Source organism: Macrobrachium nipponense, chromosome 45 (assembly GCF_015104395.2).
Source record: "Macrobrachium nipponense isolate FS-2020 chromosome 45, ASM1510439v2, whole genome shotgun sequence".
Taxonomy (NCBI): Eukaryota; Metazoa; Arthropoda; class Malacostraca; order Decapoda; family Palaemonidae; genus Macrobrachium; species Macrobrachium nipponense.
The window spans coordinates 50744332-50858526 of NC_061105.1; the positions used below are offsets into that span (position 1 = coordinate 50744332).

Consider the following 114195-nt stretch of genomic DNA (forward strand, 5'->3'; position numbering starts at 1 on the left):
TGCAGCGCGGCAACCACGAGCGGCGGCGGCACGCCCCCCTCTCGGTACGGCGAACGGCACTTCACAGCGCTGTAGGCACGACTGTTACCACGTGAGGCGAGTACACCAGGTGAGGAGGGACGTCGTCACCTGGTTGCGTGGTCACCACTCCATGGGTGACCGCAGTAGGCCCAGACATAGAACCGCAGCCCCTGGACACCAGCACGCTCTGCAATTGGAAGGACGCCCATACCTCACCAAGGTCCACGCTCGTGGCAGTAGCACCTGCGGAATAATAGTAGTAGCGATTAATGGTGGGGAAATCCCCTCGTGGTTGGGTTTGATCCCTCCCGAACGAGTGGAAGACCCCTAATACAATTGTACATCGGGCACCGAGCGCCCTCCCCGCGCTCGACGGATCGGGTGAGGAGAAGAACGCCGATAACCTCCCCCCCCCCCAAGGGGAAGAGCCTCTGTGTGGGGAACTGAGCGGGGGGGGGTCTCGTTCCCCACCCCCGCACAGCACCCATGTACCAACAACAAAATAAGAGCCCTAGAGCAAATCGTGCCATCGGCACGAATACAGGCATAAGGATCAATTCCCTGACTGAGCGGAACTTGAACCAAATAATATTGATGCAATCAATAATAAGGAACAAAATGAAAATGCATCTTGCAAAACGATTCACTTCACAATGAATAAGGGCTCGGATCGAGCGCATTTGCGCCCTCGGTACCGAGCGCAAGGGTGAAAGGTTTCATTCCTTACCTTTATGGATCAAGGTTTCTGGAAACCTTGATCCATAATGAATTGATGCAATCAACAAATATATGAAAACAATGAAAAGACTACTGCGCTTGCGATTTCACTTCATACAAATAAAAAAGGGGAAGGATCAATTCCCGTGAATAGCGGAACATTGATCCCAGTCAACAATGCAATCTCAATAAAAAAATGAAAATGAAAAAGAACTGCACTTGCGATTTCACTTCATTCAAAATAAAAAGGGGGAAGGAGGTCAATCTCCGGGTAAGCTCGGAAACTGATCCAAAATGAGTATTGCTACAATAAAAATAATATATGAAAATGAAAAAGAATACTGTACTTGCGATTCCACTTTCATACTGAATAAGTTTCCGTGCCGAGCGCATTCGTTTCGGCAACGGGCATACAGGTCAAAAAAATATAAATGAAAAGAGCACTTACTTACGATTTTCATCTACACATTTCCAACCCAATATACGCTCGGAGCGAGCGCTCCCGCCCTCGGCACCGAGCATACACAATACGAGGATCATTCTGGGAAAATGAATTCCCGCAATTACGCCCTTCAGTCCCGGCACTCGGGTAATCGGAGGGCGTTGTGAAGCCAAGATCCTTTAATTCACAATTGAATTCAATGAAATGATTGTACTTACAATTCAGTTTCACTAGATACATAGAAAAAGAAAAACACAATCATGCGAAAGCAAACGACGATGAAGCGGGCAGAGAGCGATGATACACGTCCCACACGCCAGCAGGCCGAAAGCAAAAGTGATTTTGTTTACCTCCCTAGTCGCGCTGCGCGCGCCTGTCGGACAAGCAGTTAACTACCGAACCCCTTGTTCGAAAGCTTACGACCTATTCCGCTGCCGCTAGTACCTTCCTATTGTAAAAGGACCGAAGGGTTTGTATGCCGTGTCGGAACAAAGATCAATTCCCCCGGGTAAGAACGGAAAACTTGATCCAATAATAGATGCTCTAACTAAAATATATGAAAATGAAACAGAATACTGCACTTGCGATTCATTTCACATAAAAAATCGTAAGGATCAATTCCCGGGTAGAACGAAAATTGATCCAAATTAAATTTCATGCAAATAACAAATGAAAATGAAAAGAATATTGCAATTGCGAATCCACTTTCATTGCATTCTATTATACAAAATTAAAAAAAAAGGCTCGTGCCGAGCGCAAACACACTCTCGGTAACGAACGCACAGGCAAACTATAATGAAAAGAGTACTTACATTTTCAATTACACACTTTCGCCCAAAATACATGACTCGGCGCGAGCGCGCCCGCCCGCCCTCGGCACCGAGGCATAATTCAAGGGTTCAATTCATGAAAAGAGAGGAAATCGCCGCATCTACGGCGATAACTCCATGTTGGTTCATAATTAAGTAATGAAAATGAAAACAGTGTACTTACAGTTTCATTTTCAAGTCAAACAAACCATTAGTAGAAAACACAATATAAACAAAGCATACGACGATGAAGCGGGCAGAGAGCGATGACGAACACGTCCTTCACACCCGCGGCCGAAAGCAAAAGTGATTTGTTTACCTCCCAGTCGCGCGGCGCGCGACTGTCGGACAAGCAGTTAACTACCGTTCTCCCCTTGTTCGAAGCTTACGACCGTTCCAGCTGCCGCTAGCTACTTCCTATTGTTAAAGGACCGATGGTTTGTATTACGTATCGGAAACAAGAATATTTTCAAATTAATCATCATAAATATGTAAAATATTGATGTTTTACTACTTATTTAAAAATTAGCCAAGAGCACGCTTCTCGTCATCTTCTACCCCAACAGCTGTTTACGCCTGGCTTGTTGTTGATGAGAAAATCGTGTTTCGATTGTTGTGATAAAAGTGGCTCCACGTCTGTGGGTACAAGTGGTGTGCGGATTTATCACAGGAAATGGTTAGGTTGTTTATTGACACAAGCGACTCCGTAAACATCGAGATGGCGTCAATCTTCTAAATACCTCGAGTTGTAAGTAAAAATGTTGAACGCGTTTTGGTGAGATTTGCACTACGTTTGAGACCGTTTTCAGTACCCTCTGTTTAAATCTGTTTAAATCTTAAAATTTGGCCTTAATTTCTACTTTGGGGAAAATACTTACTTCGAAAGGAGTTAGATGGTCTTTAGCTCCGTTTCTCACCAACAACAAGTCGCGACTGATGACCCATCTCGGTGGGTTCAGGGACGCGTTATAATGTAACTTTTTCGGAGGGTGGCTTGCATTGATGGTAGGTGGCCTGCGTGGCCTGCTGTGATGATCTACCCTACCTACTACTAGGTACTAAATCAACCAACCCCAAAGGAAATTAAACCGCGAGGCAGCATCTTAAAAGTCAAAACACAATCTAAATAACGTAAACAACAGTGTTATTCAAATACGAGTTAAATAACGGGAATGACGGTTTAAATCGTTTACTACTAGGTAGGTACTACATGACGCTTCTCAATTAGACTGACAATCGTGACCTCTGCCTCCAAGAGACGGAAAATGCCTCGGTTAGTAATTCAACCATAATTGAACTCAGAACTCAAATTCAACACAATTTTTGGCTCAAGAATCGACATCAATCATTGATTTACCTCGGTTGACTTTCACTTCGTTTATTTAGTCAGTATCTACGGCCGAAATTCATTGATATCTGCGACTCCTAATGATAAATTCTCTGACGACAAACTCAAGTGACAGATCGGTTCGGTATTTGTTTACAAGTCATTCGGCCACTTTCCACCCTAGGTGATTAGGTCCTTTATTTGAGTTTTGTTTATCATATTTAAGCTTTTTAATATTTCAAAGTTATATTATTGTGAGAAATATATTCATATTATAACAGTTCAATTTTAAATTCAGTTGTTTTATAAATGAAGTATTTTTGACGAATTAACTATTTTCTACCGTACGTGTAAGGTTAAATTAGTATTATTAAGTGAGGCTTGTCTCTGAAACGGCTCTCTTGCTCTTGCTCGTTCTCTCCCACCTTGTGTGTGCAAGCTATCAGTTCCTCTTTAGTTTCCTTGATATAGCTACTGCACAAGTCTAGGTCTATTTTGAATATCACTTTGTATATGCTGGGCAGCAGAGTAAGAAATGCTCTACATTTTATTTTATTTTTTTCCACAAAGCACAAACATTTTTTTATCTTTCCTTTTTAGCCTATTTCTATTACTTTATCTAGTGTGCCTAGTCTAGCCCCACTGGTCAGCTTTGTTTTTTCAGTGATATCAAACCAAATTATTCTCTTATTTTTTTTTATATATTTCTGTAGATTCTTAAGGTTGTCTTCTCATTCAATTATTTCCGTCACGTTTTTTTTTTTTTTTTTTTTTTTTTTTTGTCCCAGTTATTTATCACTTCTTTTAACAACTTATTTACCTTAAAGCAATTCAATTTTACTTACGTTTAATTCTTTCAGACACTCCTTTATTTGCAGAACCCAGGGGGTTTTATTATTTTATTATTTGTGGTTATTTCCCATAGGAGCCTATTTCTACCACTCTCAAGCGTTTGTTTCAGATAGAATGGTTTATTCGTCTTCACATCCCTTGAGCGTCAAGAGGGAAGAGGCCCCTATTTCGAATCTTAGAGCTAACTTGCTGAGTACCTCAGTGCTTTCAGAATTATTCTGTGGACTTGGTTGTCTATGCTTTGTAGTTTAGCTATGTCTTTCTTGTCTTAGCGCTTTCATGACTTCCATGGCATACATGAAGGACGGCATCACTAATCCTTTCCAATACAGATTTCCTCTTTTCACGCTGCTATAGCTGTAAGGGTTACATTTAAAAGGATATATATTCCATATGTAAATGAGCTAATGACCTAAGGGGTCACTGTTGAGATAGCAAGGAGTGTGATAAAGGTTGATAAACAGGATGCAAGCTAGGCTTTGGCGTATTGAATCAGCGACGTCCTGGTTTGCATTTGCCTGTGATAATCAAATCCATTGTTGTGTCAAACAGGTCACAGTGCTTTTGCCTGAGAACCTATTGATCTATAACCCACAGACGTCTACGTGACTTCCTCTCACATGTTCGTCTGTCTGTATGTTATGTATGCTGAGCTAAGCTTTGCTCTCCTATAATTTGTAAATGCATTGTAACTCAGAACTCTACTTCCCCTCCTAAAATCAGGTTCTCTTAACCACCTTCTTGTTTCTTACTCAAGAGATGTAGTTTCGCAAATATACTGTTACTGTTGTCATCATGAGTTTGAAACATCTCCACCTTCATACCCAAAGAAGATACTGACTTAGAAATTATCGTCGCAATCTCAGACGAGGATGGGAAGTATACAACACGATACTTGCGTATAACATCGCAGGTCTAAATAACCTCACAGTGCGCCTCGTTATACAAGGCCTAGCACAACATAGCTACAGCTTTCACTGATGTCTGCAGTAGCCATATTTGTCTTTTTCTGCTTTGCTTTAATTTGGGCCATTTTTTGCATCATCTGAAGCTCTTGTTTTTCATGTTGTTGATCGTTACACCCAGATATTTAATCTACTTTACTATTCTTATTCCTTCTAATGTGCTGCATATTGTCTACGTCGTCATTACTATGCCAATCGCTGAATAATAATATATTGTTTTTGTCTTTGTTTATATTCAGGACATATTCACTTGCTATTTCCATTAGAGTTTGTATTGCTTTTGTTATTTCTTCAAGGGCGGGTCATAGGATTAATCCATCGTCTGCATATAATGTGGTGCCACTATCCTTATAGCTTCATTTCTCAAAACTTCTGTTGTACTTTCGAATTTTTCTATTATCATGTACTAAGTCATTAGCAGAAAGAATATGGTTGAGTCATTTCACCCCTGCCTTATTACATTTGTTATATTTAGCTCTTTTTGTTCTTCATAGTTGAGGCATATAGACTTGTTATGTGATTTGTAAATATCTTTGCTACTGCACTTACCACCTCTGCATGCAGCCTATATTTCATCACGACCTCTATGAGCTCTTTTCTATTAGGGCTAACGGAGTCAAACGCATTTGGGAAGTCGATTGATAATAACGGGCCTTTTCTTCTGTACATTTCTTTTATGCAATATTCTAAGATATATAAATTGTCAATTCCTCTTCCTGTGTAGTAAAGCCTGAGTGCGTTCATTTGTTTTCCCTATATTTCTAATATGCTTTTCTATTTTGGTTTTCAGGATCCCCATGAAAATTTAACAAGAAACATTATTTAAACATTCTACCACTTCTCTTTTAAGTTTGGTGCTTTGTAACATTGTAAGAACACTTTGAACAGAAACGGTTTCATTCCATCTGGCCCTGGTGCTTTATTTGATTTCATTTCCTTAAGTTGCTTTTTCGCATCTTGTGCTTTCCTTTTTAACTTGTTAAATACAGTGGCGGCTCGTGGCTATCATTCATATATATTTATTTATTTATTTATTTTTTTATTCCTTGATATTAACTGCACATACACACATACTCTCTCTCTCTGCCCTCTGTCTCTCCTCTCTCTCTCTTTCCCGTTGAGGAAGGCCAAATGCCCATATTCTGATATATATATATATATATATATATATATATATATATATATATATATATATATATATATAGTATATATATGTATGTATGTATGTGTGTGTGTATTGCTATTTTTTTTTTTTTTTTTGGCTACTGCTCCAGTCAAGAAATTAACTCAGTTTCCTTCACTTGTAATAAAAGTGATTAGCAACGCAGGAACAAGAGAAGAGTTGGGCCGGGTATTACTGGTAAGCTTTCCTTTGGGCTATGAATAATCCCGGGTAGGGAGAGCTCTTTAATTATGGCCCCATGCAGCACGTACCATTCGTGTGGGACTGTAAGGACAACGCTTTTTTCTATATTCTTATTGCATTTCATTATCAAGCCGCGTTGTTCCTTTAACCATTCTATAGAGCGTTCTGCGGCCTTTCCACCGATGTATAACATATGTATATAAATGTCTCCGAGAAGACACAAATCCTTCCGGCCAAGCCCCAGTTTCTCTACGTTCAGGTAGGATACTACATATCCGTCCGCAGCCTCCTTTATAGCCTGTTTTTACCTGTAATCAATTAGTTTGTGTAACTAATACCTACAATTAGCAATTAACTGCTTTTTTTACTACTGAGGCCGCATCACGTCTAACGGCCGAATTCTTCAACTGTCACTCAAACTGCCGCTTAAGCTATTGCTAACTTTTGTTTTGCTATTTCTAAAGCTGATAATATTTCGTTTTTCTTTGATCGATGTCGACCACTAAAGATCGGTGCTTCATTTCCTATCCTCGAATAATGAAATCTGATAATTGAACCCCATAGAATTGTGCGTTTTTTTTTTTTTTTTTTTTTTTTTTTTTTTTACAACGATAACTTTTTCGATTTCCTTACTGGCTATCTCTGACTAGCTACTATCGATCTTTTTCTTCTACAGATGGGTACCTTAGGGTTTAAAGGGGTCCTTTCACCTTTGAAAACCACATCATTTCACTTCCATATCCCATTTGAGATCATAAATAAAGGCTCACTTCATATCCTTAAACTCACATTTCCACCTGCAAAATATTCATATGACCTACGGGTTGCTAGAGCCCGTGCTGGCATAAAGAGATTAGATTAGATTATAAAATTTTTGGCACATAGCCAAGCGCCGGTGCTGGCATAAAGCCAGCTTAGTCTTCAACAACAACAGTAAAAAGTTATCAGTACCCAGGTACCTGTCTTACTCTCTGGTCCCCTCAGGACCAGGACTACGCTTCATAGGCCAGGGGTTGTTTCTCTTCGCCTCATGTGGCTGATCACCATTCGGAATATGGAGAAGAGGTTTGAATAAAAGGTGAGTAGGAAATAGATAAAGAATATAAAAATACTGGGGAAATTTCTGACAACAGACAATTGTTAGGATGTCTATACTCTGTTTTTTTTCCATCTGCCTGTGGTGTTTGCGTATGGTAACACTGCGTCCCGGGCTTTAAATAGTTGCGCTATGTGTAAGTTTTAGGTAAATAAAAGGATATCTGGGTGTACATTTGCAACTGAAAAGTGTTTTAATAATTTACTGTATGCAAATTACACCGTTAATATTCGAAATAGGATATTATCTAAAGCCCGGGACGCAGTGCTACCATGCGCAAACACCACAAGCAGATGGACAGATGGAAAAAACAGAGTATAGTACTAGTCCTTTTTGCAATAACCTTTACTGCTAAGGCCAAAAATAGCAAAAGAATTCACCACTTGTAGACAACAAACGTACAATAATCTGCTAGAATAATTTTCACAGGTGAAGGAGAGGCTCTGGGGGAACAACTGTCTCCTCTCATTCATTTAGCCTGGATCCATATAAATTACTTACCCTATTATATGGCTCAAAAAGATAGTCTAATTTTTCTTAGTGCTGATTTATAATTTGGTAGCAGCAGCTGCACTAATCAAGAAAAATAGATACCTGCCATTCTTACCGCTTTTACACTCTTCTCTCTCTCTCTCATAAACATTTTCCAGTAAGTAACACGGCATTCTCAATTTTATGGAAGTGTCAAAGATATTTATTTCTTCGGAACAGCAGTCTCAATATAATGGTGTAACAAATAATGTAAATAATATCTGAGAGGAATTCCTATATACATCTAATAATATAATCTTGAATAGGTAAAAGTCCCTCTATATCGCTTAAATATAAAGCATGATTGACATAAAGTACTAGATATATACGTAAATCACCCATAGTCAATAGTTTTACAGGTCTAAGAGTGTCTGAATCGTAAAATCGAGGCAAGAGAAATTCTAATGCTAGTCTTATATAAGAGCTCCCGAAGCGCTCATAAATCATAATTTCTAAAACTATGTATGGTATTCCTTGTCGACTTGTTGTTTGGTTATTGCTATAAATTGTTCTAAGGGGTCCACAATAATAAAAAAAATGTTGGAAGTCCGTGTATAATTTTAAAACTTTACAAAAAGCTTTCGAATCCTTCCCTGGGTTCATCTTCAGTCCAAAATTCTGGACTGAAGATGAACCCAGGGAAGGGTTCGAAAGCTTTTTTAAGGTTTTAACAATTATACATGGACTCGCAACATTTTTTTGTTATTGTGGACCCCTTAGAACATTATTAAATACTCTCGCAATATAGAGTTTTTCCCAACTAATTGCTATATCATTCAGAAATGGGGTTAATATATATTCAGGAAAGTGCTCATTAGAACCATTATTGTAATTGTGTCTACTGAAATGTTATTGTTGTACAATTAGAGGGAATATATCTTGGTAAAAATCTCTCTCTCTCTTTCAATATTAATAAATCTCAACTTTTTCTGTGTATAACTAGTGAAATAGTAAGAGGAAACATAAAAATGATCGACATTTTCATGATCAGTTTACTGACGGACATACAAATAATTTTTAACAGTAATATTCAAATGTGATGTAGCTCTCTTTTGCGGATTCAGATGTAGCTCTCTTTTGCGGATTCAGACAGAAAAAAGGAAGAAGAAGAAGAAGAGGACAGTGTCATCTGCAATCAGTGAAGTGCTCATACCTCTGGCAACAGTAAACCCCGATATATAGTACTTATCCTATGATTATTTATTTATAATGTTACATTAATTACATATTAATATATATTAAACCTGGCTACTATCAAAATGTTACCATAACACTAAAACAGGTTAATTTGTAAGAAAACAGTGAAGAAACGAGCTGTTATAATGATTGTTTACTCTTTCGTGCGTCTGGTAGCATACTACAGATGACTCCCGTCTGAAAACCCACCCGGATTCTGGGACGTGGGAGACCTCATCTCGGCCGTAATCAAAGGGTTAAAACAGAATACAATTATATTGTACTTTAGTCATTTACAAAGCAAGCCCCGTCTCAACACTTTTGACTGGTTAGCCATGGTGAAGACTGGGTCAGACAAGGAGAGAGAGCTCTTACTAACTTTATTCCATGTTGTTTGAAATTAAGCTGGCCTTGTGCCAGCACGGGCTCTTGCTCCTAGAGCAGCCCGTAGGGATAAATTCCACAGAGATGGCTGTACATAAGGCAGCGTGCGAACGGGAATGTAGTGTCCGTCACGCATGCACAAACAAACATAAACAAAAAAGGACAGAGCCCCCACTGTGATTGTCTTTCTTCACAGCCGAAAATACACATATTTTGGTGTAGAGGAAACGTATTCACATGATGTGTACATTGGCGGAGAGGCCGTGAATCGCTCTACATTTTAGCATATAATAAGAAAAGGACATACAGAGATAAAAAGGTATTTATGAGGAAGGGCGGACATTCAGTATGAAAATACACATATTTTGGTGTAGAGGAAACGTATTCACATGATGTGTACATTGGCGGAGAGGCCGTGAATCGCTCTACATTTTAGCATATAATAAGAAAAGGACATACAGAGATAAAAAGGTATTTATGAGGAAGGGTGGACATTCAGTATGAATGTCGTCCTTACAAATACTCCCCCCCAAGACAATGATTGAGTGGTAATTGTTGGCGGATGGTCAGCAGAATCTTGCAGGGGGCTGGAGGATTCCACGGGTCTGTGATGACATTTGTCGGGGAAAGTCTTCCGGGTCCTTGTTGTCTGGTGAGTCGGGAAGCAGGATGCCGCCCCTGGTGGTGGACCTGGGGGTTCGACTGCTTTCCTTGGGTGGCCCTGGAGACATCTAGGGGGACTGGAGGGTTCTGGCGGCGCTGCGTTCTGAGGTGGAGTTCTGCGAGGGCCTTCTGCGGGGTCGTCTTCCTCGGGATTAAGACCCAGTACTCCCAGCTGCCGATAGAAACGAGGAACACCTTCTCCTCCCGGCGGACGACTTGATGTGGTCCCTAGTAGGGCCTTGTCAAGGGCGGGCGAGTGGCGTCGTTTCTAATGAAGACAAATTTGCAGAAGTCCAAGGCACTCGGGCGGAACTTCTTTCTCCTGTCAGTATAGTCTCCCAGCAGGGGATGAACTTCTGGGTGGCTGCCCGGAGTCTTAACAGGGGAATGTTGGGGTCGTCGCTGACAGCGGGGAAGAATTTGCCTGGCACTGTCAGGGCCTCACCGTACTCTTTCTCTGCCGGAGACAGGTCGCGGTTGGGGTGGTGCGAAGGCCGAGGAGGACCCAAGGTAGTTGTGCCTTCCAGTCATGGCCTACGCAGCATGCCATCAGGGAGGCCTTGAGGGAGTAGTGGATTCTCTCCACCCTGCCATTGGCTGTGGGTTGTAAGACGTGGTGGTGTGGTGCTAAGTCCCCATCAGGCATGCCAGGGTGGTCCAGAGTTCTGAAGTGAAGGCGGATCCCCAGACTGTCGTGATGTTTCTGGCACTCCAAAGCGGCTGATCCAGCTGGACAGGAGGGCTTTGACAGTTGTCAGTGTCAGGAACTTCTCCACTGCAGCCACCTTTGATGCAATGGGACGAACTCCTGCTGGGGTGATCTTGTGGCCAAGAAAATCCACCTTCTCCGCACTGTAGGTACACTTATCAAAATGGACGACAAGTTCGTTCTCCTGCAGGTGCTTGAGGATGGGCCCCAATGTGGTTCAGGTGCTCCTCTGGCAATCTGGAAAATAAAATATAAGATATCATCCACATAGCAGACGCAGAAAGGTAAGTCACCGAGAATGCTGTCTACGAGGCATTGGAAGGTGGCTCCGGCATTCTGCAGGCCGAAGGCGGAGAAGGTGAACACGAAGGACCTGAAGAGCGTGATGATCGCCGCCTCCGAGATGTCATCGGGATGGATAGGAACCTGAAAGTATGATTTTAAGAGATCAATTTTGGAGAAGATCTTGGCTCCGTGGAGGTCCTGCATGTTCGGCAGGGGGACTACTATCAGACGTGGTGACGAGGTTCAGGCAACAGTAGTCACCGCAGGACCTCCACATACCATCTGCCTTCTTCACCATGTGAAGGGGGGATGCCCATGGGCTCGCGGCTTTTCTGCAGATACCCATCTTCTCCATCTCCGTGAACACAGCCTTGGCTTCCTGCTGGAGCTTTGGCAGGAGGTGGCGGAGCCTGGGGTGCGTCAGGGGCCCTGGTGTCAATGTAGTGATATACACCATGCTTGGGCGTGGCCCCAGCCACCTAGCGAAGCTCAGGGTGGAAGACGTCCAGGAGCTCTTGTAGGAGGGAGGCGTATCTGTGGGAGAAAATGGAGCAGATGGTGGGCGCCATGGGTCCTGTGGCCAGTGGGCGGGAGAGGCAGGTCTCGGTGATGAGGAGGCATTGGCGGGCCACATCTACTAAGAGCCCGTGGTGGGCTAGGAAGTCTGCCCCCAGGAGAGGAATCTGTATGTCGGCGATGAAAAAGGGCCAGGTGTAGGTCTGGCCCAGGAACGCGATGGTCTTGGTCCTGTTGCCGAAGGAGCAGATGGGGTTTCCGTTGGCAGTTACGACAGCGGTCGGGGCATCTGGGGCGCGGCTGCGATCCTCTGCTGACGGAGGGAACACCGACTGTATGGCACCAGTGTCAAAAATATCCTGTGGCCTCACTCTCGAACTTACGGTGGAAGTGGCACCAGCTGGTGTCCTGGCGGGGCTGAGGGGTTCTCCTCCTCAGGAGAGCTGGTTGATCCCGGCCTCCTCGGACTTCTTCTGCTGCAGGCTGTTGGCTGACAGTAGGAAGGAGAGTCTCGTGGCCCAGGTGGTGGTGTACAATCTGTGGGCCCGCTCCACCAGGCTCTCCATCTCCCGGTTGTCCGTAATGGGGATCTGGCTACTTAACTATGGCGAGAGCTGGCAGAGGAAGAGCTGCTTCAGGAGGTTTACCTCCTTCCTGGGGCCTTGGGGGTCTCCACCTCCGGCAGCAATACCAGGTCCTGGAGCTTATGCCATTGGGTGGTCATTGGGCTGGCCTCCAGGTCGAAGATGCGGGGGGCCTCTCGGGGACCGGGAGGGAGAAGGCCTGGACGAGCTTGGTCTTCAGGCCTTCGTAGGGCAGCTCACTAGGTTGGTTGACCATCCATGGGGCGAGGCGCTTAAATACGTCTTCCGGGAAGGCTGCGGCGATGAAGTCCGCCTTGGCTCCCTCCCTGGTGATTCCGTGGATACAGAACTGGATCTCTGCGCGGTGTAGCCAGGCTGCGACATTCTGTCTGAAGAAGGGCAACAGCTGGATGGAGTGGGGCTCTGACAGCGCGGCGGTGGCAAGCAAGGAACCACTTGAGGAAGGCATGGATTGAGAGGCAGGTCAGGGCGTCAAGGAACCTGAGGGGAGGGCGACATGCAGCTCCTAATTTTGAGGAGAGTTCTCCGAGTCCGACATTTTACGCTTACAGTCGACAGATGTCGTAAATGGCAAGCCAAACCGTGAAGACGAATGACAAAACACTCCTGTAGGGGACGTGCCGTTTTGATTCCGCTAATGGCGTTGTGGTTGACTGCGTATAGGAACTCCAGAAAACCTAAACTAAACACTGTAATGGGTCCGCTGAAGGTTTTCTGGGGTAGGGCCGAGGTCGCTCCCGTCCTAAATCCGGGAAGTCACCAGTTGTGAGGACTAAGTCAGACAAGGAGAGAGCTCTAACTAACTTTATTCCACAGAGATGGCTGTACAGAAGGCGGCGTGCCGACGGGAACGTAGTGTCAGTCACACATGCACATACAAACATAAGCAATAAGGGATGGAGCCTCTGCTGTGATTGTCTTTCTTCACAGCCGAAAATACACATATTTTGGTGTAGAGGAAACGTATTCACATGATGTGTACATCGGCGGAAAGGCCGTGAATCGCTCTACATTTTAGCATATAATAAGAAAAGGACATACTATACGGAGATAAAAAGGTATTTACGAGGAAGGGTGGATATTCGGTACGAATGTCATCCTTACACCATAAACAGAATGCAGTACTCAAGTCATTTACAAAGCAAGCCCTGTCTCAACACTTCTGACTGGTTAGCTTAAATCAGAATACAATTATATAGTACTTTAGTCATTTACAAAGTAAGTCCTGTCTCAACACTTCTGACTGGTTAACTTAAATAAGAATAAAATTATATTGTACTTAGTCATTTACAAAGCAAGCTTAAGACAGAATACAATTATATCATACTTTACTCATTTACAAAGTAAGTCCTGTCTCAATACTTCTGACTGGTTAATTTAAATAAGAATACAATTATAAAGTACTTTAGTCATTTACAAATCAAGTCCCGGCTCAACACTTCTGGTGGGTTAGCTCCAAACAAAATACAGTGATACAGTCAGTCCACTGTGTCCAGTGGGCTATTACAAAGCGTGAGGATGTACTCAGAGGTGGGCAAACTTCTCAGTGCAAGGGTTACATTAAAAAAATTCAAAATTTTATAGAACTGCATAGTATATTAAGCAAAATAAATATTTAATATAGATAAAATATCTTTTAAAGAAAAAATGCAATAAATTTCCATTAATATTATAAAGTATTGTAACAGATTCATATGAAATACATTTATTTTAAATACAAAGTAGCTCAGTTGGAAAGGATAGGATAAGACATTAGTTTAACCCGACCTCGGAGCCTAAAAAAGGCTCTTCTCAGGCTGGTTCCCAGGAATTAACCTGAGAGAAAAAACTAGACTTTATTAAAAAAAAAATCATTTTGTTAAGTGAGAAATCCCTGCTCTCACCGAGAATTCCTAACATTGTCGGATCTAAAAGAAAAAAAAAATTAGTCTCTGCCACATCAAACTTGGCATCCATTACATTTCATTGGGTCAGAATGTGGGTTTGTCATTAGATGATCATGAGAAAATCTAGTACGTCCTATGCGGAGTCTTGCTAATATTACTTCTTTAGATCTTGCTTTTTGTGATGATGAAACCCATGGGTATAGAACCTCAGATTTTATAGTTTTCAGCTTGTTTGATACTCGTACCGAAGACCAATCCGTCTGCCAATCTTGATATATTAGAGATTTGACAGATGCTATCCAGTCTGATACAGGGCCATATGAAATTGTTGGTGTAATAGTGCATGCTAGTTTAGCTGCTAAATCTGCATTTTCATTCCCTTCAATTCCTACATGTGCCGGAATCCAACAGATTTTTATTGACAATCCAAATGGTCGAATTAGATGGATTTTTATTTGGATTTCTTTGACAAGTTGATTTGAAGATTTGTCCCTGTTTATAGCATCAATAGCACTATGCGAGTCACTGAAAATTATTGAAGAAATTGCTCACCTTTCAGATATTATGTCAAGTGCTGCTCGTATGGCCGAGAGTTCTGCATTAAACACAGATGATATTAAAGGAGGGTCTAGGCAAATTTACCGACAGCAATTCACTGACAATTGACCAACAACAGTTCATAGACATGCTCAGTTTATCAAGTGCACAATTCACCGACAACAATTGATAGAATTGTTGGGACGCCATGGTACTTTTTTGCGTCAATCGATAGAAAATAAAAAAAAAAAGGTCTTAAACAAAATTCAATCGGCCAAGTGGAAAATAAAATATTTTCATTGACTTATAATTGGTGACAAATTCAGATTGCAGCCTTAGTTACTGTTTCCTTAATTATTGGTTGTTTTGGCTTTTAACCTTTTATCTTTGATGTATGAAATAATTACTTACTAGTCTTTATTTAGGATATTAGAAAAGGATGTAGATTTTTTTTTTTAATTTAATAAACATGTTTAAAATATACAGTAAATAAAGCAACTGTACAGTCATGGGTAAAATATTTGAGAAATAAATAGATGTATAAAAAACCACAAATTGTTTTATTTAAAATCAGAAAGCAAAATTATGGGCAATTGCCCGCAGATAATCAATGACATCGCTATATGAAGAGTATTTTTCAACAATCCGTTTTATTCGTTCAGAAGAATCACGGTATTTCTTTCTAGATGGTTGAGATGAAGTACCAGCTAAGAATTGGTCAACTTTTACATCATTATAATTTTGTTCCTTCTTGGGACGTCTACGACGGTTTCTTTTGTCAGGAGGCCTATCCACGTATCTTCAAAATAGTCCACTACGGCTTCTGCTTCACTCGGGAGGATATCAGCATCACATAGCAATTCAAATGCACTGACTACCGAATCAACAGGCACATATGGCAGGCAAATAACGGAGATTTAGAGCAAATTCTGCAGCCTCTTCATATCTTCTTTTCAGTCCATTAGCCTGGATGGCACGAAAGATACACTGAGAAAAATGGAAGAAACATCCTTTTAATACCATGCTTGGGAATTCTTTTTTGCATGCCTTTATCATTGCGTGTTCAAAATCAATAGTTATCGAGGAAGGAGACGATAAATGTGTATTGATCTTAATCTTCTCTGTATTAGTCATACTTCGTTGAAGATGACCAGACAAAGTGGTGCATAGTTTTATTCATTTCAGAGTCCAAGGTGTTAGGTCTTCTATTGTTGGAGGGAAAATTGGTGTTATATTATATGAGTTCATCAAGTATATTTTGCTCTTTTTGGGAAGGAGCTAGTACCATGATGTTCAATGCCAGGATTACAATTCAGGTAGTTGCAGATGATGATCCTGCTTGTAGGGAAAGGCCTCTATGTAATGTTATTAAGTTGCAGTGATGTCTCACAGGAAGTAAGCCTGCCTCTGCCAAAAGGGAATTTGTTGGGGATGATCTAAATGCACCAGTAGATAAGCGTATTCCTTTGTGATGCAATGTATCAAGTTTTTAATGTTGCTTCAGATGCTGAAGAATATATAGGACCCATGTAGTGAGATAGTTTCTTTAATAGGGTAAGGGCTTTTATGCCACTGACTTGATGTGTGCTTTCCAGTTTAAATGTTGATCAAACATTATACCTAAGTACTTAACATTTGCACAGAACTCAATTTCAGTGTTATAGAGATCAGTTTGATTTCTGGGTCTTTTGGCCACCTTCAGTCTTTATAGAAAACAATGGCTTTTGTTTTATTGGTTTAAAAACGAAATCCAACTGAATTTGCCCATTTACATACTTATATTTGTGATGTTTGTTTGTTTGTATGGTGTTTTTACGTTACATGGAACCAGTGGTTATTCAGCAACAGGACCAACGGCTTTACATGATTTCTGAACCACGTCGAGAGTGAACTTCTATCACCAGAAACACACATCTCTCACTCCTCAATGGAATGGCTGGGAGTCAAACCCGCGACCACCGAGGTGAGAAGCAAACACCAAACCAACCACGCCACTGAGGCACTATTATATATATATATATCTCTTTGGGGATGTCTCAGGGAGCTACTCGTGCAGTATATGGCAAAGTCATCAACGTATAAACTATTTTTTAACTCCATTTGGTAATTGTGCGGTGATGTCATCAATTGCCAAGGCAAACAAAGTATAACTCAGGACACTGCCCTGAGGAATTCTTTCTTCTGAATTAAAGTACCCTTCTGAGTGAAATTTTTGCATGATCTTAAATATCCACGTTGTGTCTTATGCTTTCTCTATATCGAAAAAGACAGCTATTGTCAATTTTTTCTGATATGGTCCTCTAGATATGGGATCTAGAGTTGACCAACCAGGTATTGAACCTGATTGTGTTGGAGTTAGTATGGATTCCTTGATGATTACAAATGTTAGTCGTGCATTGACCATTTTTACTAAAATTTTACATAAAACAGCTTGTAAGAGATATTGGTCTGTAATTAGATGGGTTACTTGCATCTTTCCTTGGTTTACTTATCATGTTTCCACTTGTCAGGGAAAACACACTTCAGCCAAATGCTGTTATAAAACTTCAGTAAATATGATTTGGCTACAGGGGCCAGTTTTTGTATCATCTCAAATGAAATCCTGTCATGAACTGGGGCCGAAGGATGAAACGAGTCGAGAGTATTGTTTAGTTTAGTACATCAATATTAAAGGTATGATTGTACTCCAAGTCTTGAACATTCTCTTTGTTTTCTTATGGCTTGAAAATGTGTGTCCAGACTAGAGTAAGCACTTATGTTCTCAAGATGTTTTCCTATTATGCATATCTGATATTTCATATGGGTCATGATATGTTTTCCCATCTTGGTATATTGCACTTCTAGGGGGTCTTACATATTTACCATTAATTTTCTTTATCTTTTGCCAAATATCCTTCCCAGATGTATTCAAAGATAAGCTTGACAGGTTTCCTTATGATAAAATTTTTCCAGCTATAACAGCTTTGCAAAATTTGGCAGTGTATTTATTATACGATGGTTTGATGTAACTGATTGTTATATCTATTGTCACCATCTTGTTTAGAATATTTACACTGTAAGGGATCTTGCTCAGGGATTTCAAGCGGATTTTAAGTCTGCTAAGTTTATGACTTAATATGATGCATCTTTATTAAGGTCAAGTATAGAGACCACCATGGAACAGAGGCTTTCTTGGGGTGTGGCTTAGTTTTAGGAATGCTTTTGTCAGCAGGATTTATCATAAAGTCTGAAAAATTCACACATGATATTGTCACCTTGAGTGTGTGGAAATGGTGGTATATTACAGGCGTATAGATTATAATGATCCCAATCAGCATTTTGAATATTGAATCTTACGGTGGTGATATTGTGGCATTATTCAAATAATTTATGACAATGGGGAAATGGTCAATGGTGTACGAGTCATCCAGAACATTCCACTCGAATCTCTTGGCTATAACAACTGAACATAATGAGATGTCAACTGAGGAAAAAGTTGAGTGCGTATTAGAGAAGTATGTTGGAACGTCACTTTCATTTAGACAGCAAAAGTCATGCTCTACAACAAACCTCTCTCTGTTGGCCCCTGATATGTCAGTAGAGTGGCTGGTATCCCAAAAGGGATTATGAGCATTAAAATCTCCTACTATATAAGTTGGGGGTCTGATAAAGTTAATTAATTCAGATAGCTCACTGAAGTTTGAATGGAAATTTGGTTGATTGTACAAATTACATACAGTGATCATACTTTAATCGGGCATATAGAGTTTGATGGCTGTATTCTAATAGAACGGAGCTGGTATATTTAAAGGTTCATATGCTACACTGTCGCGAACATGGCAGCACCAAGTTTTCCACCATCTGTTAGCAAATAACAAGCAAGCTTGTAGTGCCGGATATGTGCTGGGTTGGACCCTACATGTTGCTGGCAGATGTACATGGGGTTGTTTGTTTGTTTGTATGGTGCTTTTACGTTGCATGGAACCAGAGGTTATTCAGCAATGGGACCAACGGCTTTATGTGGCTTCCAAACCACGTCAAGAGTGTACTACTATCACCAGAAATACACATCTCTCACTCCTCAATGGAATGGCCGAGAATCAAACCCGCAACCACCGAGGCGAGACGCAAACACCATACTAACCACGTCACTGAGGCGCTGTACATGGGGTTGTAGTCCCATAGGACTCTGTGTGGTTCACCCAATCGCAAACGTGTCAAGACCGTTTACGTTCCATTGGATGATTTTATGATCCATTATTGGGTGGCACAGGTTTTAAATTCTGTAAGTTAACTGCAGATCCTATGTTGTCTCTTGGCTTATACATATTTGAGGTGCTTTGAGGTTTCTTAATTGTAGTATTTATTTGTTGAGAATCAAACTCAACAGTTGAATGTTTTTCATAACTGATCATTCATGTCTATTTTTTATTCAATTATTTCCTTCTTGTATTGCAAAGATTCAGAACATAGCCCATCCCCGTGATGGTGAGCTAAAGGACATTTTCACAATTCTGGACAAAATTATCTATGCAATTCCGGATTGAGTCTTCTGTTTTGGTTGGCAATTGGTTGCAAGCACTTATAAAGTACTCATTACGACCACAAGACTAATCATTCTTGTTGTTTGTAATTGTTGATTCAGTCTTTCTGACTGGAATGTTGCCCCCTTTATTAAAGACTGATTTTCCTGCATTAGAAAATGATATTGTTATGATACAATAAAGTTTGTTCATACTTACCTGGCAGATATATATATAGCTGTATTTTCTGAAGTCCGACAGAATTTTAAAAACTTCCGACACACGCAGTGGTCGGCCAGGTGGTTAGTACCCATTCCCGCCGCTGGGAGGCGGGTATCAGGAACCATTCCCATTTTCTATTCATAATTTTTATTTCCACTGTCCCCTGAGGGGAGGTGGGTGGGTACTTGATTATATATATCTGCCAGGTAAGTATGAACAAACTTTATTGTATCATAACAATATCATTTTGTTCATGAAACTTACCTGTCAGATATATATATAGCTGAATCCCACCTTTGGAGGTGGGAAGGGACAGAATAGAAGGATTTTGGGAAACAAATGCATGCAGATGATTTACATCTTGGTTCCACCTGTTAGCATAGCTGACTTCGTGATTACTGTCACCCAAGTCTGCTTCTGCTTTACTAGAGTTGCCAGCGAGGTAGAGACCTATAAAGCTGGTGCACTCCAGATGATCTGTCAACGGGGGCGTGACCACAATGTGACTAGACCATATTGACCATACCATGAGGGCTAAGAAGTAAAATAAATATATATATATACAGGCGGCCCGCGGTTAACGGCGCAATCACTCAACGGCGAATCGGTTTTACGGCGGTCGTCAAAAATATTCATTAAAAAAATAAGGCATTTTAAAGGTATCTTTACGGCACAAATTTCAGTTAACAGCGCCGCTAGCGCCGTTGTCTAACGAGTCCATACATTTGTAGAAATGCCGTTCAGACCATTAAGGTTATGCAAATTATATTAACAAATTTTATGGAGAGTTATTACGTAGGTATTAGGGTAAAATATATGCCTCTGACGCTGTTCTATGCCGAAAATATCGAGTTACATAAGTGCAAATTTAGCTATGGATGTGTCGATTCATAAATGTTCATGCTTTTGTTTAAAATGTGTATGAAAATGTATTACGAATAAGGTATTTTTATTTCTGTGCAGAAATATGATAAACAGGCAGCTTTTGAAACTCCCCTTCAAGTTATCAACTACGTTGTTTTTTTTCAAGTTCGTTCTTGTATGCCGCCGACTGCCGCTCTTCCCGAAAATATCGAGTTACATAAGTGCAAATTTAGCTATGGATGTGTCGATTCATAAATGTTCATGCTTTTGTTTAAAATGTGTATGAAAATGTATTACGTGAAAGGCATTTTTATTTCTGTACAGAAATATGATTCAAAGGCAGCTTTTGAAACTGCCCTTCACGTTATCAAATACGATATTTTTTCATGTTCTTTCTTGTAAGCCGCCGCCTGCCGCTCTTCCGAGAATATCGATTTAAAAAAAGTGCAAATTAGCGATCGATGTCGATTTTATAAATGTTTATGCTTTTATGTTTAAAATGTGTATGAAAATGTATTACGAATAGGGTATTTTTATTTCTGTGCAGAACTATGATAAAAAGGCAGCTTTTGAAACTCCCCTTCAAGTTATCAACTACGTTGTTTTTTTTCAAGTTCGTTCTTGTATGCCGCCGACTGCTGCTCTTCCGAAAATATCGAGATAAAAAGAGTGCAAATTTAGCGATCGATGTGTCCATTTTTCAAATGTTTATGCTTTTATGTTTAAAATGTGTATGAAAATATATTACGTAAAGGTATTTTCATTTTTGTACAGAAATAAGATACAAATTAAGGCGGGCTTTTGTAACTACGCTCCACGTTGTCAGGGGATGTTTTTTTCATGTTCGTTCTTGTCCGCCAGTTCCGAAAAATGCATTGTGTTATTTTATTAATTATGCATCTTTTCCATAAATCCTTTAAAAAGTTATACATTATTTCACTGTATCCAAGAATATTGTATGTATTCTCATATTATTGTATTTTAAAATACTACGGCAAACTTAAGCCCGTATTCCGCGGAGCGGCCAATGTTGTGGTTTGAAATCAGCTGATGAATACGAGTTTGTTTCACCATAACGCAATTCTGAGCGAATGCTCTTGCTTCTAGTTAGCATAAACGAATATCTATATACTTGACTTATATGAGACAAAGTTATTTTTCCTTATACAGCGTGTTTTTAGGTGGAAATATTTATTGAATATGTCTCGTTGTGAATGTGAACTACTATTTTTTTCGTTAACAGATTACGTTGGCGGCATAATTATTGCGTAAAAAATTACGTGATTCCGTTCGCAATACGTAATCCTTTATATCATCGTAATACGAACTTTACGTCATTTATCTTATATCGGCGTGAAACCAACAGTAAAATGTGTTCTTTCAAGCACAGTAGTTTTGATTAAAATGATTTTATCCCAATTTTATCTACAGTTGTGTGTGATGGCAGACGTTGACTGCAGTTTAACCTTGTTGCCGATGTACGATAATAGTCATTAGCAGCTTGAACAGTTTTCTCAGCTTCAGTTATAACTAGGTTTAAATTTAACGGTATATTTCCCGGTTGATCTTTAATCTATATTGATCTCTGATCTATAGCTAATAAAGTTATTACATTAAGATATCTCAGTTCTATTCTATACATAACGCCATTTATAACAAATACGGCAATATTGCACTGTAGTACGATGATCGAAATACAAGCCAAACAGATGTTATCCAGTTCGGTTGTACTTAGGAAAAAAAAAAAAAAAAAAGTTTCTCGTTCGGTTGTTCATGGCTGTACACGTTCACGCAACGAGTATAACGTTAAAATCACACTTTCATCATTCTCTTTTGCTGTTATTGAACTTATGTAACTAGAAGATGGATAAAGTTAGGCCATTGTAATTTGATCTCTCATAAAATCAGACTATCGTAAGACTAATGATCATAACCTGAACACTACACCTACCTGAAGACTGTATAAACTTTATTATATCTTTACAAACTCTAGACACCCACATGTACTGTACAGTAAATTCTATAGTACTATACTGCATAAATATAATTTTACTTATTGCGCCGTTGTGGGATTACGCGCCTTTGACTGGTCTAGAGTTTCGAAAGAAGGTGTGCGGCGGCCGTAGGCTTTAAAATCGCTCAACGTCGAAAATCGCTTGGCGTCGGTGGCCAGGAACAGAACCCCTGCCGCTAACCGAGGGCTGCCTGTATATATATATATATCACCACCTGACCAACCAAGCCAAAGTTAAGGTGTGTTAACTAAGGCTTAAGAGTTAAGAAGTCGCCGTTGTCGGCGACTCAACAACTAAATTAAGAGCTCTTCCTAACCATTTTCTACAGGATAGGATGAGTGGTACTTCTTGCCCCCAAGATTGTGTCTGCAGACACGTATGGCCCTAGCGAGCAGCAGATCTCATATGCCATCTTCACATCTCGCAGGGAGTGTGAAGTGAACACAAAGTTGCTTCGCTAAAACATGGTACTCAGGATGTTGCTGAGTGCCATGCTCTGTTGAAATGCTTCCGAGGCCGCGCCCTCACCTCGTGAGCATTCAGATAAAAAGATTTCAAATCTTTGTGCAAACACAATGAAGGAGCATTTTTGAAAGAACTCCTTAACACTAAAGCCAGGGTGTTCTTCGATATGGGCAAGTCTGGTCTTTTTCGGAACACTGCAGATTGCCCGAATGACTTAGACTTTCTTGAGTTTTATGTAGATAAAACTTGAGAGACCCGACAGGGCACAGGACTCTCTCTGGCTCCTGCCCACTAACTTGTGCCATCCTTGCTTCCAAGCTCCTGGCCCAAGGACAAAACGGGTTTCCATTCTTAGGCCACAACGGAAGGCTTAGAGAGCACACCGCCTTGTGTTCTCTAAAGCCAAAACTTGTGACGATGGCTTAAAATCTCACTAACCCTCTTTGTCGTATCTAGGGTGGTTAGAAGAAGGCCTTCCTGATCACATGCAAGAAGTTAACAGGTAGGAGAGGTTCGAATGCTTTGACATCAAGAACTTCAGACTACGTCTAAGTTCCATATTGAAAGCTTCGATCTGGACATGCACAGTCAGTCCGTCTGTACTAAAGTCAGGTGACCGACCAGTTGACCAGTTGACCAGTCAGACGAATCAAGGACAGCAAGGCTGTACCCTGAAGACCATAAGGCACTATTCTTCGCTGAAGGATGAGTGTCTGGACTGCCTGGGCGATTCAATCTAAGCAAACCTTGGGGGTGTATCAACGCAACCCAACGTCGTCAGCGAATCTACTCCTGACTCGAGCTTCTGGTGCCAGGAGAAAGGAGCGAGGAGCAAAAAGGCGATTCAGTCCCGAAGGAAGAATGCCTGACAGTCCAACCTGGTCTCATGTTACACGCTCATCGGGGGTGTATAAACGCAACCGACTTCGTCAACAAGAAACTCAGGGCTACTATATGTCGCCTGATCTCGCAAGAGTGTCTGACTCCGAGAAAACAGGTGAGACAAAAAGTAGATGGTGAGCGAGTTTCGAGATTCCACAGAACTCAAAGATCGTGAAGGGCTTTGTTGTTTGACAGACGCAAATCTCTGAGCCCAAAGGCCGTCAACAACATATTTGCGTATTCTTTAATAGTTGTGACTGCCAGCTTATCCCATTCTTCAGACGGAAATGGAAGACGGTAATCTTATTCCTGTCAACATCTCGATAGTCTGAACGTAGTCAGACTTAGAGCGGAGAGGTTATATGTACATTCCTTTCGGAGTTAGAGCAGACCGACTCTCTCGGAAAAGGTCCTTGGAAAGTGAACTAGGAAGTATGTGACCTCTGTGAATCCAGGATCCTGAAGGCCAACATGGGGCGATCAGCGTCATTGTCGCTCCCTGTGACGTCATAAATCCTCTTATTACATTTCCTAAGCGAATGAAAAAGGGGAAAAGAGACTAAAACATCCATCCCCGTTCAATATCATAGGATGGCGTTTAATGGTACCGATCCCGGATCGAGAATAAGGGAGCAGAGAAGAAGAAGCCTCTTCGTCCTCAACATATCGAAGAGAAGAATGAAAGGGCGTCCCTAAAGTCTCCACAACTCTCAACTTACTTCTAAAGAAAGATTCCACTCGGAAGTCAAAAGTTGCTGCCGTCGATCGAGACGATTCGTACGGACTTTTGCAATCCTGTAACGAACCTCTAGAGGATCGTTACATTCTACGCCTGTTGTTATAATAGGATCTTTCTCATAAACTCGAACAGGGACCGAGAGAAGATACTTCTTAAGATATGAGAGAGCTGTGGAATATCAGAGTTGATCTGGACCACTGGTTCCCAAAAACTCGTTTCGAGGACTGGAGGGACTACCGAATCGCTTTTACTTCTTTCAGATTAAGATCCAGGACATCTGAAACCCTATCCAGATGTCCGGCACCTTCTTTCTATCACCTCAGGTGATAGACGCACTGAGAGATGTTCAGAATCAATCCTAGATCTTGAATAATATTTCAGTTTCCCGGTAGGAAAAAACTGTGGTCTGAATTGCAGTCTATTCGGGGAAACAAACTTCTTCAGGAAGGAAATGGTCCCCAGCAAGCTCATCCATTCCCTCCCCGAGTATGCTTACTTCCCTAATAAGGCTGCGCTTTGCCTAAGCAGGAGAGCATATAAAAGTGCAATGTTGCGGTAGACTCGTAGTTCTATACCGTGCGGTAACGAGCACCGAAAGGATTAAGAGATAACTCTGTTGAACATAGTAAGGCAAAACGAATTCAACGTTTATTCATTCACATAAGAAATCCCCTCAATCTTAGGCTAAAGTCCGTGATTGTAGGACAGAGATACAGTTAGTCAGTCAATCTCACAGGAGAGACGTAACCGCCAGCACAGAGATACGGTTAGTCAGTCAATCCCGCAGGAGAGAGACGTAACCTACCAGCCACGACAGCGCACGATCTGTAACTGGCTCGGTTGGACTGGAGGACAGACACAGTGTGACAGCAGCAGCCAGCAGCTTACGAACGTCGTCTCTTAACTTTATGTCTGGGTTGCCAGCTACCCTATTCTACGAAGAAATAGGTCCGTTATTTTTTGAGCAGAAAGACTCTCAAGCTGGTATATTTAAGCGAAACAGAAAACGCTAAATATATAGATGCGTTTGTGTCGTCAGAACACTACCATACAACGGTAAAAGATAAATCGGAAACTCCTGGAAGGCTGCAGGGAGTAACGATTAAATGTCCTTAAAATAGACAATAGACCTCTCGGTTGCCATCCGAAGAGGTAACTACAGCAAGCGTATATGACTTGAACCAACCAGAAGTAAAATAACGCAAGGCAAAATATGAAATTATATCACAATAAAGTTTGTTCATACTTACCTGGCAGACATATATATAGCTGAATTCGGAAATACAGCTACATACATATCTGACAGGCAAGTTTCATGAACAAAACTTAAGAGAATCGAAGCAGTCAGCTCAAGCTTCTTATGTTATTGGACATAAGCGTTCATTGACGTAGTCTACAAGTCTATTTCTTGTACGAGTCTGCGAATGACGAATGAGAGCTCTTCCGAATCTTGTCAATAAGAGCTTATTCGCTTACGCAATATCAAGTTAATGAGATGTTTGTCAATGAGAACTAACCCATTTACGGGACAAAGAGATATTTTGTCAATGAGGGTATACCCACTTACTTGACAAAACGATAGTATATTGTCAATGGGGGAAAGTCACTGAATTGACAAAACGTAAACCAGGAAGTCGAGCATTTTATTTTTCCGATTCCCGTCTCAAACGAGGAAGGGGCAAGAATCCTGTTAAGAGACTGGGCTTACGGCAGGTAGAACGACGATGTTCAATTCGGCAGCGTAGTCCCGACTAGAAACTAACAACTAGGATACTTAGCGGCAATGAAGTTTCCAAAATCTAAGACGGAGGTACTGGAAACAGGTGTTTCCAGCACCGGCGACAGAAAAATTATGAATAGAAAATGGGAATGGTTCCTGATACCCGCCTCCCAGCGGCGGGAATGGGTACTAACCACCTGGCCGACCACTGCGTGTGTCGGAAGTTTTTAAAATTCTGTCGGACTTCAGAAAATACAGCTATATATATATCTGACAGGTAAGTTTCATGAACAAACTTCCGATTTTGTGTTTCGACCGTTTTTTGTCCTCTGCGGTAAGGTATGCTGGTTTAAGGAGCTACTTGATTTGCAGCTAAAAGACTTCAGTTTAGTCAAAAAATGGTGTGCATTAGACACTTTTTGATTCACATAAATACTAGTCCGATTTTCATTAGTACCACACAAGGAAGTACTGTCATCAGGGTCACAGGTTGGGATTGTTAGAGAGTAGTTAACTGGTCCATTACAAGTCTCTTGTTGCTTCTCACCTTGTTGTATACGTGATAGGGATGGAGGGCAGTTGTGAACCTCCACTGGTGATGAAGTCAGTACAATTTCTTTTTTGAACTCCTCACTTGTTGCAGGTAGGGTTTTTTTTTTTCTTTTAATTGACTGCACTTCTCAACATTTGATTTTTCCCCTTTAGGCAGAGTCCTTTCCAGGATTCTTTTCTTTTTGTCATTTTGGGAGTTGAAGTTATTTGATTCTTCTTCTATTGGAATTCTCATAGCAAAGCTATCAGAATCTTCAATATTAATAGCAGCAGCAGTGGATAGAATGCCATATTTATTTTGGATGTTAGTACTATTAGCATGTCATATACGTTGCATATCTTTATCATTCTGTTGCTTGATATTATGTTGGTTAAGTTTTAGGTTTTTAACTGCAGTTGTGAATGAGAGATTTTTGGATGGTTCAAGGATCCCCCTTACTTTTAACTCCAGTCTAGCTTCTTCAGCTGTCATTCTTGCTCTAGTCATTAACAGTTTAAGCTCCGTATTGTACTGGTAAAAATTCACTCTTTAGATCTGGCATGAGCTAAACCACAACTGGCACATTTTGGAAGACTATAATCCCAACTTGTAGCTTGCTCCTCAGATGAGCAGACTGAACATATTGTCTTATTATGACATTTTTTGTATGTTTAGCCAAGTTTTGAGCATGTGTGCACTGAAGTGGTTTTGCTATAAGAATTTTAATTTTAAGTGGAAGACTTTGGCCAGTAAATTTTACTTTTGTAATTTTAATTTGTTTATTCTTATTCCTTCTTCTTGGAATTGAACAAACTTCTAGGTCATGGATATTATTATCCCTTACTTTAGGAGAGTCAAGTAGCACGTGTTTTGGAGGCAGATCTTCACCCTCAATGTTAGGTAAGATGACTGTAACTTGTACATAATTTAACATTTCATGGCTTGTCATTGTTACTTTTATGCATTGTATTAATTATGCATTGCATTAATTTCTCTCATGTTCAAAAAGGCAGTGGACTGTTTTTTAGTGGTTACTTCTAGTAACCACTCATTAGTTTTGGTATATCTGCAGTTTATTTCTTGGGATGGACACAGGTTCAGTACATAATTTGTTTTCAACTATAGTAGTTGGAATTTTATGCTCTACTTTCAGGATCAGAAATGTTGACAAGTTCTCTGATAAAAAAGGTGGTCAAAATGCTCCAGTGTAGGGACTAGTCGGAAGGTTCTTTTACTTTTTGGTGCCTGCTTTGTACATGATGCCAATGTTGGGAGTTTGGGAGGGTTATTTGCCTCCAATTCAGTTATCTTTTTCTACGTATGGTTCAAATGTTACACCACTGGAATCTAACAAAAGGTTTTTACCTTTATAATTTTAATGCTAATGCACCCTGAGGGGTGATCTGATACTTCACTTGAAGCAGGATGGTGGTCTTTGACGCGCTAGTGCCATCTACAACTACGAAAGGGCGGTTAGAGGAGAGGGATCCATTAGTCGTCAATTGTGCTGCGACTGAACCATCAGACGGCCCAGGAGTACTCAAATCTTTATTTATATCTTCCATAAAGATTAGAGAGAGGAGGAAAAACATCACCTGAAAACCTTAAAAAAGTATCATCAGCCTTTCATGGAGTTTATTCCTTCACCAATGGCACAAGTGAGAACTGACTCCCAAATGTCTGCGTCTCTACCCTACCCCACAGGGGATGGCACAACACGATTATTGTGGCCCAAGTGTAAGCAAAACCCGCTTGGTGGGACTGAGAGTATTACAAGAATACAATCATCCCCACCCTAATCATGTTATGGACAAACCAGAAAGAATGCAGAGTGCCCTATCCCAGAACCAGAGCCCCCTGGAATCCATGGTCCAGCCCTGAGATATTAAATTGTTATCCCTTAGGTCCGAACATTATCAGTAGGTGATGGTCCTACCACAGTTTATACTATTTAGCTTCGGATATAAATCCAGTCCCAGCTATGATATCTTTCCTTGTTTATCAGGTCCAATAAATGTTTTGCAAAAGTGGAAAATTCCACAAACATTAATCCAAAGAAATATTATTAAGATATATGGGACCCTTGGACTCGAACCCAGGAACCAATTTCTGGGGTTCAAGAGCCCCCTCATCACATCAAGGTGGTCCCAGGTTGAGGGGGAGCTTAGTTGGAAAACAAACTGTATTAATTGTGCGGTATTTTAAAGTAGGAACTCCACATGAAACGCATTTGAAAGACAAAATAACCTTTCAAATTTACTAACATTTGGCAGGCTGCATGAACTCCCTATGCGGCCCGTGGGCCTCAGTTTGCCCACACCCACTTTATTTCACTGTGTAGGATATTAAAACCAAGAACATATAAAAAATAATCAAATAAAACTGTACCTAATTTTCACTGATGAACAATGAAAAAATGATTCTTTTCACATCCACTAAGTCAGTTTTACGTGTATGACTTCATTCTAGTATGAGTTTCCACATACCTTTTGAGACACCTTGATTCAAAATATCTCCTTTGCCATGCATGAGACATGAATGGCTTCTCTCCAATATGGGTTCTCATAGTGTTCTTGAGAGCATTATGAGTTTCATGATTCACCTCAAAGTATTTGAAATTGTAAAACATTTTTTACATTACGACTGGAGAATATCCTCTTTCTACAATGATTTCGAATGTGTACTTTGAGAATTTCAGAATTAGAAAAACTACTTGGAAAAGATCAAGTATACAGTTTCTGTCTAGTAGGAATTCTTGTGTATTTTGAGATGACTTGAACCATAAAAACTTTTGACATACAGAGAAAGTGAATGTTTCTATCCTGTATGAGTTCTCATGTGTCTTTTGAGATTACTTTGACAAGAAAAACTTCTTTGGCATATACAGCAACTATAAGGTTTCTCTCCTGTATGACTTGTCATGTGTGTTTTGAGATGACTTAAACGACTAAAACTTCTTTGACATGTATCGCAAGTATATGGTTTCTCTCCTGTATGAATTTTCATGTGATTTTTGAACTGACTTGATTGAGAAAAACTTTTCTGACATATAGAGCAAGTATATGGTTTCTCTCCTGTATGAATTCTCAAGTGATTTTTGAAAACATTTGATTGAGAAAAACTTTTCTGACATATAGAGCAACTATAAGGTTTCTCTCCTGTATGTGTTCTCTTGTGTGTTTTGAGATGACTGTGACGAGTAAAACTTCTCTGACATGTGGAGCAAGTATATGGTTTCTCTCCTGTATGAGTTCTCATGTGATTTTTTAACTGGCTTGATTGAGAAAAACTTTTCTGACATACAGAGCAAGTATATGGTTTCTCTCCTGTATGAGTTTTCATATGTTTTGTGAGAACACCTGATCGAGCAAAACTACTTGGACATATTGAGCAAGCATATGGTTTCTCTCCTGTATGAGTTTTCATGTGTTTTGTGAGAACACTTGATCGAGCAAAACTACTTGGACATATAGAACAAGTATATGGTTTCTCTCCTGTATGAGTTCTCATGTGGGATTTCAGGTTAAACATGTTTGAAAATGTCCTTTGGCATTCAGCACAAGTTATTCGCTTCCCTTCTGTGTTACTTCTTTCCAAATTTCTATTTTCTTCTGCAATACAAATCTTCTTTCTGCTTTCATCATCACAGCTCAAAGAGTTGTCCTCCTCATGCTTAATAGATTTGGATGAACAGTTCAAATCAAATTCACCATAGTCAAAAAATTCTGGTTCTGCCTTGACTTCTAAGAAGGGGTCCGCAAATGAAGAGCCTTCACCTGCGTTTTCAGTAAGACCCTCCTCTGAACTCTTCTTCTCTTCTTTGATTAATAGCAATGATGATGATTTTTCAGCTTCCATCATTGTAGGATGTTGTAGGTACAGTACTCAGTCCTAGCTAGGATCTGAAGAAAGTTTCCTCCATTTGGAATACTCTGAAATAAAATAAACAATCTGAGAAAAACATGTTCTGAATAGCACCGTTCATAACAATTCTAAAATAAGCATTCTCTGAGAAAACAAACAATATCACAATGCAATGATAATTTGGACACAATTTGTCTCCAAAGAAATAAAAGCCTTGGATACAGTTCGGAATCAACAAATTTATTCAAACCAAAGTTGGTTAACAATTCAACCAGCTTCTGCCTTTACCACAAATTCACGACTTACTCTAATTTTGACAATCAAATGAATAGCATCTTTCCTTCATGAGTTGGGAATATTATAAACCTATTTACAGAAGTATGGTTTTTTTCCTTATATGAACTGCATGTGCATTTTGAAGTAGAAAAGGCTACCTCTCCTTAGAAAAGTAGCATTATCTAGTGAAAAGGCTGCATGGACACAGTGCATATAAATGACTTCTATCTAATATGAGTTTCCATGTAACTTTTGAGGACATGGGATAGGGAACTCCTTTGGCTATGCGAATGGCTACTTCTCTCTGGAATGGGTTCTCATAAGTATTTTGAGAGGAGACGAATGATAAAAGGGATTTTGACGGAGGAAAAATCTATTTCTGGGGAGAGACCTGTGTCGCCCAGTGAAAAGGTCCTTCTTACTACTTTTCTGATATAAATAGTTTCCAAATATACCAGAGAAAGTTTAACCATTGGTATGCAGAGGTTACTACCTTCGCGCGAGCACCCTAAGGCCGTCGTGTATAAAGAGAGGGCGTGTGAAAGCCACTAATCACAGGTCGTCTTCCAATTAGATTATTCCTTCGTCAATACACGTAAATGGGGTGTGCCGTTACAGCGGTCTCAACCGCACCGTTCTGACTCCCCAAGCCCCCGCCCGATGCTAGCGCCATCTTACATCCTTCTGTATTGGATTTCAGTAATGGCTTGGAAAGGAATGGGATGGGAAACAGGGTAGGGTTTCACCAGGCGACACAGGTCTCTCCCCAGAAATAGATTTTTCCTCCGTCAAAATCCCTTTTCTGGGTCGACCTGTGTTCGCCGGTGAAAAAATACAAGAGAATGCCTTCCAAGCTCATGAATTCAACTCTAATACAAGGGATAACAAAAACGTCGTTAATAGATAAATCTTCATTAACTGATTAGTACTAGTATACAAACTTAACATCTAAACTTAAGGCTAGAACTTATACTATGACTTAATCATTAAATATGCATAATTAATCCAAAATGTAAAGTTTCATATACACTTCTTAATACAATATGTACAAGTAGGATTGAGCACATTCCAAGATTGATCCATATTCTGAAGAGGAAAGCATGATACTTGGATGGCTGAATCTGATCCACCGAGGTGAGAGGCATTGTGGCGAGAGTGGCAGGTAGAAAGGCGAAAGTATAAGGAATGGAACGAAAATGAAATAAAGGAAAACTAGTCCGGAGAGATTAAACTCCCCGCCGCTATGGTGGAAAATTTTAAGGCTTGAATATTCCTTAGGTAGTGGCGCTTTAAGACCCGAGGAGATTTCCAACCCGTATACTTCTTAAGGTCATCAAAATTCATGTTTTGAAAATAATTAATTGAAGTGGCTATAGCTCGAATATCATGAGCATGTGGGAAAGATTCCGGGTTAGCCGGTTTTATGAAGTAGAGTATTTGCTGTCTAATACCTTGAATGGAGATAGTACCTCCTTGCTCTCTGGAAAATAAAGGACCGGAGGATCGTGAGGAGGACCTAGCTAAAAAGGCCTTAAGAGTTACCACCGGACACAGAGATGTATCCTGAGGTAAAGGTATAATTTTCCAAGGAGACCATCTATTTTGAGGGTCTTCATTTTTAGCTAGGAAACTCCTATCTGGAGAGAGCAGTACTTCTCCTGACGGGAGGAAATCTAAGTTCTCAGGGTTACGTGAGAGAGCTGCTAATTCTGATATTCTGGCGCCTGAGGCCATGGCTGTAAGAAACAAGGTTTTTCTCAGTAGAGAAATGTAAGAGCAAGATTCATTGTTGGTGTCCGAGGCTAGTTTCAAAACATCGTTTAAAAACCAAGTGACTTTTTGTGGAGGGATTGTAGGTCTCAGTCATGCACAAGCTTTGGGAATGGACGAAAAATAAGAATCTGCTAAATTAATATTAAATCCGACCTGAAAAATCTTTTTCAGGGCCGACTTAATTGTAGTAATAGTACTAGCGGCTAGGCCTTTTTCAAACAAGGTTTTAAAGAATGAAATGGACAAATTTGGGGTCATTTGAAGAATATCTAAATTCTTTATAAATTCTGCTAATTTCTTAACAGCCGAATCATATTGCTTAAGCGTTGAATCCCTTTTGTCAAATTCTATGAATAAGACGTTCTCCGGATCAATATTTGCATCTTTATGGGCTGCAAATTTCATGAAGTCCACAAAGTTAGGGTTTGAACTATTCTTGAGGAAGCTGACACAATCTGAGTTTGGACTACATGTGTCAACTTTGGGTGTGGGATCCGTCTGGGATGGAGTTTCAGCTCTACTAGGAGCGGAAACCAATTGCTCTTGGGCCAGTTGGGTGTTACTAAGGCTACTGTTCCTTTGAAGGAACGTAGTTTGTGTAATACCTTCATCAGAAGATTCACTGGAGGGAACAGATAAATCTTCTGCCAGTAGTTCCAGTCTATTGTTAATGCGTCCATGGCAAAGGCCTGAGGGTCCAGGTTGGGAGCTATGTAGCAGGGTAGTTTGTGATTGGTGCTTGTCGCAAACAGGTCTACCTGGAGGTCTGGAACTATTCTGGATATCCACCGAAACGAATTCATGTCTAGGGACCATTCCGATTCTACTGGTTTGGTCCTGGATAAAGCGCCTGCTATCACATTTCTTACTCCTGCCAGATGTGTTGCTGACAGGAACCAGTTTCTTTTTGCTGCCAAGGTAAAAATTGCTACCAGGACATGATTCAGTTTGGGTGATTTGGAACCTCCTCTGTTTATGCAGTGGACTACCACTGAATTGTCTGAGACTATCCTCACATGACTTGTCTTGTGATGATACAATTGTTTCAAGGTTAGAAACACTGCCATTGCCTCCAACACGTTTATGTGAAATTGTTTCATACTGAGTGACCAGGTCCCCTGAAACATTTGGTGTTGGGAGTAACCCCCCCAACCACTGAGTGACGCGTCTGTATGAATCGTCACTTGAGGAAGGGGATATTGCATAGGAACTGATTTGGTCAGTTTCTTGGACTCTGTCCATGGAAGTAGTCTCTTTATTAATACGGAGGGTATTATTGATACTTTGTCTCTTAAATGTATCTTTGCTCTCTTCCTCCAAACTCGATTGATGTCTTTGAGTTAGGCTTTCAGTATGACGTCTGTTACTGAGGCAAATTGGAGTAAGCCGAGGATTCTTTCTAAAGCTCGTCTTGTTATCCTTTTGTTCCTGATGAACTGTTTTGTTACTAATGCTATCTCTTTGACCTTCTTGGGTGGAAGGGATAGCTTGTGATCCTCTAAGTCCCAATGAATACCCAGCCAATCGAACTGACTTGCTGGTTGAAGTCGGGATTTCTCGATATTCAACCGAAATCCTAGACTTTGCAAAAACTGAATTACTTTGGTTGTTGCTTTGTGGCATTCCTCCACTGTATTCGCCTAAATGAGCCAATCGTCTAGGTAGGCTACTAGCATTATTCCTTGGTTCCTGAGTTGTTGCAATACTGTCTCTCCTAGTTTCGTAAATATCCTGGGTGCAATGTTGAGGCCGAAAGGCATCACCTTGAATGCGTAGGATTTTCTGCCTAGACGGAAGCCTAGGTAGGGAGAGAAATTTCTTACTATCGGAACATGATAATAAGCGTCTGTTAGATCTATAGAGGTGGTGACGGCCCCACGGGGAAGTAAGGTCCGTACCTGAGAGACAGTCAGCATACGGAACTTGTCGCAAAGAATGTAAGAATTCAGTTTGGACAAGTCCAGAATCACTCTCATTTTGGAAGAATTCTTCTTTGGAACAGTAAACAAACGTCCCTGGAATTTTAGGCTTTTTACTTTCTTTATAGCCTTTTTCTGTAGGAGATCTTTGGTGTATTCTTTCAGATCTGGTGTGGGTGTCTGAAAGAAATTCACCGGCGGAGGTGGAGACCCCTTTATCCACCTCCAACCCAGACCCTTGGAAACAATACTGTGTGCCCAAGGGCTGAAGGTCCATTGATCTCTGAACCGGTACAGTCTCCCTCCTACCCGGTCCTTCTCATTAATTATGAGTCGGCTTATATCCTCTACCACTCCTTGCGCCTCTGGTTCTAGGTCCGCCACACTGGCGGAACTGTCCCCTAGCTCTGTTACCACCGGGTTGCCTAGCGTATCCTCGAAAGGCTCCGGTGGCTTCGTAAGCCGGGTTAAATACCGGAGAGGACATCCATGCTGCTGTGGCTGATGATTGTCCGCTCTGTGGTGCGGGTACAATCATGAATTGTTGTGTTGGAGGTGTTTTTGATGTCGATGGTTTCGACGCCTGGGCTGGAGGATTAGATTGTTGCCGTTGCTGACCACAGGATCCCTTGTAAGAAGCATAGTATTTTTGCTTCTTTTTTGGGTTCTGGTGCTTCGTTGTAGGGTCAAACTTCCGTTTGGAAGAGAGTCCCCAATGAAAACTCGAAGGTTCTGGTTTTGGTTTCTGCTTGCCTCCTGTAGCACCTTGTCTACTTCCTCTTGAGGAAAGAGATTCTTTCCCCAGAAAGAAGCTTTAATCAGTCTGTTAGGCTCATGCCTAATAGACGCCTCTGCCAATACATGTTTCCTGCAGCTCTTCCTGGCTGCAATGAACTCATGGAGGTCCAGCTGGTAAGTCTGTAACAGACTCTTCGCTAAGACCTTGAAGAGTTGCTCTTCTTTATAAATAGAAGCCACCAACTCCAGTGATGTCACTGTGTTAATGGATCTAGCCAACCTCGATCTTGCTTCAAATTCTGATTTGAGCAAGTTTTCCGCCAGTTTCGGAAGTTTTTCCGAAAACAGGGAAGACGCACAGTCTGAGTCTAGTTTCCCAACTGTGAAGGTTGACGGAGCGTCATGCCAGAAATCCCTAGTGGCTGGCATGAGGAGGGAGGTAGCATCCGTCTCATTGAGAGTTGGCACTGGCAGGTCGTCATTTTCTGCCTGGAGTGTTAGCTCCGTAATCTTGTCAGTAAACGGAGAGGGGATGTCTTGGGGAGTCGTAAAAATAGTATACGACCCCTTGTGCGGTGTTAACTTGGTATTCACACAACCCCAGTCAGTCAGTGTGCAAGCCCAGACAGCTTGGGCTTGTTCCTTCGGGAAAATAACCGTTTCCTTAGGAACTTTATCCATCCTGACCAAGGCGTTCTCCGTTAGTCGAACAAACCCGTTGAAAGGGAACTGGAGCCCTTCTGGGTAAAACTCGAAGTCCGATAACGGTCGAGTACCCAGTCCTTCAAGGGTTAAAGTGACGTCCAAGTATGGAGCGTGGAGGGCAAACCGCCAAGGGTTGTTCTTATCGAACGGCGGAAGTTTCGAGGCATCCAGAACTGCCGACGGAGCGGCTTGAGTTCCGGAGTGGAGCAGTCCTGCGATCATATCTTTGATCGGCTTTAGCTGCTCCGCCACTATATCAGTCACTGACTGTGTGGCTGTAGTGGAGGCCGGAGTAGGAGAGTGCATTCTCTCATCTAGCCTTTCATCCACTACCTCTCTGAATCTGGACAAAAGTTTGTCCACCAGAAGGTCAGATTGTTTGTCAAGCTCCGTCGTCTTAGACTTAGCGGACTTACCCCTCTGTCCTTTAGAAGGAGGAGGGACCTTGGCAGCTGGCGACGAATCATACGAAGTCGATGGCCTAGGGGCCGGAGACGACGCTGATGTCGCCGACGGAGTTGACTTCGAAGCCTTAGATGAAGGCTTTGATGCTTTTAAGGGCTTAACCTTGGGTCGGACTGACCTAGAACCTTCCCAAGGTGAAGGAACGGATTTATCAAATCCCAAGAAAGATGAAGAAGAAGAAGAGGGGGTAGGTGAGATGAAAGATCCTGCCGGAACCTCTACACCACTTACCTGCTCATCCATCGGTTCCAGATGAATGTCTAGGGCAGCTACTTCTCCCGTCAGTTGCTGGTCCTCTGGGTTTGGAGCCATTGCAGCTCGAATGGCTTCCATAATAGGGGCAGCTACTTCCTTGTTGACAGCTGCCGACGGAGAACCGGGTAACAAACGAGTTGCCAAGCTACCATCTAGAACATAGGGACAGCCGTGCGGAGCATTGCGGCCGAAACCAGAAACCCACTGCCGAAGACTTGCCTTGGCCGTCTTCAAGCTCTCCTCGTCCGCCTGTAAGAGGGGATAGAATTAAAAAGGTCCTATTGACTAGAACTTAAACTAGGTCTATGTCCATATTAACATAACCAGAAACCGTGTACACCTTTGTTTCTTGATCTTACCTCATCGTTCAACACAATCGAGGTCAGCTCGAAACACAACGAGCAAGACTCCGGGAACCAGACCATGTACGGGGTCTGGCCTTCTTCCACGATGAAGGAGATCGCACAATGAGCATGAGACCGGCAGACGTCATGGCCCACCGGATCACTGAAGTTTCCTGGACAGCCTTGGAAGGTGCAACGGACTTTCTGTAATATAATATTTTAAATAAGTACACAATCTCCTTATTTGAAATACTAAACTAAACTTAGTTAATAGAGCATGCAAGTATTCTTAACCCGACATGCATGTGGAGGGCTTGCCGGAGCTAGACCCCACCAAAAGGAGAGAGTGTAACGTATGTCATATATGTACTTGCAAGAATAAAAAATTTTTGTGGATTCACAATTTTACTCCGTTATATCCCGGAGGTCCGGTGAGCTCCGGAGTAATTGAAAACCCAGTATCAACAAGGTAGTTCAATATTTGTTCCAAAGAGTTCATTCTCAGTATTGCTAATCTCCGGTGAAATACACCACCGGAGTAAGTAATACCGGAGCCGAGGACGGGTACCATATCAAGAAACTGGAAAGCCTATCGAGGGGAGGTGTCTCCCAATCATCATGGGCAATACCGGAGATGATGAACAGAACATCTCATAAAATATGATTAGAAATAAAAACGTTTCTAACCCAAACCTCCTAAAGTGACGGAGTTTTCCATCGGCGGAGCTCCGGCGAAGGGAGTTCCGTAAGGTAATTCTTATTGAATTACTCACCACTCCGCCCTGTCCCTATCCTCCCCAAACCATAGCGGGGGAACCACGATGTTAAATGGCCCATTCGTGATAACGTATCGTGGACCACAGGAGACAGTAATACCAATTAATATTAAAATTTTTGGTAAAAAGTCGGGGAAATCGATGGAAAGCGGTTTCCCTGGACAACCTGGTTATAACTAGTAGTAAATACCTCGTGGTTCACTAAGATACTTTGTTATCGGTCTGGGCCAAGAACAGAGGGGCCTAGGCTAACTTATGTTCAAGAATGGTACCACGGACTGGCTCTAGTACGAAAGAAAAAACGAAATTACCTTGAATGAATACATTAAATATGAGAGCATATCTAGCGTGAAAATAATGCATAACCTTAAAACGTAGTCAAGCTTATAAAGTACTAGATAAGGCAACGAAAAGAGGGGGAGTATTCCAGCCTCTCTTCGAACTCGGGAGGGGGAATTCTTCCCAAATCCCGTGTAGCCTACGTACTTAGACATGTTAAGACAGTACTTAACTGTGTCTAACAATAGGAGGAAATTATTCCAACCTTTACTGGAATTAGAGATTATTTCAACTCCAAGAAGGCTACCATAAGGCATCTGAAAAGAGGGGGAGGGATCCAGCCTCTTTTCAGCACTAGAAAACAGGGATTACGATTCGTATATGAACGAACATGCTCTCATAAAACGTCAAACTAGAAATAGACATACAATAAAAAGGATAGTCATAAATTCGAAATAAGCGAGGAAGGGAGAACTATAGGCTAGACCGGCAAGGAATATTCTTTCTCAACACCGCAATGTGCTAATTTACATGGACATGCTAAGGCTAATATTCACTGAACTCTCCGTACTGTCCAAAGGAGCTCTCTTCCTCGCTTAACCAAGACTATCTAAATACAATACGGGACTCGTGACGTCCTAGACATTGAATAAATCGCTAAATACAAACAGTATCGTGTAAACTAAACTGAATTATAACAGGTTCAGTATTAAAAAACTGTGAAACATACAATTCGAATCTAGCAATAAAAAGGGATGCAAAGAGCAACCTTAAAACACACGTAAGGGCAGACCGAAACAAACATGCTTTGTTTACGATCGAGCTGACTGCACATGGCCGATACCATGCTCTCACAAAAAACCCGTTAATACGTGGATTTATACCAATTCATTAACTGTTTTTATTGAAAACAGAAATTGGGGTACTTAACATTGGTCCAGGTGAAGGTAGAGCTTCAGCCATCTCGAAATAGATCCAAAAACAGCGAAAATACACCAACACAAATTCAAAGTGTACGACGCTCACGAGTCCAACAAGAAGGATGCAAGATGGCGCTAGCATCGGGCGGGGGCTGGGGGAGTCAGAACGGTGTGGTTGAGACCGCTGTAACAGCACACCCCATATACGTGTATTGACGAAGGAATAATCTAATTGGAAGACGACCTGTGATTAGTGGCTTTCACACGCCCTCTCTTTATACACGACGCCCTTAGGGTGCTCGCGCGAGGATAGTAACCTCTGCATACCAATGGTTAAACTTTCTCTGGTATATTTGGAAACTATTTATATCAGAAAAGTAGTAAGAAGGACCTTTTCACCGGCGAACACAGGTCGACCCAGAAAAACCTTTTTGCATTCAGTGCAAGAGAAAGGCATCTCTCCAGTATGAATTTCCATGTGTAATTTCACGATATTCAAAACTGAATAATTTTTTAGACATTCAGAGCAAGTGAATGGTTTCACTCCAGTGTGATTTTTGTGTGTATTTTGAGACTTTCAGAATGAGATGAACTACTACGACATAAAGAGCAAGTGAATGGTTACTCTCTTGTATGAGTTCTCATGTGAATTCGGAGGTGTCTTGAAAGGGTAAAGTCTCTTTGACACATGAGGCAAGTCAATGGTTTCTCTCCTGTAAGAGCTCTTAAGTGCATTTTTAGGTTATTGGAGGAAGAAAAACTTCTTTGACATTCAGAGCAAGTAAATGGTCTCTCTCCAGTAGGAATTCTCATGCCATTGTTGAGGTGATTCAAGTGAGTATTAGTACTCTGGTATTCAGTACATGGGTATGGGGATGACGACTCAAGTGAGAAAAAGTAATTTGACATTCTGCCAAAGTTATTGGTTTCTCCCACCATGTTCAGTTAAAAAAAAAACACACATACACACATTTTTGTCAGTACTTTCATTAATATTACGAGATGATTTCTCACGAAATACTTTTCTGAAAGATGTAAGTAATATGTGAGAATCATCAGCTATTACAGTAGCCAGTGGTATATATTTTTCTCTAATACTCTTCTTTCCACATTCCACATCAAAACTTAGAAGGTTGGTCTTCTTCACTCCCTGATCTGAATTGAATATAGAATTTAGGCCAAAGGTCAAGCACTGGCACCATGTGAGGTATTCAGCGCTGAAATGGAAACTGACAGCAAAAGGTTTGAAAGGTGTAACAGGAGGGAAACCTCAAAGCAGTTGCACATTGAATCAAGTGTTAGGAGAGGGTGGAATGTAAGATGAAGAAAGAGACTATGAAAGGAGGTACAGTAAAACGGGTTGGAACTAGGGGCTGAAGGCATTCTGCAAAGAACCTCAAGTAATGCCTATAGTGCACTGCATGAGGTGCACTGACAGCACTACCACCCCATGGGGTTTTTCAATCTTTATAGGCTGGCATGTACATTCTATATTCAATATATTCTGGCTCCCCCTTCACTTCTATGGAAGAGTCTACAACTAAAGATCAATCAACTATGATTTTGGTTTGTTTATCCCCAAATTGTCATTCTGTTGTTTGATCAAAGGCAAAACTGACTTTTTAGCTTACAAAGGTTGTTGAATACTATACAGTTGACCTTCAGAATTCGTGGGGATAGGTACCACAACCCCCCAGAATTGCTAAAGTCCGCAAATTCTTTATAACCCTCTAATAAAACTTATAACTGTCAATTTTAATAGTTCAAACACCAAAGAACACACCCCCTTCCAAAATAGGCTAAAAAATTATTATCAGTTTTATCACAAAAATGCATTTATTTACAAAAATTATATGACAATACAGTAATTAGTGTATATTTCTCAATAAAAAATACTGTGAATGGGCGATTGTTCCTACATGATATACAAACCTTCAGTCCTACACAATAGGAATTACTTAAGGCGAAGCCTTGAAATGGTCGCTGAAATTCAAAACAAGATGGTAAGGCAGCTAATTACTGGTCCGTTACTCAGAGACCTGCCCTACCTGAAATAAGTATTCCAATTTGCTTTCGTCTAGAGAAGACGTATGCACTGCACTCTCTGCCCGACTGTCGTTGTGCTTTCTTATGGTGGGATCTTTCCTTATTACTGTTTGTGAGATATATGATTGTGATTGTGTATGTAGCATATTTGAATTAGAAAAATGCAGACCCACACATCACAGAAGCCCCGAAAAGCAGCCTTCTTCCAGCGTGTGTGCCCGGGAGTTAGCGCGAAGAAGTGTGGCAACTTTAGGTCTCTTGTTGATGTTGACCCTCACGCCCTTTACTCTCATTGTCGATGGCGTGACTGTTCGAGGGATAGTGTGTGTCCTGAGTGTTGTTCCTGGCTCTCCCGAGAAGTGGGTGAAGTTTGACCGGAGGAGATGCTATCAGAGGAAGGCTTTCAAGGCTTTGTCTGCGGGTATATGACCCCGGAAACACTATTGGTTGCCAACCCTTCATCGTCGTTTCTCTCTCCCGGCAAGCTTCCCTTTTTTGCTGTCTCTCCTTTGGAAGAAAACTCACCTTCGTCTTCTGATTCTTCGGAGGAAGAAGAAAGGGGGGTGGATAGACAGGACAACATCTCTCAGAGGGCCTTATCTCGCTCTGAAGGAGAAGTATCTCCTTCGGAGAGAAGGGGGACTCCTCCCCGAAGAAGAAGTATTTCCTTCGGAGAGAAAGGGGACTCCTCCCCCTTAACACAACCCCTGCTTCCTCAGGTGTGGCGTTGGATTTGCAGCCGGCTTGGCCTTCACTGGACTAACCAGGGCCCCATCAGTGCAAAGTTTAATGACGCACTTCACGAGCCCTCCAGTGGTTACAACACCACCACATCAGTTAACATCCACAGATTTGCAACAGTGCCTACAATGGTGCTTGCCCATCACCCGACCAATGTGACTGCTTTGGTGGCAATGGGAACTCACTCCCATCTTCTGGCACCCCATATGTCAGTGCCTCTCACTCCTGGCTTTGAGGAGGTATCCCCTCCTCCTGCCTGCCTCTACGCCCAAACTTTTAAAGCTCAAATGGCTACGTCTAGGGTCATGGTAGCCCCCGAGGTTACTCCACCTGTTGTAAGGGCTCAAGATTCCCTGCTGACGACCTCTGCTCCTGGCCCCCACATCCGCCCCCTCCCATCAGTTCCTATTGCTCTTCAGTTGTCTACTGCCCCTTGGATGGGGGATCTTACTGCCATCCTGAAGAAGCTGATGAAGAAAAAGTCAGAGAAGAAGAGGTCTAGAAAGGTGTCGCCACCTTCCTCATCATCATCATCATCTTCTGCTGACTCCTCCCCTCCTTCTTCTAGGACTTCAAGGTCTAAGAAGCCCCGTAATGGGACTTCAAAGGGTCTGCCTCCTTCCTGTCACTAGTTCTAGGAGTTCGGCCTCTAAAACAAGTGCTGTGTCGGGTGCTCGTTTGCAAGACACTCTGAGTATATGAACTTCTAAGGAGGCTTATAAATCCAAAATAGGTGCTGGAAAGACATCTCACTGTCCTGATTTAGGTACAGGGCAAGAGAAAGGTTCAAGTCATGCAGGTGGCTTGCCCCTTCCTGTTGACACTGGCTCTAGCGCTCGCACAGGTCCCAAGATGGATATTTCTGTCTCACGAAACCGAACATCAGGAGAGGCTAAGAGGAGGTCCCTTATCCAGTCTTCTTCAAAGAAGACTTAAGTACATCGAGAGGATGGTCCAAGTTCTTGTCAACTGGTGGCTTACTCAACTCCATCCAGGCCCCTGTCATGTTCACACGACCAGACCACTTCAGTGGTAGCGAGCACTCCATCTGGCAAGCGAGAACCTCTGCTCTCTCCTCAGGACAGCAGGAGGGGCGAGCAAGATAAGAGGAACTCTGTAGGTTCCCCCCCCACAGGATCAGCTGCCAGGGCCCAGATTCCTGGTTTGGTCTTAATTAAGATCACAGAGAACTTACACCCAAGCAGTTCAGGATGGATCTAGGGAATCTAGTGAGGTTCTCCCACCTATGAGGAGAGTAGATCTGGAAGACCATACCCTGGAAGGACTTGAGGGTCCTTTGCCTCGAGAACAGGAAACCCCCAGGATAAAGAAGACTTTTGCTGAGATCGTTGCTCTGATTCATCAGCACAACAATCTCGGGGGAGAATCCATGACCTATGGTCTGTGGATCGTCCTTTGTGCCTCAAATCCTTTTGGGGTTCCAAGAAGGAACCCAAGGTTTTGACAGGGCTGCTGTGGTCCACTCTTGCTAAAGGCATCCTTGATCAAGTGAATAATATTGTCTGAGGGCAAGATAACTCACTTCGATCAAACTGTTCGGCCAAGATCCTTCCCCCTCCTCTGCCTCGCCAAACCTAGTTTGGCTAGGCACAGGTCTTTTGCTGCAGCATCTTACAGCAGAGAGTATCTCTCTTTTACAGGAAGACGAAGCAAACTTGGAGGCTATCACCTGGTTGGATCTGTGGTCACACACAGTATACCAGGTTGCTGCCTCCTCAGGTGCCATCATTCCTGGGGAGGAATCAGCCTTTGGGAGACTATGCCAGGCTGAAGGTAGGGCCATTTCCTACCTTGCCCGTCAGATGGCAAAACTGTGGGTGAACCTGGTATTGAAGAGGAGTGATGCCATCTTTACCCAAATTGCCAGGTCTGTAGGTCCTGAGTTGGTCTTGACCCTGAGGAATGGACCGTTGCTGGGTTCTGCTTCTCTCTTCTCTAGAGAGCAGGCAGATGCTGCAGTGGAGAACCGCTGGGCGGAAGATTGACTGCCCTGTCCACCAGGCAGTAACAAAGACCTCTGGGTCTTTGCACTCCACAGTGGCTCGACCTTCAGGTCAAGCTAGCTCTTCCTCGGCCCCTAAGAAGTCCCAGACTTCGAAGGGCACTCGTGGAAGTACCCAGCCTTCTTCCCTCTCCAGAAAAGGTTCGCAATCATGTCCCTTCCAGCCCATCTTCCCAGGTGGAAAGGGAGGCAAGGGAAAGAAGAGGAGGAAACACCACTGGGCAAAATGGCAGCGATATAGAGCCGAGACCTGGGTAGTAGATGTCCTTTAGGAATGATATCTATTTCCCTTAAATTCTCAGCCACCCCTCACCAACACTCGGGTCCATCTCCCAACATACCATTCGCGCAGGATACGTCTGTTGAGGTATCTCAACAATTGTCTCATCCTGGCGAGCTCAGACTCACAGTTCCTACAGGACAAGGATTGCCTTATCAACTTAAGTAACAATCTGGGGATTGTGATAAATCTCAGGAAGTCCGATCTCGTACCCAAGCAGAGGATAAAGTACCTGGGCATGATGATAGATACAGTAGCAGCAAGAGTCTACCCCTCACACTCTTCTATCAAGCAGGTTCAGGAAGGCAGCACAGCTGTTCCTGTCCTGACAGGAGCAGTCAGCTTGTCACTGGCATGTAGTGATCGGTCACCTGTCATCTCTGGAGAAGCTGGTCTCTCATGGGCGGTTTCACCTTCAGTCTCTCCATTGGAAGCTGAGGGAGTTTTGGTCATGCTCTCGTGACCCTCAATCCTTTCTTGTCCCCCTCTCACGGGAGGTGAGAGAGGATTTGGACTGGTGGCAGGGTGACAGGAACCTCTTAATAGGAATAGATCTTCATACTCCCCTTCCGAACATGCTTATGTTTTCAGATGCATTGACTGAGGGAAGGGGCACACACCTGGAGGGGTTGCTGACTTTAGGGGTGTGGAACTGTCATAACAGCCACCTTCCCAGCAATATACTGAAACTCAAGGTGGCCTTCTTAGCCCTCCAAGAGTTTCAGGATTGAGTGATGGAACACTCCGTGGTGTTGATGAGTGGCAATACTATGGTAGTGGTATATGTTCATGATGCAGGTGCACGAGTGAGCCACTCCTCGGTCAGGTACATTCCAGGCAAGAGGAATAGTATCCGACAAGCTCAGTTGCCAGAAGTAGTTGATAGGGACATAGTCCTTGCACTCAGACTTAACAGAAAGGCTGTTCAACCTGTTGGGGTGACCAGTCATAGATCTGTTCGCCACCTGGTACAACAGGAAGCTACAGCAGATCTTCAGTTCCATTGTATTAGAATCATGGGACACTGCAGAGGACACATTCCAACACCCATGGAACAACCTCGAGGTGTATGCCTTTCACCTGTTTTGTTTGATTCGCAAGGTGATTAGCCAAGCATTGTCACCTCAAATCTCAGGATGATTCTGGTGGCTCCAACCTTCTGGTTCTGTTCTCTGAGACACCAAGAGAGGTTCCTCCCTGGCACAACCTTTGTGGCAACAGCACGTAGAATGGTACCATCAGAAAGATGGCTGGATACCTCAGACAGTCCTCTACAGTGGTGTTGCAGACAAGATCTCTCTCCAGTCAAAGCCACTCTTCAGCAAGTCACGGACTTCCTTCTGTTTGTTTCAGCTGTGAAGGGCTATAGGGCCGTGTTAAGCCTAGTCTTAAAGCTAATGGGAGTAGATATCTCTTCAGCCAATAAAATATAGCATAGGTCCCCTAAGAGGCAATTGAGGAAATCTAGTGAACTCAGACTTGGACTCAGATGAAAGAAATGCAGAGGGTGAGAGAATTGTTGATTTTGCTGTGTTCAAGAATATGGTACTGGTGAACACTTTTTTTTCACCAAGCAACAAGGACATCTAGTTACGTACAAAAGCAGCAGGAGATCCAGCCAGATAGATTACTTGATGTATAAGAGGAAAGATTTATGTGAGGTAAAAGACTGTAAGGTCATACCAGGAGACCATGTGAGTGTGCAACATTGTTTGGTAGTGATGGACTTGGTTATAGAAATTGAACAAATAAGGAAGAAAAAAATGCAGGGGCCATAAAGGATTAAATGGCTTAAGCTGAAAGAGAATGAACTTTGTAGGCAGTTTAAAGAAAAAGTTTTAGAGGAACTAAAACATGAAATTAAACATATTGATGAATGGTGGAACAGAACGATGGAAATAATACTGAGAGTTGCTAGAGAAATATTGGGGGAGAGTAGTGGCAAGATGTTCGAAAATTAGGAAACGTGGTGGTTCAATGTAGAAGTGAAGGATGCAACAAAGCAAAAGAAAGAAGCAAAGAAAAGGTGGGAGGGGACCCAAATGGAAGAAGACTGAATGGCCTATAAGGAAGCAAATAAATTAGAAAAGAAAACTGTAGCAATTGCTAAGGACAGAGCATATGATCAGCTTTACAAAGAGCTAGATACGAAGGAAGGGCAAGGAAAGATCTTTAAACTAGCACAAATGAGAAATAAAGAGTACCAAGGATATAACGCATAAGACAGATTAAGGATAAGGATGGAAATGTACTGAGAAATGAGAGAAACATAATAAGGAGATGGGAAGAATATTTTGAGACCTTATTGAATGAAAAAAATGAAAGATTTCTAAGAGGAGATGGACACAAATTGTGGACCAGTCACAGAAATAACAAAAGCTGAGGTTAGAGTGGCACTGGGAAAGATGAAAAATAGTAAAGCAGTGGGACCAGCTGGCATACCTGTAGAAGCCTGGAAGGCTCTTGATGAGGAAGGAACTGACATATTGTGGCAGTTAATGATAAAGATTATAGAATGTGAGACGATACCCGAAAAATGGAGAGAAAGTATATTAATCCCAATATTCAAAGAGAAAGGGGACATTCAGTGTTGTGAAAATCACCGAGGAACAAAGCTCATGTCACATACACTGAAGGTATTTGAAAGAATTATTGTGGTGAAATTATATCCTCCGATTGCTCAAAATGGTCCACAGCACATAATTTTCTTTAAGAAGGCAACAACAGTATGAATTTTAGGAACTGGAATTTTATTACAAACCAGAAATCAACTTGTATTTACCTTAAATCTTGTTGGTAGTCGCCAAACACAGACACGAGAACTAACCTAGCATTCTTATATAACTCCTGTACACATTTGGCCAAACATGCAAATTAACTTATACTATAAGATACTTAGCTGGTTCGTCGTCTTCAGGAAGATAAGTACGCTTAATTACATAGTATAACCAATACAGAATAGCAGCGCTCGCCACTATTGGGATCCAAGAATGTCCCCTTAAATTGCCATGTGTGCACAGTAACCCGGACAGCCGCACATTACCCCAACATTAAGGAGGGAAGACAAGGGGCGAGGGGACGCCTTCTTCCTTCTCACAGTAACAATGTTAGAGCGATCTGGGCGCTCAAAAGCGTCCTCTCCGATGACGTCCTATTTCTCTTCTGCGGTGGAAAGTTGTCAAAATGTTAAGGCAACGATTGCAATCGCATGACGAGAGAGAGAGGACGTGAAGTGTCCTCTTCTATAAGCTTCTGTTTAGAGGGCGCGAGTCCTTCCGAGAGCTCCAACCCCTGCACGGGGAGGACGCCTCGGACGAGAAGCAATTCTTCAAGATTCGTGGACTTGCACGATTTTTGGCAGCCTGGGAAGTGTCTTCAGGTCCTGCCGAAGGGACACCAGATTGGTGGGGAGTCCCCGTAACCCTCCTTCGGTTTTCAACTTGCCCACTCCCTGAGTCCTGGGAGTCCGACAGAGGTCTAGACCTAGAGGCGTTATGGGACCGATCTGATGCCCCCTCCACAACACTAGGGGCACTAACAACATCACTACACTTACAACACTGATTGGAGAGCAAGCACTTTAGATTCCAAGATTACGGATGGAATCCACAATAACAGAAAGGGCATTACCTCTCGCAGACACGTCCTCAAGGCCTGTAGGCCATACCACAGGGTTAGGCAAAATAAAGTCTACAGGAGGTTAGTAGGTTCATTACCCTGACTTTTGTTTACTGACGCAGTTTTGGAGGAAGACCTCCTGATTCTATCACGCTCTAATTTGCGTACATACGAATCATACGTCTTCCCTTCGGAATCAGTCAAACATCACACTAATTACATTGATCTTTCAACAAAGAAACATGTCTCGTACACCTCGTGCATACCAAGTGAGGATCTACCGAAGGTTTCGGTAGCCTCACCTTACCCCTTGTAGACAACAAACTCTGAAACTAGCCGAACTAGATTCAGACATCTTATGCAAAAACCAATCAAATTCAAATCAATCTATGATAGCGTATGCCTAGCCACAAATCCAAGTCAATAAACCAAAAGACAATTAGGAGACTTAAGCGGCAATGAAGTTTCAAAATCCAAAGACGGAGGTACTGAAAACAGGTGTTTACAGTACCGGCGACAGAGAAAATCTGAATAGAAAATGGGAATGGTTCCTGATACCCGCCTCCCAGCGGCGGGAATGGGTACTAACCACCTGGCCGACCACTGCGTGTGCCGGGAGTTTTGAAATTCTGTCGGACTTCAGAGAATACAGCTATATATATCTGACAGGTAAGTTTCATGAACAAAATAAAATTTCATAAAAATAATTGAGTATAATTATGATAACCAGTTATTATCTGCTCATCAGAGCATGAAAATTGGTCCTTATAGCATGATTCTACCAAGGGTTACCTTTTAAAATGAGTTTAGCCAGAATATTGTCAATGAAACAAAAATGACAAAATATGGCGGCCATATTGGCGGCCATCCTGAATGTCTCAAAACCCTCAAGGATGCCAGAATGGAATCATTCATATTTGAATTCAGCAACATTAAAATAGGGGAAATCAGTCAAAAAACATTAGGCAGACCACAAAACAAGGTCTGCAAAATATCTTACTTTGGCACCTGGACTATGATTCATTATTTCAAAAAGGGCTAGGATGAGCCCTAAGTTTTGGAGACAATAAAAGGCTAAAACAACCTCCAACTGTTTAATTGTCAATAATCCACTCTAGATTATAGAATGGAAAAGTGATTCAAGGGGCCAGTACTAGTGCCACGGGGGTCTGTATAACCCAAGCAATGATAAAAGAGACTGGTAACAGTGTCATGGAGTCTGTGGAACGCTGAGCAACAGTAGAAGACCTTTACCAGCCCAGGAAGGTGACTTTCCAGGAACAGTACAAACTATGGAGGAGTGATAATGGTAGTTATATCAGTGATAGTAGTACGTTACGAGAGTCGTAAGAAGTGAGGAAGTCTGTGAAGTCATCGAGTTGGTACTATACAGTTGGTTTGGCAGTGGTCTTATCCATTGATGGTCAGTTGAGAGAATGTGTAATTTGATTGGTTTTGATATTGTAAAGTTGTTGTGCATGTGTCTGTCTGGTTGTGAAGTTGAAGAGGTTGGTTGTGCATTTTGATGTCTGTGAGTTGGCAGTTGGGGACAGTTGGTGTTGGGTTGTCGTTGTTTCGAGTTGTTAGTGTTCGTCTGTGCAGTGATTTGTCATGTTGTTAAGTTGTATGGTTGTACAGTGGTACCTCAGAATACGAAATTAATCCGTTCCGAGCCGGCCTTCGTAACCTGAGCTTTTTGTATCTTGACGTTTTGATTACAAGTGAGACTGTTGAGGAGAATGTGGAACTGCTTGAGAAGGTGAACGGTTGGAAGAGGTTGGAGTGAAAGTGAAGCTGGAGAAGTGTACGTGGTTGGCTGGGGAAGTGGAATTTCTGGGTCATAAGGTGAGTGCGAGTGGCGTAAGGAAGAGTGAAAAGTTTGTGGAAAAAGTAAAGGAGTTTCCACGTCCCCGGACTGTGCGGGAGTTAAAGGGTTTTTTGGGTTTGATTGAGTTCGGGAGGAAGTTTGTTAGGGATTGTTCGGGTATAGGGAAGCCGTTGACTGAATGGACCGGGAAGAAAAATTGTACTAAGCTGAGGTGGGATGAGCGAATGGTGGGAGCATTTGAGAGATTGAAAGAGGAGGCTGCTAGAGACGTCACCTTGGCTTTTCCAGACTGTAGTGAGGATGCCAGTAAGCTTGAGTTGTATGCTGATGCGAGTAAGCTTAGTATGGGAGGATGCTTGGTGCAGATGGAAGAGGTGAATGGGGAGGGACAATTGAGAGTGATTGCGTATGTGAGTAAAGCTTTTAATAAAGCAGAGCTTAAGTATTCGGTGGTTGAGAAGGAGCTTGCGACAATAAGGTTTTGTGTGAAAGCGTTGAAAGTGTTTTTGTAAGGGGTAAAATTTGTCATAAAGACAGACCATCAGCCGTTAGTGTATATGATCAAGAAGGAAAGTGTGAATGCTAGGATCGCAAGGACGATTGAGGATTTGAGTGAGTTTAATTTTAGCTTAGAATATGTGCCGGGGAGTAAAAATGTGATTGCTGATACGATGTCTAGGATGCATGGTAAGGACAGTGGTGTTGTGAAAAGTGACTGGGATCTGAATATGGTACCTGAGGGGTTGGTTATAAAAGAGAGGTTTGAGGGGAATGACAGAGTGTGTGAATCTTTGTTTTCAGCATTGAAAAACTTGGAAGGTAAGGGTCTATTTGAAGAAGTACCTGGTAGCGCGAATGAGTTGCGAGTGAAATTGATGAGTGATGTGCAGAAGGAAGTGGCATATGTGGAGGAACAAGGTGAAGAAGGAGAAATGTTGAATGAATTGTTGTCAGCAGTAGTTGAGTTGTTTGGAATCAAAGTGTTTTTGTATTTTGGATGGGACAGACCGGTTGAGTATCGAGGAAGGGTGAGTACAAGTAATGAACGTGGGGTTTTGATGATTCAGTGCGGGGAACATGGTTGTAATTGGTTGGTTACAAAAAGGGACTGTGGAGGGGATCTGAGTCAGAATTGTGGAAATGGGGAGTTAGCTGAGGATGAATGTGATGAGGAGGATTGTGATGTGGATAACCAGGTGGACGTGGTAGTAAATGTGTGTATGCATGGGACTCGAGGGAAAATAGTGATGTTTGTCAGAATAAATGATAGTGAGTACTGTAGTTTGGTTGACACAGGGGCACAAGTTTCCTTGGTGAGTGGGTCAGTGGTGAGTGAACTTGAGAGATGCGATTGGGAAGTGAAGAGGCAGTGTAAAGTGTAAGGTTAGGACAAGGAAGTGTTTTGGTATGGGTAGAGGTACGGTTAAAGGTTATGTTAGGAGATTTTGAAGTAATACATAATTTTAAGTTATAGGAGAAAATGATATGCCATCTTGCTTTTTGATAGGGATAGATTTTTTGAGGATCCATGATATAGACGTAGATATAGGAAATGGAATTCTTAGAAAGGGGGGCAGACAAGTAGCTAGGATTCAAGATAATAATGTATTTGTAGTGAACTTTGTGGGTATGAATGATATTGCTAGGAGTGAGAATGATCTGTTGAGTGGAGAAGAGATTGAGGAAAAGCAAGATAAGTCCCTAGAGATAAGTACGTATGTTGCGACAATGTGTTTTGGGAGGAGTGCGTGCAGAAGATTGGCCGTGTGAGTTGGATGTATATAAGAGGGTTGCTAAACGGTTTGTGGTATGTAAAAACATAGTGTACTTTTTGCATCAGGAAGGGGTGTATGACAGGGAAGTGTATGTGCTGGTGTTTTCTGTTGAGTCAGCTGTGAGTATGTGTTTGTTGGTGCATGATTGGTTTGGGCATATGGGGAAAAATAAGTTATGGGAATGCATGAGAGAGAGATTGTATGCGCCTGGGTTGAATAAGATTTGTGTGGATGTGGCTGTCACGTGTGAAGACTGTCAGAGGGGAAAGTATCAGTGTGTGCATGCAAGTCCACCTGTGTTGTGATTGCAGATGAAAGAGCCGTTTGAAATGCTTGTGATTGATTGTGTTTCTTTGCCTAGGACTGCCAGAGGACACGTGAGGATGATTGTGATGGTAGATCACATGAGTAAATTTACCTATGTGGTTCCCATCAAAGATAAGAGGAGTGAAACTGTTGCACGAATGGTGGGTCAAGTGATGTTGCCCATGTGTGTGTGTAAGCCAGCAAAAATGTTGAGTGATAATGGACCTGAGTTTGTGAGATGGGAATTTGAAGAAATGTTGAAGGAATGGGGTATTGTGCATGGGTATTCTACTCTGTATATGCCCAGTGCGAATGGTTTGGGTGAAAGGACTGTTAGGATGATGACTGAAGATTGGGATATGTATGTAGGACATGCAATGTGGGTATATAACACCACACTGCAGAAGAGTATAGGTATGTCTCCTTGTGAATATGTGTTGAATTTTAAAAGGATTGTCAGGCTGTGGTTGGGTCTGTTGGAGAGTGATCGAGACTTGTGGAAGAAAGCGAGTAAAAGGTTTGAAAGTTGTAAGACTGGAGATGAGGTGTTCAAAGAGGTGGTTGAGATGGGGAGAATGAATGTGAATAAAGTAAGGGAGAAATTTTAAGGGCCTTTTGAGATTTTGGAAATGGGACTGTCATGGTAATTGCTTTATTGCAAAGAATTACGAGTTAAAGGAAAGGAAAACGCATCTTCGAGAAGTTCTGCAGCACGGAGGCTTTCGCGCATGTATTGGAGGCGTCTGTTCTCATGATTGTTCTGGAATCATCGGGCGTGTTGGGGAATGCAACAGGCGCCGAAGTGTCGTGAGAAACGCCGCGATTTCTGATGCAATACTTCGTCTAGATTCTTCTAAATCGTTCCCGTCGTCTCGGGAGCCTGTGACGTTCGCTGGTAAGCCCCGCCCCCAGAATGCCTTATAAATACGACTGACGAAGTAGGAGAAGGCAGAAATCATCAGTAAGAGTCACAAATCAGATTATCAGTGAGAGCCCAGCAGCAGTGATCAGAGATCAAGAGAGAAAGATAAGAGAAGAAGGAACAGACAAAGGATCAGAGAGGAAAAGGCACTCAAGAATTTGGTCGAATTCTGGTCAAGTCGTCCAGTTGGAGTGGACGGCCGAGGGATTTCGACATGGAGTAAGACTTCAGAGAAGAAATGTTCTACAAGAGGTTTTGGGGAGTTCCTGCCCTTCAAGTTTCAAGAGTAGACATTATTTTCTGCAATACGGAGTCAAGAAGACGTCTACAACTACAGTTCTTCTTTTGTGAAGCCATCGCTACGAGCATTGATTTCCGTCAGCTGAAACTTGCCAGCAAGTATTAACATTGCCTCCCTGTTCCCCCAGTTCATGCAGTGTAAGATTTCACTTTGTTATGTAAATAGGAGACACCATTTTGCATTTATCTTTGTTAGTAAGCTTGTAAATAAACCTTTGTTGTGTTAGTGTATCTTTCTATATTTGTATCCCCAGTTTCGACTGTTGGTGTCGAATTCCTTTTGTTTATTTTCATATCAAACCTGAAGCGGAACTCTCACGGTTTGTTACATTGTGGCGACTTTGCTTAGAATATTCAGCACTGTAACAGTTTGAAACAGGGAGAATATAGAAAGAACCAGAATGAGTGAGATGGTGAAAGAGTTTATTGAGTCGGGTAAGCTCCTAGGTCTAGAGGGGAATGATCTCCGTGAGTATGTTGAAAGGAAAGAAAGAGAAAAGTATGAGAGAGATGAAAGAGCAGCTGAGAGAGAAGTGAGGAAAATGCAGCGAGAGGTAGAAATGTTGGTAATGCAGCAGGAAGAAAGAGAAAAAGTACGTATGCATGAGCAGGAAGAGAGAGAGAAAGAGCGTATGCATGAGTTGGAAATTGCTCGGTTAAAGGAAAGTACTCGGAACAGTCGGACAGGCGAGAACGAAAACGGAGCTGATATGTTAGGTATGAGTGCAGTACTACCAAAGTTTGATGAGGAGGATGTTACGACATATTTCATGTGTTTTGAGAAGTTAATGGAACGGGTAGGTTCTCCTAAAGAAACGTGGACTTTATATTTACAGTCAGTCTTGAGTGGTAGGGCGCTTACTGTGTATAGTTGCACATCTAAGGAGGAATGTGATGATTATGATATTGTGAAAGAATGTTCTTAGTGCGTACAGGTTAGTACCGGAGGCATACCGTAAGAAATTTAGAAATTTGAGAAAGGATGGGAATATTACGTATGTAGAATACGGTAAGAAGTTAGAAAGGCTGTTTTTTGAGTGGTTAACCTCTGCTAAAGTTGAGGATTTTGATGGTATGAAGAACTTAGTGTTGTTAGAAAACTTCAAAGATAACATATCCCCTGAGATTAAGCTTTATATAGAAGATAGGCGAGAAGTATCTTTTGCAGGAGCAACTAGGTTAGCTGACGAATACTATGGTCTAACTCATAATTTGAGTGATAGCAAGAAACAAAATGATCCTTCGTCTGGTAGAGTACAAAGAGGTAAAAATTTCAGTTCTAGTAATAGCAATGCAAGTAGAAGTGACTATTCCTGTTATACACGCGGAAAACCTGGTCATACGTCTAAGGTTTGTAAGAGTAAAGTGGCATCTAGTGGCTCAGAATTAACTTGCTTCCGATATAATGGGAAAGGGCATTTAGCGAGAAATTGTGCAGTAGAAAGGAAGGACGTTAAGAAACCAGTGTCTCTAGTTAACCTTTCGTCAAGTAGGAATGATGTGATGAGAGAAACTAGGAAAATTTTTGGTGAATTTCTGTCAGAAGGTGTAGTTTCCTCTCTTGGAGGAGTAGATTCGAGGGAAGTAGTCTTGCTTTGAGACACAGGAGCTGCTGTCTCACTGATTAGGAGAGAGTGTGTGCCAAACAGGGCAGAAATCAACATGGAAGAAAGAGTCATGGTAGGTGGATTTCCTAACACTTGTGTTCTTTGTCCTTTGTTGAAGCTGAATTTAGAAAGTCATGTAGTGTCAGAAGTGAAACTTGCAGTTGTTGACAGTTTGCCCGTTGATGGCGTTGACATTATTGTCGGTAATGACTTAGCTTTATCCAAGAATGTGAATCCTGTTGTGAGGGATGTTCCAGTGCCTGAAATGGTAGTAACTAGGTCAGGTTTAGATACAGACATAGACTACGGTCATAATTTGTTTGTGGATTCGAACGAGTCTGAGTTCGTGGATTCGAACGTGAGTGAGTTCGTGGATTCGAACGAGTGTGATAGAGGTGGCGAGGTTGATCTTGGCGTGAGTGTGGCTGAGAGACCTGACTGTCGTTGACAGTGATAGCCAAATGGAAGGTGTAGCTGTCGAGGGTAACGTAGTAAATGTACTGGTATCTAGTACTAGTTACGGTGATGAATTAGGCACTAACCTTTTGAATAAGGATGAGGTAGTCAAGTTGCAGAGAGAGGATGAGACACTAACCTGAATTTTTGAATGTGAGCTGGATGATGATCTCGATGATGTGTGAAAGGAAACTTTTTGTTTAAAGGACGAAGTTTTGTGTCGTTATGTTTGCCCTAAGTCAGGTAGTAAAGGGGAAATCACCGAACAATTAGTGGTTACTAGGAAGCTTCGTGAGCTAGTTTAGAAGTTAGCACATGATGAGCAAGGGCATTTAGGAGTAAATAAAACTTTCAGGTGTATTAGTAGGGCGTATTTCTGGGCTCAGCTCGTGTCGCTGCGCGAAATATCCTTTAATCTATTATTTCTAGGGTAAATGTACTAACACATACCAGAGAATAAATAAAATAAATCTGTTTTAACATCATTGATAGACTACCTCGCTATCCTGAGGCGATACCCGTAAGAAACTGTAACGCAAGGACCATAGTTAAACGATTGTTAGAATATTTTTCTAAGTTTGGTCTGCCTCGTACTATACAGTGATAATGGTAGTAATTTTGTATCCAAATATTTCGAGGATAGTGAGGACTACATAACTAATGTAGAGTATTATAAAAACAATTTAAGAGATGCTTGGCAACTAGCGAAGGAGAACGCGAGTGGAAATCAAGGGGAGACTAAACAAAAAACATGATCTTGGAGCAAAAGAGACAGGGTTCTGTGTGAGAGATAAAGTTTTAGTACTAGTCCTGAAACAAGGTCCTTCTTTATCTTATAAGTTCGAAGGTCCTTTTTCAGTGTTAGAGAAGAGGGGAAATCTGCATTATTTAATCAATATGGGTAAGAGTAGAGCAAAGTGGATGCATGCAAACTTGCTTCAGAATTATAAAGAATGCCCCGTACCGTGGCCACTGCCTGTGCCCGTAGAAATGATGTCACAAAGAGAAATTAGTTTTGAGAAAAATACAAGAGGTGTTTTAGTATTTCCAAGTTTTTAATCAGAGTTCAGAAAACGGAAAAAGTAAGAGGAAAGGATAATGTTATAGCTAATAGCCTCTCTAGAATTTTTCAGAATGAGAAGCCGGATAACCGTTTTCTGTTTTGGCATGAGTGGGTGAGTGAATGGAGAAGTGTTAAAGCTTTATGCAGAATTGTTCCCCTGCTGTTTAATTCTTGCTTCTCTTTAGAAAAAAAAAAAAAAAATCAGTTGATTTCATTTTTTTCTTTTTTTGGGGGGGACATGTCATGGAAATCGCTTCATAGCGACAAATGATAAGTTAAAGGAAATGAAAATGCTTTCTCTTCAAGTAGGTCTGCACGTGTTGGAGGCGCCTGTTCTCAAGATTGTTCTAGAATAGTCAGGCGTGTTGTGAAACACAACACACGCCGTCGTGTCGTGAGAAAGGCCGGGATTTCTGATGCAATACTTCGTCGAGATCCTTCTGGAGTGTTCTTGTCATCTCAGGAGCCTGTGACGTTCGCTGGTAGGCCCCGCCCCCAGGTTGCCGTATAAATACGACTGACGAAGTAGGAGAGATCAGATCATCAGTGAGAGATCACCAGAGAGAGATGAGAGAAAAAGGAACAGATGAAGGATAAGGGAAAAAGACGCACAAGAGTTTGATCGGAATCTGGTCAAGTCGTCCAGTTAGAGAGAGAACGACCAAGATTTTCCGACGTTGAGCAAGCCTTCAGAGAAGAAATATTCTCCAAGAGGTTTTGAGGAGTAACCTGCCCTTCGAGTATCAAGAATAGACATTGCTTTCTGCAGTACGGAGTCAAGAAGACATCTGAAGTTATAGTTCTCCTTTGAGAAGCCGTCGGTTCGAGGACTGATTGTTGACCGCCAAAAAAATGACAATTTGTCCAAAATTGCATTTTTCCTAACTATACAAACCTGAGGTCCTTTTACAATAGGAAGGTACTAGCGGCAGCTGGATAGGTCGTAAGCTTTCGAACAAGGGGTTCGGTAGTTAACTGCTTGTCCGACAGGCGCGCGCGCGCGACTGGGAGGTAAACAAATCACTTTTGCTTTTGGCCCAAGCAAAAACTGCAGAGTGAGGGGTGGCATGAGGTGGGACTATGTGTAAAAGGACCTCAGGTTTGTATAGTTAGGAAAAATGCAATTTTGGACAAATTGTCATTTGTTCCGACACGGCATACAAACCTTCGGTCCTTTTACAATAGGAAGACTCACTTCTTGGTGGGAGGAATCTGAGTCTTTTGTGAACAGACTGGTGTTCGCCCAACCTTGGAATGCCTCCCTGGTCGTAAGAGCGAGGGAGGGATCCAAGCCTCTGTCCGATTGATCGGGGTGTGCACCGCAGGATCAATGGTCAGACCTCTGGACCAAGTACTAAGAGAGAGGCAAGCGTATCTCTTCGTACCAGCAAACAAGAACAAGTTCCTATTTGCAAGAGGCAACATAAAGTTATGGTTTGTCTCTTGTTGGCATCCACTTCCCCCCCCTTGTAGGAGGAAGTGGTGGATATTCGCTCCCATCCCTAGTGAAAGGGATAGGATGGGGCTCTGTCGAGTAGCTCACCTGCATCTCGTCCTTATCCAGCAAGGTGATGACCATATCCCTCTACCCACAGGTAGAGGGGGGGGGAGAAAAAGATAGGAAGAGAAGCCAGTCACTCTCTCATTCACTTATCTATTCTTACAGTCACACCAGGACTCGATGCTGTTCAGCCTGCTAGGGTCTGGGTTAGCTACACAACGTGTTGAGCAGCCACCACGGGTCCCAAGGAAAACAAAACGATCCAAGGACCTGTGGGCAATATCCAAAAGGTAGAAGGAGGTGCCAGTGGTCTGGTTGTACCAGACCCCTGCCTTTCAGTACCTGCGCCACGGAGAAGTTCTGTTGTAACTCGAGGGAGTGTACTTCTAGGTCATCTTGGTGCTGACGAAGAGTCTTCAACACTCAGCCTGGGATGTCGAGTTTCTTCAGAAACAAAGCGTCGGTCGCGCTTTCACAGGACAAAGCAGCATCTCCTTCGCATCGAAGGCGGTGAAGTCCATTAGGGAGGGGATTGTGAAGGACTCTAACCGATCGTCAGGAACGAAGGGTTCTGAGTCTTCGACTACGAAGTCGGTACGAAATCGAGCATCACGAATCCCCATCCCCTGGATGCTTGACTTCGCAGGAAAAGTCATGCAATTACCTCAGAGGAAAAGAAGGGAATGGTCGTATGACCTATCCCTCTTCTCGACTTCGGTGATGTCCTGTACCCATACTGGTCTATCCGTCTGCAGCGAAGTGTCTCACATTCTCCTATCCCCATGCAGTGAAGTTCTTCTCGGTAGTGGATAGGACACCGACACTCAATGGTGGGTGTCGATGGTATGGGTCCTGTTGACAAGCCGTTAGGACGAAGAAAAGACTGTTATGGAACAACCGAACTAAGTCCACAGCGAAGTTCGTAACTGACTTGGGCGCTCTGACAGCTGCCGACTGACTGCGTTCGGTAGGAGGCAAGTTGTCCAAGCACCCGAGCAAGTCACTGACCTTCGCCTTAAAGGGTTATGCCAAGAGACTAAACAAATAACTTGTTCGTCACCGATGCCAGAAGGCGAGGTGATGATTCTCTTAAGGCATGTGCCCAACAGGCGAAAGTCAATTGCCTTCTAGAGACCGAGGTCCTGATGGCAAGATATCTCATAGTATAGTTGATTCTCAGCTAAGGAGAAACACACTATGTCATTGAAGACGAAGGTGTACAGAAATGCAACCTACGTCTTCACAGCTGAACCGAGAGAAGGATTCTCAAGATTCTGAACCTGTGCTACAAAGACTGAGAACGCTAACCGCTATTCATTGCTGTCCGGTTGAGGATCGTAGTTTGCATTAAAAGCGGAGCGCTTTTCCAGTAATGAGACAACAGGGAAATACTGCCTGAAGAACTGCTTCTCATGGGCTGAACATTTGGAAGTAGAGCTGTCAGGTCGGAGAGTAGGCGATGTCTTCTGACACATCTGTTAATTCGGGGCGAACAATGAATAATTGCACAGGCCTACGAATACGAGATTTTGAAGACAAACTCAGATGTCTGCAAAAATCATTCGCATTATTTTGCGGTGCGACTGCAGCGCGGGAGACTAGTACAGACTTCTGTTACTGTGCGCGGTAACAGAAAGATGAAAGAGTCCAAGAGATATCTCTGTTGAAAATTCTCGCAATGTCGAAGGCGATGCAATCGAGCGTCACAGCAGTAGATGGTCCTTCATTATTACGAGAATCCCCGTTAATCAGAGACCTAAGTCCATGATTGTTGGGTAGGATACGGTTCGGTAGTCAATCAAACCAGGGGAGAGAGAGACGTAACCGACCGTGCATCTCGGAGACCTAGCTGATACTGAGCTGCTATCAGGCTGTTCAATACGCAGTAGCTCTCGGTGACTCGTCATCCTGAGTTGCCAGTATCCCTTCCACGAAGAATGCGTTCGGCTAGAAACCATCGAGCATAAAGAATACGCTCGAGCAATTATATTTAAACGAAACGGATTTCGGTAAATACAAAAGCTGATTTGGTGTTGTCGTGACAATACCAAGTATCTAAAATCGAAACTGATAACTGCTGGGAGGTTGCAGGCAACCCCAAGTTGCAGTTCAATTAAGATACAATTCGTCTCGGTCACATCCGTAGAGTTAACTACGGTATGCGCCTACCCCCCGGACAATTCAACTGTTAAAAGAATCATGTCGCGAGGGTAATATACGTAGTATATTTGTAGGTTCTGTACCACGACCTCCATCCTAAATTCTTTTCCCCTCGAGAATGAGAATAAGGTTGGATTGGAGATCGACCACCTTCGTTCTCTAGTCAAGAGAGTGAAGGAGAAGTCTTTCCCAAAGGAAAGCTTCAATGGTGAACAGAATACCGAAGACGATAGTTCAAGCCAAACTGGAAGTTCCCGTCCGTTCTTCTCTATTCCAGGTTAATCGCCTACTGTGAGATACTCTTCTTTCAGCAGCAGTCTTCTTCCAAATGCTAGAAATTACAGGAATTCGAGCATAAGCGAGGTTCCCGATTATCGTGTAACAATTATCGGGGATTTCTCGCTCACTTTGGACCGTGGTCTCGCCTAAGTGTTTGGAGATCGTAAAAAACTCGAACACTCTGAGTGCGCTAGAAATTCCGTAGAATTCTAAGCACTCTCGCGAAACCCCCCACCGAATCGTCAAACGATACGGCTGGTGGTCCTCTCGATTCCCGTAGAAATCGAGAAAGGGGCAGGATCCCTCCTCAACGACCGGGGCTTACGTCAGGTAGGACCCGAAGGTACCCCCGGTAGCGCAGCCCCTAACGTGGGATCTTACAGAGAAATCTCTGTAGGATCCCTCCCCTTTCCCGCCCTCGTAGCCGTAAGGAGAGAGGGAATGGGGGAAGATGGATACTGGCTCGCCTTCCCAGCGGAACTAGCAGTTGGAGAAGAAAAGGAGCAGGCGATGAGCCAGGGGAAAACGTATCGTCAGAGAAAACGTTTTACCCGAGGAGGGTTACGAACTCATACTGTAGGTAAGGGCCTGCCCGCCACTGTGAACGTCGTCGGGGGTGGGTGGGGCTGATCGACACCTGACAGGAGGAGAGCCGATACCATCCTCCAACTCATTCCAGTCCTCCTCGTCGGAGGTCGAAACCTCTCAGGAGGACGAAGGGGTATCAAATACGGTGTCCGAAGACACGTAGAACGCCTCTGTCGCAGTAGAGGAGGTGAAGTAGCTTGTTCGACCGGCCAGAACTGAGAGAGCCTTCTTGTCCGGAGACGAGAGACTACCTGGTTCAACACAGTCGGCAAGCTCCGATCGCGGCAGACCCACCGTCGATTTGGGTTCCCTCTCGGGCCCCAAAACAAAACGACTCGAGCCGAGACGTGGCTCTGCTGTGGGAGCGGCGATCCTTCCCCGAGGTCGTTGTGCTGACGAATCAGCGCCGATAAACCTTTCGGAACAAAGTTCCTCTGGATCTCGGAAGTCACAGCATCTTGCAGAGTAGGACCGTTAAGCCTTTCGAACAAGAGCATATTCCGAGAACCTTCCTCCTAAGAAGGGGGAACAGCGACAGCCCTCTCGGTCTTCTCCCATCCCTTGCGCATAACGTCCTGCCGTCCCAAGAACCGTGCCTGGCACGTAGGGCGTCCGTGGTGGGATCATGAGGGCGCACCCCTCACGATCACTCCTCAATACCTCGCTCCTCCCGGTGTAACCCGAGGAGTGGTTGAAGGTACGGGAGAGGCAGACCTGACGCTCCCTCCTCGCTCGCTGGCAGAACCAGCAGGCTTGGAGGGCTGCAGGCGATCGTCAACGCCGCGGTGTGGCGATCGAGCTGCAGGCCTGGTCGAACCGTCTCGCTGGTGGAGAACGGCTGGACTGAGCACAGCGGCCCCGATCTCGAGTGTCAGAAGAGCTGGTGCTGGTTGCCGTACCCGATCGCTCTCTGTGAGGAGCGACAGTCAGGCGACCTGCAGGTTCCACTGTCACAGTGAGACCGGTGCTTGTCCTCACGGCACGTCACGTCGCTGGTTCCAGCCGTGGCTGGCACCGGCGAACGGGGGGACCTCTTCAGCTCAGCCCGTGGCGGTCTGTGGGACCGTCACGTCATCCCGGGTAGCCAGCTGGTCACCGCGAGAGAGAGCTGGTCTGGTGAGAGTCGCGTGAGCGGCTGTCACCAGTCCTTCCGCTCCGTGCCGTGAACCTGACGCTGAGCGGGCTCAGAGGTCTGGTTCCTGGCTGCACGGTCGCTGGTAGGCGACCGTACACTCGGTACTCCCGCGAACGAGAGGCCGAGACGGACCCTGATGCAGTGGCAGAACCACTGACACCAGGCGAGGAAGTACCGGTGTTAGCTGGTACCCCTCTGGTCCCCGTAGTCTTCTTCCTTGCGGAAGAAGAGACGGGCCCCGCTCCCGAAGGAGCAGGAGGACCAGCGGAAGGAACCCTCCCGTCCACTGAGGTGAGACGGGTCCGAGAAGCTCTGGAGGGAGACTTCTTAGGAGGGAGGAGGCAACCTTCTTCTTCCTCGGCTGTGAAGCCTTAGAAGTCGAAGGGAAGAGGCGGCAGCCGACGACGATGAAGAAGATGAAGGCGACGTTCCCTCCTCTTCTTCGTCAGCTTCCTCAGGACAGACGTAAGATCTGCCATCCAGGGCGGAGCCGGGGCTGCTGTAGCCGAAGCCACAGGGCCCGGACGCACCTGTACAGACAGACCAAAGTCTGGGGATAGTACCACCACAAACAGGGACGACGTCAGCAGGTATGGGCATCTCGGAACAGCAGGCACAGCCAGCACAGCAATCGGCAGACAGCCAGCGCAGCAACGGCAGGGACAGCCACGCAGCAACTGCATGACAGTCAGTACAGAATCGGCAGCTACGGCAGGCAGCACCGGAAACACAGGAGGTGGAGCAGCAGCCAGCAACATCCTGGTACCGGCGGCAGGTCCAGGGGGCGAAGCTCTAGGCAGCGGAAGTGTGGTCGCGGCAACCACGAGCGCGGCGGCACGCCCCCCTCTCGGTACGGCGAAAACGGCACTTCACAGCGGCTGTAGGCAAGACTGTTACCACGTGAGGCGAGTACACCAGGTGAGGAGGGACGTCGTCACTTGGAGTCGATATCGTTGTCGTGGTCACCACTCCATGCCGTGACCGCAGCAGGCCCAGACATAGAACCCCGCCGCCCCTGGACACTAGCACGCCCTGCAAATCGAAGGACGCTCATACCTCACCAAGGTCCACCCTCGTGGCAATAGCACCTGCGGAAATAACAGTGATTAGTGGGGGGGAAGTCCCCTCGCGCGGGGGGTGAGCCCCACACCGAACGAGCGGAAGACCCCTCCCCCGCAGCTCGACGCCATCGGGCGGAGAGGAGAAGAACCCAGATAACCTCCCCCCCGAAGGGGAAGGCCATCTGTGGGAGCTGGGGGGGGGGGGGGGGGGGGGGGGGGGGGGGGGGGGGGGGGGGGGGAAGCGGGGGGGGGGGGGAGGGCAGGGGGGGGGGGGGGGGGGGGGGGGGGGGGGGGGGGGGGGGGGGGGGGGGGGGGGGGGGGGGGGGGGGGGGGGGGGGGGGGGGGGGGGGGGGGGGGGGGGGGGGGGGGGGGGGGGGGGGGGGGGGGGGATTCTCGTTCCCCACCCCCGCACAGCACCCATGGTACCATGTACCCAACATAATAATAAGAGCCCGTGAGCAATCGTGCAACCCTCGGCACCGAATGCAAGGGCATAAGGATCAATTCCCTGACTGAGCGGAACTTGAACCAAAATAAATATTGATGCAATCAATAATCAAAAGGAATAACATGAAAAGAATCTCGCATTACGATTCACTTCACAATGAATAAGGGCTCGGATCGAGCGCATTGCGCCCTCGGTACCGAGCGCAAGGGTAAAGGATCCATTCCCGATTATGAACGGAAACCTTGATCCATAATGAATTGATGCAATCATATATATGAAAATGAAAAGAATACTGCGCTTGCGATTTCACTTCATACAAAATAAAAAGGGGAAGGATCAATTCCCGAGAATAGCGGAAACCTTGATCCAAGTAAATAATGCAATCTCAATCAAATATGAAAAATGAAAAGAAACTGCACTTGCGATTTCACTTCATTCAAAATAAAAAGGGGAAAGGATCAATTTCCGGGTAAAGAGCGGAAAACTGATCCAAAATGAGTATTGCTACAATCAATAAATATATGAAAATGAAAAAGAATACTGTACATGCGATTCCACTTCCATACGAATAAGTATATAGCATACAGGTCAAAAAAATATAAATAAAGAAAAGGGTCACTTACATTTACGATTTTCATCTACACATTTCCAACCAAAATATAAGCTCGGAGCGAGCGCTCTCCCGCCCTCGCACCGAGCATACACAATACGAGGATCATTTCTGGGAAAAATGTTATTGTTATAATACAATTAAGTTGTTCATACTTACCTGGCAGATATATATATAGCTGTAATTTTCTGAAGTCCGACAGAATTTAAAAATTCGCGGCACACGCAGTGGGCGCGGCCATGGTGGTAGTACCCATTCCCGCCGCTGGAGGCGGATATCAGGAACTATTCCCATTTTCTATTCATATTTTATCAGTGCCACTGTCTCTGAGGGAGGAGGGTGGGTGGGCACTTTAATTATATATATCTGCCAGGTAAGTATGAACAAACTTAATTGTATTATAACAATAACATTTTGTTCATGAAACTTACCTGACAGATATATATATGCTGAATCCCACCTTCGGATGGTGGGAAGAGACAGAATAGGATTTTTGGGAAACTAAATTAAGTAGATGATATACATCTTGGTTCCTGACCTGTTAGCAATAGCCGACTTCGTGATTACTGTCACCAAAGTCTGCTTCTGCGTTACTAGAGTTGCCAGCGAGGAAGAGACCTGTAATGCTGGTGCGCTCTAGATGATCTGTCAACGGGGGCGTGACCACAATGTGACTAGACCATATGACCCATACTTTTGAGGGCACCCGAAGCTAAAACCCACCACCTGACCTAACCTATCAAAGTTAGTTTCCATAACTTCTAGGCTAAAGAAAAGGAACGCGCCTCAAGCGACCAACCCTTCAAAGTTAAAGCACACCTATCCCTTTTCTATAGGATAGGATTCGTGTTGCTTCTTGCACCCAATAATATATCTACGGATATGTATGGTCCTAGCGACTTACGGATCTGAAATGTCGTCTTCACATCCCGCCGGGGAGTGTGAAGCGAACACAGAGTTGCTTCGCTAAAGCGTGGCACTCAGGATGTTACTGAGTGTCATGCTCTGTTTGAAATGCTTCCGAGCGCGCCCTCACCTCTTGAGCATTCATATTAAGAAAAAATCTCAAATCTTTATGCAAACATAATGAATGAGACCTCTTAAAAGAACTCCTTGGCTATAATGCCAGGGTGTTCTTGGACATGAACCAGTCTGGTCTTTTTACGGAACACCGCAGATTGTCGGGAGTGAAGCGAACCCAGAGTTGCTTCGCAAAAGCGTGGCACTCAGGATGTTACTGAGTGTCATGCTCTGTTGAAATGCTTCCGCCGAGGCCGCGCCCTCACCTCTTGAGCATTGATTAAAGAAAAAAAAAATCTCAAATCTTTATGCAAACATAATGAATGAGACCTCTTAAAAGAACTCCTTGGCTATCATGCCAGGGTTCTTGGACATGAACTAGTCTTGGTCCTTTTTACGGAACACCGCAAGATTGTCTGTTGACCTTGACTTTCTATAGTTTTATCAAGATAAAACTTGAGAGACCCTACAGGGCACAGGACTCTCTAATGCCCTTGCCCAATAATTTGTGCCATACCCTTGGTCTCCAAAGCCTTCGGGTCAATGGTCAGACAGGTTTTCGTTCTTATCAAGAACGGAAGGCTTAGCGGACAGACCGCATTATGTCCTTTAAAGCCAAAACCTCTGATGATGGCTAAACCTCACTAACCCTCCTTGCCGTGGCTAGAGCGTTAGAATATTAGCCTTTCTGGTCACGTGTATTAAGTTCGCGAAAGGATAGGTTCGAAATGCTTTTGGCATCAGAAACTCAGACTACGTCTAAGTTCCATGCCGGAACCTTGATCCAGAGAATACAAGATCTCCACAGACCTCAAGATCGTGAAGCTTTGTTGTTTGACAGAACCGAATCTCTGAGCCTAGAGGCCGTCAACAACATATTTGCATATTCTTACAACAGTTAGGACTTCTATCTTATCTCATACTTCATACGGAAAGATAGAACCATAAACGAAATTCACAGAGGTCGAGGTGGAAGGAACAGTCATTTCCCTTCACTATCTCCAGAAACGGCCCCCTCCGATTGAAAACTGAAAATAGGCAGCACTGCTTTGCCTTGGCCAAGAGACTGCCATTAATCTTGAAGATCTTATCGCTTCTCGATAGTCTGAACGCTTTCAGACTCAGAGAGGAGAGATATTAGATACTTCACTAAGTGACGATGTTTGATTACACGATTCTTCTCGGGAAGGGTCTTTGGACAATTCTCTGAATTACCTGACCTCTGTGAATCCAACCTCTTAGAGGCCAACATGTGGCGACTAAAGCTAATCCTCTAGGATCATGAATAAGGGAACAACTTAAGAGGAAGCTCCTTCGTCTTCAATATTACGAAAAACTTAACGAAAGGACTCCCTCAGTCTCTCACTTTCGACATACTTCTAAGTGATGGATTACTCAGACGTCAGTAGTTGTTGCCTTCGATCGAGAAGACCCCCCACGGACGTGCCCTAGATTAAACGAACCTATTGAGGATCGTTACGTTCCGTTGCCCAAGCCCATAACCAATTCTCTCTTCTCGAGCTATGAGAGAGCTGAGAAATTATCCGAGATGATTTGGGCCACTCGATCCAACCTCACCCTTCGAGGAACTGGAAAGCCGACTAATTTGGCTTCCAATTCTTTTCAGACAATGTGCCAGAACATCCTGTTCTCTGTTCGGATGTCTGGCACCCTCTCGCTATCACCTGAGGTGATCCTCAAGCCGTTGAGAGAAAATTAGAATTACAAGATCATGATGTTATTCCAATTTCTTCGTGAGGAAAAATTTTTGTAGAGGGTCTGAATTGCTGTTTATTCAGGGAAAACAAGCTTCTCCAGCGAGAAAATGGTCCCCAGCAAACTCATCCATTCCCTCACTCAGCCTGCTTCCTTCCCTAAATAAGGCTGCGCTTTGCATAAGCAGGAGAGCATTATTATAGTGCTATGCCGCGGTAGATTCGTACAGAATGTTACCGTGCGTAAACCCGCACCTAAACAAGTATAAGAGATATCTTGTTGAAAATTTTCTAAGTAAACGGCAGGTATGATCATCAAGATTACTAGAAATTTCCTCAACCCGAGGCTTAAAAATCCATGGATTGTAGGGCAAAGAGACGGTTTATTAAGCCTTCCCGCAAGGGAGAGAGACGTAACCAACCGCGCATGACACCGAGCTAGCCGGTACTGCGTAGATCAGTAACAGCAGCCTTGATCATCGTCTCGCACTATATGCCTGAGTTGCCAGCTACTCCTTTTACGAAGGGATAGGTATGAAATTATCGAGCCAAAGGAAACTCTCAAGCAGGCATATTTAAACGAAACAAAATTCGCTAAATACAGAAGCTGAGTTGATGTTGCAGTTTCAATTAGAATACTTCTCGTCTAAGTCGCAATACCGCTAGAATAACTAGGATATGCGCCTACCCCTCGGACAATTCAACTGCTTAGTAGAATCATGTCGCGAGGTTAATATACGTAGTATATTTATAGTATTCTGAACAACGATCTCCATCCTAAATTCTTTCCTTGAAAGAAAACAAAATAAGGATTGGAGATCGACCACCTTCGATCTCATCAAAAAGAGTGAGGAGAAGTCTTCCTCGAAGGAAAGCTTCAATGGAGAACAGAATACTATCTGCCTGAGTTGCCAGCTACTTCCCTTTAAACACGAAGGAATAGGTATGATATTATCGAGCAAAAGGGACACTCTCCAAGCAGGCCTATTTAAACGAAACAGAATTCGCTAAATACAGAAGCTGAGTTGGTGTTGTCGTAAACAATACCTGAAGAGTTGTTCTTACTCCGAAAACTCTTGGAAGGTTGAAGGGAGTGTCAAATAAATACATTAGAACACAGTTCTTTCGGCTTTCTATCCGCAGAGGTAAATACGATAGCGTATATGACTCGACCCATGGCGTTAGCAAAATGACGCAAAGATAAACTACGTAAGTATTGTAGTAATTTGAACATCGAATTCTCTACTACATCTTTCCTGGACGAGGAAGAGAGAAAGGAAAACGGACGTCGTCCACGTTCGGTTCTGAAAATGAATGAGAGCTCTCCGAAATTTGTTACTTATCCGCTTAAGCGATAAAATGTTATGAAGATCTTTGTCAATGAGAACTAACCCATTTACATGACAGAAAGTAATCCAGGAATTCGAGCATATAGTTTCCCGATTCCCGCAGAAATCGAGGAAGGGGGCAGGATTCCTGATTAGAGACTGGGCTTAACGACAGGAAGGACCTTAATGTTCCCCTTCGGCAGCGCAATCCCGAAAGCAGACGAGGCGTTTTATGACACCGAAATCTGCTTACAGTTTTCCTGGAATTCATCAAGTGATGGATTCTATTGAACGCTCCCTTCGTAGAAAGCGAAGTAGACATCTTGACGAGACAAACTCCTTCCTCTACTTCGACGACGCCGTCTTGAAGAGCGTTCTTGCAGGAATCCTGCCGAACGTCTTGATGCGTAGGACGCCTATCGTTCTGAAGAACGTCCTGCAAGTGCTCTACCGAGCGTCATGACGTGTAGGATGCCGAGCAAAAGTCTTCAAAAGCGTCCTCGAGAGCGTCCTCGCTAGCGTCATCCTGCCGAGCTTCCACCGAAGCGTCCTGGCGAATGTCCACAAAAGCGTCCTGCTGAGCGTCCTCAAAAGCGTTGCTGGAAAGCGTCCTGCTGAGCGTCCTCAAAAGCTTCCTGCCGAGCGTGCCTCAAAAGCGTCCTGGAAAGCGTCCAGCTACGAGAGTGTCTGAGCAGAGAACACCAAGTTTCTGAACGACGTTTCAGAGAGGAAACTCGTTGAGCGCCTTGATGCATGCAAGGCCCGCCAAGAGGCGTCCTGGCGATCGACCTTGCCAACATCTCATGTTATGACGAACCGCGTTTTGCGTATGACATTGAATATTTTTAAGGGACGTCCTCATGCGAGTCCTCCATGGAGAGCCGCACGCTGCTCCTGAAGAGTGTGAACACTAAAGGAAGACGTATGGCTTTCGTCTTCCGCAAGGTGCTTGCCGAGCGTCCTGGAGAATGTCTCTACTTATAGGACGTCGAGCCACCTCCAAAAGCTTCCTCACGTCTAAATTGCCCTTCTTATGCCGACCAGAGACATAAGTTGTTTGACTGTGCAAAGCAGCTTGCCGGCCGTCAAACTTATCAGCTTGCTTTATCGAAGTAAAGCGAACGTTACATAACGTATACGGAGCGCAATGAGGAGAGGAGACGAATACTGAGTTGCTCCTCCAAAAGGTGATCAAGAATGTCCTTGATTACCAAATTCTTTTGGAATGCTAGCGAGGTTGAAAACAGCTCTAACTTCATGAGCGTTCACTCGCAGGAGGCTCAATCACTCTTCCTGGCAAGATGAATGAACCCTCCTTAATAATGTATAAGTGATATATACATGAGCGTTCACTCGCAGGAGGCTCAATCACTCTTCTGGCAAGATGAATGAGCCTCCTTAATAATGTATACATGAGTATACATGAGCGGTCACTCGCAGGAGGCTCAAATCACTCTTCTGGCAAGATGAATGAGCCTCCTTAATAAAATGTATAAATGATATATACATGAGCGTTCTCGCAGGAGGCTCAAATCACTCTTCTGGCAAGATGAATGAGCCTCCTTAAATGTCCCTTAGGAAAAGAGCCAGTGCATTCTTCTAAAAGGGAAAATGTGGTCTCTTACTCTCTCATCCTCTCGTGACGAGAGAGAGGACGTGAAGCGTCCTCTTCTCTAAAGCTTCTTTAGGGGGCGCGAGTCCTTCCGAGAACTCCAACCCCTGTGGGGAGGACGCCTCGGAGGACGAGAAGCAATCTTTCAAGATTCGCGCACGTGCACGATCTTTAGCAGCCTGGGAAGAGTCAACAGGTTCTGCCGAAGGGACGCCAGATCGGTGGGGAGCCCCCGTAACCCTCTTGCGGCTTTCGACATGCCCTCTCCCTGAGTCCTGGGAGTCCGACAGAGGTCCAGGCCTAGAGGCATTATGGGGCGATCTGACGCCCCCTCCACAACACAAGGGGCACTACACTTCACAACACTGGTTGGAGAGCGAGCACTTTAGTCTAAGATTACTTGATGTAATCCTTTAGCAGACACTTATTCTAGGCTCGTAAGCCATACCACAGGGTTAGGCAAAATAAAATCTACAGTAGGTTAGAAGGTTCATTTTTCTATTTCTAACTTTGTTTACTGTGGAGGAAAACTCCTGATTTTCTAACACGCTCTAAAATGCGTAATTGAATCCTCCTTCTTCCGTAATCAGTCACACATTACACTAATTACCTTATGCAAAGAAAACATGTAAACGTCATATATACTAAGGCGAGTGTCTACCGAAAGTTACGGTAGCCTCACCTTCCATGCAGACAACAAAGTCTGAAACTAGGCTAACTAGCTTCAGACTCAAATGCATGAAAAAATTTACGATAGCGTATGCCTAGCCACAAATCCAAGTTAATAATCGAAAGAATAATTAGGAATAGGATCTTAAGTGGAACTAATGAAGTTTCAAAATCCTAGGCGGAGGTCTGTAAACAGTTTGGTTTACCGACCGGCGACAGAAAAAAAATATGAATAGAAAAAATGGGAATAGTTCCTGATATCCGCCTCCCAGCGGCGGGAATGGGTATACCACCCCTGGCCGCCCACTGCGTGCCGCGAATTTTTAAATTCTGTCGGACTTCAGAAAATACAGCTATATATATAATCTCAGGTAAGTTTCATGAACAAAAATGAATTCCCGCACTTACGCCCTTCAGTCCCGGCACTCGGGTAATCGGAGGGCGTGGAGAAAACCAAGATCCTTTTATTCACAATTGAATTCAATGGAAATAAATATAATAAAGACTGTACTTACAATTCAGTTTCACTAGATAAATAGAAAAAGAAAAACACAACCATGCGAAAGCAACGACGATGAAGCGGGCAGAGAGCGATGATACACGTCTACACGCCAGCAGGCCGAAAGCAAAAGTGATTTGTTTACCTCCCAGTCGCTTTTGGCGCGCGCGCTGTCGGACAAGCAGTTAACTACCGAACCCCTTGTTCGAAAGCTTACGACCTATCCAGCTGCCGCTAGTGCCTTCCTATTGTAAAAGGACCGAAGGTTTGTATGCCGTGTCGGAACAACTGGCCAGCAAGTATTTTCATTACCTCACTGTTTCCCCAGTTCACGCAATGTAAGATTTTACTTTTGTTATGAAAATAGGAGAAACCATTCTGCATTTATCTTTGTTAGTGAGCTTGTAAATAAACCTTTGTTCTGTTTGTGTATCTTTCTATATTTGTATCCCCAGTTTCAACTGTTGGTGTTGAATTCTTTTTGTTTATCATAATATCGAACTTGAAGCGGACCTCTCCCGGTTCGTAACACCAGCCGGCGGTGGCGATCGAGCTGCAGGTCTGGACCAGAGGTCTCCATGCGGAGAAGCGCTGGACCGAGGACAGCAGTGTCGGTCTTGTGCATCAGGGGAGCTTCTACCAGTTGTGCAAGCCGTTCGGTCCCGGTGGGAGCGACGGTCGGGTGACCGGTAGTGTCCGCTAACACGGTGAGAGCGAGCACCGTCCTCATGACGCGCCACGGTACCAGAAGCAGCCGAGGCTGGTCCTGGTGACCGGGGAGACCTCTTCCCAGACGTGAATGGTCTGGTGGGACCGTCACGTCAACCCTGGGAACCGGGGGATCGCTGTGAGAGCGATTGCCGGTCTGGCAAGAGTCACCTGAGCTATTCTTGCCAACCTTCCGCTCCGTGCCCAGATCCTGACGGCGAGTATGCTCGGACGTCTGGTTCCTGGCTGCACAATCTCCGGTAGGTGATCGTACGCTCGGTGACGCGAGCGAGCGACCAACCGAGACGGTTCCTGGTCCGGAGGTGGAACCTCTGGAGCCGGGAGCAGACGTACCAGCAGTAGCTGGTACCTCTACGGTCCCCGTCTTCTTCTTCCCTGAGGAAGGAGAGAAGGGCCCTGTTCCCAGAGGAACGCCAGGACCAGCGGAAGACCCACCTTTCCCACCGGAGCGGTACAGACCCTTAGAAGTCTCTGAGCAAGACTTCTTAGGGGGGGCGAGGCCACCTTCTTCTTCCTCGGCTGGGAGGCCTTGGAAGTTGAAGGGGAATAGGCGGCAGAAGACGACGACGCAGATGACGAAGAAGACAAAGACACCTTCCTCCTCTTCCTGGACTTCTTCTTCACCAGCTTCTTCAGGACAGCAGACAGGTCCTCCATCCAGGATGGAGCTGGGGCGGTTGCGGTGGTAACATGGCCCAACTCCACCTGTCCGGAGGGACCTGCGGGAGCGGCAGCACTTCCACGAGCAGGAACGGAGGCAGCATGTACGGCGACAGCTACAGGAGGACAGTCCAGGGGAGAGCTCTTTGGGTACTCGAAGTCAGGGGCGGGGAGAGTACAGCAAACCTAGGTGGAGGAGGTAACATCTCCCTCCGGGGCACGTACGGCAGCAGGGCTTGTACCACAGCCGAATGGGTGACTGTAGTCACGTGCTGGGTGTGCACCAGGTGCGGTGGAGCGGCATAACCTCGTGTCGACAAGGTTGTGGTTGTCCTCGTCTCCACCTCGTGAGTGACCGGGGCTGCAGCCAGATGATGAATCAGCCCCTGGATACTCGGATGCCCAGAAGACTCAAAGATTGCCACACCTGCTGGAGATCTTCACCCGCGGAGGCAGACACACCTGGAGAAGCAACAGTCAGGTTAATAGGAGGAGGTTCCTGTTCGCTCAGAGGGGGAAGAATCCCACCCTGAACGGACAGAAGACCCCAAGTACAATTCAAGGTCGGGGTAGCGCACTCCTTCCTCTGCACTCGACAAATCAAGCGAAGAGGCGGAGGGGGACACGTCCCCCAAAGGGGAGAGAGCCATCCGCAGGAGTTGACGAGGAGGAAGGAAAGATGATGACGTGTCGGTCACCAAAGGTGTCGAGGGAGAGCTTTCTGACGACACCTTGGCGGCCTCTTTTCGTACAACTCCCATTGCTCCTCTGACCAAGAGACACAAACAATACAAGTAAGAAACCGAGCGCATTCACGTCCTCGGCATCTTGAACATAAGGGATGAGGGTCCACAGTCTCGTTGGACCTAAAAGCCCCACACTTACGGCCTCCCACTCCAGGGCAGACTCTCCAGTTGGATGGGGGGCGAGCGGGCTTCTCCACTTTGTGGGACTGCATGTTGTATCAGCGATGCACTTCCACAAATAATGAAAACAAAATTAATACAGAGTAGTACTTACATTTACTTCCACACTATAGTATTCTAACACAAACAGGTTCAAATGAGGTAATCAGCTTTGGTAATCTCACAATAGAGGCGGGCAGAGAGGCGAGCACACGTCTTCACCCAACAGCGGTCGAAAGCAAAGTGATATGTTTACCTCCTGTCGGGAGGGACTCCAGACCATCGGACAAGCACATACTGCCTAACTACCTTGTTAGTAAATCTTACGACCGGTCTAGCTGGCGCTGAATAGTAATTCCTTATGTAAAGGACCAAGGGTTTGTATAACGTGTCGGAACAAACAATTGGCAACACCATAGCTATATCACGGCATAACCGATGAAATTGGTGTCAGGAATCTGGTTACTTTTACAAAAACGAATATTTTCAAATGAATTATCATGAATAGTCTAAATATGATATTGTTATAATACAATAAAGTTTCATACATACTTACCTGGCAGATATATACATAGGGACGACGGAGTCTTAGCTATGTATATATCTGACAGGTAAGTTGATTGTATGAAAATATGCAATTCATGACCTTGTTCTGGTCATTAACTTATTATTTAAATGCTATCTACAGCACCCTTCTTTGTCTTCTTCCCAAACAATCGACATGTTTTCCCATCCAGAGGTCGATACACCTCGTCATTTAAGATTACTATTGTGAATAAAGTGACCCAGCGTCTATGGGTACAAGTGGTGTCTGGATTTAGCACAGGAAATGGGAAGTTTATTGACACAAGTGACTCCGCAAACATCGAGATGGCATCAATCTTCTACATGTAAGGTGTTTCAGAGTAAAATTTTGAAAGCATCATGGAGGTAAGTTTGCACAGCGTATGGCTAGATTTAAAATAATTTCTGTTTAACCGGAAATTATGGCATTATTTTGTGACCTGAAAGAAAACACTTACTTCGAGAGGAAAGTAGAGGTCTCGATCTGTTGTTTCCATGCTGGTTGGGTTATGACTGGCATCTAATTCAGGAAACTGGAAGTGCTAAAGTTAGTTTTTGGGAAAGTGACCACTCAACGGCACAGTGTTTGCTTGTCCACACTGTGGTGTTTTACCCTAAAAGCTAAAAGAAAAATATCACAATAACATGGCCAAACTTCCTCCCAGGCAATTTATCCCACCCATAACCCTGATGTTTTTACCTTGAAAACTGATTTTTCCTACAGTTGTAGTGCTTTTGATGACAAAGTAGCAGTTATTTAGTGGGGGGCAACTGTTATTTTCATTGTATCTCTACCCAACAATGAAGGGGGACTTTGGGAATTCAGGGTTTGGGTGGGGGACAACACTCATACACAAAGTGGCCATGTTTGCATTCTGGTAGAGGCCAAGGGATATGCTGCCGCCAGGGAGCCAAATGTTCTACGGGAGGGAGCGGCTGAGTGCAGGTGGGTCACTCAGGCAGGTGGGTGCACAAGGATTGAGTTGGTATAAGGGGGTGGGGGTTGATTGTTAGGTAGCTAATTGGACATAAATAACAATATCACAAGACTACTACTACATCATCAAAAAGGCTAAAACTGTAGGAAAAATCAATTTCCAAGGTAAAAGCAGCTGTGTCTTCAATACTTGATTATGCACTTCACAAGTTACGTGAACAGGGATGGTAGGATGAAGTCACCAAAGTCGCTTAGATAACATGCACAGGGAGGAGTAGTGACGTACATGAGGAGGAACTGGGGCGGGCCAATGTGACGTAATATTCTCCACCTGCAGGTATGAGGGAGTTGCAGGAGGGGGGGGAGGAAAAGTGGTGCTATGGAAAGAAGGGGATGAGAACTCTATACTTGACGTTCAATTTGTAAATACACATATAAAATTGTATATGATGATGGTAATAAATAGAAAAAGTAAAGAAACTGACCTTAAAGGGGTGGAGGGTATAAATCTGCTGCTGCCTTAAGAAACGCGTGCAACCTCATCTTGGGGTCTTCAAAGTGAATCTTAAAGTATGCCACTGATAGGTAGCCGACGAAGTTGTACTTCCTGTGGCCGTACCTAGGAATCATGTCGCAGAGTTCCCTGCACCTCCTCTCGATGGTGTTAGTATGGGGACCGGTCACTGGATCTACGAAATTGATGGAATGATTAACTTTTAAGTGAACGTAGCCCTCATTACTTAAGTAATTATATGCTTTCCAAAAGTCCGATACGATTGTTGTTCCAGGCACAATGTAATCTTTGATTACTGATATGTATTAAAGTTTTGCTGCTCCTACTCTCAACAGGAACAACGAAAAATGACAATTTGTCGAAAAATGATATTGTTATGATACAATAAAGTTTTGTACATACTTACCTGGCAGATATATACAGTGGTCCCCCCGTATTCGCGGGGGATGCGTACCAGACCCCCCCGTGAATAGTTAGAACCCGCGAATGTTTGGAACCCCTATGAAAATGCTAAAAACAGCCTATTTTGTTAGTTAAAACTCGAGAAAAACCCACTAAAAATTTTCATGCTTGGTTTTTTTAATAGTTTTACCACAAAAAGTGCATTTTATGATGAAATTTCATCACAAAAAAACCAGGAACTTGTGGATATTTTATCATAGAAAAAAATACCGCGAATGCGCGAATTTTTAATTTTCCGTGAATAATGCAGGGAAACGTTCCCAAGAGAAATCCGCGAATGTGTGAGTCCACGAATCTGGAGAACGCGAATACGGGGGGTCCACTGTACTTAGCTTTAGACTCCGTCGTCCCCGACAGAAATTCAAATTTCGCGACACCCGCTACAGGTAGGTTAGGTGATCTACCGCCCTGCCATTGGGTGGCAGGACTAGGAACCATTCCCGTTTTCTAATCAGATTTTCTCTTCCACCTGTCTCCTGAGGGGAGGTTGGGTGGGCCATTTTAATTTCTGGGCTCAGCTCGTGGTCGCCAGCGAAATAATCCTTTATCTATTTATTTCTAGGGTAAATGTACTAACACATACCAGAGAAATAAATAAATAAAGAAAAAGGTCAGTACAACTGACTCGCTCACCCTCCAAGAGGGTGTCGGTATGAACACTATGGCGAGTGAGAACCACTACCACGAGCCAAATGCCAATAGAATTCTCCCACTACAAAATCCCCCCAAGAGGAGAGCCGACCCCACAGAGTGGGCAGCAACTACTACTACTCCATCCCATGCTGCCGACTGCTGCGCCTCTGGTGGCCATCCTTTTCAGTTAGCGCACACGATACACACGGCCCTTTTTACTCTGTTTTTGTGCCCTTTTCTTTGGATTTCTTTATCATGGAGCGTGCAGCCATCGCAGCAGCTAAGTTAAGTACTAAGTGTTTATTGCTATTTGATTTTTTCCGGCCCTGAGCCCGTATTTGGCCGTTTTGTTTTTTAGGTATAATACGAACTCTAGGTCGGAAGCATGGCAGCATGGTTCTGCCTCGTGGTGGGTTCGTTCTTGGTCGCCCATACCCAGAACATCCCCTTACTTAGTACGCTCTATTTTAATCATAAGCCGCTTTGTTTAGGGTACGGTCTACACGGTTTGTCATGCATGCATGTCTTTTACCTTATGTAGGCTCTTCCATCCAGACCCTAGCCACGGCTCTTAGTATCGGCTCGGCTAGCTTTGAGTGGTAGACTTTCCTTCGGGTTAGTCGTACACTCCTGGATTTTCTCTCCTACTATTTTATTTTCTTTCTTTCATAATTGTTCATTTGAATTATTTTATATGATATTTGTTTAGGTTAGTTAGGCGTCTGGCTTTGCTTTAGCCTAGGTTGTGGCCCATAGGGCCTATATGCTACCGCTCTTCAGTTCAGTTGCTTCCCGATAGCATCTCTCTGATCAGCTGGTTATGTTTCTAGGCTTTGTTGTCCATTGTTTTGTACTTACCGCCCCGTGGTCACTAGTGATCACGGGCAGCCAGACGACCTGTCCAGTCACCTTCCCCCCCCCCCCCCCTCCCGCTCTTCCATAGAGTCGGGGGGGTGGGTCGGTCTGCCCATGCTCGCTCCGCATACCCGAGCCTGCCTCCCTCTCCTCCCCCCAGGCGGAGGGAGTAGAGGGACGGGGCAGACCAGACTGGACTCGACCTCTCCGGCTTCTCGGTCCGGCCGGATGGTAAGATGGGGGGGACTGGCCTTTCCCCCCTCCGTTGCTACTCCGTCGCTCCGTTGCTAGCCCGAGTCTGTATGTCCTCTCGCTCTTTCCCACCTTACTAGGGCTCCTTTACTACCGGAGACCTGGCATCCAGCGGAAAGGTGCTAGTCCACCCAGCAGGGTGGACCGGGGCATACAGTTGGTCCCTTCTAACCACACCGTCTCGCTGAGTTACGACACTCCGCCACGCACTGGACTTAGTCCGGTACGTTCGAGTTTTTATAGGTTTAAGATCTATTATGTTAAACTAGTAAGTTTATCTTAAGCTACCTTAAACCATCCCCCCTCCCCATTACCTGTTCCTCACCGGATAATAGTATATACTGCCAGGTAAGTAGTACAAAACTTTATTGTATCATAACAATGATATTGTCATGATACAATAAAGTTTTATACATACTTACCTGACAGATATATACTTAGCTATAGACTCCGTCGTCCCCGACAGAATTTCAAATTTCGCGGCACACGCTACCGGTAGGTCAGGTGATCTACCTCCCTGCCCTGCGTCGCAGGACTAGGAACCATTCCCGTCTTCTAATCAGAATTCTTCTCTTCCACCTGTCTCCTGCGGGGAGGGGAGGCTGGGTGGGCCATTATCGTATATATCTGTCAGTAAGTATGTAATAAAACTTTATTGTATCATGACAATATCATTTTTATACATTCACAAATTTTCTGCCAGATATATACTTAGCTGATTAGCACCCCATTGGTGGGTGGGTAAGAGACAGCTAACTACTGAAATAGACAGGTAAACAACATATGTTGTAGGTATTAATAAACCTTGGTTCCTACCTTATTAGGCTGAAGACTTCGTGGCTACTGCCTAAGAGTCTGCTTCGCCTCAAGAGCCTCAGCGAGATATTGATCTATGGCTAAGAGTTCTTGTGGGTCTGCCAATGGGGTCTTATCCACTTACTCGGCAGAGCCTAAAGGCCTTTGTCATTGGGTGCTATTCCACTAACATGACAATACACCTTGTTCAAGGAGCACAACACCGATCCCGATCACCTGATCCTAACATCCATGTTAGTTCTAAGATTGCAAGGAGTTATCCCCGAACTCCTTACAAACAACCAAAAACTCGAAACATAAATACACTTTCATTTATAACAAAACTTAAAAAAAAAATTTTGTACCCCCCTACTAGCCATACATACCCCTGATCCCCTACTAGCAATGACACCAGCCGCCCGTGCGACATCAGTGCGCTTGCTAATAGGAAACCAAGCACATATCTGACAAGAGGGTTTATGTACATTAAAGATAAAAATATTTTAAGGATCAGTCTTTGCTCCAAGACCCAGAACTGTATCTGCTGATACAAATGGACCTAGAGAGAAGCACTTCTCATAAGTTACTTTTACATCCTTCAGGTAATGAGACGCAAACACTGAATTGCACCTCCAATATGTAGTCTCAATGATATTCCTGAGAGACATTATTCTTTTGAAACGCCAGGGACGTTGCTACTGCCCTCACCTCATGAGTCTTAACCTTTAGAAGACCAAAGGATTCATCCGAGCAGTTCTTGTGTGCATCAGTAATCACGCTTCTCACAAAGAAGGCCAAGGCGTTTTTAGACATGAGTCTTTTGGGGTTCTTCACAGCACACCAAAGACCTTGTTGACATCCTCTCATCTGATTCTTTCTCTCTAAAAAAAATTTAAGGAGCTCTAACTGGAACAGAGAGACCTCTCTGTCTCTCTGCCTACGAGGTTAGATAGGCCTTTTACCTCAAAGCTTCTGGGCCAAGGTTTAGATGGGTTCTCGTTTTTCGCCAGAAACAATGTCTGGAACGAACAGATAGCCGCATCTCCTTTGAATCCCACTGTGGAGTCCAGAGCGCGCAATTCGCTCGTCCTCTTGGCCGTCAAGAGAGACAACAGGAATAAGCATTTCCTAGTTACATGCAGAAGGAAACCAGATGTAGAGGCTCAAATTTATCTGAGGTAAGGAATTTTCAGGACCACGTCCAGATTCCAACTAGGTCTCAGGAGATGCTGATTTTGAAGTTTCAAAGGACCGAATCAAATCATGTAGATCCTTGTTCTCTGCAATCTCTAGCCCTCGATTCCTGAAAACTGAAGACAGCATGCTTCTGTATCCTTTGATTGTCGACACGGAAAGGTGCGATTCCTCTCTCAAAAAAGGAGGAAATCGGCAATGTTAACTATAGAGGTACTGGAGGAGGACAGCTTCTTACTCTTACACCACCTCCTAAAGACTTCCCACTTCGATTGGTATACTCTTCTCGTTGAAGATCGCGGGCTCGAGGCGATAGCGCCTGCAGCCTTGCGAGAAAAACCCCTCGCTCTGACAAGTCTTTCGATAGTCGAAAGGCAGTCAGAGCGAGACCGGGGAGGTTGGTGTGATGAAACCTCTCGAAGTGGGGTTGTCTGAGTAGATCTGCTCTGCTTGGTAGAGATCTGGGGAAGTCCCTATCCACTCCAGTCACCTCCGTGACCAGTCTTGGGCTGGCCAAAATGGGGCTATGAGGTCAACTTCGTGCCCTTTGAAGCTACGAATTTCCTGAGTACTTCCCCCAGGATCTTGAACGGGGGGAAAAAAGGCGTAGGCGTCTAGGCCCGACCAATCCAGGAGAAACGCGTCTATTGCAAAGGCTCTTGGATCTTCCACTAGAGACCAAAAGATCTCTACTCTTTTGGAGAAGACAATATTCTTTTGAAACGCCAGGGACGTTGCTACTGCCCTCACCTCATGAGTCTTAACCTTTAGAAGACCAAAGGATTCATCCGAGCAGTTCTTTGTGTGCATCAGTAATCACCGCTTCTCACAAAGAAGGCCAAGGCGGTTTTTAGACATGAGTCTTTTGGGGTTTCCTTCACAGCACACCAAAGACCTTGTTGACATCCTCCCATCTGATTCTTTCTCTCTAAATAAAATTTAAGAGCTCTAACTGGACAGAGAGACCTCTCTGTCTCTCTGCCTACGAGGTTAGATAGACCTTTTTAATACCTCAAGCTTCTGGGCCAAGGTTTAGTATGGGTTCTCGTTTTTTTCGCCAGAAACAATGTCTGGAACGAACAGATAGCCGCATCTCCCTTTGAATCCCACTGTGGAGTCCAGAGCGTGCAATTCGCTCGTCCTCTTGGCCGTCAAGAGAGACAACATGAATAAGCATTTCCTAGTGACATCGCGGAAGGAAGCCAGATGTAGAGGCTCGAATTTATCTGAGGTAAGGAATTTCAGGACCACGTCCAGATTCCAACTAGGTGTTCTAGGAGATGCTGATTTTGAAGTTTCAAAGGACCGAATCAAATCATGTAGATCCTTGTTCTCTGCAATCTCTAGCCCTCGATTCCTGAATACTGAAGACAGCATGCTTCTGTATCATTTGATTGTCGACACGGAAAGGTGCGATTCCTCTCTCAGAAAAAGGAGGAAATCGGCAATGTTAACTATAGAGGTACTGGAGGAGGACAGCTTCTTACTCTTACACCACCTCCTAAAGACTTCCCACTTCGATTGGTATACTCTTCTCGTTGAAGATCTGCGGGCTCGAGCGATAGCGCCTGCAGCCTTGCGAGAAAAACCCCTCGCTCTGACAAGTCTTTCGATAGTCGAAAGGCAGTCACTATCGAAAGGCAGTCAGAGCGAGACTGGGGAGGTTGTGATGAAACCTCTCGAAGTGGGGTTGTCTGAGTAGATCTGCTCTGCTTGGTAGAGATCTGGGGAAGTCCACTATCCACTCCAGTACCTCCGTGAACCATTCTTGGGCTGGCCAAAATGGGGCTATGAGGGTCAACTTCGTGCCCTTTGAAGCTACGAATTTCCTGAGTACTTCCCCCAGGATCTTGAACGGGGGAAATGGCGTAGGCGTCTAGGCCCGACCAATCCAGGAGAAACGCGTCTATTGCAAGGCTCTTGGATCTTCCACTAGAGACCAAAAGATCTCTACTCTTTTGGAGAGGAACGTAGCAAACAGGTCTATGTGAGGCCTCCCCCACTGGGACCACAGACTTCGGCACACTTCTGTGTGTAGAGTCCACTCTGTGGGAAGGACCTGATACCTCCTGCTTAGTCTGTCCGCTCTCACATTTTTTATCCCTTGCAAAAATCTTGTGAGGAGAGTTATGCCTCTTTCCTCTGTCCAGGTTAACAGGTCCTTTGTTAACTGATAGAGGGAGAATGAATGAGTCCCTCCTTGCTTGCGTACGTAAGCCAGAGCCGTGGTGTTGTCCGAGTTTATCTGAATCACCCCGCCTCTGACTCTCTCTCGAAGAATCTTAAGGGCCAGGTGTTATGGCTACTAGCTCTTTGCAATTGATGTGCCAGGACACCTGTTCCTTTGTCCAGGTGCCTGACACCTTCCTTGCTCCTAGCGTCGCTCCCCATCCCGACTCCAAAGCGTCGGAAAATAACACTTGGCTTGGGTTCTGCAGGGCAAGTGACACGCCTTCGTTCTTCTGAAGAGGAAGGATCCACCACTTCAAGTGATTTTTTATCTCTTGTGGAATCGGGAAGGTGTCTGGAGAGTTTGTCCCGTTCTTCCAACTCCACACCTCTTTCAGGAAAAACTGAAGAGGGCGAAGGTGAAGCCTCCCCAGAGAGAAGAACTTTTCTAGCGAGGACAGAGTCCCTAAAAGGCTCAGATAATCCCTCGCTGAACTGCTCTCTCTCTCTAAGAAGCTCGAGATTCTTGACAAACCTCGAGTGATTCTCTCTCACGAAGGAAATACCCGAAAACCCCGAGAATCCATCTGAATCCCCAGATAGACCAAGTTCTGGCTGGGGATCAGTTGCGACTTCTCGAGGTTCACGAGTAATCCCAGCGATTCTACCATATTTCTTGTTATCAATAGGTCCTCCAAGCACTGAATCTCCGACTTGGCCCTGATCAGCCAGTCGTCTAAGTAGGGAGATGTTTATTCCCTCTAGGTGAAGCCATCTCGCTACATTCGCCATCAGGTTGGTGAAGACCTGTGGAGCTGTAGACAGGCCGAAACACAGAGCCCTGAACTGAAAAATCTTGCCTCCTATCATAAATCGAAGATATTTCTTTGAACGAGGGGTGAATGGGAACATGGAATATGCATCTTGCAAGTCCAGAGAGACCATCCAATCTCCTGGACGAAGTGCTGACATTACTGAGGCGGACGTTTCCATACGGAACTTCTTTTTCTGAACAAAGCGGTTCAGAGCGCTTACGTCCAGTACTGGTCTCCACTCCCCCGATGCCTTTGGTACTAGAAATAGGCGATTGTAAAATCCCGGGGAGAGTGGATCCTGTACAAGTTCGATGGCCTCCTTTTCCCACATTTGCTCCACTATTTGAAGGAGAGTATTTCTCATTACAGGGTCTCTGTACCTCGCTGACAGTTCCAGAGGAGTAGAGGTTAGGGGAGGACTGTCCTCGAAGGGGATTACGTATCCTTTCTTTAGGACTGAAACTTACCAAGTCATCAAGTCACTTTCCTTTCTTGAATGGCCTGAAGGAAGACCTTCCTCTCTTATCAGAGCTCTTCTTCCTGGAAGGGGGACGAGCCGTTGCACCTCCACGAAAGGGCTGCTGAGGAGGACGAGAGTCCTTTTTATTCGTCGACACTACAGGACGACTCTTCTTAGAAGTTTGGACAAGGAGGTCTTGTGTCGCCTTCTCAGTTAGCGAGCGAGATATATCTTTCACCAACTAAGAAGGAAACAGATGATCTGCAGAGGGCGAACAATAACGCTGTCCTCTGGCTCGGAGAAAAGAAACAGCTTTGGATAAAAGGGATCCATAAACTGATCTCTTCTTTAGAAGACCAGCACCAAATAGGGAAGTAACTTCTCCCGAACCGTCTTGTACCGCCTTGTCCATGCAAGACAGGATGCTATGGAGAATTTCTGGGTTTTTAAGAAATTCCGGGTCCTTAGACTTATTAGCCAGAACTCCGAGAGACCAATCCAGAAAATTGAACACTTCTAAAGTGATGAACAGTCCCTTAAGAAAGTGGTTAAATTCTGAAATGCTCCACGTAGATCTGACCGAGACTAAAGAGTGTCGTCTGGAGGCATCCACTAGATTCGCAAAGTCAGCGTCTGCCGATGCAGGAAGAGAAAGACCCATAGTCTCTCCTGTCCCGTACCAAATACCTCTCTTTCCATGGAGTTTGGAAGGAGGCATGCAGAATACTGTTTTTCCCAACTCTTTCTTAGTGCCCATCCAAGAATCCAAAGATTGGAGGGCCTTTTTCATTGAAATCGCAGGTTGTCCGACAGGATATCTCCTCCCAGGATAACATCATCGCCGAACTTAGCCAGCTCCTCTAGCTACTCCCCCACCTTTTCGGCACAGGTATGGCTCAGCTTCCACCTCATGACTCTCTGCTCCTGTCTATGAAGAACCCTGGAGGGTGGCGTCATACGCCCCTTCCAGGACGGGCTTATTTCAATTCCGGAGTGTGGTACTCGAAGGATTGAGGACTTCGAGTTCTACCCGGAGGGTCTACAGCCACCGTTCATTGGCTACGCCAGACTCACTGAGCAGCCATGACTAGAGATGACAAGGTCCCTAAAGAGACAGTCCTCTACTCACGTGACCAGGCTCAAAGAGAATGGCTCAGGTGTTTAGAGGACATGGATTGTTCAAACACGAAGATTCAACCTTTTAAGAGTCCCTTCACCATTTTCACAATGGAAAGAGGGAACTCCGCTTCCCTTCCTTACCAAATAGCTACGGTCACTATCCCAGCGGCCCAGAAGGGGGAGATCGTTACCACAGCTAAAGGAAGCAGACCCCACATCTCCTTTGCTCCCCTCACTCGGAGAATTGTGGGAAGATCTGCCCGAACACTTTTTCGGCGGGCAAACTCAAACCAGACTGTGCTATGGATCAGTTTTGGTGAGAAGCTGCCTAGACTTCCGGACAGCCTCATTCAGGCGGAGTTTGAGGCCAAGACTAGGCTAGCCAGGTCTATTAACACCATGGCCATGACGGAAGTGGCTACCATTTCTTACGGTTCCGAGCCACTCTTTAAGCTTCTCACCAAGTCACTGACACAAACGGTTCAGTCTGACATGTTTGAGTTCGCCCACGGTCCAGAACGAACTGTCGGAAGCATGTCCTCCAGGAAGCGACTATTCGGCATGAACCGAATAAGTTGCTTTCATCAACATCTGGGGGAGCAGACCTCTTCCCCCGATGCAATGGAAAGGAGGTCCAGGCGGAAGCTACAAGGCTTTTAACCAAAGCCTTAAGGATCGTTGGGGTTTTTCACTGCAAAGAAAATAGACGCCAAGACCAGGCAGCAAGGGGTAAGGCTCAGAGGAAACCCAGACGTTTCCAGCCTTACCAAAAGAAACAACAACGCTTCGCCCAGCCTGTTTTCGGCTGTTCCGTTGGTGCAGGCGGCCCAACCCTCTACCTCCAAGGCTCAATCACAGCCTATCTACGTGATTTCCCCCCAGCCTCAACCTCCACCTCTTACGCTGTCTCCCCAGCCTTCAACCAAGTGTTCGAAGGCCAGGCCTTTCAGCAGTATGACCGCTCGGGTAGGGCAGGGGAGGTAGAGGTAAGCGATCCTTTCGTCAGAGAGGATCAGGAAGGTCCCTTAATAGAGGAAAACACTTCCGGGGAGGCCGCGGAGGTTACCAGCAGCAATGACAACTTGAAGGTAGGAGGGAGGCTGTTTCTCTTCCGGCAACGGTGGGGATTCAGCAAATGGGCACAAAGTATGGTCCAAAGGCCTGGGTTGGAGTTGGGTTGCGAATCCGCCCCCACCCAGACCTTTCCTTCAACTTCCAACAAAAGAATTGACGGAGTATGCGGAGGACCTCCTTCAGAAAGGAGCAATAGCGAGAGTCAACAGATTAAAATTTCAAGGGCGCTTGTTCAGCGTTCCAAAGAAAGGCTCACAAAAAAGAAGGGTAATCTTAGACTTATCCCGTTTAAACTTGGCCATTCGTTGCGACAAGTTCAAAATGCTCACCATCTCGCAGGTGCGGACCTTACTTCCCCGTGGGGCCGTCACCACCTCTATCGATCTTACAGACGCATACTATCATATCCCTATTGCAAGACACTTTCGCCCTTATCTGGGCTTCAAGATAGGAGATCAAGCATTCTCCTTCAAGGTAGTTCCCTTCGGTCTGAACGTGGCACCCAGGGTGTTCACGAAGTTGGCGGAAGTGGTCGTCCAACAACTGAGGGCGCAGGGGATCATGGTAGTAGCGTATCTCGACGATTGGTTAATTTGGGCTCCAACAGTCGAGGAATGTCGCAAAGCCACATGAAAGTAATCCAGTTCCTGGATATCTAGGGTTCAAGATACAGGTACAAAATCAAGACTCACTCCGGAGTCAAACTTTCAGTGGCTGGGCATTCAATGGAATCTATCCTCCCATACTCTGTCGATTCCATCAGCCAAGAGAAAAGAAATAGCGAAGTCAGTAAAGCAATTTCTAGGACACAAACTTGCTTCAAGGAGAAGCCAGGAAAGAATCCTGGGTTCACTCCAATTTGCATCAGTAACAAACATCTTGATGAAAGCCAAACTGAAAGACCTAACCAGAATCTGGCGCTCACGAGCAAATGTCAGGTCCAGGGACAAGTTATCATCAGTCCCACAGATTCTGCGGAATCGTCTACGCCCTTGGGCAAAAGTCAAGAACCTGTTTCATATCAGTACCCTTCAGTTTCCTCCTCCGGGGGGATTACTATCCACACGGACGCTTCATTAAGCGGCTGGGGAGGATATTCCCAGTTCAAGAAGGTTCAAGGAACCTGGTCACCCCAGTTCCGCCCAAGCTTCACATAAATGTACTAGAAGCAAGAATGGCAGTGTTCTTGACTCTAAAAAAGGTTACGCCGCCAAAGAACTCCCACATAAAAGCTAGTTTTAGACAGCGCAGTGGTAGTCCATTGTGTAAACAGGGGAGGCTCCAAGGCACGACATCTGAATCATGTCATGGTAGCCATCTTCTCCCTGGCGGACAAGTTCAGTTGGCACCTCTCCTCCACCCATATAGCTGGAGTGAGAAACGTCATAGCAGATGCTCTATCCCGGTCAGTTCCTCTGGAGTCGGAATGGTCACTGGACAACAGTTCGTTCCAATGGATTCTCCGGAGGGTTCCAGGTCTACAAGTGGATCTATTCGCATCCCAAGCGAACCACAAACTTCCATGTTATGTGGCCCCCAACCTGGACCCTCTGGCCTATGCCACGGACGCCCTGTCCATAGACTGGAACAACTGGGAGAAGATTTATGTCTTTCCTCCAGTGAATCTTCTCCTGAAGGTACTGAACAAACTCAGGACGTTCAAGGGTCAAGTAGCTCTAGTAGCCCCAGACTGGCCGAAGAGCAATTGGTACCCTCTCATTCTGGAACTGGGTCTTCGTCCTCTTCGAATTCCCAATCCCAGGCTCTCCCAGTTAGTACAAACGAAGACTGTGTTCGCTTCCTCAGGAATTCTCAAACCCTAACTTTTATGGACTTCATGAAGTTTGCGGCTAAAAGAGACGCGAATATTGATCCTCGAAATATTCTTTTCTTGGAATCTGATAAGAGAGATTCAACTTTGAGACAGTATGATGCTGCAGTCAAAAAGTTGGCAACCTTCCTGAGAGAATCAGATATTAGAATCATGACAATCAATTCAGCTATATCCTTTTTCAGATCTTTATTTGTAAAAGGCTTAGCAGCTAGCACTATTACGACAAACAAGTCGGCCTTGAAAAAGATTTTTCAGCTCGGTTTCAGCATAGACTTGACAGACTCTTACTTCTCGTCTATTCCCAAAGCTTGTGCTAGACTTAGACCTTCAGTGAGGCCTACGTCAGTATCGTGGTTCTTAAATGATGTTCTAAAGCTGGCTTCAGAAACATATATACGACATGTTCATTTATAATGCTCTTAAGAAAAACTCTATTTTTATTAAGATTGGCTTCAGGAGCTAGAATTTCAGAACTGTCGGCGTTATCTTCCAGAGATCCCAAATCAAATTATAGAAATTTCTTTCCCACCCAAGGGGAAGTTCTACTTTCTCCGGAACGTCAGTTTTTTATAGCTAAAGAATGAGGATCCTTTGATGAGGTGGGAAACCGTGGAAGGTTGTACCCCTTCCACAAGATGTTTCTCTTTGTCCAGTATCGACCTTACGAGCCTTTCTGTCCAGGACATCCTCATCCTCTTCGGGTCCTCTCTTTATGAGAGAAAAAGGTGGTACTTTATCTACTAAAGGTATCAGGCAACAGATCCTGTACTTTATTAAGCAAGCCAACCCTGATTCCTTCCCTAAAGCACATGATGTCAGGGCAGTTGCCACCTCAATTAACTATTTCCAACACATGAATTTCGATGATTTAAAGAAGTATACTGGATGGAAATCGCCGACAGTATTTAAGCGTCATTACTTAAAGTCCTTGGAAGCTCTGAAATTTTCAGCAGTTGCGGCGGGTAACATAGTTTCCCCCGACTCTGTTTAATCTTTAGTAGAAGATCCAGTTCTCCTTTCTACCTATCTCACCCAACAGTTTGTCTATGCCTACCATGTTCATCTACGTGTACCTTGAGTCTTAGCTGCTCGTATGATGGTACAGTGGGTGCCCCTTATTTTTTTTGCTAGGGTCACTCACAATTAATTGTATATAATGATCTCTATGATGTGGTCCCCTTATTTTTATGCTAGGGTGACACATCTTATTTACAATGGTTACGGGTTTTGTATACTAAGTCATATACATTCTTTATTATATTATTATCGAAGTTTGTTCTAATTCAAGTTTATTATTATAATTGCTTAATTACTTTGTACATATTAACTATACACAGATGTTAAGCTCAACATATATTCCATGTAAGCCCTGTACATATATGTTAAATTTAAGTTGATTTTAAGGAATATTATTAACTTTAAGTTAATTTTAAGTAATATTTCTATTCTGTATCATTGTGTATATGTATATTTCTTAGCAATTATATTTCTTTATTTTATTTTATGTTTTATTGAGACCCTTTTTTATCTGTTTTATTTGTTTCTTTACAATCTTGTGCTATTTCTCTGAATACGATTTCGCGCAGCGACACGAACTGAGCCCAGAAAAGGGATTTTGACGTAAGGAAAAATCTATTTCTGGGCGATTGGTTCGTGTCGCCAGCGAAATCCCACCCTACCCATCCCATCGCTCAAGATTGTCTGCTAACTTCAGGATGGCCACCAGAGGCGCAGCAGTCGGCAGCATGGGATGGAGTAGTAGTAGTTGCTGCCCACTCTTGTGGGTCTGGCTCCCCCTTATTATTGGGGGTTTTGTAGTAGGAGATTTCTATTGGCAAGTGGTTCGTGGTAGTGGTCTCACTCGCCATAGTGTTCATACCGACACCCTCTTGGGAGGGTGACGAGTCAGTAGTACTGACCTTTTCTTTATTTTATTTATTCTCTGGTATGTGTTAGTACATTTACCTTAGAAATAATGGATTAAAGGATATTTCGCTGGCGACACGAACCAATCGCCCAGAAATAGATTTTTCCTTACGTCAAAATCCCTTTTACGGGACAAAGAGATATTCTGTCAATGAGGGGATACACACTTACTTGACAAAACGATAGTATATTGTCAATGGGGGAAAGTCACTGAATTGACAAAACGTAATCCAGGAAGTCGAGCATTTTATTTTTCGATTCCCGTCTCAAACGAGGAAGGGGCAAGAATCCTGTTAAGAGACTGGGCTTACGGCAGGTAGAACGACGATGTTCAATTCGGCAGCGTAGTCCCGACTAGAAACTAACAAAATCTATCATCTGAAAAACCCTTTCAGATGGGCTAAAAAGCTTGCAAAATTATCCTGGGAAGAGGAAGAAACTCTCCAACCACCTTCTTCTCCCGTATCACAACTAATGCCTGCTAAAGCTTAAAATTTATTGGCAGTATGGCAAAGGAAGTCCTGGTCTTGCGCTTTCCCTTGAAGAGCGTCCTTTTGATGATGCCTTTGCAAGAATCCTACTGAACGTTGCCAAGAGTCCTGACTGGGCAGGACATCGAGCCTTTACATAACCCGTACTGCCTTATCGCAAGTCTTGACTGCAGTAGAGAAAACGAGATCTTCCCTTGAGCTTTCCTTAACTCCATCCACCTTTGCGAAAAGCAATATAATATTGACAGAGACCTCTTGAATTCACGAAACCCGAGGTCTTGCTGGGTTTCGAAGACGAAGTTGTCTGTTCACTTTAAGCTTCCTCCGAAGCACTGCTTACTTCACATTCTTTGCATGTGAGGTATAAGGTATCACCGAAGGTAGAGGTAAAAATTCTTGAGGCCCAAATCGTAAACAAGAGCTTGAAGAGTTCAACAGAAACGTTCAGCCAGGCGACACACCTGGCGTGCGCTGGCGCGCGCGCTCGGCGTCCACTGGCGAGCAGCGAGCACGCTCGGCGTCCACTGGCGCGCGCTTGGCGTGCACCCGCGCGCGCCTGGCGTCCATCCGAACGTCCCGTCCAAGCCGAGCGTCAAAAGAAGCGTGCAGAAAAGCGTCACGCTCCTGACAGGCGTCAAAACAAGCGAGAGAAACTGCCTTCAGGGAAAAGCAAGATACATCTCGGAGAGAAATCCGACTGCACGAAACATTCTCAGGAGAAGGGTTGATCGTGTGAGAATACGAGGGGCGAGGGAACGCCTTCTTATTCTCACAGTAACAAAGCTCGGACGTCCGCTCTCAAAAGCGTCCTGCTACTAAGACTTCTTTTTCATATTTCTCGGAGGAAAGACGTACACGTGATCAGGCGACGTTCGCCTTCTTACTTCTCACTGGAACGCATAACGAGAGAGAGAGAGGACGTGAAGCGTCCTCTTCTATAAAGCTTCTATTTAGAGGGCGCGAGTCCTTCCGAAAGCTCCAACCCCATGCGCGGGAGGACGCTTCGGAGGACGAGAAGCAATCCTTCAGGATTCGTGCACGTGCACGCACTTAGGCAGTCTGGGGATTTTCATCAGAAACTGCCGAAGGCACGCCAGATCGGTGGGGGTTCCTCGTAACCCTCCTTCGGCTTTCGACATGCTCTCTCCCCGGGTCCTGGGAGTCAAGCAGAGGTCCCGGCCTAGAGGCGAAATAAGGCCGATCTGACGCAACCTCCACTACACAAGGGGCACTGTCACTGCACTTAGCCACTTCACTATTGCTCTCTAAAGCAAGCACTTTCGATTCTAAGATACGAATCGAAAGAGTATTAGAGAAAGGGCAATAACCTCTACAGACACTGTTTAGGGCCCGAAGGCAACATTACAGGGTTATGAGAAACAATAACAGAAGTAGCACTCTTCACAACAATGAAGGAGAGCGATCACCTCTCGCAGACATATTCATAACCCGTAGGCCATACTACAGGGTTAGGCAAAAAAAAAGTCTACAGGAAGGTTAGCAGGTTCACTACCCTGACTTTTGTTTACTGATTAATTGCGTACATGCGAATCATACGTTTTCCTTACGGAATTAGACATGTTTACTGATTAATTGCGTACAATTAGACAAAGTCTCACACTCCTTACATGACAAATCTCAACAAAGAAGCAAGACTCATATCCCTCGTGCATACCAAGTGCGGATCTACCGAAGCTTTCGGTAGCCACACCCTATCTTTGCAGACAACACCCTCTGAAACTAGCCTAACTAGATTCAGATATCTTATGCAAAAATGAATCAAATTCAAATAAATTTAAGATAGCGTATGCCTAGCCACAAATCCAAGTAAATAAATTAAAAGACAATTAGGATACTTAGCGGCAATGAAGTTTCCAAAATCTAAGACGGAGGTACTGGAAACAGGTGTTTCCAGCACCGGCGACAGAAAAATTATGAATAGAAAATGGGAATGGTTCCTGATACCCGCCTCCCAGCGGCGGGAATGGGTACTAACCACCTGGCCGACCACTGCGTGTGTTGGAAGTTTTTAAAATTCTGTCGGACTTCAGAAAATACAGCTATATATATATCTGACAGGTAAGTTTCATGAACAAAATATCATTTTTGTACATTCAACTTCCCTGTCAGATATATACTTAGCTGATTGGCACCCTTGGTGATGGGCAAGAGACAGCTAACTACTGAAATAGACAGGTAAACATAAGAAACCTTGGTTCCTACCTGGTTAGGCGGAAGACTTCATGGCTACTGCCTAGGAGTCTGCTTCGCCTCAAGAGCCTCAGCGAGGTAGTGACCTATGGCTAAGAGTTCTTGTGGGTCTGTCAATGGGGTCTTATCCGCTTACTCGACAGAGCCTGAGGATCTTTGTCAATGGGTGCTAATCCACTTATATGACAAAACACCTTGCCTAATGGCATATTCAAGGAGCATAACACCGATCCCGATCACCTGATCCTAACACCCGGGTTAGTACTAAGATTGAAAGGAATTATCCCCAACATCCTTTCAACAACCTTAAAAACACAACACCATATAATTAAAAACTAATTAACTAATTAAGGATCAGTATCAGCTCCCTGTCCCAGCACCGCATCCGCAGACACGTACGGACCAAGAGAGAAGCATTTCTCGTAGGTTACTCAGACATCCTTCAGGTAATGGGAGGCAAAAACAGAGTTGTATCTCAAGTATGTGGCAGCTAGGATATCCTTCATTGACATGTTTTTATGAAAGGATAAAGAAATCGCAACAGCTCGCACCTCATGCGCTCTAACTCTCAGCTGCTTGAAGGCGTCATCACGGCACTTATCATGCACTTCAGAGATCACACTTCTCACAAAGAAGGCCAGGGCGTTCTTCGACATGGGTCTCTTCGGGTCCCTCACAGCACACCAGAGACTCTGTTGGCAACCATTAAGCTGTTTCTTCCTCTGAAGATAGAACTTTTGCATCCTGACAGAGCAAAGAGACCTTTCTACCTCCTTCCCTACCAAGGGAGAAAGCCCTTTAACTTCAAAGCTTCTGAGCCAGGGATTAGAAGGGTTCTCGTTCTTTGCCAGAAATAATGGCTGAAAAGAACATATTGCCGAGTCTCCTTTGAATCCGACACAAGAATCCAATGCATGGAGTTCACTTGTCCTCTTGGCAGTTGCGAGGGCGAAGAGAAAAATGCATTTCCTCGTCAGATCTCTAAAAGAGGCTTGATGAGGAGGTTCAAACTTGTCGGAAGTAAGAAATCTGAGGACTACGTCAAGATTCCAACTAGGTGTACGAGAGGTCCTAATCTTGGTTGTCTCAAAGGACTGTATAAGATCACGAAGATCCTTATCCTCCGCTATCTGTAGGCCCCTATTTCTAAAGACAGCGGAGAGCATACTCCTGTATCCCTTAATAGTCGATACAGCTAAACGTGATTCTTCTCTCAGGAAGAGGAGAAAATCAGCAATATTGGTCACAGAGGTATTGGAAGAGGACAGCTTCTTCGACCTACACCCATCTACGGAAGACTTCCCACTTCGATTGATATACCCGCAAGGTTGAAGACCTGCGGGCTCTGGCGATTGCGCTGGCAGCCTTCCGTGAAAAGCCTCTCGCTCTGACGAGTCTTTCGATAGTCGAAAGGCAGTCAGGGAGAGAGCGGGGAGGTTTTTGTGATACCTCTTGAAGTGGGGTTGTTTGAGCAGATCTGTCCTTTCGGGAAGAGATCTGGGGAAGTCCACTGTCCATTCCAGTACCTCTGTGAACCAACCTTGTGCAGGCCAAAAGGGAGCTATGAGTGTCATTCTTGTTCCCGTCGAGGCCACGAACTTTCTTATTACTTCCCCCACTAACTTGAATGGGGGAAAGGCGTCTGCGTCTATGCCCGACCAGTCCAGGAGGAGGGCATCGACTGCTATGGCTCTCGGATCTTCGACTGAAGAGCAGAAGTTGTTTATCCTTTTCGTGAGAAACGTGGCGAAAAGGTCTATCTGTGGTTTCCCCCACAAGGCCCAAAGCCTTTGGCAAACTTCGAGGTGGAGGATCCACTCTGTTGGAAGGACCTGGTTCTGCCTGCTCAGCAGGTCCGCTCTCACATTCCTTTCTCCCTGAACGAACCTAGTAAGGAGAGTGACGCCTCGTTCCTCCGCCCAGATGAGAAGATCTCTTGTTAACTCGTAGAGGGAGAAAGAGTGAGTCCCTCCTTGTTTTCGAATGTAGGCCAGAGCCGTGGTGTTGTCCGAGTTGACCTGGACTACCAAGCCTCTGACTTCCGATTCGAAGGACTTTAGGGCTAGATGGATAGCCAAAAACTCCTTTGAGTTGATGTGCCAGGACACCTGATCCTTTGTCCAAGTGCCAGACACTTCTCTCGTTCCTAGTGTTGCTCCCCATCCTGTCTCCGATTCGTCGGAGAACAACACTAGGCGCGGGCTCGGAATCGCAAGGGACATGCCTACGTTCTTTTTGAGAGGAGCCACCCACCACGCCAGGTGGTTCTTTATCTCCTGATGAATTGGAAAGGAGTCAGACAGATCTCCTGTCTTTCGATTCCACACCTTCTGCAGGAAGAATTGTAGGGGTCTTAAGTTGAGCCTCCCTAGAGAAAAGAACTGCTCCAGCAAGGAAAGGGTCCCCAGCAGGCTCAGCCATTCCCTTGCTGAGCTTTGTTCCTTCCCAAGAAGGCTGAGACTTTCTCCAAGCCTAGAACGAGCCTTTCTTGCGATGGAAAAACTCGAAAACCCCGAGAATCCATCTGAATCCCCAGATAGACAATGTTCTGGCTGGGGATCATCTGGGACTTCTCGAGGTTCACAAGAAGTCCAAGGGACCGTACCAGGTCCAGAGTCGTTGTCAAGTCCTCCAAACATTGATGTTCCGACTTGGCTCTGATGAGCCAGTCGTCGAGATAAAGCGATATATTCACCCCCTTCAGATGCAGCCAATGGGCTACGTTCTTCATAAGGCCCTGAACTGAAAGATCCTGCCCTGTATCATGAACCGAAGAAACTTTCTTGATGAAGGATGCAGGGGGACATGAAAGTACGCATCATGCAGGTCCAGGGAGACCATCCAATCTCCAGGACGTACAGCCGCAAGAACCGAGGCGGTAGTCTCCATAGAGAATTTCGTCTTCTTTATGAATCGGTTCAGTGCACTCACGTCTAGCACAGGTCTCCAGCCTCCCGAGGCTTTCGGAACAAGGAAAAGTCGATTGTAGAAGCCTTGGGAGTGGGGATCCTGTACTAATTTGATGGCCTCCTTTTCCAACATCTGATCCACAAGTTACAGGAGTTCTTCTCATGACAGGGTCCTTGTACTTTGCTGACAGTTCCCTTGGAGTCGAAGTCAAGGGTGGTCTGTCTCTGAAGGGGATGAGATATCCTTTCGTTATTATTGAGAGGGACCAGTTGTCCGCCTCTCTCAAAGCCCATGCTTCCGCGAACTTCAAAAGCCTGGCTCCTACTGGTGTTTGGAGGACTGAAGAGTCACTTTCCTTTCTTAAAAGGTCTAAAGGATGACCTCCCTCTCTTCTCAGGTCCTTTCTTTCTAGAGGAGGATCGCGAAGAAGGACCTCCTCGAAAGGGCGTTTGAGGAGTACTAGTTCCCTTCTTAGCAGAGGGTACAGCAGTTCTAGTCTTTTTCGCTGATTGAACTAGAAGATCTTGGGTTGCCTTCTCAGTGAGTGAGTGAGAAATGTCTCTCACTAACCGAGTAAGAAACAGTCGGTTCGATAGAGGAGCGTATAGAAGAGTAGCCCTCTGAACTGGAGAGGCAGCTTTTGTCAGAAATGAACTAAAAACTGCTCTCTTCTTGAGTATCCCTGCACCAAAAAGGGAGGCTACTTCTCCAGAGCCGTCTTGGACAGCCTTGTCCATACAGGACAAAACGCTATGAAGTACTTCGGGGCTAAGGAAGTCCGGGTCCTGAGTCTTCTTGGCCAACGCCCCAAGAGACCAGTCCAAAAAGTTAAAAACTTCCAGGACATGGAATAATCCCTTGAGGAGATGGTCCATTTCAGACATACCCCATGTGGTTCTGGCTGTAGACAGTGCATGTCTCCTTGTCGAGTCCACAAGAGTCGAGAAATCTGCCTTTGCAGACGAAGGAAGGGCCAGTCCCATGGCTTCCCCCGTCTCATACCAAATGCCCCTCCTTTCTGAAAGCTTAAGAGGGAGGGCAGGTAAAGACAGTCTTACCTGCTTCCTCCTTAGAGCTGAACCAAGCCCCAACTGACTGTAGGGCTTTCTTCATGGAGATAGTCGGACGCATTTTCAGGAAGGAGGAGGATTTAGAAGTCTTTGTGCTGGTGAACAAAGAACGAGGAGAAGGAGGGGCGGCTGGACTGAGAGAGTCTCCAAACTCTTGCAGTAGTAAAGCCGCTAAGGTTTTGTAATCTGAAAGCGCCACACCTCTTGGGGATTCTTCATCGGAAATATCCTCAAGTTCTTGTCTCATCTTGATGGGGGAATCGCGATCAACAGAAGGTGAGCGCTTATTCTGAGAGGAGTTACCTGCTATATCAGTCCTCTGTTCTATTGGAGAAGGGCTTCTTCTAAGTAGCTCGGAGAGTCTGGAAGGTGTCTCATGTCTGCCCTGACAAAGGCAACAGCCGCCTGTGCGACATCTTGCGCCTTTGTCAAGGTCATCGACATTTCCAGAAACTCGTTTGCGTCTAGAAGAATGCTCTATCTCGGAAGGCAAAATGTCTGCGCCTCGCCCCTGGATGAAGGTTCGCGTCTGGAAGGAGACTCGCGCCTGACAGGGGACTCGCAGCTGTCTGGCGCCGAGAGGCTGGGAAGCGGCTCGCGCCTGAATAGCAGTTGGCGCCTAGCAGAGGATTCTCGTTTCATTGGTGACATACGCCTGAAAGGAGGTTGATGCTCGTCCGAAGACTCGTGTCGAGTTGGCACCTCGCGCCTCGGTACGTCCAGGATCCGGGATCTCTTAATGGGAAGAGAGGAGTCCTTCCTACGAGGAGGATCCTTCTTGAGTACTCCCACCAAGGACGAGATTTGCTCCTGCATGTTAAGGAGAATTCTTGTCGTAGAATCTTCCCTCTCTTTGACAGAAGGATGTTCGGGGGACGAATGGGATTCCCAGCCGAAAGTAGGCGAATGCAAGGCTCTCTTGGCTCTCTTCTTATTCATCGGTGAACCTTCTGGGAAGCGTTCGGGCTTGAATCCAATGCGGGCGCTTTCCAACTTCTCTTCAGAGGACGAGATTGATCATCCGAACTCCAACCTCTTCTGTGCGACGAGGAATCGGAAGAAGAGAAGCACTCTCTCAGGATGCCTTTACAACGGCGATCCCTGGCAGTCTGTGACGACACAGATCCTGCCGAAGGGACGCCTGACCGGTGGGGATCCTCCATAACCTCCGTAAGGCTTTTGACATTCCTTCTCCTCTGGGCCTGGGAGCTTGGAAGAGGTCTAGGCCTGGGAGCGTTGCACTGGGTACACTGATGTCACTTTCCACTGCACTGTGCTTACCTTCAAGAGCTATCATTTTAAGCTCCATCCTTTTGAGGGCAGCTTTCAAATCTGCAATTTCCACGGAAGAATCTGCAGGATCTGTGAAGGGAGAAGGAGCTGATATCATGGGAGAGGATGCAACAATTACTTGTGGGATAGGTGTTAACTCGACACTAACTGGCTCGTTAGAGCGAGACCTACTCAAACTTCTAGAGGAAGCTTTCCTAGCCCTATCCTTTTCTAACTTCCTTAAGTAGGAAGTTAGAGTCTTCCATCCGTCCTTACTCAAATTCTCACATTCCTTACACGTATTAATGAAAGAACATTCATACTCCCTACACCGCCTGCATAGTGTGAGGATCTACCGAAGCTTTCGGTAGCCTCACCTTACAACCTTCATTCACACAAACTCTAATTACACAACTAGAGTCAGACATTCTTAGAAAAATCCAAAGCGAAATCCAGTAAACAGTCCACAAAAGCGTATGCCAAACCAAAGATCCAATACGTCACCAAAAAAGGGATTTTGACGTAGGAAAAATCTATTTCTGGGTGATTGGCTCGTGTCGCCCTATGAAAGTATCCTTAATATCATTCTTTCTAGGCAAAATTAATCTAAAATTACCAAAGAAAAACAAAATTAAGAAAATGTCAGTAAAACTGACTCGCTCACTCTATAAAAAAAGTGTCGGTATGAGAATAGGGGCGAGTGGGATCACTACCACGAGTCATTCACCATTTAGACCTTCCAATCTAAAATCCCCACAGAGAGAGAGTGACACTAAGGGTGATGCGGCCGTACTACTACTACTTATACTACTGACGCCACGGACAGCAGCGCCCCTAGCGGTCATCCTTAATCTATGAACATCTTGTCCTGCAGGGTGGGTAAACAAAGAACAGGTGTGTTTCATAGGGCGACACGAGCCAATCACCCAGAAATAGAGTTTTCCTACATCAAAATCCTTTTTCTGGGCTCAGCTCGTGTCGGCCTATGAAAGAGTACCAGAGAAACAGACAAGATGGGAATAAGGACAAATGAAAATCAGTTGTAAAAAGAGGTATATAATATAAGTGAATCAGGGACATTACAGTATACAAACTAAGTACTTAAAGCTAACTTATCCTAAACAATGACATGATAAAGAAAGCAAACAATAAGTACTTAAAATTACTTATACATTAAACATAGTAATATCCAGTATGCATGCAAATTAACAAAATAGATTCACTTAAGTAAGATATTCACATAATATACAAACACATGTCCTACCCTAGCATAAAAATAAGGGGGGTAGGGACACTGAAAGTACATTATAAGTACATGTGTGGATGTCCCTAGCAAAAAAATAAGGGACAATCCACCAATATGATCTCAGCGGCTAAGGCTAGAGTATCCGAGTAGCATGGCAATAGGGTGAGGCATGTTGGACGAGGTAGGTAGAAAGGAGACCTGGATCTATACCATGACTACTATACAAAAATCAGGAGAAACAATGTTTCCCGCTGCTACTGCCAGAAAATTTTAAAGATTCCAAGGACTTTAGGTAGTGACGTTTAAAGACTGTCGGAGATTTCCATCCAGTATACTTTTTAAGATCCTCAAAGTTCATATGTTGAAAGTAGTTAATTGAGGTGGCTACTCCTCTGATGTCATGTTGCTTTTTGGAATGAATCAGGATTGGCTTGTTTAATGAAGTAAAGGATCTGTTGTCTAATTCCTTTCACTGATAAAGTACCACCTTTTTCTCTCATAAAGAGAGAACCTGAGGATCTTGAGGATGTGCGAGATAGAAAGGCTCTTAAAGTTGATACTGGGCAGAGAGAAGGATCTTGCGGAAGTGGGATGACTTTCCAAGGAGCCCACCTTGCAAGAGGATCCTCATTTTTAGCCAAAAAGCTACGATCCGGCGCAAGCAGAACTTCTCCTGAGGGGAGGAATTCCACATGACCCGCATCTCTGGATAGAGCCGACAGTTCTGAAATTCTAGCTCCTGAAGCTAGGGCTTAATAAGAATAACGTCTTTCTAAGAAGCATTATGAATGTACAAGACGAGTTGTCAGTATCTGAGGCTAGTTTGAGGACATCATTTAAGAACCATGAGACTGCAGTAGGCCTTTGAGAAGGTCTAAGTCTAGCACAGGCTTTAGGAATAGACGTAAAGTAAGATTCTGTTAGGTCTATCTGGAAACCCAACTGAAAGATCTTCCTCAAAGCCGATTTATGAGTAGTAATAGTGCTAGCTGCTAAACCTTTTTCAAACAAGGATCTGAAAAAGGATATAGCTAAGTTAACTGTCATGGTTGTAGTGTTTGATTCTTTCAGGAAGGATGCTAATTTTTTAACAGCTGAGTCATATTGTCTAATAGTTGACTCTCTCTTATCTGATTCTAGGAAGAGGATGTTTTGTGGATCAATGTTAGCATCTTTGTTAGCCGCAAACTTCATGAAGTCCATAAAGTTAGGGTCTGAAGAATTCCTGAGGAAGCGAACACAGTCCTCATTTGTACTGATTGTGACAGCTTGGGATTGGGAATCCGTTGAGGTCGGAGACCCAATTCCAGAAGCAGAGGATACCAGTTGCTCTTGGGCCAGTCCGGTGCAATCAGAGCTACTATTCCCTTGAAAGTCCTCAGCTTGCTTAAGACTTTCAAGAGAAGATTCACTGGAGGAAAAACATAAATTTTTCTCCACTGATCCAATCTAACGAGGGCGGGTCCGTGGGGGCATAAGCCAGGGTCCAGGTTGGGGGCCACATAGCAAGGGAGCTTGTGGTTCGCTTGTGAGGCGAAGAGATCCACTTGGAGACCTGGGACTCTCCGGCATATCCACTGGAATGACCTGTCGTCCAGGGACCATTCTGATTCCAGAGGGACCGACCGGGACAAAGCGTCAGTTATCACATTTCTTACCCCCGCCAGGTGAGTGGCGGACAGATGCCATCTGCTAGTGCAAAGATGGCTATCATGACATGGTTCACATGTTTGGATTTGGACCCTCCTCTGTTGATGCAATGAACTACCACTGCACTGTCCAAAACTAGTCTTAGATGAGACTTTTTCGGGGGAAGAAGTCTCTTCAGGGTAAGAAATACTGCCATTGCTTCCAAGACGTTTATGTGAAGCTGGCGGAACTGAACTGACCAAGTTCCCTGAACTTGCTTGAATTGAGAATATCCCCCCCACCCGGACAGGGAGGCATCCGTGTGAATGGTTAACACTGGAAGGGGATATTGAAGGGGTACTAGTTTGGCCAGGTTCTTCACTTTTGTCCATGGACGGAGCTGATTGCGAAGGATCTGTGGAATTACTGGACAAAACTGTTTTCCTCGAGATTTGGCGTTTGCTCTCGATCGCCAAACTCGATTATATCTTTCAGCCTTGCTTTCAGGAGGATGTCTGTCACTGAGGCAAACTGAAGAGAACCTCCAGGATTCTTTCCTGGTTTCTCCTTGATGTTTGTTTGCATTTGAGAAATTGTTTCACAGACTTGGCTATTTCTTTCCTCTGCACCACCGGAATTGACAGATTGTGGGAAGACAAATCCCATTGGATTCCTAGCCACTGAAACGAGACTCTGGAGTAAGTCTGGATTTCGTCTGTTATCTGGAACCCAGATGTTCCAGAAATTGAACTACCTTTTTTGTGGCTTTGAGACATTCCTCGACGTTGGTGCCAGATCAACCAATCGTCGAGGTATGCTGCTACCATTATCCTTGGTTTCTCAACTAGTTGAACTACCACTTCTGCTATTTTCGTGAATACCCTGGGGGCTACATTCAGACCGAAGGGCATCACTTTGAATGAGAACGTCTGATTTCCTAGTTTGAAGCCTAGGAATGGGCGGAAGTGCTGCTATAGGGATATGATAGTATGCGTCTGTAAGATCGATGGAGCATGTGACGGCCCCACGGGGAAGTAAGGTCCTTACTTGCGAGATGGTAAGCATTTTTGAACTTGTCGCAACGAATGAAAGAGTTTAGCTTTGACAAGTCTAAGATTACCCTTCTTTTTGTTTTTGAGCCTTTCTTTTGGCACGCTGAATAAGTGACCTTGAAATTTTAGATGCTTGACTCTCGCAATAGCTCCTTTCTGAAGGAGTTCCCTCCGCGTAATCTGTCAATTCCTTTGATGGTTCCTGATAAAATGATTTGATTGGAGGGGGATCTTTGATCCACTCCAACCCAATCCCTTGGACACGATGCTCTGTTTTTTTATTTGCCCATTTGCTGAACCCCCACCTGTGACGGAAGAGGAACAGCCTCCCTCCTACCTGGGGAGCCTCACTGTTGTTGGGCGGGTTGACCTCCGCGCCCTCCTCTGAATTGCCTTCCCTTGCCGCTCTCCTGTGCCACACTGGCGAAAGTGGCCTCTCGCCCTGCTACCTCTCGAAAGCCTATTAAAGGCTGGGTAAGCTTGACCTTCATACATAGAGTTGAAGGCCGGCGAGACTGCGTAGGAGGTTGAGGGTTGCGACTGAGGGGACAACAGGAGGATGGGTTGGGCCTGTTTCGAAGTCGATGGTTGTCCCTGTTGGGTAACTGGGACGGCCTGAACGAACTGCTGTTGCTGCTGATGTTTCTGGTAAGGCTGGAACCTTCTACCAGACTTCTTGAGTTTCTTACCAGCAGCAGGGGCGGATTCTTGCTTCCTCTTAGAAGAGATGCCCCACCTAGCCCTAAGGCTCTGGTTGAGCCTAGCAGCCTCGTGGTGCACCTCATTCACAGCGGACTCTGGGAAGAGGTCCGCCCCCCCCCCCCCACATGCTGGAAGCCAGGAGTCTATTAGGTTCGTGCCTAATAGTGCACTCCTGCAGAACGTGCTTTCGGCAGTTCCTCCTAGCTTGGAAGAAGTCGAAAGCATCCGTCTGAACTGTTTGGAGCTGAGACTTGGCCAGAATCTTGAATAGCGGTTCTGTGCCATACGACAGTGCCGCCATTTCAGTGATAACCAAGGAGAAGTAGAATCAGCTTCCCTCAGCTGTGGCATGGGCTCATCCTTGAGGACTGCCTGAAGAGTCGCTTCCACTATTTTGGTAGCGAACGGAAGAGAAGCCTCCTCCTCCGTCGCAAAAATAGTGAAAGGACTCTTGAAAGCCTGGAGCTTAGTGTTGGTACACCTCCCAGTCCTCCAGGCAGTGAACCCATTCCCGGCTGTGTCGTGCTCTCTACTATATAGCACGTTTTCTCGGAACTCTTGTCCTCCCCTAGTGAGGCCGCCACTGTCAGCCTAGCATATCCAATGAAAGGCTGAGTTAATCCCGGAGGATAAAACTCGAAGTCCTCAATCCTTCGAGTTCCACACTCCAGGGACAAGAGATCCATACCGTCCTTGGAATGGAGCGTAACCGGCCACTCTCCATGGATTATCCATGGAGAAGGCTGGTAGCGACTCATATGGAGGTAGCTGGAGAATGCCAGTACCTGCTACTGGGGAGATTGGTTGAGGAGCCTGAGAAAGCCCAGCTACTCGGTCCTTGGATGGATTGGCCCGACTGACTGAGGGTGTTTGACAGCTGCGCAAACATCTGTTCAAACCTGGTTCCGAGCCGACCATCTCTCCCACCTGTTGCATCACCACTGCTGAGAAGGCAGTGGGATCAAAGGAGCTCGGTCCCGCTACTCCAACCGGCGTTGCCGGAGTGGATGCGGTGGAGGCCGGAGAAGGCATTGGCTTGGCTGAAGCGCGAGCCTTCTCCTTAGAAGCCTTGCTTCTAGAGCTCTTGGAGTACGAAGAGCTCGGCTTAGCCTTCACCGCGTCAGCATAGGAAGTCGAAGACTTCTTTGCTGAAGAAGACGACGACGACTTCTTAGAAGTCGTCTTGTGGAGGTCTTTCTGTTCTCTCTGTCCCCTTCACCTTTGGGGGTAACAGAGAGAGCGGAAGAGCGGGCAGGGATCTCAGATCCAGTAAAGCCTTGAAAAGAAGCAGTAGAAGGGACAGGAGAAGATCCAGGAGCGCCCAAGGAAAGACCTTGGGCGCCCGACACACCTACCTCAACCAACAAATCCTCCGCCCCTACCGCCATAGGTTCGATGTTCAGGTCCAAAGTTGCGACGTATGGGACCGGCTCCTGCGTGGCCGCGGACCCGAACGACTGCTGCACCTCTTGCTGTATGGAAGCGATGTGAGGGGCTGCCGAGATGGGATCAACGTAGCCTGTTGATTTGCCGCCGGGGAAGATCTGAACGGCCAGCTTCTTATCTAAGATGTACGGCTGGCCCTTGGCGGCGTTCTTCCCGAAGCCGCCCACCCAAGCCTTCAGGGTTGCTAAGGCGACTTCCTTCACGGCGGCAGCCTGAAAGAGAAGGCGAAATGAAGCTTCTAGTGGCGGGGACGGGGTTTAACAAGCTTATGACTAAGTGTTATTAGTAATACGATAAAGAAGTCTAAAAGTCGACTTACCCCCCCCACCAGCTGACTGACAAGGTCATAGCAAATGGTGCAGGCTTCTGGGTGCCAGACGATCATAGCGTTGTGGGTCCGTGGCGCACGGGGCGTGAGTCCTGCACTCATCGTGGGCGCAGGGTCGTAAAGCGTCGCGTTACACCCCAGGACCTGACAGTTGGTAGCCTGTAAGTGGAACGATACATAAGTATCAGGAGAACACTTACAGCCTAACAATTGCTCCGCTGCATGCCGGAGCGTGAAAGTTAGATTAAACCAGAGCCCCGCCATAATACGTGTGGTAACTAGGCGGTTTGGAGTTGTCTAAGGCTACGCGGAGACAAGAGAGAATATCCAACCAGGTGTGGTGGTGAGCCATGAAACCACGACGCGGAGAACGGACGGGAGATGGTATACACACAGTTAGTTAATACTAAAATTCACCGTAAAATTAGGGTACATCCTTATATTTATAACGAAATATATATAAATCTTTTCCCCTGTCTACTAGAAGAGTGCCCGGGTAAGAAAGCAAGCTCTCCTCCGGTAGCGGGGAAAAAGGCAGGATATAGTAGGCAAGCAACAGACCACTAGTAGTGACCACCCCGCCCGCTGGCGGAGCCAGACGAACTATAACAAAGGGGCCCATGGCTGCAGCGGAGGCTCCGTTCGTTACAGTAGGGGAAAGGTGGGACTGAGCAATGGGGGGGTGGGGGGGGGGGGGGGGGGTTCCCGGCGTAACGCGGCGGGAGAGAGAGAGGGGGGGGGGGGGTGGGCCTACTCCTCCCCGTCCCAACAACTACCCGCTCGGTGACCCGGTACCCGAGACAAGTGTCGCCCTATACCCCAGCTGGGAGGGAGCTCCTGGCCTCCTCAGAGAAAGAGGGAGGAAGGCTACTGTGGTTGTCATGGTAACCAAGGAGGGTCCCCCAGACCCCACCCCTCCCTATACCTGGTAGGGAGGGAAGGGGAAGGGTAAGGTGCTATGGAACATGTGACCGCAAGTGGCCTAAGCCGCGATAGCAACACACCGTGGAAGGGCCACGTGAACCAGACTGTACCAACACATGGGACATGCACCTAGGCTAGCCTAACACCCTAAATAAAAACAAAACTAAAATACATCATAAAAGAGGGAAAAGACACTTTTAGTAAAAGAAAAAGAAGCCCAGGAGGAGGCAAACTGTTCCGAGGAACAGTTGACTACTCGGAGCCAGCGATAGCCGATGAGAGCAAGAGCCGGGATGCTGGGCCAGAAAACACAGAATAGCCTAAATACCAAACTAAGAGAAAATGGTAAAAGGGCTGTCCTAGCTATAAAAACGATGTAATAAACGATGAACGTGATATAGTAAGCCCATAAGTATAAGAAGTCCCAGTATGGAAGACCGGGAATTCTTAATATGAGGCGGCATGGCGCCGCCACGAGTCAACCGGGAGACCGTATATGACCTATTAGAAGGAAAATGGAATTTTTATTCTAAAATTAATATTAATAATACTTACCTGTATAATTTATCTAACCCTAAATAAATCCCCCAAAAACCGCACCAAAATTTACCACATTGGCAACCCTGTTACCTCCTATTCTGTCCGCCAGTTGGCAACACTGTCGTTGAACAGATACGAAAACCTTCCCTCAAATCAGTTGTGATAGGCAGATCGTGGGGTAGGATGGGTGGGACTAGATAAATTATACAGGTAAGTATTATTAATATTAATTTTAGAATAAAAATTCCATATTAATAAACATTACCTTAATATAATTTATCTAGCCCGATTAACCACATTGAAAAGGAGAAGGGAATCTGAATACAACAATTTCCCCTTCGGACAGAATAGGAGAAAAACAAAAAAACAAAGAAATATATATCATAGGCAGTCAAAACTCAACCCAAGGTCAAAGATACTAACAACTCAAAGTCTCCTACCATAATGCCACCAACTGCGGTAGCACAGGACAAGGAGTAAGTGCATAGTCAGTCCGTCTGTACTAAAGTCAGGTGACCGACCAGGGTGACCAGTCAGACGAATTGGCGGACAGCAAGGCTGCACCCTGAAGACTATCAAGCACTATTCTTTCCCTAAAGGATGAGTCTGGACTGTCTGGGCGATTCAAAGCTAAGCAAACCTTGGGGGTTGTGTATCAACGCAACCCGAAGTCGCCAGCAACGAATCGGCTCATGAGCAACTCCTAACTCGAGCTTCTGGTGCCAAGAGAAAGGAGCGCGGAGCAAAAAGGCGATTCAGTCCCGAAGGACGAATGCCTGACAGTCCAACCTGGTCTCATGTACACGATCATGGGGGCGTATCAACGCAACCGACTTCGTCAACAAGAAACTCAGGGCTACTAAATGTCGCCTGATCTCACACGAGTGTCTGACTCCGAGAAGACAGGTGAGACAAAAAGTAGATGGTGAGCGAGTCACCAGATGACAGCAGACGATCCATCGACTAATTCCCTGTCCAGGACAGTGGAAGAAGCAGGAGTCGTCAGGACAAGCGAACCAGTGGCTAGTCCTAGGTCAGCATCGACTCTGGGAGAAGCGTAGTCACCAGTGCCGACAACCCAGTGGCTGGAACCATTTCACACTGAAAATGGAAGCAGCATGAGTTGCCAAGCAGTCAGTCCTTGTCATCAAAACACCTAAATACCAAACTGCCTAATTCCCATTATAACTACGTCAAAAACTGCCATGGGTTATAATACAAAAACAAAAAATATATACAACAAAACAAAATTAATGAATAATATACAGGTAGCAACAAACGTAAAACAGGAAGACTACCTAATTCTCCTGTCTGACGACCTGTCCTGCCATCACCAACGGCCCAAAGAACGAAGGTCGCCTAACTAGAGATATCCCTCAAGTAAAAAGAGTCAAAAAACAGAATTGAACGCCAAGTCGCCGCCTCAAGCACCTTGGCGACTGAGACGTTCTTCATAAAAGCTACTGATGTAGCAACTGCTCTAATACTGTGTGCTCTCGGCGTCTGGTCTTCCCCAGCAGCCGAACCACCAGTTTTAACGATCCAGATCTCTGAGAAAAAAACAGGACACCATTCTTTGAAATGGTCTCTTGACATTCGGGGTGAAACAAACAGATGACTGGGGACGACCCTGATGTCCTTCGTGCGCGGCGTAAAATAACATGAGAGCGCCCTAACAGGGCAAAGAAACTAATTCCTCATTTAAATTACCAACAAAGTCGACCAGCGACTTCAGTACGAAAGACCTGGGAATGGGATTATCAGACGATTCAGTCTTTGCGACAAATTCAGGAAGGTATGACAAATCATGTCTTGTCCAGATCTGGCAACCAGAAAAGAGAGTGCTTGCAGTTCACCCACCCTCTTGGCTGTAGCCAGTGAGACAAGGAAGAGTGTCTTAGAAGATAGGTCCCTAAATTTGGCAGAATTCAGAGGCTCAAACGGAGGGAACCTTAAGGCTTGAAGGACTTTGTTAACGTCCCATGTCGGAGGCGAACACTGCGGCCCTGGGTCGAGATAGGGAAAAAGATCGAAGTAAATCTCTAATGACATAAGATGAAGAGATCTCAGGAAGCCTTGCCTTGAAAACATAGGAAAGCATAGACCTATAACCCTTAATGCACGAAGGTGACAGGGCCCTGTCATGATGTAAATGAACTAAAAACTCCGCTACTTTCGGTAAGGAAGGTCTAGAAATTGAATGTCCTTGAGACTTACACCAACGTTCTGTAAACCGACCATTTAGCCTGATAATTTACTCTGGTTGATTGCCGCCTGGCAAGAGCCAACTGTCGTGCCACTCTGGAGGAGAACCCTTCGTGCTTGGAGAACCTCCTGACAGTCTCCAGGCATGAAGATGAAGCATGTGGAGCCTCTGATGAACCGATGAAAATGGGGTTGTTTGAGAAGATCTGGTCTCTCTGGCAGGCGAATGGGGGGTTCCACCAGTGCTTCCAGAAGGTCGGGAAACCACTCCTTCTGTGGCCAGAAGGGGGCGATCAAGGTGAGATCCAGACGCTTGGTTGCCCTCACTTTGTTGAGGACTGACCTCACCAGAGAGAACGGAGGAAAAGCATAGGCTTGAAGTCCCTCCCAGTCCTGCAAAAGAGAGTCTGTCCCGGCACTCTGAGGAGTCTGGTAAGGGGCGAAGAATATCTGGCACCGAAAATTCAGTGGGGTGGCAAACAGATCGACTGTGACAGGCCATTTCTTCCTGAGGCTGTCGAAGACTTCCTGGCAAAGTGTCCACTCCGACCCTTGAACTTCGTTCGGTCTCGACAAGGCGTCTGCTAAGACGTTGTGATGGCCCAGGATAAACTGAGGGACCAACGTAATCCCCCTGTCTTCTGCCCAACACAGGATTGATCGGGCTCTTGATTGAGAGAAGATCCGACTGTGTGCGCCTTGGTTTCTCAAGTACGAGACTGCTGTGGTGTTGTCGACAAAGATCGCGACAACCGACTCCAACAGTTGTTCCTGAAATGAAAAGAAGGCCTAGGTACACTGCCCTCAGTTCCCTCCAATTTATTGACATGCTCCTCTCCTCCTCTAACCAAAGGCCCGAAGCGGCTCGGAGCCCAGGTGTGCGCCCCAACCTTGATCCGAGGCGTCTGACCAAAACATTAGGTCCGGAGGAACCGAAAAGAAGAGATGTCCCTGACTTGAGGCGATGAACTGCATCCACAACAGAGATCCTTCCGACATTGTGGAGAAGAGGCGACTATCGTGTCCTCGGACACGAAATCCCATGACTGGCGAAGTGTCGACTGAAGGGACCTCATTCTGAGAACGACCTCCGGGAACCAGTTGGATGAGGGATGACAAATGGCCCAGGAGAGACCTCCAAGAGGAAACTGGCTGCGTTACGGAGGACAAAAATTCTTCGATCAGACTCCAGAAGCTTGTCTATCCGTTCTGAGCGGGAGAAGCCCTCAAAAATCTGGGAATCAAAACAATCCCCAGATAAGTCATGATCTGGCAAGGGATTAGATTGGACTTGTCGAAGTTGACACGAATGCCCAACTCGACACAAAGAGACAGAACTATCTCCCTCGACTGGAGACATTTCTCTAGAGATTCGGCCTGGCCTAGCAATCGTCCAGATACCAAAGCATCCTTACGTTTAACTGATGCAGAATAGCTGAAACAGGAGCCATCACCAGAGAAAAGACCTGTGGAGCAGTGGTGAGGCCGAAACAAAGGGTCTTGAACTGGAAAACTCCCGAGTCCGTGAAAAACAAAAACCGAAGGTAAGGTCTGCTTCTTGGATGGATGGGGATTTGCAGATAAGCATCCTGCAGATCGATGGAAATCATCCAGTCCCCCCTCCTGACGGATGAAAGAACAGTCTGGACCGTCTCCATCCTGAACTTGGACTTTAGAATGAACTTGTTCAAAACCGAAAGATCTATGATGGGGCGCCAGGCACCCGAGGCCTTTAGAACTACAAAAACATCCGAGAGTAAAACCCGGGAGAAGGAGGAGCTCGCTCTATGGCATCCTTCTCCAAGAGGCCGAAAGCTCCTTCTCCAAGGCTTGACCCCTGATTGAGTGAGGGGAATAACTGCTGAACTCAAGAGGACGATTGGAAAGTGGAGGTCTGGAAACAAAAGGGATCTCGTAACCTTCCTTCAGGACCTCCACCACCCAAGCATCCACCGCTCTCCCCTGCCAAGCTGACCAATGGCGGAGAGACAAGCTCCTACTGCTGTCTCCAGGCGAGGTGATGACTCCTACTTCCGAAAATTCTTACGCAGAGACAAGGAAGAAGAAGAAGAAGAAGAAGGTCCTCCTGGAGGTTGAGCTCTTTCTCTGCCCTTAGAGCCACGCCAAGAAACTCTCCCGCGTTTCAAAGGGTGAGCACCAGAGGATGAAGAAGAGGCACCAGCAAACCTGAGATGTACTCTGGAAAAAAGAGCCAGAAGGAGGTTGTTGGGCTGGAGCAGAAGGTACAGATCTGGTCCTAAACTTACGCTTACTCCTTGAAAGGAACGGGAGGAAGACCAGAGGAAAAAGCTCTTGATAAGGCCCAGTGAGCTTGGGAAGAGGCATCACCTTGATGTTCCTTCAAAACCTCAGAAAGCACAGAAATATCGAAAAGGAAATCGCCAAAAGGAGAAGAGGACAACAGACGGGTTCTCTGAATCTCCGATACAGAGGAGGGTAACTGCGACAAATACAGGTTACGCCTTTAGAGAAACAAGAAAGGCCTGCATTGAAGCAGCAAGCTCGTTCTGATGTACAGAAGCGATTGAAATGGATGAGCAGAATTCTCAAAAAGAGGAGCATCAGGAGGAACAAACCCGGAGTCCTTGATATACATTAAAAGCCCTCCGAGGACCCACATATTGAAGGATTGAGCTTCTTGTAAGGAGCTCATAACAGCCTCCATAGCAATAAAATCTTCAATTGAGACAGAGACCGAAGCTTTAGAAGGCAAGGGTTGACTTGAAAGTCGGACAAAATCAGGATTTGGCTTGGGGGTCGAGAGAATGAAGAATCATCCGCCACCTGGTAAACTCCTCTCCGGTGTCGTAGAAGAGAAGAGAGGGAATGGGGGAGGAAATGGATACTTGCTCGCCTTCCCAGTGGAACTAGCAGTTGGAGAAGAGTAGGAGCAGCATCGCCTTGCGGCGATGGCCTCTCAGAGTCTGGGAAAACGTATCGTCAGGAGAAAACGTTTTCCCCGAGGAGGGTTACGAACTCTCACTGTAGGTAAGGGTCTGCCGCCACTGTGAACGTCGTCTGGGTGGGGCTGATCGACACCTGACAGGAGAGAGCCGATACCGTCCTCCGACTCATTCAGTCTCGTCGAGGTCGAAACCTCTCAGGAGGACCGAAGGAGTATTTAAATACGGTGTCCGAAGACACGTAGAAACGCCGCTGTCGCAGTAGTAGGAGGTGGAAGTAGCTTGATCGACCGGCCAGAACTGAGAGAGCCTTCTTGTCCGGAGACGAGAGACTCTGGTTCAAGACAGGATCGGCAAGCTCCGATCGCGGCAAAACCCACCGTCGGTTTGGGTTCCCTCTCGGGCCCCAAAACGACTCGAGCAGAGACATGGGCTCTGCTGGTGGGAGCGGCGATCCTTCCCCCAGGTCGTTGTGCTGACGAATCAGTGCAATAACCTGGGCAAAGTTACTCTGAATCTCGGAAGTTACAGCGTCTTGAGGAGTAGGACCATCCAGTCCCTCCAACAAGAGCAGCTCCCAGGACCCTCCTCCTTCAGCAGAAGGACCAGCAACAGATCCCTGACAGTTGCCTCAATCACTTGCGCGTACGTCCTGGTTGGTCCTAAGACCATACTGGCACGTGCGGCGTCGTGACGGGATCGTGAACGGCGCATTTCTCACGATCACTCCTATATACCTCGCTCTTCCTGGCGTATGCCGAGGAAGTTGAAGGTATCGGAGAGACAGAACTGACGCTACCCCCTCCCCCCTCTGACTGTCGCCTCCAATCACTTGCGCGTACGTCCTGGTTGGTCCTAAGACCATACGTGGCACGTGCGGCGTCGTGAAGGGATCGTGAGCGGCGCACCTCTCACGATCACTCCTAGCTACCTCGCTCTTCCCGGTGTAGCCCGAGGAAGTTGAAGGTAGTGGAGAGACAGACCTGACGCTCTCCCCCCCGCTCGCTGGCAGGACCAGCGTACGTGGGGGGCTGCAGCCGATCACCAACCCGCGGTGGGGATCGATCTGCAGGCCGGCCATGCCGCTCACCTGTGGCGAGCGGCTCGACTGAGCACGTCGACCCCGGTCCCGTGCGTCAGACGAGCTGCTGCTGGTCACCGTATCCGCCCGGTCCCTGTGGGAGCGGCGGTCAGGTGACCTGCAGAGCTCACTTTCGCGGTGAGACCGGTGAGCGTCCTCGCGGCACGTCAAACCGCTGGTACCAGCCGAGGCTGGTACCGTCGGTCGAGGGGACCTGGGGGACCCCTTCCCAGCCTCAACCCGTGGCCGGTCAGAGACCGTCACGTCCACCCCGAGTACCGGCTGTCGCTACGAGAGCGGCCGCTGGCCTGGCGAGAGTCACCTGAGCGGCTCTCGACAGTCTTCTGCTCCGTGCCTCGGTCATGACGCTGAGCGAACTCAGGCGTCTTAACTTTGGCTGCACGGTCACCGAAGGAGACCGTACACTCGGAACTTCTCGCGGACGAGAAACCGAGCCGTACCTGGCTTAGCAGCAGAGCTGCCAAGACCAGGCGAGGGTTGTACCAGCGGTAGCCAGCAAACCCTTGGTCCCCGTCTTCTTCTTCTTCTCAGAAGGGGAGACGGGCCCCGTTCCCGAAGGAACAGGAGGACCAGCAGAAGAACCCCCGTCACACGAGTGTGACGAGCCCTTCGAAGTTCCCGAAGGAGTCTTCTTAGGGGGAATATACCAAAACCCGGTTACCAGCTGGTCACTGCGAGAGCTGGCCGCTGGCCTGGCGAGAGTCACCTGAGCGGTTCTCGCCAGCCTTCTGCTCCGTGCCGTGGTCTTGGCGCCGAGCGAACTCTGGCGCCGAAACTTTGGCTGCACGGTCTCCCGAGGGAGAGCGTACACTCGGGATCTCCCGCGAACGAGAGACCGAGCCGGAACCTGGCGTAGCGGCCATCGCCGCTAGCACCAGGCGAGGAAGTACCAGAGCTAACCGATACTCCTCTGGTCCCGTCTATCTCTTCCTTACGGAAGGGGAGACGGGCCCCGCTCCCGAAGGAGCAGGAGGACCAGCAGAAGGGACCATGGGACGGGCTAGAAGTTCCCGAAGGAGACTCTTAGGGGGGGGAGGCAGCCTTCTTCTCTTCGGCTTATGGGCCTTAGAAGTCGAAGGGGAAGAGGCAGCAACAGACGAAGACGAAGATGACACCTTCCTCTTCTTCGTCAGCTCACGCAGGACAGTCGTCAGGTCCTCCATCCAGGCCGGAGTCGGGCCTATTGCCGAAGCAACACGGCCCGACTGCACCTGTCCGGAAGGACCTGGGACTGGGGAAGACACACCATGGGGCAGGACCAGCATGGACAGGCGCAGGAACCAGGAGCGACAGGAACAGCAACCAGCTCAGGAGCGCAGGAACAGCGGGCAGCGGTAAACACAGAAGGGACAGCCAAGCCAGTAGCGGGAACCACATCAGAGACAGGTACGCAGGCCCAGCCATCGCCTCGTAGAATCATCGGCAGCCAGCGGGAACCTGGTACTGGCGGCCGGTCCAGGGGCGAGCTGCTGGAACAGCGGAAGTCTGGGGCAGGCAACACGAAGAAAACACAGGCGGCGGCGGCATACCCCTCCTCGGTACGGCGGCGACCGGCCCTAGAAGCGGCAGACGGCGTCACCGACACAGCATGGGGAGTGTAGACCAGCGGGGGGAAGCAGCATAAGCGGCCGTGAAGGTTGTAGTGGAGACCACTCCAAGGTCACCGCCCCAGACCTCGGCTAAACGCTGCAGACTCTGGAGCTAGGCACGCCCTGCAGCCGCTGTGGCCCATACCTGGCCAAGGTGGCCATACTGTCCCAGGTCGGTCTCAGATGTAGCACCTGCGGTAGCACAGACAGATTAGTAAGAGGGGTTCCGAACGGAAGGAAGACCCCAAAAACAAAATACGAGGAAGCTGAGCGGGGGGGGCAGGAAAGAAGACGAAGAATCGGATACCAAGGGAGTCGCGGGAGAGCTTTCCGACGACTTCCTGGCAGACCTTCGCTTCCCCTACCCCGCACAGCAGTGAAAAGTATATGAAAATGAAACAGAATACTGCACTTGCGATTCACTTCATAGAACTTAAAGGGGGAAAGATCAATTCCCGGGTAAGAGCGAAACTTGATCCATAATAATATGATGCTATCATAAATATATATGAAAATGAACAATACTGCACTTGCTATTTTCACTTTCACAGCAATAAATCGTAAGGATTAATTCCCGGGTAAGAGCGGAAATTGATCCAAAATTAAATTTGATGCAATTAATAAATGAAAATGAAAAGAAAATGACAATTTGTCGAAAATTGCATTTTTCCTAACTATACAAACCTGAGGTCCTTTTACAATAGGAAGGTACTAGCGGCAGCTGGATAGGTCGTAAGCTTTCGAACAAGGGGTTCGGTAGTTAACTGCTTGTCCGACAGGCGCGCGCGCGCGACTGGGAGGTAAACAAATCACTTTTGCTTTTGGCCCAAGCAAAAACTGCAGAGTGAGGGGTGGCATGAGGTGGGGCTATGTGTAAAAGGACCTCAGGTTTGTATAGTTAGGAAAAATGCAATTTTGGACAAATTGTCATTTGTTCCGACACGGCATACAAACCTTCGGTCCTTTTACAATAGGAAGACTCACTTCTTGGTGGGTGGAATCTGAGTCTTTTGTGGAAACAGACTGGTGTTCGCCCTACCTTGGAAGCTTCCCTGGTCGTAAGAGCGAGGGAGGGATCCAAGCCTCTGTCCGATTGATCGGGGTGTGCACCGCAGGATCAATGGTCAGACCTCTGGACCGAGTACTAAGAGAGGGGCATGCGCATCTCAGTATCCAGCAATTGCAAGAACTTGTTCCTGTACAGGAGCAAATATAAAGTCATGGGTTTGACTCTTGTAGGCATCCACTTCCCCCCTTGCAGAAGGAAGGAAGTGGTGGATATTCTGCTCCTATCCCTAGTGAAAGGGATAGGATGGGGCTCTGTCATATAGCTCACCTGCATCTCGTCCTCATCCAGCGTAGTGACGACCATGGCCCTCGCCCACAGGTAGAGGGGAAGGAAAAGATGGGAGAGAGAGCCAGTCAACTCACTACTCACACATCCATCCACACAGTCACACCAGGACTCGATGCTGTTCAGCCTGCGAGGGGTCTGGTTAGCTACACAACTTGTTGAGCAGCCACCACGGGTCCCAACGGAAAAGGTATCCAAGGACCTGTGGGCAATATCCGAAGGTAGAAGGACGTAAAGGTCGTCTGGTTAGACCAGACCCCTGCCTTCAGGACCTGCGCCACGGAGAAGTTCTTGCGAAACGCCAACGAGGGGCCAATACTTCTGACTTCGTGAGCTCTCGGACGGGACGTACGGATGTCGTCACTACCATCAGCCTCATACGCCCTCCTGATGACCTCACGCAGCCAGAATGAAAGAGTGTTCTGGATACTTCTTTCTTGGTGACCGTGCTAACGAAGAGGCGTCGACACTCAGGCCTGAGGTGACGAGTTCTTCTTCAGATAGCGCCGTAGCGCCCTCACAGGACAAAGCAGCATCTCATCCGCATCATTATCGGTGAAGTCCAATAGGG

General features: G+C 45.3%; 3 protein-coding genes across 5 annotated transcripts in view; 1 reads left to right on the forward strand and 2 right to left on the reverse strand.

Moving 5' to 3' along the window:
• Nucleotides 1-3480, reverse strand: part of LOC135214507 (gastrula zinc finger protein XlCGF17.1-like) — a 114092-nt gene extending 110612 nt beyond the window's left edge. The window contains exon 1 of the mRNA XM_064248876.1: nt 3347-3480. The gene's annotated coding sequence lies outside the window, so the exon portion shown is untranslated. The remainder of the gene's footprint in view (nt 1-3346) is intronic.
• LOC135214240 (uncharacterized) overlaps nt 1-15016 on the forward strand; it is a 78413-nt gene extending 63397 nt beyond the window's left edge. Inside the window, exon 2 of the mRNA XM_064248303.1 lies at nt 14853-15016. Coding sequence (XP_064104373.1) covers nt 14853-15016 — 164 coding nt within the window. The remainder of the gene's footprint in view (nt 1-14852) is intronic.
• A 9218-nt stretch (nt 15017-24234) lies between these two features.
• LOC135214508 (zinc finger protein 239-like) lies at nt 24235-75591 on the reverse strand. 3 transcript variants are annotated; one of them, XM_064248879.1, is made up of 3 exons: nt 75013-75591; nt 74049-74123; nt 24235-30760 (listed from the first exon to the last, which is right to left on the reverse strand). In XM_064248879.1, the coding sequence occupies exon 3, from the start codon at nt 30687-30689 to the stop codon at nt 29646-29648; it is 1044 nt and encodes a 347-aa protein (XP_064104949.1). In that variant the 5' UTR covers nt 30690-30760; nt 74049-74123; nt 75013-75591; the 3' UTR covers nt 24235-29645. The 3 variants fall into 3 exon arrangements, with proteins under 3 accessions (XP_064104949.1, XP_064104948.1, XP_064104947.1); XM_064248878.1 differs by having other exon boundaries at nt 74049-74211; XM_064248877.1 differs by lacking the exon at nt 74049-74123 and having other exon boundaries at nt 75013-75590.
• Nucleotides 75592-114195: the final 38604 nt, after the last annotated feature.

Excerpts from the sequence above, each read along its gene's own strand:
- LOC135214508 (XM_064248879.1), bottom strand. The coding sequence starts at position 30,689 with ATGATGGAAGCTGAAAAATCATCATCATTGCTATTAATCAAAGAAGAG.